The 144,179-nt window shown below is 41.3% G+C and overlaps 2 protein-coding genes across 3 annotated transcripts in view; one reads left to right on the plus strand and one right to left on the minus strand.

The window, feature by feature from the left end:
- The window catches only part of snta1 (syntrophin, alpha 1), a 43,341-nt gene extending 27,052 nt beyond the window's left edge, over nucleotides 1-16,289 (plus strand). The window contains exons 3-8 of the mRNA XM_079682994.1: nucleotides 9,536-9,731; nucleotides 9,998-10,187; nucleotides 11,486-11,616; nucleotides 12,340-12,536; nucleotides 13,955-14,142; nucleotides 14,688-16,289. Of these exons, the coding sequence (XP_079539120.1) occupies nucleotides 9,536-9,731; nucleotides 9,998-10,187; nucleotides 11,486-11,616; nucleotides 12,340-12,536; nucleotides 13,955-14,142; nucleotides 14,688-14,780 (995 nt within the window). The 3' untranslated portion in view covers nucleotides 14,781-16,289. The remainder of the gene's footprint in view (nucleotides 1-9,535; nucleotides 9,732-9,997; nucleotides 10,188-11,485; nucleotides 11,617-12,339; nucleotides 12,537-13,954; nucleotides 14,143-14,687) is intronic.
- Nucleotides 16,290-28,441: 12,152 nt separating this feature from the next.
- On the minus strand, nucleotides 28,442-118,712 carry tox2 (TOX high mobility group box family member 2). Of its 2 annotated transcripts, none has more exons than XM_079683731.1 (10): nucleotides 118,120-118,712; nucleotides 89,358-89,450; nucleotides 70,311-70,370; nucleotides 55,034-55,303; nucleotides 40,343-40,624; nucleotides 38,913-39,143; nucleotides 34,325-34,405; nucleotides 31,324-31,734; nucleotides 31,092-31,240; nucleotides 28,442-30,399 (listed from the first exon to the last, which is right to left on the minus strand). In XM_079683731.1, exons 1-10 carry the CDS (start codon nucleotides 118,201-118,203, stop codon nucleotides 30,357-30,359), a joined length of 1,704 nt encoding a protein of 567 aa, XP_079539857.1. In that variant the 5' UTR covers nucleotides 118,204-118,712; the 3' UTR covers nucleotides 28,442-30,356. The 2 variants fall into 2 exon arrangements, with proteins under 2 accessions (XP_079539857.1, XP_079539856.1); XM_079683730.1 differs by having other exon boundaries at nucleotides 38,913-39,155; nucleotides 118,120-118,711.
- Nucleotides 118,713-144,179: the final 25,467 nt, after the last annotated feature.

Raw genomic sequence — 144,179 nt, forward strand, 5'->3', positions numbered from 1 at the left:
AAGGATCTTGAGACGGTCGGTACGCCGACAGAACACAAGGTGCTGGAGTCGGCCGGTATGTCGACAGGACACGGGGAGCTGGCGTCGGCCAGAGAGCCAACAGGAGACGAGGGGCTGGAGTCGGCCAGTACGCCGACAGGACACGGGGGGGCTGGTGTCGGCCGGAGAGCCAGTACTGGAGCCAGAACCATGGCTGCTGGTGCCGGAACCATGGCTGCTGGGGCCGGAACCATGGCTGCTGGGGCCAGAACTGATGCTGGAACCATGGCTGTGTGGGCCGGTTCTGGAGCCGGAACCATGGCTGTGTGGGCCGGCACTGGAGCAGGCACCATGGCTGCTGGGCACGGAACCGGAACACGGAACCATGGCTGTGTGGGCCGGCACTGGAGCACGGAACCATGGCTGTAGGGGCCGGTGCTGGAGCCGAAAACATGGCTGTAGGGGCCGGTGCTGGAGCCGGAAACATGGCTGCAGGAGCTCGGGCTGGTATCCTGGACTTGGGTCTCCTTCTCTTAGGAGCCTTTTGGAGGCTCCGTGGACCTCCAAAAGCCAGACGAGACCCATCAAAAGCGTTCTCGAAAGAAGCTATGTTGGGAACTGTGGCAGGCAGGGGGCTAGCAGAAACGTATGTCTGGAGGAAGTCCATAATCCAGCCAGGTAAGAACTTCACTAACCCTGGTTTCTCTGTTGCCCTCTGGTACGCCTCTGCCAGGGCAGCCCTCTTTTGCTCCACACTGGTTGCTCCCCTCCATTTACCATAGCTGCAAGCCAGCAAGTAGGTAAATGAGTACAACTCCACTTAAAATGGATCAGCTGCTGGGTCCATATGTGGTCGGTTCATTCTGTTATGGTTTGGGAAAGGTAGGACCCAAAAGCAGACTACAAAAAAAAGGCAAGTTGGTCTAGAAAAACTAAAGCGAGCTTTATTTTAAAAGCTGGTTGCAAAAACATGGCAAAAACACAGAGGAAGCACAAGGAAGATATAATACAAAAAAGAACAGCAAAATAACCCCACAACGAGACACAACAAAACTCAAACCCTGACAAGGGCTGCTCGATTATGGCAAAAATCATAATCTCGATTATTTGGGCCAATAATTGTAATTGCAATTATTCATTGACTTTGAAAACATCCATTTATTGTACTTTAAAACAAATACAAATAATAATTTGAAATCTTTAACTATTGAATTATACGTTCAGGGTGATCAACTGAAAAACCGATACAAAATTAAATTAAATAAATTATACATTCATGTCTACATTTAAATAAATAATATCAAAATAATAAATACCAATAAACAAGATCAGCAAACATGTTGCAGTGCACTGTCACAACCTGAAAACTCCTTAACGTATAGCCAACATTTTTGGTAAAACATATTAAACATATTCCACTCAGTTAAACATTAAAGGCTGGCCCACTGCATGGTCCAGAAGTAACAGGAAATAAATGTTGAACTACAATGTAATACCAAATGAAAATGTTTTGGCCACCATGGCAAATGCTGGTAAGGCTGCTCATGTCATCTCTTAAATATTTTTTGCTAGAAACACTAGCCCGTTTACATGGTCTGGTTTCAGTGATGAGCGCAGGCAGGTGACAATATTGCCACCTGTACTAAAGACTAGGGCTGCTCGATTATGGCAAAAATCATAATCTTGATTATTTGGGTCAATAATTGATATCAAAGATTATCCATTTACTTTGAAAACAGACATTTATTGGAGAAAAAAAATGTGAACACTGCTTTTAACAGTTGATTACCCTGAACTTTAAGTATAATTCAACTGGAAAACCCAAAAAAAGTTATTTAAAAAAAAAAAAAAGTAATAATACAAAAATTATCGTTTTACTTCGATTACGTTGTTTTCGTAATCGTTGCAAGCCATAATCGTAATCGCGATTTAAATACGATTAATTGAGCAGCCCTAGTATGCAGTAGCTGACAGTAAAAAACTGGACAGTTATTTTCCGCTTACATTTCACCACAGACGCCAACACACAAAAGTAGACCGAAAGACACACAGTACTTACTTAGTGTATCTTAACTTGTGGGAGCACTGGTAGAATATGTGGATCAATATGTTGTCTTCACACTGACCTAGATGCAATGATGTTGTGCCCTGTTCCTGTAAAAACCTTCAATTTAGGATTCATACATATCCACCATCTCTGGGTCTTCTCAGGACACAATCAAAGTGATGTTACTGACAATGTATTTGGCACCTTCAGAAAAATAAATCCCACCCAGCTGGTGTTCCAATTCTTTCAGGTAAACAATCACAAATAGCCACTGCCTAGTAAAGTCAAACTTGTTTTACTTTATTTCTGCAGGTTGTTTGGAACCATCCACAGCAGTGTCAGATTAATAACTGTGATGATTGTTTTTCTCTCCTCAAGCTTATGGCTCAGTGTTGTTTGTGTATTACGAACGTGTCAAAGAGTGTTACCACAGTAGTAACAATTCATGAAAAGCAAATATGAATCTTCTGTTGAAAACCTACCTATACTGTAAACCCCGCTTTGTTAAAGCCTTTGGATGGGAAAGGAGAGTATGAGCAACACAGTGGATTTACACTGTATTTGCATTTAAAGCAAATCTTCATAGGATAATTCCTGTCCAACCACTCTTCTGCTCTTTGAATGTATTTGACTGAGTTTCTGTCTTGAATCTCTCTGCTGTGAAACCTCTAACCCTCTGGACACACAGCTTGGTTCCTTCTCCTGCAGAGCTGCTGGCCCGTGAGGACATTGTGCTTATGCTCAGCGAGGGAATGGATTAACTCGCAAAATAACATAGCTTTATTAAATCACAACTGTCCCTCAGACCCTCTGTCCCTCTGTGGCGTCAAGTTTGCTTAACAGGCCCCCTCTCAACCCCGCTGCCCTGGTCCGGGGCCCCTGGTAAATTGGTGGCCAAGTCTTTGTGCCCCTCTCTCACTTCATTACAGACTCAGACTCCACTGAACCATCTCACAGTATTGTGCAGCCTCTGCATGAAGGGGATGGGAGAAGTGGGGGTAGGAGGAGTAACAGAAATGCCAGGGTGTGTATGATGCCATTATTCTGAATAAAATGCATGAAAAACTAAAGGTAAAAATATGAATTAAACCATTCTTCAGTATATCTAAAAAACTGGTGGTGTACCGTCCGACACGGATTAAATTGATTGATTTTTCAACATGACTACTTAGGATTTAATTTATATGTCTATACCTTATTTTATGGTACATAATATATTTTTTTTTAATAAACTCTTCACAATTTCTTTTAAAGTCCATCGCTATTTAAAATTCAGAATCACTTGTTGTAAAAAAATACTTTAAATGAGGTTCCTAGGTCAGACAGCAAGATGCCACTTTGCATTACTCAATACTTCGGGCAGCAAACAGACCTCTCGACGCAAAATTAAAAAGATTTTTGGAAAGTAAGGTTCAAATGTCTGCCACTCAACCCCCCTTTTTTATCTGTTCTTGTCCTCTGCCAGACCCTGCGGAAGTTTCCTTCACTTTCACTTTGTTGAATTAGGATAATGAACTCTCCTGACACTATATGCAAAGTAATCAAATCTGTGCTTTGGCAGTATGTGAATTAGTTTAAAAGTCTGATTCGGTGTGCTCTGCCTCTCTCACACTCTTCTCTCGTACCACAACCTCCACACCTCAATGTTGGCATTTTATCCATGACTTTAATGAGATGGGAACAATGAACGGATCTAAATCATTCAGAACAGGGGAAATCTTTGTTTGGCTGATTGACGCTGTCAGAAAGAGACACCCATTAAATGGAAACACTGGGGACACATGAACCTGACATTTATTAGCTAACTGTACACAGTGTTTTAGAGATCCCTGAAAGGAGTCATGATGTACACTTTTTTTAGTTGAAATTGAACTAAGTTACTTACATAAACTAGTTTTTTACAAGAATCCCTTCAAGCTGTTTTAAAGAGTACATTGTATTTCCATTACTCATCCACCGTCATATGCTGATGTGATATTAGCTAACATTGGCTGATGGTCTCGTCCATGCTCTCGTATTAGTCTTGAATCTGAACGAGTTCCTTTTCTGCATGAATACACTTTTGTTACTGAATATGTAAAATGTTAACAACAATTTGGTAATTTTGAGTTGCATCCTCTTTTGACACCATCTAATTTATGATTGGCAGAGTTGACTAAATAGTTACTTTAATTTATGTTTACCTGCATTGACCTCAATGTACTTATTGAAAACAGCAAGTGTTCCTCTTACTTTGCAGTTATTTATGATTTTCCTTGTTGGTGGTGTAACATTGGGACATTCTTTGTCCGACATGGTTTACAGAGCCAACAGCATGCTTCTGAGGTCGCTGGCTGGCCAATGGCATTCCGGCTGCTCCCACGGTAACCAGCAGTGGTGGGAGGAAGGGCTGGTGTTCAGATTCAGAGCATTGTTTTCCCTTTTTATAACTCACTAACACTTGTTTACCGCATGTTTTGAGGCATTTTAATGACTGCCAATGACATTAACTTCCTGGTTTTATGATAAGATACCACAGAAGGCCGTTCAAATGTTTTATAATCAAAGATAACTCAAAAAGAAAAATCGAGTGTGGGGATGCAGTCAGAGATTTTGGATGATGTTGTGTAGGAAGGGCTACAGTATGTGTGTAAAGGTAGTGCAATCAACACAATGGAGAGTAATGGCTGGCCAGAGGTTGGAAATATAGACTTGTGGCAATTTGGACCGTCCAGGAAACTGTAAAAGAAAGCGCTTTTCAAACCACAGTTAACTGAATTGTGTAAAGACTGAATTGGCGGAAAATGTCTGCTCAGGATTTGTGAGGTTCAATGTAAAGACTTTAGCAGAAAAAAGCTTAGTGGCAGATTCTGCTAAGGAAGCAAAGAAACTCCTCACACATGCACGCACACGCACGCACACACATTACACATTACAGTACAAAAGTAGTTTCACTGGCTGACAGATAAGCTAAAGTAATAACAGTGCCATCTCAGCTAATTTTAGCTCTGTATTGAATGTGCCGCCACTGGTATTCATGGCAACATTTCTGGTTGAGCTTAACTCTATGTTTGGTCTCTCTGTATTGCCTGTCTCACTCTTTCTTGTTCATTCCTTTCCTCCGCCCCCATATCTCCATCCCTCTCTCCTCTCCTTTTCATTCACTTCTCTGTTTGAAAGCTATCTTGCCTGATTTGTTATGTGGGACCACAGCTAATGCCTTACATTTCTAATCTGGGAAAAACCAATGTGATCATTTGGAAATCGCCTTTTTTGGATAGTAGTTAATCCTCTTAAATATCTCCTTATATTTTCTATGGTTGGTGTTTTTGCACAGCTCTTCCAGCTATGCTTTCTTGGTCCTGCCTTTCTCTAACAACACTTTTACGAATATTTTATTTGTTTAAGTGTTGCAATAGCTGCATGGCTGAGACATCATATACAGTTGCAAGAAAAAATATGTGAACCCTTTGGAATGACCTGGATTTCTGGATAAGTTGGTCATAAAATGGAGGAAGCCACTGCTGTCCAGAAAAAAAATTGCTGCACGTTTGAAGTTTGCAAAAGAACACCTGGATGTTCCACAGCACTACTGGCAAAATATTCTGTGGACAGATGAAACGAAAGTTGAGTTGTTTGGAAGGAACACACAACGCTATGTGTGGAGAAAAAAAGGCACAGCACACCAACATCAAAACCTCATCCCAACTGTGAAGTATGGTGGAGGGAGCATCATGGTTTGGGGCTGCTTTGCTGCCTCAGGGCCTGGACAGATTGCCATCATCGACGGAAAAATGAATTCTCAAGTTTATCAAGACATTTTGCTGGAGAACTTAAGGCCATCTGTCCACCAATTGAAGCTCAACAGAAGATGGGTGATGCAACAGGAAAACGACCCAAAGCACAGAAGTAAATCAACAACAGAATGGCTTCAACAGAAGAAAATAGGCCTTCTGGAGTGGCCCAGTCAGAGTCCTGACCTCAACCCAATTGAGATGCTGTGGCATGACCTCAAGAGAGCGATTCACACCAGACATCCCAAGAATATTGCTGAACTGAAACAGTTTTGTAAAGAGGAATGGTCAAAAATTCCTCCTGACCGTTGGGCAGGTCTGATATGCAACTATAGGAAACGTTTGGTTGAGGTTATTGATGCCAAAGGAGGGTCAACCAGTTATTAAATCAAAGGGTTCCACCCTGCACTGTGAATGTTTACATGGTGTGTTCAATAAAAACATAAAAACATATAATTGTTTGTGTGGTTTTAGCTTAAGCAGACTGTGTTTGTCTATTGTTGTGACTTAGATGAAGATCAGAACACATTTTATGACCAATTTATGCAGAAATCCAGGAAGTTCCAAAGGGTTCACAGGGTTTTCTTGCAACTGTATATATCATATCATCATACATTTAGCCCTTCTATGATGGCTTCCACTTGAAACTAAAATATAGAAAGTCCCATTTCCGTTCCCAGTCTTGTGGATGAGCCTGCCGTATTGAGAGTGACCACATTCATTTTAAATGGCCTTGGTCCAGCGACAAGGAAGCAGTTGGCCTTCCCATGGTACAAACATCAATGGGTTGGCACGGGAACAAATAGACTCAAGCTCATTTCCATGAAACATTACGTATGCAAGTTGACGGCCACTTCAAAGCTGTAGCTGGTACATATTGGTTGCTCATTGATTCCTAGTCTACAGTACAAACCCACAATATGTCTTGTTTTGTCTACAAATGTGCATTTTTTTATGGTAAATTGAGCTGATATTGCATAGCAGTAATGAGAAGCAAAGTGATAAGTGAAAATAACTCTTATAGATCCTTGAAATGCTTTTGGGTCATGTGATGTTAGTGTGATTGTGTATGAGACCATACACAAAACATAAGGTCAGTGGGGCATACAGTAGAACAAAAACCACAGTGGCATCTAAGGGGTCATTGTGCACTCACTACTTGTTTTCTTTATGGCTGGGTCAAATGTGCCGATGCTGATATGATGCCTAAGTTTAATGCAAGCTTTGGGTATTCTGTGCTGTATATAAAAAGCACCATGGCTGGATTATCAGTGATTCCAAAACATAACTATGTTTTTAGATAGGCATTGATTTTGGTTTGTGTGTGTTTGCATGTGTGCTAAACCAGTAAGAGTGTGTGAGCAAGTGTTTGTGTCAAACCCAGACTGTGTGTGTTTTGTAAATGCTTGTCCCAGGAAACCTTACTGGTAGACCAGAGTGAGAGAAAGAGTATGTAATGCAGACATTTCCACAACTCTTATTCCAAAGTGGAGACAAAGTCATTCCTCTCAGTGATTCATTATAGATTTGAGAGAAAGGTCTTTAATGGCAAGAGATTTCTATATTTCACATTTGGAGACAATCCACTTCCCAAACCAACCTGAAAATGAACTGACCTCATCTGTGATGAAGGAAAGGATTGGAGACACATTAGAGTTCCAGGACAATATCATTGAGAGAGAATACGTTCTCAAAAGAAGAAGAAGTGCAGACAGAAGGATAGTGAACTTTCCACTGACTCAGAGGAGCTACTTTATGTTTATAGTTTTAAACATTAGGTCATGCCCTTTTCTGCTGCAGCTTACAGTAAGTCCCCTTCAGACATATTGTGCTGCCAGTTTTAAATGTAGGCATCTTGCTTTATCCCCATAAAAAGGCAGTTTTCCTACTTAGGGACCACGTGTGAGTACATTCAGTTTCTTTGCCATAAAAAACAACGTTTTATGATGTTCTTACATTTGACATTTCTGCATAAAGTATTAGAACCAATCATGGGCGGCCAGAAAGTAACACTCAACTGTTAATGATAGGCTATTAATCATATTAAGGATTTTAAAGTGGACTAACATTTGAGATGGCTTTTATAAGAATGACTACAGATGGTTTGGTTTTACATCCACAGTCGTGTCTTATTAGTCCTAGACATGATGTACTGCTTGATGTTTTAAAAAATAACTATATGGCTGCCTGTCTGACTGACTGGCTATGGGCTCTATTTGAGGAATGGTGGATCCCCCTCTTTCTCTCCTGTTGTCCTGTGCTGTGACTCTTCTGCTTGCCCTCTGACTACATGCCTCTTGTCCTGTGCAAGAAGAGCACTTCACACTTCTACGGTGAAACCAGAGCTCTGTCTCCAGCCTTTAGCCTCATGCCACGCCATGTCCTCCGGGCTATTTTTATTCCAGCAGCAGTGGCCACTTCTGCCAAACCCATACCACTGTGTGTGTGTGTGTGTGTGTGTGTGTGTGTGTGTGTGTGTGTGTGTGTGTGTGTGTGTGTGTGTGTGTGTGTGTGTGTGTGTGTGTGTGTGTGTGTGTGTGTGTGTGTGTGTGTGTGTGTGTGTGTGTGTGTGTGTGTGTGTGTGTGTGTGTGTGTGTGTGTGTGTGTGTGTGTGTGTGTGTGTGTGTGGTAAAACACATTAAACAAGAGATGAGAGCAGAATAGAGCTGGGCAATGTGCCAGAATGAAATGCAATAGATTCCGATAATTATTGTTTGCAATTATGATTTGGAAAATTACAAAAAGGTCCAAATTACAGACAAATACATATGCCCCTTTTGGGTCATTCATACAGTACATATTACAAAACAGCCAATACTTAAAATCACATTGACCACATTGACTAATGCCGGCATGAAAACAGATGAACCACTGTTGTCCAACTGGCAGGAATTAACCAATTTCAGTCAATAAATCACTTTTGTTGTCCTCAAAGAGCAATTGGTTATGCATGCTGTGAAATAACAAGATAAAAAGGACACAAAGCACATGGAATAAACGAATTCAGTTAAATATAAATGACATTTATCTAGAAAGTTCTTCCACAGCTTTTACATTCCCCAACGTGTCAGCCATGCCAATCGGCTCACAGCTGGAAGAAACCACATCCTCCCCCAGACGGTTATGAGTGTGGGCTGCACATGTGATGGCAGAATGCACTGTGCATGCAGAGGGTCATAAATTGACTTAATTCTTATTTAATGTGAATTCTTATTTAATGGGATTCTGGCAAATGATCGCATGTAATGGAAGAGTATGCTGTTGATTACAGAGCATGTTTACAATTAAATTAAATTGGAATACTTTTAATCAAAACATCCCATGAGACCAAGTATTGCTTTTTTTCAAATCTGCATTTGCCCCCATATAAGTTCACCATTATAAGGCATGAATTAAATATTGAAATCATGCAAAATCCTTGAGCACAACTTGCCTTTGAGATTTCTCCGGAAATGTACCAGACATTTCTGACCCAACCCTAGTTAGAAATATTCTTCTTTCTTCATGAAAGAGCATGATAAGCACTGTATAAGAGCTGAGGAATCTGAAGTGACGGATCATTCTTTACAGATGAATTTCTTTTTAAAGCTGTTAAGTGCTACAGCTTTCAACTCATCTCAGAACCTGGAGGCTCCATATTCAAATCCCAAATTCCTTTTTCTCTGCCTCCTCTGTGCTCTTGTACTTCTTTAGCCTGTACGCTTGATCTAATTCTCTCTCTCACACTCTGTTTCAGTGAAGTACATCAAGGAGATGTCGGCCTTCTTTAAAAACTCGGGGTCTCCCGGGGCCACCCTCCCCTGGGACTCTCCCCCCTCCACCCCTCAGAGGGGCACTGAACTCTCACATGCTGAGGGGAAGGAGCCCCGCAGCATCCCGCTAAAGATGTGCCAGGTATTACGGAGACAGTGCCCCCCGGACACAGAACACAGGTACAGCACGTTACAAGTTTTATATAACATTCTGATATTTATAGCTCATACATTCCTTAAGAAGAAAGAAATGTAACAGATCTCATCTTGAAAATAACAAATTGGTTCAGAGAGAATATTGTAAAAGTCACTTCACATATTCTCTTTTTTATTGAAAACCTCTTCACTCTAAAGCTTGTGTCTCTTTGCCATTCCTCTTTTATTCCTCTAACTTTGTCCTTGTTGTCTCCCTGCTTACTTATCTCTGTCTTACTCTCGTCTGCCAGGTATTTCGAGGTGATTTCAGCCAACAGAAAGAACTCTGTGTTCCTGCGGGCTATAGACCCAGCCATGGCTCAGTCCTGGTTCAATGCCATCCAGACCGGCACTGCCAACCTTCTAGCCCGAGTGAAGGGGGAGATGAAGAGCATGCAACTTGGCATTGACGTCAAACATCTGGGCTGGATTACAGAGCAGGTATGCAATACATGACCCATACTGCAAAACTCACTTTGAAATATTTAGCACTCTTTATGTGTGTGTTAAAGGTCCCCTATTATACGGTTTTTCCTCAATATATTATAAGTCTCAAATATATACAAACATGTCTCTGAAGAGTTTGGCTCCAAATACCAAACAGATCATTGCAGCATCCCATAATCCCCTCTGTTTCAGCCCTGTTTCCAAAGTGCTTATTCTCTGTCTGTTACTTTAGATGAAAAGAAGGAGCCCCTCCCCAAGCCCCTCTGAGAGATATTTGGTTAAAAAGAACACAATGGTGCTCTAGGAGGAGATTCAGGTGATAAGGTGGGGGGGGGTTACCTTGGTTGGTTATTGGCTAATGGTTAACACAAGCTGTCACCAACCCACTAGGGATGAGGAAGGTAACACACACCAGATGGTTTTGGTAATAATTATAAAAGGGTTTAATGAATAACAACAAAAAGGTGTACAACAAAATGAGAACACAGGTATACTGCTATTAACAGAAGGAGGACTCTAATAGTGAGCCTAATTACGCACCTGTAATAATCACTATCAATCACCACTAATGGAAGGAGGCTGCGGGGAAATGTAGCTAACAAAGGGAAGCTAAACATGCTACTCTATCTCAACGCGCTACTCTAAACACATATATCAACACACCAAACACACCCAACACTAAACACGGATCACAAGAGTCAAACACAGTCTAATAGTTAAGGTCTGAAATGTCCACGACACAGGAGCATAAATGTGTGAGGCCTCCCGAGTGATAGGTGTCCCCAGGGGCTGCACAGGGATTGGAGTGCGTCGGGCCCGTCGTGCTCCAATCAGTGTCTTCGGAGGCGGACCAGGAGATGGCAGCCAATGACGTTGGGGCAACTACACGGCTCATTTACATACATAAACAGCAAAACAGAATTAACAGGACCGGAGAGGCGACGGCCGTCACACAAGCCAAAAAATCGTTATGACATCATAAAGTGGCCAAAATCTGATCAGCTCATTTTCAGACAGGTTTTTATATAAATGGATGAGGACAAAAAGAGAGAGAATCTTTATTCCTGAAATGTTCAGAATGTCTTTACACTGAGTGAGGGGACACATGTTGATGTATACAATACATGAAAAAGTGGATTTTGCATAATAGGTGACCTTTAAGTATGAGATGGTGCCTTTTTTCCAAATGTGTTATGCTTTTGTGCTTGTGTACCGGTTTCCCTTGGCATTTCTGTCATGTATGGTAATCGTGAAGTACCTTATGTTGAATTTAAATAATTTCTCATTCGCAGGTGACCCAGGGTCCAGAGAAGCCGGTGCTGGCCATGTTGACAGACAGAGACCTGCTCCTATATCCCTCCCTGCCTGAGAGCAAAGAGAGCCTCAGCAGCCCCATCAAGAGTCACCCGCTCATTGCTACCAGGTTTAAACACACACATGCCTATATTTATACAAAACACCTCATGCAATACTCAATATTTAACAAAACACGTAGCACATTTGCCATTTCATAAACTTCTGTCCTTCACCCTGAGCAGTCCTGTGGCTTGTTTTGGCCCAGCCACGAGAGAACCAGCTCACTCTTTCCATAACTGGACTGTTGGACTTTCTGACTCATAACATTCATTTGGAAAACATTAGTAGATCCAGAAGAATGAGTCATGTGTTTTTCCGTCCCTTCTTTCTCTCCTGTGCACTCCACATCTCGTCACAAACACACATATCCCTTTATTTGCTCCAATCATTTTCTATAAATTCATTTTATAGAAAGATTTCAATTCATTCCGAGCACCCGGCTTGGAATCGTCTTCCATTTCAGATCTGCGAAGCTATTTCCTTTCAAAGCAAACTCAAAACCCATCTCTTCGCATCTGTCTTCCAACTAATTTCCATCACCTAGTTTCCATCTACATTAGCATCACTTCAGTCACATATTTGTATCACATGGCAATACTTATGTTGTTGTATAATGTTTTTATAATTTAAATATAATTGTTATGCTATGACGTTTGTATTTAGTTTTTGTCTTTGCTTTTGTTTGCTTTGCCCTCTGAGACATTTCTTGTGATTTGGGGCTATAATACATTTTGATTTGATTTACCCTTTTTCTAATCCACATTCTTCTCGTACTTTTTTCTCCCTATAGACTGGTCCACTCCGGCCCAGGAAAAAGTTCCCCTCTCCAGGACTCGGACCTCTCATTTGGCCTGCGCACAGGCACAAAGCAAGGCGTGGACACACATGTGTTCAGGGTGGATTCTGCCAAAGAGCTGTCCACCTGGACTCATCTGTTGGTGGAGGGCTGCCATAACGCTGCCGAGCTCATCAAGGAGGTCACCACGGGTACAGACACAGAGATTTGTCTCAATGTTCTATATTCATTCCTGCCACACAGTTTTCTAAGCTATGATGAAAAAAATCTAACTCTGCTCTGAATGACTCAACCAATGTTCAGCGTTTTACTCCCACTGAGGTCATTGCACAGCAAGTTTCTTAATACAATGATTTCACTAAATGCAACAAGAGGAATATCAGTTATGTTCTACAGTGCATAGGAAAATAACTGTGTTGTTAAGCTATGTTAATGCAGTTTGCGGTGGCCGCCTCTATGAGTACTTCAAAGTAAGGAACTACCAGTTTAAGAGGAATATCAGAAACAAAAGTATTTCATAATGGAAGCATTATTAGCTTAGAATGTACCAACAGTACATTTGTACAATGTTGGCAAGCGCACTTTTTCGCACTTGAATTTACAAAAACGGCTCTGTAGCACAATCCATGATCAAAATATGAACAAAGGAACAGCCCCTCAACCAAAGCTCCATACTCGACACTGCTGTCACTCTCAGAGTGATTGACAGGTCTTTGAGACTTGATAATGTAAGGCAAGCTATGAAAAATGTGTAAACATGCCTATATTTTATTTGAATATGGATGTGCTGACAATGAAACGTGCTCATTATATCAACCAAACTCCTCAATCGTATCCTATAGCTTACCTCAGATCTATTTAGACAAAACAATGAATGCTTGGGAACAAGATGTGGTTTCTATTCAACAAAGACACAAACACATGTTGCTTCATAACAGACCTGTCCAACAAAGCAAGATTAGGAGTTATTATGTATTGTTTCTTGTCCAATGATTTAGGGAATGTAGTCGTCTGCAACATTTCCTCTGGCTGCATGTTAGACTTGAACTGGGTTTTTGAAAGACTAGCGCTTTTCGTAACCTAATTTTATGAAGCGCTTGAAAGTATTCTGTGTATGAGTACAGATGTAAATGGTGGTTTCTATGCTGCATACAGATTCTGCATTTTAGTCATCAAATTTTATTTTAGAACTAGTAATCCTTGTATGTGAGTTTCAGGTCAGTGTAGTGTAGTTTTGTTATTATATTGCCCTCTGCTGGTACTATGAGGTGGTGCCAAAAGCTTCAGCATAAAACCTCAAATGTTATAATTTTAGTATCAGAATACAGATAAGCATTCTATTTATCTAAGACCTCTTATCTTCTCTTAACAATAACTGTTATTTGAAATGTAGTGTTATCCTTTCCCTGTCACATCTAAAGGATACTGCCAACACTTCTGGGCTCGGTATCAACACTGTAACCCTTAGCTAACAACAAAAGGAGAACACAATAAATATGTAATATAAATCCAGATTTATTTGAGAACAGCTTCAGACTTATGCTGTAAAATCATTACCCTTCTTTTCTCGCCTCTTTGTAAGCCATGTTGTTTTTTCCTACCCTGGCAGCCTGTAGTTGGAATGGGAAGGAGTGTAACCTGGGAGTCCACATTGATGAGGGCTTCACACTATTCACTGAAGAGATGGGTGTCAGGAAAAGTATTCTGCTGCAGCAGCCCTTCGAGCGCCTCAGAATGTCATCAGATGATGGAGTTCGCATGATGTTCCTCGACTTTGGAGGCCCTGAGGCCGAGATTGTAAGTTCATTTGTTCTACTAGACTTTTCCCTCAATGCAGCATTTTGACTAATGACCATACATTTGAGTTCTTATTTTGAGCACTTCAAAGTCGGCTTGGGATGTTGACAGTGTTTCTGATTTAAAGAAATCAAATGGATAATGATAATACAAGTAAAGGTCACACCTCTATTATAATGCCACTGGTATTTCTAAGTTATTTTGACAAAATAATCTTGATTTTACTCTGGAGCCTTTTACAGAGCATTCAATCATTATCTGTCTTTATAAGTGGCTGGCATTTCTCAGATTGCATAGCTAACAAATTAGCCTTCAGTGTGACAAATGAGTAAGCTCCAATGCTGATGAAGACCATGACATGAAGAGGTCAGAGGTCAAGAATTCACTTTCATGTCAGATTTATCTGGAATCTGACATGTTTGTTTTGTTTAAATAAACATTTAGCACTTTAGTATAAAAATTCATATTTTTCTTCAAAAATCTTGATCATTTAATGACTCAACTTTTTTCCTCGCTCACATTTCCTACTCTGTCTCTTCTTTCAGCAACTGGATCTCCACTCTTGCCCCAAGACCATCGTCTTCATCATCCACTCTTTCCTGTCTGCTAAGGTCAAGAGACTTGGCCTCCTGGCATGATAATGGCCAACCATCCGGAACATCAACGATAGGAATATTCAATTAAACACACAGTCAGAAGACTCTGAAACACCAGAGGATGTGGCCCTCGTAGGCCACTAAAACGATCGGTTCTGGTCGGGCAACTGCTGGTTTTTCTAGGGGATTGAAGAGAAAATGCAACATTAATGGACCTCTGTTGAACTTGTAGTTGTAAGGTAAAGAGAGGTTTTACAGATCAGCAGCCACTTAAGGGTTCTGACATCTGTCAAATCGGTTACGGTGGGTCACGACACTTAATGATGGCAAACCGTGTGAGATGACAGCCTGCATCCTAATGTTTCTAAGCTTGAAGTCCCAACCATTTTACGTTTTTTCGCCCCATTGTTCAGTTTTGTTTTGTTTCATGAGTCACAGCAGGCCTTTGTCATGAGCATCCTTTCATCTTTCAATCTATGTGCTGTGAGCAGTCACAACAAAAGTGATTTCACAAATGTCCTGATTGATGTTGGACAAATATTTGTTCTTATAAAGGCAGCTTCAGAGAAGTGACAGAATGACATGACTGACCACTAAATGATCAATAGTCAGTTGTGAAAAATGTAGACAATACAACCCTAACTATTTGCTTGTTATGTAGGTGCTTGAGTTGCATTTACCCTGTATTTTAATAATAATAAAAAGGTACATACTTTTTGTAAGACAAGTTCCAAATGCCAAATCAAGTATATTTTTCATTACAGTTGAAAAACGTATTTTTTATTTCCCTCTCTGTCTCTCTTCTTCCCTGTTTTCAGTGTGCTCATCCATGGCTTAACAAAGAGAAATGACTAACAGAATATGTTATAAAAGGTTTTTCTTATTATTGTGTTTTAGGTAAACAAATTAATTGGAGAAAAACTTGTAATTGTCCTAACAAAAATACACCTTTCCTGTGTCTGAATGGCTTTTGTCAGAGAGTATGACTGCAGTTTTATTTCCTATTAGCACCTGTGAAGCACTTGTGTTTTTAGAGTCCTACCAACAAAGGTTGATCCATTATCATGTATTTATATACGACAAACAGTTGGCTGAAAGAGTGTCAGTCCAGCTACTTCTCCTCTATAATTAAGTATATACCCGTACTGAACTCTTGGAAAACACAATTTGACAGTATGTTTTGTCTGTATTTCACAATGTAATCATGAGAAGGGACAAACGTTTTTCATCAAAATTCACCGATCTGTTTTCTACACAATATCATTTAATACATATGTTATTTCACCATATGAAAGATGTTGAGTTGTTTACATCATAAAGTGTATGATTGTATTCTTTTTCTTTACTTTTTGTGTTAACTTAACATCCACAACTTGGGGCCTTTTATCTGTGTCAGACACTAAACAGACATGTATTAATATATACTTCGAAACTAAAAACCTGTTTGCTTTCAAGAATAAAATGTATTGTATATTCTTATTTAAACAGAGGTGTGCCTTGCAGGGTTGTTTGTATATAAACATGTAATAAACTTTGTTAACTTTTATTGTCCACTTTGTATTGTCTTTATTGACAGAAAGAAAGCCTTATTTCTTGTGTGTAGCTTACGTGCTAAAGCTACGCTATGTTTGCTTGAATTGAAGACCCACTTTATGCTGCATTGCCCTTTAGCTCTTCAGAATAGTTTTTTGTATGTTTTAGATTTTTCTTTAGATTTTTCAGTTTTAAACAAAACTGCTACTTGTCATCTGTTTTAAGTACAAAAACACTTTGAAAAAAAAACCCATTGACCAAAGTAAGCAACAAATTAATTAAGTTATTTAAGTATTTAGCAAGTATAAGATCATGATTTAAGATTTGGAGGAGACCAAAAAGGAAAATAATAAAGGACACATCTTCATCAGGTAGACAGAAACACAACTAAATAAACTAACGTGCTGTGTCCGCTGGTTATGTGAAAAGGTTTCTGTTGCTAACAACAACTGCATATGTTCAATGTTAAGTGTATAGCTTAGGTTGCACTGCTGCCTGTGGCAAAACACACAAACATTTAAAGCAGCTTTATATTCTTTGCTGTACAACGAAACAAAGTGTAGAGAAACATGGATATTGTGTGGGCTGCATCCGACTGTATCCTGAAGGAGTATTTTAACTTGCCACTTGCCATCATCAAATAAAATACATTTTGGGTTAAAAAGGAGTAAGCCTTTATGAGGTTGAAAGCTTGTCTTAAACTCATGAACTCAAATCATATTTATACTTATTGTTTACGTCCTAATCACCTTATGATTCTCTAGTTGGGAACAACATTTGTACTCCATAAAACTGAATGAAAGAAGCTATAGTGACCCTTTAAACTACAAAAAAAAGTATGGAAAAAACTGTCTTTCTATCCCATCTATCTCTTTCTGCTGTAATAGCTCTCTCAAACGGTCTTGTAAAGTCCTTACGAGTCAGTCCAAATGCACTTTTCATATCCAGCTGCAAGTTTTTAATGTCATATCTCATGGTCTTTAACGATCCGTTCCACTGCAGCACTTCAGACAGCAGATAGGCCTAGCGCGCTCTTTATTTAACAGTCCCAGTTGGTGGTCTGACAGTTTTATTAAGTCCAGACAGATCTGTAGAATAGCAAGTGCAAAGATGATGATGATGAGATGCTTAAGTCAGCGGGGTGTGTGATGGAGACAGTTAGGCCTGCTGCTAGCCATTGTGAAGGGAAATAGCAAACAGTCCTCTCTTATATGCTTTTACTGCTTTGAGGCAGCGTTATCAGTGAGGCGCAGATGCTGTTTGTTGCTGTGTAAAATGTGTGTGTGTGTGTGTGTGTGTGTGTGTGTGTGTGTGTGTGTGTGTGTGTGTGTGTGTGTGTGTGTGTGTGCGCGTGTGTGTGTGGTGTGTGTGTGTGTGTGTGTGTGTGTGTGTGTGTGTGTGTGTGTGTGTGTGTGTGTGTGTGTGCACATATGCTTTTTAAACACACGTGTGCATTTGCATGTGTTTGCCTGAACAACAAATGGAAGCGGGAGAGTCTAGTAATAACAAACTGTGAGCTGTGTATCAGCCTATCAAATCAGAATAGAGTGTTCATATTTGATCATATCGTCTTTCTCCTTTCTCCGTTTTCAGCCCCCACTCCTCTTGTTGAGATGTTACCATGGCAACGGCAGGCAGCTCTCACATTGGCTGCGTCCGTCTCTTCCCCCTGAACTATGGTTTTGCTTCTGAAATTGCCAATCAGCCTCTCATCTGCTGGAGAGGAGGAGGAGATTGTGTGAATATATTTTGATTAACAAAAATGGAAGGGCACTTAGGAGGGAGAGGAAGGGGGAGAACATTGTCAGAAATATGAGGTTAGTAAGGGGAAGGGGGCTAAGAGAAAATGTTGCATTGGATAGAATACACTCTGCAATCCCTTCTTTTGTGTTGAAGCCTGGAGAGCAAATAATATTACACACAAAGAGAAGGAATATTGACTCTAAATAAGATTGAATAGGCACTGTAACATTTGTCTGCCAATCGGTTATTATGCTCTTGGTTTGAATTTCCACAATAACCAGGAATATTGTGTGAATGTAGACATTAAAGAATGAAAAGACTGAAATGAGACACGGGTCGGGAGATCGAGGCATGCACAATCATGTTTTAAAGACTATTGTTTTCTATTGTGGATTTCTACGATTGTTTTTTTAAGTCTTAGCCCAGATTGTATTTATAAATGTTGTAGAATGATAATGCAGAGCAGACATTTCAAATCAATCTAGCAGCTGCCTTATCAACCAACAATAAGACATTTATAAGGCATATTTGGCAACTGTGTAACATGGAGACACGTTGTTCTTTGAAAGAAGGAGAAACACATTCAGAAATGTAGACAAAATACTTTGCCAAGGGTCAAATAAGAGCTCTACAATACAAATGGGCTGAAACAGCAAACACTGATGTGATTTAACTGTAAACCAATGTTAGGAGTAAATAAACAAAACATCATTGAATACAAGAATAAGTAAATTCATCATGCTGTGCTTTTGAGCCCAGTATGCTGTGCTGCAATCAAATAAACCTGATTATTATTGCCCCCCAGCACCTGCATGTAGTCAATAAAATGTTTCCATAATTGTAGCTTTGCTGCAATGTCCCTACGTTCCAGACTAATGACACGTTTTATGTCCTAAATGCTTTATGGCTTCAGTAAAAATAGTCTTATGTGAGGTTCCACAGCCAGTGTTTTTTAAAAGTTGAACTAATTACATTCTGTCATTTTTACTAGTCCCTTGTTCATTTTTAGTCATTTTGACACAGTCAAAATGCTTTTTAAACTAATAAAAAAGACAAAGATGAACAGTCTTTATATAATTGGCAAGCTATCAAAGTGGATATGTCATTTTAAATGGTAAGATAAAAACCCTCTTAAATAACTGCAGGAAGCATACTGAGTTGGCACAGGCACAGCGTGTCCATTTGGCATCATTTCTAGACTTTATTACTCCCTTAGAGCTTCATAAAATGAAGCATCACTTTTCTAAAATGACCAGCTATTGGTACATGTGTTGATCAAATCACCAGTACAGCTTCTTGCCTTTTGTTTACTGTCTTCATCACTTCCTTATCACACATCAGTTTTAGAATCAGGCTGTCTTTATAACCAAAATATCAATGGTTGTTAAAGCAAATCTCATAAAACCTATATCTATAATATATATGCAAGTCAGATGGCCTACTTAGCCTGCTTGACTAAGCAGTTCTTTACACTTCTAATACACCTATTTTAGAAGCAAACATCCATGGGAGGCTCTGTAGTTCTGATACTAAGATGTTTTACATGTAATGGATGTAAAATGTTCAATTTAAAGTGTTTTCTTTTCAGTGTTGTATTTAACTTTAACTCAAGTAGGCTTTTATTATATATTAACTGATTGTCACAAGCATGACAAATACAACTAAAAACAGACAACTGCAAACAAACACAGAAAACCCCTCTTTTCCAAACTGTCTGAAGCCCACTGTGTGGATACCATCCTTGCAGGGTTTCGAAAACTCGTCTTTAATGCTCTCATGGTAAACTAATAAAATAAATATTTCAGTTTTTGCAATTGGGAACCCTTTTTCACACACAGGGCTCATACTTGGCCCTAAATATACATACACAGTACATGCAGTTACCACAGCAGGACCCTGGTCACATCACATCCTGCAGGGTGCATCAAAACAGATAGATGGCAGTAGAGTTTTGAGGAAGCAGAGGAATGGCTGGTTTTAATGAACCTTCAGAAACAGTAGGGGTCTCTGTCTCTCCACTCAGAATAATCACACAGAGATGGGGACCAGTGGGGGGAGAGAGGGAGAGAAAGAGAAAGAGAGAGAGAAAATGCATTTAAGCTTTGATTGGTCCTGACCTAATTCAGAACAGGACATCCCACAATATTCAATACTTATAACAATGTTTTCTCCCTCTCCCACTCTCTCTCTCCCTCCCTCCCTCCCTCTCTCTCTTTCTACCCTATCTTTTTTCCTCTCCCTCACAAAAGGACTAGAGAGAGGAAAGAGGGCAAGAGATTAATACTAAGGCTCTAGCTGAGCAATTCATATTCCAATTGGAGGAGCATGTTATCTATTTTCTCACACTCCTTCATTGTGCTTCTCCTCCTGAGAGGCATTGGAATCAAAGCAGGATTCAACAGGAATCAAACAGGACTTTCAAGGAACCGAACAATGGCGACAACATTTAGTCGAGGTGCAACGTTTCACCCTTGCACAGAATCCAAACTGCGCAATCACCCTCACATCAACTCCTCAATAACCATGTCAAATGATGTACAGAGGAGTGGGGTGAGGCAAACGCTGAGTCCTGTGTCATTGGAAAGTCATTCATCCAAGCTTAATCAATCTAGGTTGTTTGATTAAATTCAAAATGCCTCCCAGGCAGAAGAAGAGAGGAAGAGAAAGGCAGAAAATGAGCGCTGAGCTGACTCTTTCTAACTTTAACAAGGCTTCTATCTCTCCTCCATGTTCACCCTTTTTCTTTCACTCTCTCCATCGTCTTCTCATCTGGAGGCAGGAGTTATATGTACTCATTTCATGCTAAGGCATAACATGGATTTCTGTTTTTGATATTGAACACATTTTCTTTTAAATATTGTTACTACTGTGTGTCTTAAAGACCAGGTTAGGGTTATTAAATATGCCAAAGCGAATTGTATTTTCGCTCAAGTAAGCTCCTTGGAAATATTCCATCAGGGCACCCTTTTATTCTTTCCAAATGTAGTTATGAATTTTAAAGTAGACTTGAATTACTGGAGGAGAGAGGTGTGTGATCAGAATACTGAGCAAAGCCCAGATTGGAATTCCTTGTTCTTGGAGCATTGAAAGGGAGACCGTAGCTGTCAGCATGAGGGGTAAAAAAAGAAAGAATAGGGGGTTAATATTGCACCTGGTGACGATGAGCACACTTAAGTTTTTTGTCTTTGTTTGAGACAATGGGAAAACGCCAGATTGCTTGCAGTAAGGTGTTACATCAAACATTGCATAAAATGAGAGCATGTTTGCCCGTTAATAAAGAAATAACAATTAATACTCCTTTTGTATTGCCTCAAATGCTTTCCAGGGTTCAAATCTTCTTCTTTTTCATAGCAACACCATCATCTAGACATTCAGATCCAACACCACCGCCCCATTCTGCCTTCTTTTTGTGTATTCATGAGCATATGCTCCTGTGTGAAGTCCCCTGTCAATAAATATGCACAGTCTTAATTGTTCCCATCGTAATTAGACTACAGTTCTGTTCTTTTTGGCTCAGGTGTATGTTAAAGCTTTTTCTTTTGTTTGTGGTTTGGCACCTCTGATGATTTCCATGACAATCATTTGAGTGAGCGAGGAAGCGAGAAAAAGGGGAGAGAGAAAGAGAGAGAGGGAGAGAGAGAGAGGAGGTGAGAAACAGTTGCTGGAATAAAGCCCCATCTCAATCTGAATAGCTTATTAATAGAGCTGGTCCTGGCAAACAGATGGCAGCTGCCAAAAACAAACAGAGAAATCACAGAAATGAAAACCGTAATTCAATTAGGTAGGAAGCATTCCTCACTGCAGCAGTTATTGAGCAGTTTCCATTAATTTGATAATCCTTTTTTTATGTTTAAAGAAACATATTAAAAAGTGCCTTTTCCAGAATGTTCTCATGTGTTTAATATCTGAGGCTGACAAGCAGAGAAAGAAGAGGCCGCAAGCTGCATGTGTGTGGGTGTGAGAAGAAAACAGGATTTAAGTCATTACTGGTTCATGGTTAACAGATGCAATTAAAGTGACTAATGAATAATACAATTGCAGTGTGTGTGTAATATTAATTCATGGTTAAGATTCAAGGAGTCCGTGAGATCAGGTTCTTGGCTGCTCAAATATAATATTCCATCTATAGGAGAGAAAATATAAAAATCATAAGGTTTTTGGAAGTTATCGGGGACACTGTTTCTTATCGATCTCTTCAAAATAACAAAATAATGTTTTGCAGAGACTTCATTTTAGGGTGTTTCAAGGTTGTCAACATGAAGGTTTCCTAGTCTTGGGACAGGAGACTGTGAGGTCATAGTATCTCAATAACTGCTGGAGGGTTTGCCGTAAAATGTAATAAGCACGTTCTTCACTATTTTGGTGATGCCCTGACTTCTTCTTTTCTACAATAATGAACTCAGTATCTTTCCAATAGTTTTGGAGTAAACACCTAGCTAATGTCGGCATGCCAACATGGTAATCACTACAATAGCTTAACGTATGATTGTTAACATTGTCATTGGAAGCTTTCTTTATCATTTTCATATTTCAAATCCAATATAATTCCGTCTATAAACCCTATCAATCTTCATTTGTGTCTGTGTGACTTTTTTTTTGACATGGCTGTAGATTATTACTCTTGATTTGATATGAATATATAACAATTACAAACCTTCATACAAATTAGGTCTCATATCTCATTCTTGACCATGAACATTAGGTGATATCATACAAAAACACAGAGATGAAATACATTAGTGAAAGCAACTTTTGCACATTTTAACCACCTTAATAAAGGTGGCATTGTTTTCCATCCAAATGTATTTTTGTGGCAAATAAGAGTAAATAAAAGAAGAAGTGTGGCATAGTTCATTATTATCACATGATAAGGTTACAAAAAGCTGAGCACAAAAATTCAGGAGAAATTTATTTCAAGGATTCTCTTACATACTTAAAAACGCTGGAGTCTCTCAAACATTCCCATCTGAACTCCTGACCTGTCTCACAGCTGCTGCCCTTCTCCATGCCAAGTCAGCTCATCATTAAAAATGTATCCTATTCAAAACACCTTCTGTACTAACACGAAAAAAAAAAAATGTGTTTGTGGCATTGAGAGAAGAGATAAACGCTTTTAAAGAAGAACTCTTTTTATTTGTAAAACCCACGCGTTGTCACCACAGGGCCGTCATCAAGTTCGTGTGGCGGCACCGGGAACTCTCTCCAGATAATTTTTCCCCGGATGATCCGACGAATTGAATCCTTGAGTTAGAATTCAATCCACATTTTTTCACCTGCTCCAAACCTTTTAAGTCGATTTCTTTTAAACCAGGGAGACTGATTGAAAACACTTTGGAGTGACAGAAAGTATCATTACTTGGAAGAGAGACAGAAAGCGAGAAGACTTGAGATAGTTTCTGATGTATTTGATTGTAATGAATGCAGATGCACCTGACAAAAATAAATGTCCCTGGGGAAGAAAGACAAAGTCACACAGACACAAATGAAGATTGATAGGGTTTATAGACGGAATTATATTGGATTTGAAATATGAAATTTACAAAGAAGCACAAAGTATTCTGCATTCTGCGAGTAAATAAACGCTGTAAATGCTCAAAATACTTGACATGTTTTGTGTCAGACACAAGAAAAATGTAACAATTCAGGCTTTCGTGAATTCACATTTTCAGTTTTTTAACCTTTACTGATGAACCTTTTCCTTTTTTTTTCGACGTTGAGTATTTTTATAAGCTGAGTAACAACCTAACTATCCCAATAACAAATGATCTCCATTAGGCCTGTATCTAAAAATGTGCCTCGTGAGTCCTTTGTGCATACTTCCTGGAAGAGCTCTGTTTTAATACAAGGGAAGACTAGATATTCTGGGAGATATTTGGCATTATAAGCATTAAAACCTGTATGCAGTCCAGTTTCTTCTTTGGAGTTGGAGTGTCTGTCTGAAACATGCTTTATTTTTCCTTTTTATGAGACTCTCTTCCAAAGGACCAATGTGTATTTGTTTGTTTTTTCATATGGCACACTGCATTGGACAAATCGATGATATCCTCTCACAAATGAGTTCGCTGGAGAGCTTTTTTGTCCTGCGCTAAAAGTCATTAGTTTGTTGCTATTAGTGGATTAGAGAAAACAACATCTCATAATTCAATCATTGGGAAACAGGCACAAACCTCTTCAAATGACCATTAAATGCTAATATATATTTGTTACAAGTTAATTGAGCACCGCTATTTTAAACAGTATAAAAGCAATGATTGAGTCAGTCAAATTGCATTATGAAGTTACTTTTAGTGTATATTGGCAACGCTTGTACCACAGCTTGGTTGCTATGGTGCCGGTTTTAAGAACATGGACCTTTTCACCAACCAAATGCTAAGACTGTCTATTATACAACATGCCAGCATGTTGCACTATATTAAATTGAATCCTTTCCCAATCTCCTCTTCCAGCCTTTTCAAACAGTCTTACATGCCATGTGCATGACCGAGCTGAATACCTGACTTCCTGAGTAACTATTTTCTATTTTCATAACAAGCCTTTAATCCCAAACATCTGGACCAGAACCTTGTTACACTAACACAACCATCTCTCTCCAACACTCTCCAACATGCAATTATCGGAGGATCTAAGGTGCAGCATGTGTGGGCGATATTGCTCAAATAGAGCAGCTGCGGCATTTAACAAAGAATCTGAAATGACTGCATATGGCTGGTCCCGTTTCTGTGGCATGGGATCCAGGGCATTCAGAGACATGACTTTCACAGACGACTGCAGGGGTGATGAGAAAATAGTTATGTGTGTGGTTCTCAATCTGACTCATCACCACTTCAAGTCAAGACTTAGGAACTGCTGAGAAGGAGAAATGTGAGGCATTATTATTTTACCTCTTAGTCAGTGAGCACAGTGGTTTCTGCTCAGGGATGTGGACTTCTGCCCTGTAAAACCCACAGCCAAATGAGAGAGAGAGAGAGAGAGAGAGAGAGTAATATCTTTCTTTCAACCATGATTTCTACGTGTCCACAAAAAATGTAAAGTTAAATAGCAGCCTGTCGAAAACCCTTTTTCTTCCTCGGAAAGACAAAATAAACGACATACGGAATACATTCAAATATGTCATGTCTTTGTTGTATGTTATTCAACACATATAACACATATTAGATATATTACTAAATAAATGATATCCTCTTTTCTATATACTAGATTTATGGTTGAGAGTATAAACAATATACCATTTTATGACATTTTTTGAGTTTCTACTGCTTGAAAATGTGTACTTTACTCTTGGGTTAAAATAATGACATCTCAATCTCAAATAACAGATTTTAAGTGGAAATTAGTAGTGACCATGACACTGATATAGTTATTCCCTTTTAAGTTGTTATGGTTAGCGTGTTAACTAACAGTAGGCTATTTACACATCCAGTATATACAGAGCAATATTACCAATATTTGAATTCATGTGATGAAGCTCTCTGGAGACTTTGCAATGAAACTGACTCGCTGAAGAGCGGTGAGAGTGATTCAAAACAATTCGCTTCAAGACAGTCCTCAGAACTGACTTTTAGAACTTAAATCAATATGATTCATGCTTAAGTGGTAAGATTTAAAATGGTCAAAGTTGGCTTTGTGCTGACAGAGGATCAATCCAGTAGGAAGCACCAACCTTTTAATAACCATTCAAAATAGAAAATAACTTCTGGCAGAGGGCTTTCTTTTAAACCACAAGGCCAGTTAATAAAAAAAACAAAGAGCTTTCTTTTTCACTTGCCAACTTATTAAATGGTGGTGTCTTCATGATTTTATAAAGGTAGTTGTACTTTTATGGCCATAAGATGTCATAGATATAAACTATGTTCTCATGATCCCGCAGTGTGAGAGGCAGAGTAGCCAAATTGATATTGAGATATTCAAATTCATTCAGTCATAGAGAGACATTCTTCATCACCTGATGTTTCATAATGAGTCTGAGGGGAATTTATATTTAAAAATAAATTGCACCACTCATTTTAATAAAAGACAATGCAACCACCTAAACATTTTTGACAATGCAACAACTTTGAACTTTTTTTTAACATTTTTTAACAATAAAGAAAAGCAGGAAATGCACTTCATTTGGCTTCCGAAGGCAGCATTCGATGGTTGTCAAAGCTGACGTAGCATATATGGTAGATTATGTAAATATCTACAGGTGTGAAACCACAAGCGTGCCTTAGGTGTTGTGTCCTATGTGTTAAATTTTTTGACCTTTTGTTTCCTTTTGAGTTCTTGTGCCTATTACGCACACTGCAACTGTCATGTCAAAAATCGACAATCCAGTTTTGACCAAAAATAGCATCTCAACACAATAACTATTACAAAATCATGAATAACTTTATGTTATGCATCCATATGGTAAATTCCAAATATTGCTGAATTAAAGTGTGTTGTTTTGTTGGTTCGAATTCACTTCATGCTGTACAGTCAGCATAAAACAGAAACCTTAACTGATACTGAACACAAAGCGAAACCCATTTCTTGTTAAAGCCACCCACATTTCCTGCTGTTTGTTGCTCCACCGCAACACCCAAGTTGCAACTGAATGTGTTGCCTCTTTTTCTGCCGTGTGAGAGGCTCGGTGTGTTCAGTTCACAGCACTGACCTTCTGGCCTGCCTCTCTTCAAACTCAAAGGACAGTAGCGCTTCAGTTTATCCGCAAGTTGTCTCATGTGGCTTATTTGTATTCATGCTAAAACCTTATAGTGTGTTGCTTTAACACAACAACATGAAAATAAAGAAACATTTTTTTTGTAAATAAAAGGCTTTTGAAAAGGGTGGATCTTCGAAGACTGTTGGTGATGGAAATGTTCCGACGTTGCCTGAGAGACTCACACACTCGCTGAGGTTGATCTCAGATTCATCATCGACACTCTCAACCTGTTGTACAGTACATGCATGGTTGTATTTTACTAATAAGATGCATACATAAATAAATATACAACTAAATCAATAAATAATCTGGCAGCCATGCACACAGTTTCCAACTCAGAAAAAAATACTTAGCAGGTCTTGCTTTGTCTTACTGTGATGTCAACATTCTCCTAAAGTTTGTCATTTTTTGGACACTTAATAAAACTCAAATAAAATCATGTGACTTCAGACTCTCTATTATTCAACCAATCTGTGTTTTCATTTTTTGTTTCAAATACATGGGTGCAAAGGAAACACAACATAGGGCTCAGAGAAGTAGTTTCAAACTATTTTAGTTAAATGATTACATGTTTTAATATTTGCTGAGCTAATAAATGAACCTGAATTAATGTCAAAAACACAAAGAAAGTACTTTTGCATCATTTTTATTTTGCTCTCTTCTAAATGGATACCACAGTGACCTTGTCTTCTTTATCCAGCCTGCTATTACCCATGCCATCCATTTCAGTCGCTGCAGTGGTCTTTTGGATTGTGCAGAAACCAACAACACCGCTATATTCACCTCCTCAACGGCATCCTCCAACATGAATTGTAGCTTTTCATTCTCCGTCGGCCTCATGACATTGACTCTGAGACGAGGGATGGGATTAAGGGTGCTGACTGGTGTGTCAAAGTGATACTGTCTACTCGCAGTATTTACCTCAGTCTTTCTACAGACAATGACAGCATGTGCATGTATAGCAGAGAGAAGATGTTATAAGGGAAATTAGATGCTGTTGCAATGTACGCAGAAATATATTTACAGCTAAAGAGGTGAGGCAACACCCAAATACATAAAAGACACATAAGCAGATATTCATACAAACACATGGAAATATGTACACAACAGGGCTGTGTGTCTGCACCCAACATCTCTTTTTATCTTGCATTGCATTTAGAATGCATGATTGTGATTTTCATATAATGTGTGTCATATCCCAAATTGTCCAATGATGATCTATTTGCCAATGCAATGCTATAGAGGAAGAGACGGCAGGCAGACCCAAAATGAATAAAACATTGAATGGAGGAATTGCGACAGTTCCATTTCAATCTCTTCTTCTCTCTCAGAAAGTCTCTGAGTAGACTTGTGTGCAATTGGGGTAAAATCAGTACTTGGATGGTTGCCTGGGTTTGTGCGCACATTGCATTTCTCTGTTCTCTTTATCTCACTCTAGACGCCTACGATGCACCACTTTCACAAGCAAAGCAAACGTTTTTCTCGCATCTGCTCTCTTGTTTGTTAAGATAGTTTACTGGCAATATCCACGTTGGCTGGTGTACTCTGTATCCACGGCTAATTAGCTAATTTCATTGAAGCCCCGAGCTAAATATAAATATAGGATAGGCCTACAAATGTGACCCTCCTAAGTGCCTATACACTGTAAGGTGCAGTAAGTCGGGGGTGTTGGGGGATCTTTAAAACAACGATTATCATGTCTAAAAAGTAAGTGCCACAAAAAATAAACAGGCATCAGGCAGGGTCACTTTTAAACTTTTTTTTATTATGCAGGTTTAAAATAAAAGAAGCATTGTGACACAAACAGATGCTGCTGGCAAGGGGGAAAAGAGCAGCACCCAAAATGTAAAAAATAAAGAAATACAAACATTGTTGTGGTCATCATCATTTTTATCAAACCAAAGGAAATGAAACAATAAAATAAAATAAAAATACACCTCCATTGTAAGAAGCAAAAATATCTAATTTATTTCATAAATAAGAAAAAGCTGTCAAATGGCTGATGGGCAACTAGCGAAAAAACAATATATTGATAACCATTTAAAATATTTATCATTACTGGCTTTTACAAATAAAATAACTACAATTGGCAGGTTTTTTTACACAACTTAAAATGTTATAGTTCTGTAACAACTAAAACTGAAAATATGCTACAGTAAGGAGATAAATACAGATGTTTTTGTCAGCAAAATGCATTTCTGTTAATCACACAAAAAGTTAAAAAGATGAGATCAACACAACCAAACACCAAGTAGAAACTTATCAAAATCACTGTAATATGGATGTGATGGCTCCATTCACATATTCTGTTACTTCACTTCTGCATGTCGAGTAGACAAAATTGACATTATGGTCAGACAAAATAAGAAAAGGGAGGCGGGGGGCATTTTGAGGCAATATCTTTTTTTTTTTCACCTGCAACATTATATCTCATTTTATCTCACAGCGTTTCTTTCTCTCCTCTATCTCTTTCCTCTCTACCTCTCACCTGGCTCTTTCCATTTAATGATCTGCAGGACACATATTGTGTATTCAGTTTTAGATTGAACTTTATTGGAAAAAAACACACCAGTGAGCACAGATTTAATGCAAGAACGAGTGTGAAATAGTCCTCTGAAATCCAGCTGCACAAGGCTGTTAAAATTCACGAGAAAGACTCGACACTCGAACACTGAGACACTCTCGCACGCAAGTGTGTGTCCGTGCACATACACACTCGACTCCACACGTCATGAATGGGGTACATTCTAACGTCCAGACACACACACGCACACAAAATGACTTACATGTAATATTAAAGAAGAAACAAATCTATCTGGACTTCCAATTCCCAATTTGATCCCATAAAAGTGATATTTACAATCACACTGTGACAGCTCAGTCGACCTGAACAGGTCTTTAATATTTGAAAAAAAGAATATTTTGTTTTGTTACTTTTCCCCACCCAAGCTTTTTGTATCAATTTGCAGGCCCTTAGGCAAAGCTACCATAACATCAAAGCCTGCGCTGAACCTACTAGAAGTTAATATTTTCCTACAGTACAGGGCCCAATGCTTATTGGCAAAAAAAAAAGAACAATTTGCAAGCCAGAAATAAATAAAACAGCAACAACAACAACAACAACAAAAAGGCAGAAAAAACCCAAAAGGAAATTAAAATGATTAAAGAAGAGGAAGAGTATATTTTTTTCTTCTCATTCTAATTAAAGCTGGATGGGGTCCCTGAGGGGACTTTGATAGTGACACAGAAGAGGGGTGCTCTACAGCCACACAACTCAGAGAGGAGGGGTGGGAGCGGGAGGGAGGGGAGGGGGGGGGGGCTTTATAAGTGCTTGGCAAATTTAAAACAGCAAGAGGACTGCTAATACATTAAGCGGTACAGACAGCAGTCATCTATTCAAAAAACTCTGATCACAAATTGTTCTAGAAATTATAATTACATTGACAAAAAAAGGTGGCGGTGGTGGGGTTGTGGAATGTGTATGTGTGTGTGAGGGGGTTTGTATGTGTGTGTATGTTATTGTATGTTAAGTGTGAACTGTGTTTCAGTGTGTGCATCAGAAGAGGGGTTGAGGGGATAGGGGTTGGAGGATGGGGGCGATGAGGTTAGACTCTTCAGTGTCGTTTTTTGTCGACAGGATCTGAGCATGATCTTCAGTTTCAGGTGAGGTAGAGTGGCTTGTCCCTGCCAATCATGCTGCCACTGGAGATCAATAAATACAAAAGCACAGATTAGATTATAAACAAAGACAAAAGGGTACAGAAAAGAAGGATGCAAACAGGAGAGGAAGTATTTATTCCTTTCATTGTAAATATTTTGTATTCCCTGATAGTCAATAATGAAGCCGAAGCACCCTCTATCTTAGCTTTCCTGCTCTTACTAAACCCTGTACATTTAACAAAACATTTAATAGCTTTTTAGCACCAACACTTGGAATACCTTCCCATGCTGCAACACTGCGTGCCTGCCAAAGCGTTTAGTACAATAACAGTGAAAACTTGTGTTGGAAACATCTGTTTTTTTACTGCTGTCTGACAAACACATGACAAGCTCTATTATCTCACCATTACCTCTCCAGCTGTCTCCTCTCTCTCACTGGAACGGAGCTGACAATTTTCAACACTTACATTGTGAAAGCAAGGGAGAGACGTCTGACAAGAGTACATATACGTATTTTTAAGGGAGCTCGAGTCCTGTCTATCTGAACAACTTAAATCGAAAATAATTCCCACTTTTTATTTTTTCCTGTTTAATATATCAAACAGGAAGATAACATTTCCATTTGGTTGAACTCAATTTGTCTCCATTCAAAACGTCCATCACGAGTCTAGGATTTAATAAGTTGCAGTAACAGAGCTTATTGTGGAAAAGCATATAAAAGCGTCTCAGCTGACCTGCAGTGGTTGCCACACTCCCGATTGCAGTATTCACCGTCCCAGTCATGGCCCTGAGGCACTCCAGGGCCTGGACCAGGGCCAGGGGCTCCTGGAGACTGGGGGCCCCCAAGGCTCTTCTGATACTCTGACTGGAGGTGGGAAAAACCCTGGAGAAAGAAATCAAACTAAGCCACCATCTTAACTTATAACATGATTAAAAAAGGAGTTGTGTCTCAGTTTGTTGCTATACCTGCTGCCCAGGAGGAGGGGAGTGCAGAGAGGCCTGCAGCCCCATCTGGTGAGAGATGATTGGCTGGGACTGGACCTGCTGCATGCGGATAGGCTGGTTGAGGAGCGAGCTCTGGTGCAGGGAGAGTTGCTGGTGGGGGTGAAGGGGGGGGCTGATCTGGAAGGAAGAGGGGGGAGAGGCACTAATGCTGGGCAGCATCTGCGATTGGCTGAGCGTCTGGGACAGGGCGTGGCGAGGGGCGTGGCCTGCGTAGCTCTGCAGGTCGGTGAGGGGGAAGCCCCCGGGCCCCAGGTAGGGCGACGATGGCTGGGGGGAGTGTGGCACGCTGTACAGGGGCTGGTTGGCTGGCATCATATGTGAAGAAGCCTGGCTGGTTTGGGGACCTTTTGTCTCGCCGGGATCGTTATATGTCTGGAGAGGGGGCAGGAGAAGGAAAATGATTAGATTTATTGTTCAGATAATTAGAGTTTGTCACAGTGTGGTTCATTTTTGTTTTGTTTTAGGTCTCACAAATTTGCTTTTGCTGTGAAATTAAGTATTTGTGTGATAACCCTGAAATAAAATGGTTTGGATAATGTGGCATAATTGTTGCTTGTTAACAATCGTTTCTAGTCATGTTGACGTATAATCTACAAATGAAGGCCAAAGCTACAAAAATACTGTAAGACACAAGTTTTAATAAACATTAATTATACTGTTTAGATACATCCAGTATTTACTGAAATATAACAGTTTGCACCTTGCCAGAGGGTTCATGTAAAGGTTATAACTTAAATATTTATGAAATGTGGATCTATTTAATTTTGTATTTCTTGGTGTAAATAAGTCAAAGTAGTTTTACACTGTTCCTTCCAGAACTTAACATACATTTGAACAGTATTACAATTATAGGACAAGTTTAGTTGCAAATATAGAACAAAAGCTGATATCAAAATAATAAAATGTCCTATGATTCTTTGAGCCTCCTTTTTCCCACAGAGATATATCTCTCAGGGGAAAGTTTTCAAAACAATGGAGCAAAAGAAAAGGAGCAGCTGGCATCGGCAAATTCAAAGAAAATTATTTAAATATTGCATGAAAAATGTAAAAGTGACATGGCTCCTCTTCCAAGACACTTTAATCTGATGTGAACATGCAGTTTATAATTCTATACTATGTATTAGTCATATGTTAAGCCATTGCTGCTAATGCTGCCCACGGTCACCACCCTTTTCCCCCTCTCTTTATTTATGTATTCCACAAAAACCCCTGTTGACGCTGAGACACCCGACACACATTCATTCTGCAGCTTTTCTGTCTCCCTTTCTTTTATGAGGTGGTGTATGTCTGACATACATCCAGTGTTTCTCATTAACTGTCAGACGGGCTCGAGTGATGTGTGGCGGTCTGCTACTTAGTAATGGCTCACATCCATCCTTCTGAAGCCATGAAATAATCAATGGAACAGGATGGAGGGATGGATATAAGAGAGGGTCAGATGCATTTGCAGGGTCAAGTGGAAGATGAGATACTGAGGGAAAGGTGTGAAGGGAGAGGGTGGCTGTGATTTCTTTCACCTTGGAACAAAATATTTTAGGGTTATATTTGCAGTATATTGAATATTCATGGTAGGAAATATATGATGTTTGTGCAAATGTATGGGGATTGAAACATTTATGAAATCTGTAAAAGTGCGTTTTTTTAATTGAGACTTTTTTTTAATTACATTCTGTACTTTGGAGATTTAGGATTGAAATGAGCACAAGAGGAGTGCCATGACATAAAGTGGGAAGCAATCAAACTTTTGTTTTTTCTTCTTCTCTTAAACAAACCAACATGCGTCACCAAACAAAAAGGCAACAGGTGCACGCTGAAGATGCGAATCCTTCAAATGATACTCCAATTACCTCCAATTCCACCCGCCCCAATTCACTCTGAAAAGACTCCTTCATTGGTAATTAAAAAAAAAAGAGTCACGTTGAATCATGAGATTCAGCTCTGCATTCAGATTGGCTGGTCCTGAATGAGCGAGGAGGGGGGGCTGCAGGGTTATTTTTGTTAGTCAGTTTTTTGACTGGCAATCTTCCAACATATAGCATCAATCAAGCCTCTGTATAGGAGCTCTGACATGAATGTCTAATTGCACCAAAGACAAGAGATGAGAATAGTCTTTTTAGTTGAAAGTATGCCACAGTGAAGAGGCTGATGAATTAACTATTCATGCCTTAATCAAGGTGCTTGTTTTTGGCCCATGAGCACGAGAGGAAGTGTGGCGCTGTGCGGAGGGGAGGAAGGAGGACGGGGAAGGGGGAGGGGGAAGAGGAGGAGCCTGGTATATGCTAATGCAATTTAGAGTTGTGTTCCGAAAACAATGCACGATAACGGAAATTAAACGCAGTGTAAAAGCAGAATGAAACTGTAGTAACTATAGTGAGAATCCCTGAAAATGTACAAAGACTGCAGCATATTATAGCATGTTTTTTAAATATGTTACTTTTGCAATGTGGTTCATATAATGTTCTGGGCTAAACTAGAGCAAAGAGAGACCAGTAAGTGTGAGAAAACCTAAGGCAACACATTAGTATCCCATCAGGGAGGACAGCAAATGATAGGTAATGCCCACTTCTACTCTAACATGTGCACACTAAAGAGCTAAATAGCACGCACACACAGACGTGCACTGCTACTTTTCATTTCACCCCAGGTTGCAAATTGGGTGTGTGTGAGGCCTAATTGTCACTGTTCTCCACTGAGCACACTCGCCACACACACACACACACACACACACACACACACACACACACACACACACACACACACACACACACACACACACACACACACACACACACACACACACACACACACACACACACACACACACACACACACACACACACACACATACTAACCCCTCGGTGCAGCAAGTGGACCCTTTCCGTGGAATAAGAGTGAAAGGAATTTCTGTCTAATTATATCGTCGCTGACCCATGTATATCAAAGATGTGACCCCCGTGGTTACCTTGGAAACCAGACTGGCTCTGTAGGCGGCCAGGGCTTTCAGGTACTCCTTCTTAGCAGCCTCTGTTTTCCTCTTGTAGTTCTGCAGGAGCAAACACAACAACAACAACAAGGATTTATTACAAGGTGACGCCAAAGGCTAAAATGACCCTGTGGTCCAAATTGTGGAGGAGATTTGAGTCAAGATGTGATTTTTGTGACTTAGCCATTTTCCCCTTGATGAAAAACAAATCAAAAACATCCATGGCACAGCTATCAAGTAAAGGATATTTGACCATATGCATGAAGTCTCTGCATTTCAGTCATTTATTTATTCAAAATGTCCAGAATGAAATGCAGAGAAAGCTTGTGTACACTTCAAGATGGAGTTTGACATATTATGGAGCTAAATGAGGAGTGAGAAGCTGTTTGTCATTGTTGCTTTCCAGCCTCTTCCTCTATTAAGGCTGTTGCTCATCTTTTAATCAGAGCTGATGTCCCAGCAAATCATTCAGACGAGGAGAACAAAAATAAAAGAATTCAAAAAAGCATTAGCAAAGAGGCAATTGCAAGCCTTCTGAATGAACCTCAAATGATGCGTTAAGACAGGGAATTCGAGTTAATGTCATCACATGTCACTCACAGGCTCTTTATAGCTGCCATTGCCTTTTTGAAGCGGGGAAAACAAGTCGCAAAAAGTCCACCCTTAAAATCGAAGAGGAAGACTCAGATCTCAGCTCATCTCTCGCGCATTTTAATATGAAGAAGAAAGTTTGCGTGTGTGTGAATGCAGCGGGTAATTACTGATCCTCTGTGAGAGACTATCTGTGGCTCCATGGACGGGGTCATTTCTTTCCAAGAGGTGGGGTAGAATAACCATTAAGCATTCATGTGTTGCCAAATGCACAAAGGCTGGCAGCAGCTAACACATACAGTCAATAAACAAACAGACATACACAGAGAACAGCAAACAAACCTGGAGGAAGACGGATACAATCTCTTGCTCAAACACCTGATGTTTATCCTCTCACTCGTCCCTATTTACAATATTATCATTATTTTCCCTTCCGTCATATACATTCAGGTATTTTAAGAAAGAACCGCATTGAACAAGAAGCTTTAAATAAAGAAATACACTATTTTTAATATAATAGATAATCCCCATTAGAAAATGAATTACAGTTCTTGTTAAAAAAAAGAAAGACATGACAACCTAACCCCTTACCCCTTAAATATTGATGGATACATGGCTGCCTCTTTAATGAACCCCAAACTTCTCCCAGCAGCTTTAATTCCAAATCAATTTAACACAGCTAATGACTTGCGCAACGACGGATACTTTTAAATAAATTACCATGCCTAAGGATGTCTAATTATTCGAAAGTGAGTGGATTCATTAGCAATTGAAGCCGTCAGAGGCTGCAGGTCAGTTGAAATTAAAAATAACAAAGCTGCAAGGGGAGAGCATATGCCTCCATCGTAATCCTGACACAGAGGTGTCCCGCCTGAATTAGCCCCTAATTGTACCTTAATGAAATGTTCTTGTTTGATAACCAGTTAATTACAGGAGACAATAACTCCGCACCCTGCTGACACTGAAGGGAGTGATTACCCCGACGACCGAAAAGCCGAGCGACCGATGAAGGAGGAGGAGAAGGAGGAGGATAAAAATGGGAGGTAGAGAAGGTGGAGAGATTAGAGTGGTGAAGGAGAGAGAACAATACGTCAAGAATAAAATAAAGAAATAAAAAAACTGTGGATGTGAAAGTAGAACAAAAGAATTGACAGAAAAATATATATAAATCTTTGGATAGATGCTAAAATATAGCTTATATGCGGAGTATAGCATCTAAACATACAGGCTAAACTGAGTGACAGTGTTTTCTTCCTTCTATCGCTGACCTTTCACTGATACACAACTCCAACACAGCAGACTCAATTAAATAAAGCTAAGGTCTCTCCTCTCTCCTACCAAACTCCATTATCACTGTTCCTCTCCACTGCTCCTAAAACAAAAACGTAAAAATTGATCTTAATCTTTAATAGCAAAAACAAGCAAAAATGTTCTTTTGTGTTTCTAGGGCAGCTTTAACATGTAGTCACCTTGAGGAATAACGCAGCCCAAATAACGCATTGATCTAGCACTATAAAACAAGGGCCTTCGGGAATTAAAGAATACTATACGGCGTGCAGGCATCGGAAAACATCTTAATAAAAAGGAAAATATGAACATAAACATGAATTAAAAAAAAGACTTTGTTCTACATAACTCAAGGGCGACACTGGAGAATACACAACAATGTGTGCAAAATGGGGAAAACGCACATTGAAGCTTAAACGAATCACAAAAAGAACACAAATCACGACAATGACACTTCTGATCGTTTCTTCAATAAAGTACAGCCATAAAACGAGCTGCCTTCAATGCCTTTATGTGAATTTGGCTGCATGGTGTGTTTGAGAAGTACTATAGGTAATTGGAAACAGGGGCCACGTTCTAGTTAAAACAAAGCTGTGTGTAGGGGAAGGGCTGTGTTTACATTCTGGTGAGCCTTCATGGCTCCAGAGGGTCTGACTGTGACATTATAGAACACACCTCATCGGTCCTATAGAGATTACATGACAGCCGATGTTGGAAGAAAAAAAAGGAAAGAAAAACCATAACAACTTAAACATTAACAGTCAACGAGCAGGGAGAGACGGAATTAAAGGTGTTTATTGAATAGGTTTAAGGTCTCTGGAATGAGAAGTTTTCAAGCTAAATGCATTTTATCATAATTATTGGTCATTAATTATTGATAGAGGATGCTTTAATATGTTGTCAACACCAAGGACATACATTTTAATATCTTTTGACCTAAATGAGTATTAGCAGGCAGTAGCTGAATTGGTTGCACTCTGTAAATACATGGTTATCAAGTTTATCCATTTTTCTATGCAGGAATAAGTGACAGCGCTAGTCAAAGAGAATAATTAGAGCAATCACAGTGTTATTGCCCAGACAGGGTCCTACATCTCATTCCATAATGACATCATTACCTCAAGTTAATTATGTGTCTTGCTAGGTGACACGTTTGATTAAACATATAAATGCACAAACAAATCAAAACATTAGCTGTTGAATGGCACACTGAATGGGCAGATTTTTATTGACGGAATTGCCCTTTTCTTAGTGTCGTCTCTGTTCACGGGTAATACTGTGAAGGACAAATGCATTTAGTAGTAGTGAGAGACAGAGAGAGAGAGAGAGAGAGAGAGAGAGAGAGAGAGAGAGAGAGAGAGAGAGAGAGAGAGAGAGAGAGAGAGTGTTACATCTACAGTGCAAAATCTAAGTCGAAAAAGAAGCCGGGACACAAAGGGTTAAGAAGCACAAACAATAACATTTCAGGAGCAGATGTCCTTGAGGCAAAACCAAGGACAAGGCAATTGCTAATCTTGTATTCCCAGCATGATCAAATCACCAGGCAACAGATATAAATAAAAGGACAGGAAATGAGGAATTCACATTCAAGGGTGTCAGCGGCAAAATGAAGATTCATGGTGAAGAGCCCCGGTGAAGGCGGCAAAAATTAACTGCAAATAAAAGGGACAGACGGCCTCCAAAGTCCAGCGTATAAAGTAGGTTTGGTGGGAGAAAAACAAACACATGCTAGATAGGGTCTATTTTGACGGTGGCTGGGGCTGAGGAGAATGGGCTGCACTTTGTCATGGAGACAGGTGCTTTTATTTGACACCCAATAGGCTGTGCCCTGACTGGATATTCTAAAAATATGAGTCTGCGCATGATCATCAGACTGTCTCGTTTTCTATTCATTTCACACCATCATTTGTTACCACAAACACATAGAAACTCCTTTGACTTTGGTCTGAAAAGCTGAAATGAAACAGAAAATGTGTTGCGTGGAAATGCACTTTACTGGAGCAAATGTTGATGGAGTTCCCTACGTTCAAGTCAGGCTGTAATAAAAATAAAATCGACTCGTGAAGATATTCAGGGCCATATATCTATCAACACTGCTAATGGTAACTTTTCTCTTCTTTCAATGATGTTCATATGAGGAATCACATGTCAAATATAATGGAAAATGAAGGAAACGAAACCACACAGAATAACCCTAACTTTACTAATTTGGATCAATCTCACGGTCATATGTTCAAACAAGAAATATATAAAAGTGCCTTCCCAGCACCATATACAAGACAAATAAAGTTAGCAACAAACTGGTGAACATAGCGGAGTATTTACCAGCTCAAATTGAAGATAATAATCCCAGGAGTGGGTGGAAACCAAAAACAGAGCTAAAAGTAAGTAGATACACATGTTCCATGTGGCCAAAAAATGACTGCAAATGAATTGTTATGTTGCACTTCAACTGCCGGATGGTGATTTAGTTAACTGTTAGCAAGAAACGTAGCCTTGGATGTATTTCTAAAGGCGGGTACAAAGAAAGAGGCAGACCACATGGATACGAAGGAGTTCTGTTCATACTGTCTGCTTGGAGGACCTGTTCCACACATTTGCAGTAGATTGTTGCAACAATATCACGTGCAGATTGTACGAACTGTCACTACAAAGATCAACTAATGTAGAATACGGAATATAAATGTACCTGTTTCTGCTCCTCTCCCAGTCCGTCCCACATGGAGGCCACTATCTTGGATACGTCTCCAAAGGTGGCGTTGGGATTCTGTCCTTTAATGGCTGCCTGGGTGTCTCTGAAGAACAAGGCATAGGCTGACACAGGCTTGGTCGGCTCATTGGGATCCTTCTTCTTCTTCTTTTTTTGGGGTTTAGGCTTGGGCTTCATCATCTCTGAAGACGGCCGCTTCTCTCCCGTGATCTGGAAGACCATCAAAAAACACAAAAAACAAAACGACTTATTGACTCTGCAAATACAACGCTTTCTAATTTGGTGGTTAGTTACTTTAATTGTATTTACTGACAGTAACATTTTCACACCGCCACTGGTTGACAGCATTTATTTTTTCCGCCTTACTTTGTCAGAAATAACATCTGTTAGTTGAATTTATCAAACCTTTTCAAATCTTTATTCTTCAGTTGTTCAGCAAGTCATAAATCCTGACTTTCGAGCTAGGGGTGAAAGGAATTTTAAATCGCCTGCTGTATCTGCTCTGGCTTTGATGTGGTCTCAGAGTGAATTGGAGAGAGCAAATGGAATTACTTACTGATAGGAGAGATGGTAATCATTTTTATTCACGCACGCAGTGAGAAGCACAGCAGAGATGTATATGCAGGGAAATATATTTTCTTTAACTAAAGGATCATTTCATCTTATACTGTATCAATGCATGCTGGTGGAGCATTTAAATACACAGATGAATCTGAAACACTGTGGATGTGGCAGATTCAATTATACACTCATTCACATTCCCCTGATAGAAACGAAGCAAATCCACAGAGACATTGGTTTGTGGGCAATTTATGAAAGCAGTTTTACAGATTTATACAAACCGAAAGACTGTAAACAAGTATCCTTCTCTTATCATTTAAATAAATTAGTGATTAAAATGAAGTGTAGCTCTCAAGCCAGATTGTATATAACATTAATGACAACATAAGACTGCCAATACTTTGTATCTGTGTTATTGATGATCAACCAATTACAGTATTCATCACATCTGTAAATAAGGGCGGTTTGTTGCAAGAAATTCCTAAATAATTTAAGGGAAAAGGTTTCATATTGTTTCTCATTTCATGTGTCTGTAAGTGTTTGGAAATTAGAAAAAGAGAACATTTTAATAACAGTGTCTACACCTAGAATAAATCATGAATGTGACACCACAATCCTACACTAAATGACATACTCATACAAAACAAAGGAAATCATGGCTTCAGTTCCATTCAACAGCAAACGTGTGCAACCAGGTGAGTTTCCCAGCAAACCCAATAACAAGCACAAGCATGGCTACTCCTGTTTGGATTCCACAACTAAAGTCAGCATGCAAACCATATCTGACTGCCAAGCCCTCGCCTCCTACTCCACTGCTATAAGCCGGACATGCGTTGCTACATCAGTACCTTCGAATGAGGATCAGTCTCCTCTTCCTGATTGGAGCTTGAGGGGGAGGGTGTGGCCGATTTACTCCCGGGAGGAGAGGGAGAACCATGAGGCAGGGCACTCCTGCTCACATGAGGGTTTAGCTGGGTCAGTGCACTCATAGGGTTGGGCAGTATCGGAGGTGAGCGGTTTATCAGGGAGTGGTGACGGGCGCGGTCATAATGAGCGCCGTCTGGGTGCTGGTGATGGTGATGGTGTTGCTGTTGTTGGTGGTGGTGGTGGTGCAAAGCCATCTCCTGCATCTGGGGTGAGAGAAGAACACCAGCTTTACTATTTGCTCCTCAATGTTATGAAAGTATGCCAATTAGCCAAATATGCAAAGACTTTGAAAATAGTTTGAATAAATATGCATGTGTGTTCGAAAAAATCTATAATTGAGGAATGAGGGAAATGTGTCTGTTGGAAGAAACTACACACACACAAAGCCCCTCATGCAGGTTCTCATTGTTAAACTAAAGCTGGTCATTGGGAAGCTTCTCTTTTTGTTTTCAATTGTCTTTTGCCAATACAGTAGCAGGCCATTTATTCAAACTTGCAAGTTTGTGGCCAAGTTAATTTATTTGACTTCTTTGGTACCTGGCTTTAGCACATTTTAAATACTGGGAGCAAGGTGATTAATCAGCTTTATATCTCCCAAAAACATATGTTATCTCTCAACCCCCACCAACCAACACAACTCACTCAGACTTTGAAATAAATCTACTTTGCTTCCTATTACCATTCAATCTTAACTAACCAGACAAGAAAAAAATGAATATAGCATCTGTGAAATTCCCCATAGTTTTCTGAAGGTTAATTTTGAAGGCTGAAAGCCTTTGGGTGTATGGCCTGCTGCCATATTGTCAGTTAACAGAGCCGGAATATCTAGATATCAATGAGTTGGAGGTGGATGGAAACTGATGAGTGCAGAAGTCAACACGCCAAGCTGTGATGGGCTCAGACAGCTGTCGATCAAAGAAATGAGACCCCCATAAACCTCTGTAAAGATCTGTTTTCTTTTTAATGAAATAGGTGAAAACAGCCATTAAGAGCTTAAAGCAGCTGTAAAGCAGTATTTTAGACATGCTCAGAGACCCCCCCTAGCAAAAGCATGTATCTTCTTTGAACTGATAATAACGTTTTTTTAGTCCACAACTTCCTTCTCTTTTATTTTTTATAGTGTGTGGTGGAATCATCCATTTGAAATGGCAGATGTTTGCAGCAATTCTCTCACTACAATACCATCTCAGCACCAAATGGCAGACAGAAACAGGAAGCGACCATCTTTTGAATGTTGGAGAGCAGCAAAAGAGCCAGATATATTTTTCAGGACTTAGTGAAGACCCAACACATAGCTAAAATTAGATTGGACTTCTTTTGGAATTAAAAAAATAGGTTTTTCCCCAATTTAAGTCAAAGCTTTTACACTTCTTCAAATGTCAAGCCAAACGTTGGATAGCTTCACAAAAATTAGCTATGACACCTTATCACTTAACTCAGAATTAAATCATTTGTCAAAGGAGCTTTTTATTGCAGTTAAAGGTAAAATCCATGATTTACTTTCACTTATATTTACATCTATAAGTAATCACTAAGTAGTGCAATAAGTGCAGGCCCTCCAGGGTCCTTGAGACATGGTGACCTGGTTGTGTTTGCGGAAGACTTCAGTTCCTGCTTCTGGAAAGTGTAAAGCATAGATCTGCACCTTGCAAAGCTACCATCTATGGAATTGATCAACAACCCTATCAACCCCCTGTAGATGTATTATGCTCACTGCACGCTGTGAAAGAGAAAAATATCACTTAGTGCAAAGTTAAACACCACCTTTTTCTACACTTGGGCCTAGAAATAGCAACAAAAGTGGTGCTCGCAGCTGGAGAAAGCCCCCCCGCATAGAGAACACCCTTCAGAGTGATTACAGAATCAGACCCTCACAAAGTTCTGCTCTTAGCCATCTTAAAAGATATTCAATAATAACTACATGAAAGCTTTTTCTTCAAGATTCATCCGGACAGAACATGAACACGGACCAAAGGATGCTTTTAATGTAGGCATAAATGGGAATGTTTGGCAATTTACAGATCAGAAAGTGACGAACCAGCATTTGTTAGCTCTTTGAAACATTTATGAGTTAAATAATACATTACACATTAGTGAAGTGCTAAAAAGATCAAATTGAAAAGGCCCGAGCATATGAAGTCTTGATAAACACGAGCAGAGGTTCAAAGATGAAGGTTTGGCTCTCTAATCATAATTGGTCCCAGTAGATTGCTGGAATAAAAATGCACAACAAAGTAATGTAGTACGAGGCTCTGGCCTGCTTTGAAAACTCATAATATTCACACGACATTAGATTCTGTGTTTGCCTCAGCAGCTGCACACAAAAGGCAGACATGAACAAAGACATTCCTTTTGCATTTCAAATAACCAAGCTCTAACCTCCCCCCATCCACAGCAATCGACAACTTCCAATAATAATTCAAAACACCACCACTTCTTGAAACATGAGAAAATAGCTTCAGCAAAATAAGTAATAAGAAAGCAGGGGGAAAAAAGAGGAAGAAAGGGAAAAGAGAAGGAAATAGAAATCCATTAATTTTCCATTTGCTATGGACTTGCTCTTTAAGGGTCCTCACAAACCAAGAAGCATTGAAAAACCAATTAATCAAACATGAATGGCCTATCATAGCTATAGCAGATGCATTTCCATAGCAACAGCCTCCAGGCAAAATTGTCACCCTTTAATCTGAGCCACACCATGTTTAATATAAACAAGAAGCAGACATGCCGAGCAGAGGAGTTCACCGGGGGAAGGCAGCGTGGCATTATGGGTACTGAGTGTCGTAGGAGCAGAAACTAAAAAAGGGTCACTTAAAAGCTCTTACAGACTTGCAAACATTTATTTTCAAAGATACATTTAAAGGGTTTAAAACACATTGTTTTTAATTGTAAAAACATGTGATATGCGACTCAATGGAGATTGCAGTGGCATCTTATGAGTCGAATTGCATTCATTTACATAAATAATCAAAATAATTCACAGTTTTTCTTGGTTTCTATTTTAAATCAAACACACATTTCATTTGACATTCTTTATCTTCGCTCATATTTCATAGCATTGAGTCAATTTTCATTAGAGACGAGTGCTCTGTCTAAACTAATGAAGCGGTAAGTCATCATAAAATACAGAATCAAAGGAAATATTAGCTTTGAACATTGTTACTGTAAAAACAAAGCAATGCAAACAGAAATAGGCTGATTTGTATGTTTGAAAGTGTGCATGACTGTTACTAACATCAATGCATGCAGTACAACAGCTACAGGATGTGTGCTCATTAGACATAATCACAACAATCCTACTGAGATAATGTACTCCTAATAGCTCTTATGTCATTATTTATTACGTCTCCGGGTGCTTTTAGTTGGTGCTTTCACCTGTGCGAGGCAGAGAGAGCTAGAAGTTATCACATAGCGCCATCAAGCCTGAGCTAAATAAAGCGAGCGGCAGACGGCTGTACAAATATTATGAAAGAATCTGACAAAGGTTGCCGGTTGCCATAGGTACTGTATGCTAATTCCTAATGGTATCATCCGGAAAAAAGGGGAGGGGGGGGGGGGCACAGTGAGTAGCAGGACTTTGGACACTGCTCTCTGCCTTTATTATCTACACATACTGACTTTTTGCGGACTTTTGACATAGACAGACAAGAATACTGATTTGTACTTCCGGACACATGATGAGCTCTGTGACGCAGCATGGAAATGATGTTATATTTTTGAGCAGCATAAACGTGATGGCTTTGGGTTGAGAAAGCTAGCCTGGAAGTTATCTTATTACATGTGGAAGCAGCCAACTCATAACTCTTCTGTTTGTTCTGCTGCATTTCGTGGTACTAAACCAGTAACTGCAAACTTGAGCAATGCAGTGCCCTAATGTTATATTTGTTCCATATTTAGATTATTTATAAAGTTGGATTCTGAGTTCTCTTGGGAATTGTCAGGGCTGTGCTTAACCTCCAGCAATGTAGTTGTTTGTTGTAAAGCCCCAGGAGATCTCTCACAAATGGAGAGGAGGAAAAGGAAAGGAAAGAGGACACTGGAACAGACAGGCAGAAAGACACAAGAGAGAGGAAACAAGTAGGGGAACAGCATGAAAAGAGACAAAAAAAACACATGACCTCAGTACTAAAATCCATCTGCAAAGTTAGCAAGGGGACAGTTAGATATTGCTTTGGTGATGAGCAGCCAGGCAGACCTAAACTGTGATGTAAAGCCAGGAAACTCGGTGCGAACGTGTTCCTCTGCCATCGTGGCGCCTGTCGTGTTTGTATTCACATCTTGTACATCATAGTCAAATGGGAGTCAAATAACAAAGGCTTTCCAATTATGTGTAGCACATTGTGTGTGAGATGGAATATCACAAAGCCATTGTTCCCCTGCTCCTGCTGACCTTACCTTTGAAATGGTTTCACGGCCGCTCCAATTGCCTGCACCATTTGATTTAGCTAAGGGGATTTGACCACCAGCACAGAGATGAGAAAAGGGGAGAAGAGAGCCCTATGCAGCTACAAGGAGAAAGAGGAGAGATCCACACTGCAGGAGAGTAAAGCAGCTAACCTTGCTCCGTCCTCATGGTGATTATACCAGAGTGGCATCTGTTTCATCTTTTAAATAAGCAAGTTGATTGCTATGCAAGGTTTTATTGCCCTGGCATCCTATTAAACCAGTCTCTTGATGCTTAAGAATCAATAAATGTTGTGCTTTAACTTTTATCATCATCTAAAAATAAATTAATAAATATTCAGTGTGTCAGTTTTTAATTAGGTGCAGACTCATTTCACTTTTAGTACTTAAACATGTAAATTGAAGGTGGAATGTGTTTGCCAATGATAAAACTTTCTTCCAATGCATTATGTATTTAAGTATTTCGACTTTTAAAGAAACGTCACCTGTTGAATTGCTTTAATCTGTGCTAATATACTTTCAGACCCCCCCTCTGTCCCGTCCCGCCCTGTTTGAATACACAGTTATCAGCGCTCCTGTTCTAAGAGTCCTGAGACTTTCCTCTCCCCACTCGCTGCTTGACTGGAGCCATCTTGTTTAGAGTGATGGCTCACTCACACAGGTTCACGGCTGCTATTGTAAAATCACCCAGCGTTTAATTGAAACAAATGACTATAATAATAGAACATTATCCCTGCAGGCACCCAGCCATGACAGCTTTAATTAGAGGCGCGTTCAAGACTGATCCTTCAAAAGCACAGCCGCGGCGCAACACGGCGGTAAACACGCCTTTAGGTAGGGAGCCAACCCTGGGCATCACAGCGCTCAAAGCTACTTCTCATTCACCCCGAGGGCAAAGCACAAACAACTCTGTTCCTCAAAGAGCCTTCGAGCCTCCACCTCTCCCCCCTCCATTCCACACTCTCGCCTTCTTTCTCTTCTTCTCTCTCCCTTCATCCATGTCTTCGGTTTATCAAGCTTATATATGCCCAGGAGGGTCATTTACACAAGCTGTGGAAAATTAATGAGAGTGGATTTATGAATCATACGCTACTTAAGTATGAAAGCAAAGGCAAAATGCTGCTTCTGTCTTCTTGTGATATCAGACAGATGCTAAGTAAGAAAATGTGATGGGCAGCAGATGTTTAAGAAGAAGACACACAAGTACCAAAGCTTCATTTGATATATTTCAAATAGTACTCAGGATGACTTATACAAAATCATTGATTCAGCTATGATATGATGCTATGCTCCAGGTGCTCTAGCAGCCAACTGCATTTAGTAACACACTGTTAAAACCTCATTTTATTTCACAGCTTGGCAGTCCCTCGGTGTTACCAAAACAAGGAACTGTAAGGTCACTTTTAATCGTTCCAATTACATGTTAGTCAAAATGAAAAATGTGAAATAGTTGCTCTTGCACCTCTTGTGCTGAACTGTGATCAAGTAATTCATCTGGCAGGGAAACAGCAATACCTCACAAACCAACAGCGTAAGGACATCATTATTTGTACTTGAAAAGGGAGAACAAGCTATTTACAAAGAACGCCTTGAGTAGCCGCACTGTTGAAATTGACTTTGCCAAACAGAGTCTTAGCCAACGCGTTTGGTATTAGTATTTTCATAAAACACCTAGGAATGATTTTTTAAGTTGTGCCACAGAGATATGCTCAATTAAAAAAAAGTGTAGACCAGAAAATGGTAAAACTTTTAAGATGTTTTACTTTACAAGTATTTGTGTTTTCTTTTTCTTTTTATGTCAAGCACATAATCAATATGCTATCTTCTAGTATTAATTGTTTTGAAATACCATTATTATTTTGATTACACAATCCAGGAGTATAGCTTGGAGCGTTAGCACAAAGAGGCAGACGTCCCATTATGAGTGACTGCTGGTTTGAACAGTACTGTACCCCCCTGAACGCCTCTCAGAGAGAATGTGTGGCAGCAACAAGGCAGTGGTTGATTTGCAGATAGTAATGTCATGATGTCCCCCTCGGCACCATCCTCCATGTTCCTCATTACTGCTAATGTCAGAACCTCCTTTGCTTTTATTCCCCGCCCCCCACCCCCCCTACCAGTTCTCTCTCTTGTTCCCCGGTCTTTTTTCTTCTCTCTCTCTTGTTCTCTCTCAGTGTCTCTTTCTCCCCCCGTGTCGCTCCCTCTCAGCCCGGGCGTGTCTCCGAGCTCACCTCACAAAGCACAGCGTCAGAGAATCAGAGCCTTGCCTGACATGACATGTAGGAGACGGTTGTGAGGAGCGGTAGGGACACACACTCCTGACAGCAGACGGCAGGGCTCCTCTGCTCCCACTAATGAGACTCCTGACTGCCGTGTCAAACACATTTTGTGTATGTGAGCATGTGTGTGTGTGTGTGTGTGTGTGTGTGTGTGTGTGTGTGTGTGTGTGTGTGTGTGTGTGTGTGTGTGTGTGTGTGTGTGTGTGTGTGTGTGTGTGTGTGCACGCTGGAACAACAAAAAAGAAAAAATGTAGATGCAGAAATAATGAAAACAAAAACAAGAAAGAGCACACAAATGAAAAGTCGGTGCATACAGTACTGTGTGCGCCACACAAGTGAGTGCAGGTCATGGAAATATGATTTTCATGTGTGTCAAATCCTCTCTGAGAAATGTCACACCTTTCTGACAGAAGCCATCCTCACCTTATTCTGCAGCTTTGAATTATCCCAAATGCTGCAGCAGATTACTAAACAAATTAACTCATTGCAATTGTTATGATACATGGGATCACACGGTTCACTGCATCACATCATGAGGTGTTTTTACTTCACTGATCACTTAGGTTCAGGGTCAAGTTTTTTATTCCTACCAAGACAACTCGTTTTTGTAAAATAATAGAAAGAAAACCAAATGAGTTACGAGGAGCACCTACTGTATAAGTGAGTAAAAAACAAACTAAAAACAATATATTTTTCTACTCTTAAAGGTGGGGTATGTAATTTATTTCAGAAACACTTTTTGTTATATTGCATGGAATTCTCTTAACATCCCAATAGCAATGAATACATGAAATGCTTTGACAATAAATACATACCATTTTTTCATCTGTGGAAGCCGTAGCACTGTAGAAAGCACGACCAATAATTTTAGCCGGCCCGGCTAAAATAACTGGATGGCCTACCTGCCTGTCAGCCTTCCATCTGTGCACAAACTTATCTCGTGCCCTCATTGGTCATTTGCGTTTGTGTGTGTGTTGGAGGAGGGGCTCTGTAGACACAGTGCTCTATCTAGACACAGCTAAGATATACTGAAGCCTATTTTGTGTCATTGGTATGGTTTTGTCTCACCTTTCCCTTTTAGTCTGATATCAAATGTAAACTGTGACAATCATCTTATCATTCCTAGAAACATTTTCTCCTACTTGAAACCATTAAGGCTAAGTGCCACCTGTGAATCCTGCCTGTAGCTTCTTGCCTCTTAATGCTGCATTACAGTAACACAGCGCATATGAACTGTGTAACATGAATACACAAAGTGCTTTAATCACCGGGCTCGAGCCACGGTCGTCCACTGGCTGGTGGCACAGCAGGCGAGACATCCCAGAGTGAGATGACACGGGACGACTCTCCGCCGCCACCAGGGCAGATTATTCCTGGTGGTGAACGCAGAATGAGCTGATGGATGGTTGAGATAGGGCACAGTGCAATATGGACACGATTTCATGGCATGATAAATCTCAGCAGGGGCCCGTGGCTAAGTGTAATATGAAATCCCTTATCTATGTATCTGCTTCATAACACCGGCTATCTGCTGCAGCTGAATCTGCCTTTGTTTCTTTAGCCTCAGTTCTCTGCTTGAATGCCACTGTTCACATCTACACTATGGAGGAGGACGCTGACAACAACATGTGTGCGATAACACATCTTTTATTTGCCTGTTTTTGAAATACGATGTGATGAATTATCTAAATGGAAAATTGTCACTGTGGAGATCCTCTTCCATTACCTGTGATCACGCTGATAGGCAGTGTTATTAGAAGGGATTCTGCATAGCACTCCATAATGTTGCTGACCTCTGTTTGTACAAAACAAGTTTAAATTAAACCTGCAATATACACAAAATGCAATTTGTCGCACAGCACTGATCCTTTTAAAGTTTGGTGTGTGTTATTTAACACCATCTCTTTAGAATATCTGATTAAAAATAATGAAATTAAGTCGGCACCTTATCCTATGATTAGCTTAATCCGATAGGTTAATTGACTTTATCAGGGTGGAGAAAATAGATGAGCTGCCGTTCCAGCCTGGATACAAATCCCCCCAAAATAATGAAATTGGAAAATAAGCTATATTTCTTTTAAGATATTTCTTAATATACAACTACAGTTTCATATCACATTGCCAGAGAAATAAGGCACTTTCTCCCAGGAGATGAGAAAAGAATTGAATTTTTCCTTATCGGTCATCTATTTTTCACAGAATGCTATTACTTGCTGCCTGCCGTTGCTAAGCAACAGGAAATATTAATAGGACCTTTTATTAGCTAGGCTTTACCAGTGGAGTACTAAAATGAGGAAGTGGAAAACATGAATGTGTTACATAAATCTCTGAACCTTTCAGGGTTTGCACAAGTCTCTGTTTGTCCAGTGATTTATGGCTGTGATGGTTCATTTATGGGAGAGGGAGGTGTGAAATGCCAAATGGAACATTAGCTTTAGGGACAATTTGAAAATAAATAATCACAAAAAAAGTGGAGAAAAGGGGAAAAGCAGTTTAAAGAACAGCCCCATTTTTCCTGCAGATTTCAAGAGGCCATCAAACAAGCAAGCGTTATTTTTTTGTTCAGCCAGAGGCATTGATCATTCAGAATCATCTATGCCTGAATCAACATTGGAATAACTAATACAAGTCTATCACCGCGCTTGTTGAACTGTGGTGGAAAGCGACAGACATTCCATCATTTTCCCCAGCCTCTCTAATCCCTTTAAAAAATAACTGAAAATGAAGGTCTTTCAAAGGAGAAATAGGTTTTCTTCATTTGAATGAAATAAGGCAAAGCCTCAAAGAGAAGAACATCTTTAAAGGCTAAGGTAAGACACATTTAAAGTCCATATTGGAAAAGTCTAAACACATTTAATTACATTACTTCTGAAAAGTCACTTGATAACAGTCCAGGTGACGCACAGGACTATTCATTTTCTTCAGACTTATAATTAGCGGTCCGTGGTTTTCTCTATACATGCATCACCTTATCGCTAATCCACCTTTTTTCTCCATTCCATGTTTATACAAAAACCAGCAGGTGTACAGTATGCGATAATACGTTTGCTGAGACCCTCCATCAGAGAGAGAACACATTAAAACACACCTCTGCTCTCTTATCATTAATTCATCCCGGCTTGTCTGTGACAAGTTCAGTTGACATTGCAGCTCATATTTCATTCACGCAGGCTTGGAGAGCGAGCACCTGCCAGGTTCACTTAATGCCTCGCCAGAAAAAAATAAAGAAAGGAAAGAAAACACAGGCATCCACCGACTTAACATGACAATCAGTGCGGGATTAACACTTGATAATTAACCCGAACAACTGAATATTAAAAGCCTGGGAGGAATTTCCTATTTAAATGTTGCTAACAAAAGAAATTAGGAGTATGAATTTGAATATGAATACAGCCGGCAGACCACCGTCATTACCAATGAACTGACCCTTATTCAGGCGGATTCACGTCTTGTATTCCGGAAAATAACAAATTAGATAATACCTGGGAATTTGATGGTGCTGAGGCTGCATACAGTATAGCTCCTTCTGCTAACCATTTCACATAACATCCCCTGGCTGATTATACATTCATCATCTGTTACATATTCAAACCATCACACTTGGGCCAGTTTGATGATGGCTAATATTGCATGCATCATTGAGGAACATGAGAAAAACGTAATCAAATATAATTTATTCCAGTCGCAGGCACAAGTCATATGAATTACAGGAGCGTCTTAAATATACCATCATTGAATGTGTAGCCTCTCTTTTCAAATAGATTGCAGATGTATTTGTCACAGCACAGGTGTGAAACTAATAGAAAACTAGATTGGCTTTAGGTAGGTTTAGGTGTAAGTAAAGACACAACAACAAGGCCATTTCACTTGTGAGTCTAGAAATTATTCACCAGCAGCAGCAGAGATGTGTATCTTTCTGGGCTCTATTGATAAGATCAATGCAACCTGAGCATGGCTATTACATTTCTAATGTGTTTTGGAACTTGTAGATGCTATGACAGTGGGGGCATTAACAGACAGAGGGGTGAGAGAGTGAGAGTGGGAGGGAGGCCCTGCCAAGTGCATCAGAGCATCATAGAAAAGAGCTCTCTGAAAGATATCAGGTTTGGCCAGGAGGGGCTTCGGACCGCAACACAATAAGCATCAGAAAAAACGGGAAAAAAAACGTATGAATTGAAAATTTCGCCTCTTCACAAAATTAGGAGAGTAGAGTCAATTATTTCTTTCAGGGTTTGAAAATGTTACCACCTGGTTTGGTGGGAAAATGTGCTTTCGACTACTATAACTTTACAGGATTAGACTGGCAATATTCAATATGTTAACAAATCCCATGGCCCAAAAAAGCAACCAACAACCCAAAGATAATGAATTTACTATAAAAGTGGACTAAGAAAAGTAAAATATTCTATTAGGAAGTTGGAACCAGTGACTTTTTGGGACTAGTTGACCTCTTGATTCAGATCTTAGCCAAACAATTTAAACACATACATTTAACTTCTTCACCATGGACATGTTTAGTGTCAAGTCTACATTTAACATCCTGCTAATAAATGCTCACTAGCAAAGCAAATAGTAGTAGTCCGCAGCTGAAAACAGTCCTCAACAAATTCCAAATGTATTCCTGTTTGCTAAAAGTCGACATCCATTTTAGAGATATTTAAGAACATATATTTGCGACCAGTTTGTAGGGTCAGAGGGAAGATGGATGTCAGCACGTGTGAGACGGTTTTGGTTATTTCATGTGTCCCATGGATAAGAAGACAATATAGAATTACCATAATGTTATTGTTTTAAGTTTGTCTAGTCTTTATTTTGCATCTGAGTGAAAACCTATGGTGAAAACATGGTAGTTTTCCTTGGTCCACAGCATCCACACCCACAATCCACCATTGTACCCACCTAAAGATCTACATCTAACACCATTTAGTCCCACAACACCACACACAAAACACACACTATCTATTCTGTCTTGGCGCACCCTGACTATGATCAATTGCTGCTGTTATGCTGCTCTACTCTAAATCCTCTATGTTATATAATCGCCCTATTTATTTTATGTGTATATTGTTGCACCTGCAATGGAGTTTTTCAAACGTCCTCATACTTGAATCACGTAGGCATGCATTTCGAAAGCAGAAGCTCTCAGCCTTTTGTTGAGATAGAATAACCTTATTTCACTCAAACGAATTATCTCTAAAATATCTAATAATGAAATCCAGGAGGTACAGAAAACTGGAGGTATATGCTCATTTGAAATAAGAGTTACCTTTTTCCTCTTTGCAATTTCTTCTTGCTTTCCTCCCCACAAACGCTCCCCCCCCCCTCTCTCTCTCTCTCTCTCTCTCTCTCTCGATCCTCACCCCTCCTCTCTTCAACCAACTCTATTGCACTCTTTTCATTGCCCAGCTCACGTATTGAATCTGCCTGATGAAAACAGATCTCACTGCAGCACCACAATAGAATGGCTGATGCAGGAAAGATGAACCCTAATGGATTTTTTTTTCAATGCGCTCAAGATTGAATATAAGGCCTGACCTCCAGATGTAGTGGATCCATTTCAACAGCAGAGATATTGTTTATAGTGAGGACACAGAAACACACACTTGGACACACACCAAACACAACAGCAGCAAAATCCCTTTTTATCTACATATAGCACTAAAGTACCGTTTTTTTAGCAGTGGTAACCGACTAAAATGTGGATTAACCCCTCGTAATTTATCTATCCATGTCAAGTGAGGTATTCATTTTGATAGAATCTCATGTTTGAACTGCAGAGTTTGCTTAATTACTCTGCTCAACAGACTGTGTCAAGGTGAGGCTCCACTTTAATAGACACTCCGTTCTCAGCACAAATGAACCTCTGCTACGGTTTGGTAGTTTCGCCAGGCAGCCTATTTGACTTAGAAATGTCTGAATTCACTTTATATGCTGCCTTTTGCAGTGAAGTTGAAGCATAGCCCTGAAAAAGTCTCCTATACTGTATGTTCAAGGAGCTTCACCTCAGAGCAATATAACAATATCAAGGTTTGGGGGGTTATAACATTTTTACTGGTTAAATGCTGTCATTTCCTTTTGGCTTTCTCTTGATATATTTCCTTCTCAAAATTACCCCCAATGTGAACTTAATTTTCCATTCACAAAATGTGTTGTGTATATTTCTGTGTCTCCAGCTTCAAACATAAAGCATAGTTTAAATGCATGGTTATCAGAATGGCACATTTGTTTTGATTCAATGTTCATTGTGTTTCATTTCAAACATTTAAAATCTCATGCATTTTTACCGCGCAACCTGATATACTCTGTCTATTAAAACCACAGAGTGGGGCCCAGCAGCTGTAAAAAATATCCTGACTGCCGAGCGAAAGACTGGCCAATCAACCACTGTCTCCACAGTAAAGGTCATGACCAACATGTGAAATGAATATGAAGATAAATGAACCATGAATCCAATACCTAGGGGGAATATTCCACCATTATATATAATATACAGTATAGTATGCTTATATATCAGATATTTAAGGAATTGTATTTTGGCTTTATGCTGACTGTTGTTTAATCTTGTTCCCTGTGTTTATGAAGATCATAATATTCACCTGAATGTATATCATTTTAACTGTATATAACAGATTATTTTTCATTCATCATTATTACGTGCACACAATGTATTCAATTACCAAAGAGACACAGCAGACGGGTGTAGCTATTTCTGTATCTCTGTTTGATCCCATAGTAAATAAAAAGTGAGTTCTAAAGGTATAATATTCCCACCTTTAATCTCACCCTGAACACAAATATCTTTGCATACGTAAATATTGTTGACCATGTCCTCTTTCTTTTATCTATTTTCTCAATGCTGGAATAAATATGCATTCACACCTGTCCATATTTTAAAACAAAGGAATTGAATCGCATACAGAACCTAAACATTAAAGTTATTCAGTGAACCACAAATGTATATTTTCCAAAAAGATTACCCACCTCATTTAGTAAATTCATGTGGAGACATGTATCCTATATGAGAGGCTACTAAATGGAAAGCCTTGATTATTGCAGCCATACATAATGCTTCATGCATAAGCTTTACATATATCATTTGTTGTGATAAAAACCTGCTCTACTTCCTGCAATCCTCATGAATGCAATTACGGTTTGGAGATGCTAATTTGTGGAGGAGCAGTTCTGTGTGGAGCTGAGGGAGTAATCAGAGCGTATTCATGTTTGAAGGCTTGACAGATTGACCGATGCATGCTGTCGAGGTAGATATGATGCTGATGGATTTACCCACAATCCCTTTCTCCATGCATCAGAGCTGACATGCCAACCGCTGAACAATCATTCAGTTCCCCCACTTAGCCTCCTTTTTCATGTCTTGAAAATTACATTTACCTTATAGGGTTGTAATAGGTTTCATATTAGAGAACTCTTTCAAATGGCTGTTTTGGATGTCTTGCAATATCCAAAAAGCTTTTAAAATCATTTAAAAAGTCAAATTTGTTCACTCTCCTGTGCACGATCATGTGTGTGTGTGTGTGTGTGTGTGTGTGTGTGTGTGTGTGTGTGTGTGTGTGTGTGTGTGTGTGTGTGTGTGTGTGTGTGTGTGTGTGTGTGTGTGTGTGTGTGTGTGTGTGTGTGTGTGTACATGTGAGGGTTAATAGATTGCCATGGTTATCTCAGAGACATAAATGCACTTTTTCAAATGTACAGTTTTGGTAAAATCCAGCAGAGTTCAAAAGGTTTAGTTTTAGAAGAACCTCTTTCCACTGAGGCATTAAATAACTTTTTACTATCATTAAATCGTCCAAAACATGTGTGACCATTACTGAAGATATTCTCAGTCACCTTAAACATCCCTTTTTTAATTGGATCACAGTTTTCTGATGCTACATGGCCGTGGTGGAATGGTTTAATCCACGCTGTTCTACTCACCGAGGGCATTTGGCTGGAGACGAGGTGGCTGTCCTGGGCCAGCATGTTGGACATCATGAGTTCTGGGTAGGAGTACGGGTTGATGAGCCCATTGTGTTGCAGCGAGTGGCAGAGGTAGCCTGTAGAGTCGTGCTCCATCAGGTGAAGAAGAGAGGGCTCGGGGTGGTTTGGGGGAGTGATGGGGGGGATCTCGTAGTCCTCGTCCCCATTTCCACCTCCCGAACCGCCACCTCCTCCTCCTCCCCCGCCGCCACTCTGACCTGTGTAGCTCTGAGGACACGAAGAGAACAACGTGAGAAAAAGGAAGTGATGGACACCTGTAGGCAACACTAACGCTAATTAATAACTCATTTTTTTCTATGTTTCGCAGATGTAGTCATAAAGTTGGATAAAGTTAAAAGATAAGGTGTAAAAGTTAGGACAGGCGAAAGTCAATTTCCTGAATATATACTGTAGGCCATGTAAGAGGAGCAAATCCAAGGCTTAAATGTGTATATAACTATCCCATTTTGCATTGTCAGTACCACAAAACACGAGTATTGCATTACAAAATATATCAAGTGTTCCGATAAGCAGTCAAAGATACATGAGCGTATGTAAGACGTAAGGACAAAAGGCAATTACAACTCTTAAAGTGCATTTTATTAAGAAACATTTAAAACAAAATAAATATATTTAGCAGTTTAAATCAATGTTCAAACAATGTGACAGCTATGGAGAGTTGTTCTCAGAGCAATGGCAGCTGAGCTTCATATCAGTGATGTGGTCATTCAAAATACGCAAACATTGTTTGTTTTTTTATAACGGGAATTGACAGTGCTTTAGTGCAGTTCCAGTATCCATAGCAACAGTACACGTGAGTGACGTGACCATACCTACTTGCTAACAGTTAAGCTAACCTTTATAGTACGGATGTAGCAAAGGAAATGTTCTCCGCCTCCCCTGCATGTATATATATTTTTTACATACAGTCACCTTGATGTTAACTATTGCTTAGATTAAACTACAGGTAACCATAGTAACAGTAACCGAGTGCAGCTATGTGCCACATAGCAAGTTATTGTTAAAAACTAATGTTCATCTAACAACAAACAGAAAACGTTAATAACTGTTAAATCCGTGCTAAAGTGGAAATGGTACACTTTGTGGTGTCAGTATAGAAAATATGACAGCTCTTTGTTGTTGTGTTTGCGTTTCCCTCATCCATTATTTTTCATATATCAGGACGTGTCGCTTACAGAGTGTAAGATAGAAGGAAAACAAGGTTGAAATGAATACTGACGCCCCGTGGTTCTCAATTTCTTGCTGAGGACTCAAGGATATCACATATTTGGCAGAGTAACCCTAACTGACAGCTGTGCTAACTACCATCTAATTGTGTGAGACATTGTCGATCCAAAATAAATGCAAAACGTATTTATGCTTGGAATTACTGATTACTATATTGGTAAAAACATCCAGTTCTGTGGTCTACAGTTGATTCTTTAAAAATATACTATATAAAGTCATATTTACAACATTTATGAGTGGTGTCAGTATAACCTTAAGAATCATTAATATGCTAGCATCTTGTTTACCAATTCATTCAGTTTCCTGCCTTCAACAAATAGCTTTGTAAACTGTTTAAATTCTGATCTGTCATTTTGTTGGAACAGGTGTAATTTTGTTTCAAATGTTGAATGTCTCATTTTGGAACAAAAGCTGGATGCTCAGCGATCAGTAATAAAAAAGACCAACAGCCTTTGTGTGCTGTCGCGCTAACACAGTAAGCCCAATCAGATCAGAGTTCTGCTCAGAGCAAGAAGAAAAGAAAAATAGCAGGGAAATTCAACGGGGAATGAAAAGCAATTTTGTCTGAGACGATCCAACTTGACTCCCATTGTAATGACTGAGTCAAATTAATCATCACAAATAATATTCTGGTGTCAGCCATTCAAGGGTTTTTTAATAGAATTTTTATGATTCATGTCTAGCAGTATACATCAAACAGTCAGTTCTGCAACATTTCTGAAATAAATTCAATATCATCTTTGTGTAGGCTGTCATCCTCGGCAGCAGAGTGGTCATTTATCTCTCAAACAGATACTTTTAGAAAATAAGGGGCATGGGGGAGATGGAAGAAAGGAGAGAGGATACAAAGCCCATTTTTTCTTGCTTCTCTTAACCCCTTTTTACTATAAAGGTGAGTGAAATGCTCATTTTGTAATGTTGTCAGCATATAAATTACAGCTTTGCTAAGATATACAACCCGAAAGATTACAGTGCAAAGGATGAATTAGCATTTCCAGCTGCTTGGAATAAAAATAGGTCTGTTTAATAGAAAACAAATCTTTTCTGAGTCAGGAAAATATTTACTGTGGAATTTGTTGCTGTCTAATGTTGGTGTTCATTTTTGAAATAATAGTCTTCCAATCGTTCTGTTGTTGTATTTGGTGCCTGGGCAAGCCTTTTTCTCAGGTTGTGCCTTAAAGTACATAGTAAACAACATTCTTATTTTTAACAATAGCTTTCAGCAGGATTAAAATGCATTAAATGTCTCTTAAATGAATCCCAAATGTAAGGCAGTAAACACAAAGCCAGATGAGAAGAATTTCATTAAGTTACAATACCTATGACACTAAAACACCCATATTTAATTTGACCACAAAAAAGGGTTAGCAATGTTTTATAGTAAAGCAGGAATGTAGACACAGACTCAGCTTTTAAAGCGTACTTTCATCTTCCTACATGTTACACCAAATGAAAAAGATTGCCTCAACTTGATTTACTTTGTCCTGAAATAGCCTGCAAGCCAGTTGATATACATTTTCTGGACCGTCCTTTGAAGACAGATGTTTTTGTAAACCTCTGGTGAAGGTGTTATTGTTTGGTCTAATGGACAAGACAACGAACATTTCCTGAGATTCAATTTCCCAAATAATTGTTGGAAGGAAACTAAATTGTCCGCTGTAAACATTGGAGCCATTGTGTAAAGTGAGTCCCTGTGCGTGTCTCTCGGAGCCTTTGCATGGCTGTCGTATTTTACCGTGCTTCACTACCACTGGGGGTGACCACTGTGTAATCATAAGGCCGCTGCCGCGCTTAGTCATCATCGAGCATGTTCATCAACCTTTTGTTTCCTCAGTGTATATAAATATATATCCATGCCACAGAAACATTTTCCAGCCCCCATTTGTTTTGCTTGCGATTTTGCAAAGGGACGTGGACTGAGGATGTGTCATGTGTTAGATTGCTGTGAGGGCTCATCCAGTGCCCTTGATGATAAAATGTAAATACCAAGGACGTTCCCAGTTGGATTGTGGCAAGATAAATTATTCATATGCCTCTATTCAGAATAAGCTTGCATGTACAGAACCACGTGTACACTCTGGCTAATGTATACTCTTTTCTCCTTTAAAAGTAAAATCCAAACAAAGGCAATGTATTTGATGGATCGTGCAGACCAGCGTCTGTCCTAGTATGGAATTGGCTATTCAAACAAAAGCTTTTTCTTTTTTTTCCACCTATGAGGTACTCGTCATGGGTTTACTTTTAATAGCCAGGACCACATTCCTACCAAAAGCTGCATTACTACTATTTTCCTCGTCTGATCAATACCACACACTACAGGGAGCGTTATTTCCAATACACAGTATGCTCCGTCTGCAGTGAGCGAAACACAATCTGTAACATTTTAATTAAGAGACAGATCTCTCGACTGTAAGTGTTACATAGCAGCACACCTTTCATTTGAGAGAAACAGATGAACAGACAGTTGGTCTGGGACTGAGAGAGAAAATAACATTGATTGGGGAGCTTTCCAGCTTGTCTTTTGTTTGGCACAGATCTCTGTAACACTGCCTGAGTATTCAAGGCCTTCTGGAGATGATATTGACTGTGGCTAATGGCTCATTATCTGTACATTTTTCTTCTTATTACATTATTGTTGCAATGCCTGTAGGAATCTGGGACATAATCAAATTAATATAACATTGTATATTCATTCTGAAAAATGTTCACTTTCAATGTACAATCAAAGATCTGTATGCTGTTACACTACATGATCAAGGGGAAATGTTGTCTATGGAACAGTTTTATAGTTGATTAAGCATGTTCAAGCCTTTTTAAAAGACATTTTCTGATGTTCTGTGTTTCATATCATTGCAAGCAAATATTATTTGTAATGTTTGTCAAACAAAATAAGATATTTTAAAGCATCACATCCGAAATTAGTATTTTTTCTTTTTTTTGACATTCCACAAATTAACTTGTAAATGAAAAATCAAGAAAATTGCAAGAAGATTAATATATAATAAAACAATCATTAGCTGCAGCCCTAGTCACATCGCTTGCCTGTTTATTAAACATCAAAAGGAGCGTCATAATTAAAACATGTGGGCCACATACCCTGAACACTTCCTCTTAAAAATAATTAAGCTACAAATTAAGTCCCACAGTAAGAACATAAGTGCTTATGCATGCCACATGCTGCCACACAGAGTTTGGAGTCCTCTCAAGTCAGCGTTTGTTTCGGGGAGAGAGGGCGGGACCGACGGCTCGGAGACAGGCGATGACAGATCTGCTTACCACTAATGTGCACTTATCTGCCTATTGGAGAGCTTTGTCACAGTGGTGATTTATGCTTAAAATCCCCCACACACTACCACTTCCATCACCACCGGCACCGACACTTTGTTCCACCACCTTCCCGTATTCGCCGTGCAGCAGTCTGCACACGGAGACAAAGTCAGGCCCCGTTATCTCTCCTTTCCACGCAGTCCGGTTTGCAAGGAAAACGGTGGATTTATCTTTGGGAGAAATTTGAAAGCATCATCTATTTTCATTCGCTCTGCCATTGCTCTCCCAGAGGAAGATTATACTGTATATTTATGAATGATCCTGTTTACTGGTGTACACAGAGCTCTTGTTTTAATGTCACCCAGCAGAGGCAAATACTGTTGTCAGACTACAAAGATCAATTACTTTGAGACGTTTAATCTGAACCGCATGACCTGATCTGCTATTTCTGTTTATTGGGTTGTTTGTTTTCTGATACTCCTCCTTCTCTTTTTCCCTTTCCTCTTCCTCCCTCTCTTTATCCCTCCATCTCTCTCAGTCAACTCAGGCTTAATTAAAGCCATAGCTGTTCTTCTGCTACAATATCATGTCAGGGGGTATCAACACACCACAAAGCCTTCTCTAGCAGAGCCCAAATAGAGGGGGGGGGGAGAGGGCCACGGATCCAGTTACAGCCACCCTACACCTCCAGTCTCCTCTTCCTCTCTCTGCTGGCCCTACCCCAGCCTGCTCTGTCCCTCAAGGAGCCCAAACAGTTCTGGTCCCTGCTCCACATCTCCCGGACCCCAATCAACCCCCCGCCCGCCTGCCCATCACCCTGTCATCTCATCTCTCTCTAAAACAGCCAGGCTGTATTATTTATCTGTCACTATGTTTCTGTTTGGAAACCATGAAAGGGGCTGTGGGGATGTGGATGCTAAACCAATGCGAACTTGGTTTCTGTTGGGTGAATGAATGGGACAGGAGGGTGGGAAAAGAAGAAGGTGGGAGGGAGAGAGAGAGATTGTGAGGCAGCGAGGGGTGAGACTGGGAGAAAATAATGTCAAAGTCAAGCTCTTTCTAGGAAATAAAATCCAGCTACTATTTCTTCAGCCCTGGCAACAGCTAAGTGAGAAGAAATGATGCTGCCGTCTAACAGAAAGGTTTCTTATTTATCATTATGGAAGGGAATATATGGGGGAAATTTTGAGAATATTTAAAACAACTATCCAAAGTCCACAGATGCAGATGGCCCCTTTCACCCAAGATACTGAGTTGATTACTAACTAACCCCCATTGACTAAAACCAGCCTTCCTAATTGCTTATATATTCCTCTTTTCTTTTATGTTTCCTTCCCTTCTTCTCCCTCGTGTATCCGGTTCCCATTGCTCGTCTCACTTGTCAGTCAAGGTCAGGAGGTCATCCTCATCTGATCGTGTGTCAGAGCAGATTAGAATCAGAGCTTTTGTGCCATGTCATATTTCATTATGCATTTGACTCATCTAGCAGGTCAAGGGGTCAGTGTGATTTGATTGGATGACAGAAATGATATAATTTGTGTTTAACCCTAGGCTGTATGAGGCTCCGAGTGGCGTACTAATGCATTCTGCAAAGACGGGGCAGGCCCTCTCCACAAGCGACTAATTTGAAGTGGCACACCGCGGAGTTGAAGGAGAGCCAGAGCTATCACACAACATGCTGAGGTTATAAGAGAGGCTTTATCAAATAATAAACACAACCCCCCTTGTACCTCTCTCTGTCCGTCTCTCGCATGCTTTCCTTTTACTCCGCAAACGGATGCGAGTGCCCAGACATTAGTTGTTTTCTGCGCCCTCATATGTTGCTTTTCCCTTCCTCTCTTTATCAATTTGAAAATGTGTCACTGAGCCTCCTCTCTTTTGTTTTTCACTTGCTCTTTTTCCTCCTCACTGTCTAATAACAAAAAGGGTACGAATAGAGTGCTGTCAGCAACAACAACCACATCATTATTGCTGAACATTCAACTGGAACACAAACAACATTTAAATAGCTCCCCAATGACTATCGAATGTAATAGAATAGAACAGAACAGAACATAATGGAATATAGTAGTCATTAATAGAATATTATTATTCTGATGAGAAGTAAAAACCGTGTTTTTAAAAATAAATAATCATATATTCATATATTCCCCTAATTGTTTGCATCATGTGCACAGTTTAGGACCTTACGGTTGTAAAGATATGCAGATGTTGCACAGTTTCAGTGAAAATTCAACTGTAATCTCCACTAATGCGGTCAAAAAACAAACCGTGGGTGCACACGATTGCTCGGGTTTCCCAATAGTCACCTCCAGTGATTGTGATTCCGATGTTGATACTGCTATGGGTGACAGGAGAAGAGTGGGGAAAGAGGGGAGAGGAGCGTGGATGTACTGTAGTAGAAAAAATGGAAAGGAATGAGCAGAAAATAAGGGGGAAGGGGAAAGATATGAATCCAACATTTCAAATGAGAACCGCAATCAAACTTATTGCCTGACAGGGTGAGTCTAGGATTACAGTGTTACATCGGCAGACATACACTGTTATTTCTAGAGTCCTCTGTCTCTTCCTGTTTGGAGAAGCCATGTCTCCTGGAAAGGGAAGCCTTTTTAACTTGTCACACCACTCTCTGCTTGACAACAGCCACTGCTACTGCCGAGTTATGAGCAAACAAAAGCTGCCCAGAGACTCAAAAAGGCCAAAAAAACAGCAGCTAGTCTACTGTTTTTTTTTATCATTTTAAATGACTCTTCAGTTACTTTCCTACGCTCACTGTCAAAATCATTATTAGCATGTGGACAATGGTGTTACTGTGTCTGAATGACAAAACTAATTATTGTTATAAGAGCAAGTAAATGGACAAAAAACAGCACAATAAAGGGTTGGTGGATCAGTACCGACTGACTCTAACAATGTTGAAAATAACAAAAGGAGCGCTGATGGCGCAGTCATCCAAACAAACGTGCATTATTCTGAGAATTGTTAGGATCCTGTCACCCACAAATAACTCTGCCATACACCAGGAGAAGGGGGGGGGGGGTGTAAAGTGCATTGGGCTGGTGGGAGTGTGTGAGCGTTTGTGTGCCTGTTTGTGTGTCGTTGAATCTGACTGACAAATGTGTGTGTGTGCAGTTCTTCTTGCACAGAACTGAATGTAATAGCTTTTTAATCCTTTGTGATCATTTTGTAGGTATGCAGTATATTTCTTAAAAACTAAAACGTACTGTCAGAAGCTTCATGTTCTGTGTGTGTGTGTGTGTGTGTGTGTGTGTGTGTGTGTGTGTGTGTGTGTGTGTGTGTGTGTGTGTGTGTGTGTGTGTGTGTGTGTGTGTGTGTGTGTGTGTGTGTGTGATGTTGGTGTATTCTTAAGTGTCTCCCCTCCCTGGTTCAGAGTCAATGAGGCTGTGTATCGGAGGCTGGCACAGCTGGTGAGAGCAGGAGACTAACATCTGGACCCGCGTACTCTTGGTGCCATTGTTAATAAGAGGCTGGTGGGGAGTGGAGGGGAGTGGAGGAGACAGCTCTCCAGTGTCAATGAACCTCCCTGTCTCACACTAGAGCTTGGCGCTGCAACTCACACTTAACCCTTCACAAAAGAACCTACAGCATCGCAGCGATTCCATGACTAAGATTTCAGAGTAAAACTCCGTCAGGAACCGCTTAATCAGGTTCATTTTTGTAGATTTTAGCCACGCTAGCCTGTAGGGATTGCAATTTTGGTCAATCATTCAAACACTTTGCTCCAGACTGGAATATAATAACCATTGAATGGATTGCTTTGAATTTTGGTTCAGACATTTATTTCTCCCTCGGGATGCATTTTATTACATTTAGGGATCCCTTAGCTGGAATATAATTATCCAGTAGTCAAATCACCAAATACAAAAACATTCTTATCAGGATCTTTTGTGTTTTGTTCATATTTCCAATTATTAAATGTAAGTATGCTAAGTAACAATGGTGAGTTAGTTAAACATTACACCGTATACGCATCAGAATGTTAGCATGGTGTTAGCTCATAGAGCTAGCTTGGCTCAACTTGTACTCTTGTGCCACTGCATCAGGATAATCCAGGACATTTTCTGTTCCAGGTCTGGGTTGTACTGCTAGACAAATTACACAAATATATATCTGTAATATAAAAAATGTGTCTGCCTCAGGCTTTCTACCAATATACTTGCTGTGTGCTGCTTAACCGGTTTAATAAGAAACATTATATTACCTCATTTAAACTTTCTCTCAGAAGAGGAAATAAGCCAACATGGATCGATGTCAGCTTAGGGCTTTTTCTCATACCTTAAAGATAGTGCATACAAAATTAACCAAGTATTTTTGCTAATGAATCGTGGTTCAGTAATACATTTTCCTCTCGAACAACCCACCACTTTTTTTTGCAGCCGCAAGGGAAAACGAGTTCAAGGCAAACTGTCTATATTTTATTTTTAAAGAGATCGAAAAATGTGGTTATGAAAAGGCTAAACTGACACTGGCCATTTCATGTCTTTTATAATAATCTGGCCTGTGATCTAGCACAAGAGTGAGTGTTTGGTCTGTCATCGTTCAGTCCAATAGAGTGAAAGGCCTACACAAACACATTAAGGTTGCCATTAGTTTCATCTGATCACCTGGGGCAACAGGGGGATGGACAGCTTGGCAGAGCGAGGGCCTTACACAAATATACAGCTGTGCATTTATATGTGGTGCCATGTCAGATGAGAACTTCAACCAGAGTGCTTTTAAACGGGGCAATGAGTGAGTGAGGAGAGTTTCCAAATGACTGTAAAAATCGGGCCATCGGGGGAGAGCTTTCCATCTTTCTGCTGCCGCGACAAATATGCCTGCACATCTTTCTGCATTGTCTCCGCTCCCTGCTTCGTCAGCGAACAGCTATAGAAATATTTTGGCAGGCTGCTCTTTGTTTTCATTTTCACAAAAGATGTAGTGAGGGAGTGAGGGAGAGAGAGAGAAAAGAGGGGGAGAGGGGGAGAGGGGGAGGAGGGGGCAGGTCGGAGAGGTACTGGGCAGAAAAAAGGTAAAGGGATGTTATCAGAGAATTTGGGAAAAGGAGGATGAGGGGAAGAGTGGAGAAAGGTTGTACTGTGGAAGAAAAGGAGAAAATACAATGGAGGAGGGGAGGAGGGGAGAGAGGGGAAAGGTGAGAAGAGCAGTGGAAATGTTGCAAATTCATGTGACGTTCGAATGAGGTGAATCACACAAACTGAAACATTGACTTTAATAAAGTGTATAATGTTAGAAAAGGATACAACACTGTATTAGGTTAGTTGAAAGCAATAGTATTAAGTTGAACCTAATATTTTGTATTCAACGTAATTGTTACTTTCAACTAACCTAATACAGTTATGTGAAATCTGTTGACATAATACATTTAATTAAAGTCAACGTTTCAGTTTTTTCAGTGCATGCGAGGTGGTACAAAAGAGAGAGGGAGTGGGACGATTGGGAAGATGAGTTGAGGGTAAGGCACAAAGTGGGAGAATCAATTGAAAGGGGGCAGGTGGAAGTGTAGGGGGAGGAGGAGCCTGCCACTCTGGTCCCCCGCTCCAATCTAAACAGCGGGAGGAAGCTGTAAATCAGACTAATGTGGCCGAGCTATAATTCAGACCAGCAGGGCCAGGGCGCTGGTGCGGGGACCCCAAACGGCGGGAGTTTACAAAACGCCGCCATAAGGCTTTAATCAGTGCAGCGATCCAAAGATACCGTCTCCCCCAATCAGCGGGCTTCCTGTCAGTCACACATGACTGAACCCGACCAATCACGCTCCGCCGAGGTTCCAGACAGGCTGGCTGGGCTTTGGGCAGCTGCCAAACAAGAGAATTACTCATCTAAACTGGAAAGGTGGAATGGGCCTTTAATTCAGAGCATAGAGGGACGAGGTGATAGATTTGTCAAAGGTTGGACATAAAAGACTATGGGATCATGTTCTACAATGGTTCATCAGAAACATATGGGGGATAGAGAGACACGGGGGAGCTGTGGAGAACGACTTGATCATATTCATCAGACTGGAGTTTCAACAAGTTCAGGCAGTAAAATCCTATGACAGACATATCTGTTAACAAGAGTTCTTACACCACTAAATCTCACATTGGAAAACATTTAATAATAAGAAAAAACAACATGCCTCATTGTGAGTTCCTTATGTCAGTGTGTTTTCTAAACTAATCATAATCACATCTGTTTGCTGCCATATAAAAAAACTCTTTCCATCGGTCTCCAATCTGTCTCTGCTTCTCACAGATCTGCTGTTGGCACTCAAACAGTTCCCTAATTACAATTACAACACCCAAGGGGCCGCTACAATCCCTGCCAACAATGACTTACAATAGAATAACTGAGACGAGAAATAGCATCAAATGTAGCATTAAGACATCATTTGAACTTCCAACATGTAAAACAGGCAGACAAACTTTCAAATAACGTTACCAGAAGCTGCCTTTTCATACCTGCATTTCACTCAATGAGGAAGGAGGGCAGTGCATTCACTTAAAAGTGAGTGGAAAAATGCCACAGCTCGACGGTAACACAGAGCTGGATTCTGTTGGAGCGGTAGCAGGACTAGTGTGACTGGCTGGGCTACACACACACTGTGCATGTTAAAACCACATGCAGCGTCTTGGCAGCAAAGACGCTACAGCGGCAGCCAATCAATAAAACCTTGTTACGCTAATTGCAAGATCATAATCTCTGTTCCTACTTCTGCTGAATATCCAAACAGTCACTCCATTAGCCGAATTATTCCCCTGTGCAGTTTCTCCATCTCTCTTTCTCCCCGCTGCCCCCCCCTTCCATTTCCTCCTTGTGTTCTTTTTTTTTACTGTGACATATTTCTCTCAAACAGCAGTTCTGCTAAATGAATTCATAAGTCAGGGAGAAAGACATCAAAGCAAAGCATTGTCAAGGTAAAGTGCTGATGAAGTATAGTGTTTCTTTCACTTTGCTGCGGAGCTATGAGAAGGCATCTCCACACTGCATGTATTATCTTTGATCGCATCGTTCCGCACTGTTCTGTTTAGTATTAGAAAGAGAAATACCACTTCAGGTGAAGGTCTACGAGAACCTTTATAATAACAAAAAAGGCTCTCTACTTGGTGCTTCTCCACTTTCCTCCGTGGAGAATTTGTGTCTGCTTTTGTGCCGTGGATCAGATCAAACCTCAGAAAAGACACTGGAGCAAGCTTCTCGTCGTGGTTACTTACTACTTTGTTGCCACGACAATGGTCAGTGGCCACAGGGGCAGACAAAGAGCTTGTTGATGCCAAGACCAGGGTCCGTGACCTTGTCATTGAATCAGTAACACTTTGTCACTCTGCTGGGGGGGGATAGAGAGAGACTGGAAGGAACACTACAGAGAAGTAAGCAGGGTCAGACTGCCATGCTCATGGGAACATCGATATGACAAAGGCACTGACCCCGTTTCCTCGTGACTCATCACAAGAACATACCCATCTAAGCATCTCACTGTATGAAGCAGTTGGCCGGAGTTACTCAACCTGCTTCTGTCCTATATGAATGTACCTTATGTGAAAAAGAAAAAAAAGGTATTTATATGTGAGCCAGATTAAATAGAGCGATTACATGCAGAAGCGGAAGTGAGAGACAGTAGAGCACTAAGAGACACACTTTCACAGTTTGGAGGTGGAACCGCTGACCCAAATGCATTTAAATGCAACCGGGGTAAGAGAGAAAAAGTAAACGAGCAGAAGAGGGGGAGTCGGAGTCATCGTGAAAAAGAAAGATAGCAAACTAAAGTAAGATGATAAAGCGGCAAGCAGGGAAAATCGAGCTTTAGGCAGTATGATTTGTTTTTATCCAAGACGGAATATAATGAGAATAATGTAGCTACTGTACAGTATATACTGTGCAACACATTTCTTCAGGAATAAAACTAGTTAATAAAAGAATTGCCCTGCAGCTGTCTTTTTTCTTTGTTACTTTCACCATTGTTTTCTCAACACAAACAATACAAGCGTAAACTCATATACAGTCAAACACTAAATCCAGTGAAAAGGTCTAACTTGCAGAGAACATAAGCTGTTTCAACTGCGTTATTATTGTTTTGCAGATTGCATAGAATAATTTAATGCACTTTAACCAATTTTAATTATGACTGGTTTTCAGAACTGTCAGCATACAGTATATACCAAAAAGATGAAAACACTTTCTTCTTCTTCTTTTCTTTATGAGTGCGCTGTTGATGCACGGTGTACATAGAAAGTTGAGAAGCGAGACGAAATTTGAAAGTACAGTTCATGGTAAAGCTCCAAAAATATCTAAAAAAACTAAAAGGAATAATACCTTTTTTAGAAAAACATTTAGCTGCATCTTGTTAAGTTTAATTGTCCAATGGAGTTTGATCGACAACTGACACAATTATAACACTTTAATTATAAAAGGGAATTTATTAAGGAAATTATATTTTAGCTATTTGTGTTCTTACTCCAAAAACAACAATTATAAGCAAAGGTATATAACACTTATTATAGCGTACTGTAAACCATTAGCATTAGCATTGTGCATCACCAGCACACTCAAAACTGCACCACCTTTAGTCTACATACTGACTTTCCTACGTTAATCGATTTTGTGAGTTTTTCCATGTGAACACACTGCATACTTAAAACGTACTTAGAATGATTATGTACTGTGTTGTAGAATTAGGTCACAGCTAGGGATGTTCAGATCAGTGATTTTTCCTATTTTTTCCATTTCTATGTTTTGTTGTCAGTGTGTGTCCACCCCTAAGGCCCTCCCTGATTCAAGCTGTCAGAGGAAAGGAGAGGCTGAACTTGGTGAAGCGGAGAATAGAGCAAGGCACATGTCAAATATGAGGGGATCTTTGAGTAAACAAAGTATAACACAGAGCAAAGCAAAATCGTCTCTCATCCCATCACTGTGTTTCACGCTATTTCTTCTCTCAGTCTCTATTTCTCTTGCTTCCTTGATCCCCACCTTTCCCTCCATTTTCTCTTCTCTATCTTTCATGCCACATTTGCGATGTTTTATCTGTCCCTCAGTAATTCAGCTAAAAACATTGTGCACATCAGCACGACTTGTAATCAGTCAATCAGCACTGCAGTAAAAGTACATGCGCTGAATCAAAATGGGCGATAAAGGCAGTGGTTCTTAAGATTTTTCAGAAAGCCAAGTACCAGCACGAGAAATCTGTCGGATTACAGCACCATCTTACTGAAGAGATCACTTTGTAAAAGACATGTTTGGTGTTAGATTTTTCTAAATAAACATAGGGAACCTTGTGCAAGCAGCAGCATAAGCAGCTCCTTCTCTTACTCTGGGCCTTGAGCCACACTTTAACAAACCAGCGCATTAAGAAATTAAGAAAAACAGGGAATGTAACAGAAACACAGAACTACTGTAGCCTATGGGAGGTTCTAATAATTGCAATTGACAGGGACAAATTCCCTGCTCCCCTGTGTATGTCAGATGGGCTTATTCCCAAACTCCACAAATCCCCCTGTCCAAACACAACCATATGGTCTCCCAGTTGTTGGCAACCAGCTGTGCTACACTGTATCTGGCATGGCTGCCATGTTCTGCAGAAGAGCGCTGACTCCCCCTCTATTCTAACTTAATAAATCCTTTGCAATGAGGCCAAAATTCACTCAGAGTGAAGCAGTGTTTTCTGCTTGGCTTTTACCAAAGTGAAAATTGTGTGCACAGAGGATGATTGCATAATTGGAATGAAGTGAATTTGAATTTTATGATTGCAGAGTTAGCTTAATGGTTGACACTGAAAAAAGGTCCCAGCACTTTCCCTTTTGAATGTGGATGTTTTTGCCGGTTTTGGTTCTCTGGTTTCCTCTGAATGTGCTTAATATAGTAAGGACATGACTGTGATAGACTAGCAACCCTTTCAATTATCTCTCCCCAATGCATGCTGGGATAAACTTCAGTAAAATAGACACAACAACACATATTTAATTGTATAGAAAAACCTTCACTACTTTCACAGTTTACATCACAACCTAAAACCACCATGGCAATGTAGCAAATACTTCAGAATCAATTGAAAATACATTTTGAAATACCAAACATAAATAAGTAAATTAATCTTTAACTTTCTTTAGAGGTGGATGTGTGAGTACATTGAGATTTGTTATTAATTGAATGTTTTACAATTAATTGTTCTGTGTGTCGTTATCATATATCATGTGTTTAGTTTTCATGATATTTTATTTGTTGTGGAAAAATGTGGACCCGGGAGGAGCGGCTGTTGCTGAGGTAACAACTAATTGTTATCCAAATTAACAATAAACAATTAAAACAGGAATCTTCTGCGGTCACTTAGGTGTATTTAGACTCGAGGTTCTAAGACTATAATACATTATTCTGTTTATTCCAAACAGGGACAGATAACACACATATCACATGTTATCATAGTATTAACCTGAACAAATACTTTACTCATAAAGTGCAGAATGCTTTGAATGTTTTTTTTCTGTTACATGTGAGAGCATAAAACCAGTTTTTGAAATATTTTTGAGAGATTGCAGTCCCTTTGCTTTCAGCTTTTCAGTCATATAACTCTGAGGTTGTTTCAGTAACAACAATTTGTCGTCCATCCTAACAAGCTTGAACAATGGCGAAATGAAAATGGCTCAGGCAACAATCATTGGAACAGATGAACTAAAATGGAAAGAGGAAAAGAGCAGGTATTCCATTAGAGATAATTTTAACTCACCTGGTTTGGCGGGAGGAAATCGTGGCTGTTTTCATTCATGTACATGTTGTCACCATCAAACTGAAAAGAGGGAGCGAGAGAGGAGAAAAACAGTCAGGCAGAGGCCGACAAATCACAACAGGGACAGAAAACACTGATTTTGAGTCAGTCAGTGGAGACACAGAGACCGTGTAACCAGTACTCAAGTTGAGGGGAGATGAAGGGGGATGGCATCCCCCCTGAAATAAAAATGGTCAAAATCATTCCCACTTCTAAACTGCCATCCCCCCTTTCCATTCCTTAAGTCATTTTATCAATGAACGTGGCACTGGTATTACTGCTCTTTCAACATTAATTTTGCGCATATTGAGTAAAATACTGTGGGCGAGGGAGCACGCACGCATTCAATTACATTTTTACCAAGTCACTGACACTATGCTATGCGAGAGCCCTAGAGGGCACCAGGAGGACAACGCGATCTGAGGGACTTCATATTTAAAAAGACTAAAAATAACATTTCAGGTAAGTCAAGAGTCAGTAATCTTAGTCATTACTCATTACTTTAGTCACCAAAGGTGGAATCTATGGACATAAGCAGCAATAACAACTTAGTTTAGAGTTTAGCTACATTTTTCTCTCGTGTTAGCTAGCTGGTAAGACTCAAAACTGTTGATGAAATGATACCACCAGCACCAGAAGAGCTGAAACCGCTCCTTCAAGCAGTGAACAGTCTGGTCATCTCCACAGCTGAGTGTGAACGTGGGTTTAGTCAGATGAACATTTTAACCACAACTAGAAGCTCCCTAGAGGTAAAAAGCATGTCAGCCTTGCTTTTCATCAAGTGTGTTTTCCCCCACTGAACAAGTTCAGACGAGATGTATATGTCAAGACTTGGCTTCAAAGCCATTGCTTATACAATCCAAAAGCAAGAGCCAGCTCAATTGAGACCAAAAAGCATGATTATGAAAATCTTTGGAAACTTCTATGAGATGGGGGAGAGTGGAGTAGGCAGCCATTGACAAAATTGGTCCTATTTTGTATTATCTGTATAATCTTTTAATATATTTTCATATTTTGTAAACAATTTCAATTTGCACTTAATGCCCTGTTAAAAAAAGTAACATTGGGAATGTTAACATAAAAGATTTGTATTTGAACTGCAATAAAATGATGACGGATCAATATTTTTCAAAAATGTTTCATTACGTTTTTAATTTACATAATGATTTAATTAATCACGATATAAAATTAACCCTTTAGATACCAGTTTTGATCGTATACCAGTAACTGCTTTTTTGAAAAAATACACTATAATTCAATATTCTAAAAACAAATTTGACTTTATTATTAGTATCATCAGCTGATCCGTCTGAATAATAAATGAGGGACTGTTAACCTACAAGATTTGTACCATTATAACCACATTTTTGTATCCCCTCCCCCCCTTTAAATAAAAGTGAAAAAAATATGTTGTCCTCTGCATATGACCCTAAATGTAAGTGGTGCCATGGCAGCCCGGGGACTGACTCCAATTCTGAGGTGCCTTGGTCAAGAGCAATGAAAGGAGTATCTGAACATCCATAACATGCATGTTGTTTTAGGAGTATAATAATTATCTTTATGCTGGTTGGTCTCCCACCCTCTGCGCGTTATCAGCACAAATGATGTCCCCATATGATAAAATCCACCACCCCCCCTGATTTTTTTTTACAACTTGAGTACTGCGTGTAACACAGCAGCCTAATGACTGTGAGTCCTCGGCTTATAGACCTCGATACTCTGGTGGATGTCAGTAATTACAGTTCATTAGAGACACGTATAATTAGGCCCTGTCAAAGCTTGTGTAACTCACACTCTTCGTCTCGGCTTCCCGACAGCCAGAGACTCTGTGTGTAAGCTTGCGCACACCTAACTGTGCAGTGATTCCTCGGGTGTCACAAAGGCACAATAGAGAGATAATAACAACACTTGTACCGAAGGCCATGTAGTTAGTCAGCCAGCAAGTTGGCCAGTCAAATTAAATCAAAGGTAACATTAACATAATCAAACAACATATGACAGGTAAGTCGGAAAATAGTTCAAACAGAAATTGATTTGCTGCACCGCTACAGGAGCTACAGGGATTTCCAGGGGCCTACTTTTTGTGTTTAGTTTCAGTCAGACTCAAAGAAACGTGTTCCAGATTATTTCTATTGAATGGACATATTTTTGGACAGCTGTAGGAGGTTTGTGCTACTCGCTCTAATCCAACATCATTTGTGCCGTAGTGCTGGTTTTCCAAAATTCTCTGAAGAGCTGGTGATTATTATAATGACCATTAAAACAAACTTGACCAGCCATGGATTCTGTTTCCCACTTAGCCTAATCAGCATTTTAGTCTCTGCCAACCAGCCACCCAGCTAGTGACCAAGACTACACAGGCACAAAGGGTGAGAACAGCCTTTAGCTCTAATGCACTCTGCCAAATAAACGAAGACAGGGCAACCCCGCTAATCCACAACTCAGAAACCCTGAGCTCAGAAAGCCTAGAGGAGAGGCTGGAGGAAAGGTGACGGTTTGAGGTTATTGGGATGAGAAAGATGAGGGTGTACCCCTGAGCTAATGGTGAAAGAGTGGGCAGAGATCATGTATAAGTGGGAACAAGCAGGAAAGATACTGTAAGAAGGACCGAGAGCATGAATGAAAGAGAAATTGGAGAGGAGGAGAGTTGCAGCATCAGTGGCAATAGAGCCTGTGGTTGTGCTGGCTGTAGTGTGATTAACACTGGGGTCACAGCCACAGCGTGAAACACACAGACATACAAACATCCACACAAACATGCACACACACGCACACGCACACACACACACACACACACACACACACACACACACACACACACACACACACACACACACACACACACACACACACACACACACACACACACACACACACACACACACACACACACACACACACACACACACACACACACACACACACACACACACACACACACACACACACACACACTCCCAGAGGCCTACCCGGCTTCTCTGTCTGACACTATTGGCACCGGCCATTTATGAGGAAACAAAACACACCTCAAGTCAGCTAGTATTGGCTAAGATCAATTACTGCTGCTACTGTAAGTTCAAGTAACTGGATGGATATGTGCCAAGAGTAACATATATATGGGTGTTTCTCAAGCTATGTGCAGGGACCAAAAATAGTCCACAATCTGTTTTAGTGGCCATGTTTCGCCTCGTGTAACATGCCATACGTTCCAGGAACTAAATGTACTCTACTGTAGCTGTTTGCTATGTTTTCTATACGAATTTCTTCCATTCAAAAGTCAGAGTTTTCTTGCATTTATGTGTTTGTCTTTATAAGTGACACAGTCAGAGCACCAAACAAACTAGTACAATTACAATTCCTTGCGATATTGTTCAATTTGAAGCCTCAATTCCAATCTCACCGTTATCATTCAGACTCTGATGGAGCTGTTACTTCTAGTGCAATGATTTCTGTCTGATAGCACTATTAGTTTGCTGGAGGAATAATCATTGTATTCTGCAATGAAAATGAAATCACTTTCTTTATTGCTCCTGGAAAATGATTTTACCTGCTATCCTAATCACATCGTTGGAGAGGTGACGATATATTGGAATAGGTTTTTTTTCACACTGGCAAACCAGATGTCGATGAGCAAAACACGGTAAGTTGAAAACAATTATACAGAATGTCAAAGTGCAAGCTGGAGGCTGTGGTGGTGCTCCTGCAGCACAATGAGAAGGAGTCACTGAGGGCAGAGAGTTGTTAGAATAACAAACAATATCTAAATCGAGGGGAAATGTAAAAATAATGAGTTCCTGTTTCATTGTGGGTAGCAACTGGTCGGTCAAGTTTAGTGTACTCATGCTATAGTTCGTATGCAGGAAGTACTGTGGCTAACAAATCTCCACTTGACCCTAGGTTTGAGTTTAATAGGCCTTCTTATATGTGTAATACATTTAAAGAAACAGGACAACATTTTGGGAAACTACATGGCCTTTTCTTACTGAGAGTTACACAGACTTGAAACAGGGGGGGAAACAGCTATAGCTTGGAACTAGTTTGAAGATTAGAAATCCAAAAGCTTTAAATAATACAAATTATGTTTTATCTATTTTATTTATTAGTACACAAAAGGTAAATGTAAAGTGAGTTGTAGTTTTACTGGATTGAATAGTTCTCGTTCTAGTCTTCATGCTAAGCAAAGCATAGCCTGTCTAATGGCTTGTGCCAAAAAAATTGTTTTGTTTATTTTACTATTTCAATTTGTATTTAACCTGTTGATTATACCATGTTTTACAAACTAGGCCTACTACTTTACGGTAGTGTTTCCACATTAGTAATCATATATTTCTCAGACATACTGGTTATGAAATGTGTCTCTCTTGCAACTATAAGTGAACCAACCAACCAACCACCCAGCTCTGAGAAAGACCCAGAAGGCCTATAGTGTGTTAATAATATGACTTTCCAGCAAGAGCCTAATTTCATCATTGGTCCCTGCTCTGCATTTTGAACTAAAAGCGAATAACAAAAGCCCTGACATGTTGGGAATAATATGGACAAAAACTCGAATTTGAGATGCATAATTGATAATTGAATGTATACATGTATCTAAAGAGCCAAATAAACTACACTGCACTAAGAAAACATGAATAATGCATTTGGCTTTACAGCAATGATCGGGGAAATCTGCTCTTTCGGCCAGGTGGCGGTGGTTGTGTGCAGAATTCAGATAAAAGATGTTTCCATACAACATTTTTCTTCTCATGTAAGCTGACTCAAATTATGTAGATATTTTTAACATGAACACACAAACAGTTGAATTATGAAAAAGGGGGGTTGCAAGGAAAGGGCGAGCTTGTTGTTTCTCTCTCCCTTTCTCTGTTTGCTTTCCTTAGGCTTTGAGGTCATTAATCATAGCGGTCAAATCTACAGCAAAACAATTGAGCAAAGGAAAACACGGAAAGAGAGAGAGTGATAGGGGGGAGGTAGGGGGAGAGTGTGAAGGTGAGAGAGAGGTGGAAAGCTACAGTAAGATGGGGGAGAGGGGAGTCAAGAATTGAGGGAGTGAAATTCTGAGTTAGATTGAGGTTTGAGAAAGAAAAGTACGGCCTGTAAAACCAATGCACTCGACTCAAGACTCCTGTTTGCACAACATAAATGCAAATACACGCGATGGAGAGAATGGGAGGGAGAAAATAAAATGGGAGACATGTTATAAATAGCTTTGTGTTTGCGTAAAGCCAACCAATGTCAGTTTGATGCGGGAAGAGCTCCACAGTCATAGAGGTTACAAAGCAACTGTTGACTGGAACAAATGAAGTTCCAGGAACTTCAGATTGGACTTTCAGCTGCAACTCAAAACTTAAATACATATTATATATTAAAACTTTGAAGTAAGAAAAAATAAGATTCATGATCAAATATCCTCTCTTAATAATGACAGTAAGAAAGGTTGGGTCAGTTATACTGTATACCACAGTAGGTACACTCTGTTGATCTACTGCACTCTAATTAGTGCCACATTGGAAATAAGTTTTCTCTTTTTATTAATCAAATGCTTCACTTTTATATATAAAATCTACATTTGTCTTTATGTGTTTTTATAACCCTTGGGTTTTGTCTTGGGTTTAGCATTCGCTTTGCAAGTAGGCAATGTTACATGTAAGATATTTAACAATTATGGGTTCGACGATCCATTTCTTTCCCTTCACCTGGAACCAATTCCAAAACCTAAACCTTGGGTATCTATCATCACTGACTACAGATTGTATATACAGTAGCTTCTCTTTTTTAACTGCATTTACCAGATATGTAATTTTCACAATGTGGAAATTGTTGCGATACGCGAGAAATCATCATGCTCCATGGATGCTGTGCCACTGTCTGTTACCTAATTATTTGCATATCATATAGAAAAAACTCTGAATTGTATAATTCACTAATTTGACTCATTTCATTTCATTTCAAACCTTTATTTATCCAGGTGTATCCCATTGAGATCATTGATCTCTTTTTCAAGGGAGACCTGCTCAAGTAGGTTCCACATAAAACATAAACAGAACAACAAAAAGGATATCTTACAGCATCATTACAGGGTTTACAATTTACATAACTATCCACATGAGCAGGTACCAACAGCTTCCGATTGAGTAGCATCCAACCGAGCTTTAAAAACATTTAGTGGCACCAGATTGCTCAGTTTCCATTTCAATTGCAGACTGTTCCAGGACAGTGAAGCTGTGCATCTAAATGCTATCTTTCCTAAGACAGTCCTAGCAGTTGGCACATTTAATAAAACTACAGCATGCGATCTCAGGCAGTAACCACTTACAATTTGCCGTGAGATCAGGGAGCAGGGAACTAACTTTATATGGAGCAGTTGGCCAATACAGGATACACTGTATCTGTCGTTGCTTTACACCATTTTCTATCAATTTGATATCCTACTTCGACAACTACTTTGCATTCTGTGCTACAGCGTTGCTAACCTGCTTTGATCTACACAAGAAGCTTTTCTTATAAGGTCACTGTGAGCATAGCTCTGCTTTACTGTAGGACGTACTGAATACAAAATCACACAAGCAGTAACTGCGTCCGACAATGTTTTAGATTTAAAGAAAGATGAGGCTGGTGAGAGACGGAAAAAACCGAACCTAACCCTCCTATATATTCTCTTTTTATGGTTACAATGCGCGCCTCCCTAGTTTTTCACCCAAGCGTAACTAATCGCATGTCAGTCAATGTGCCGATGGAAAGAGGCAGCAGTCAAAATACCTGTGTCAGGACTGTGGTCATTAGAGCATTCAGTGACTCGCTGGCCGGCACACACACACACACACACACACACACACACACACACACACACACACACACACACACACACACACACACACACACACACACACACACACACACACACACACACACACACACACACACACACACACACACACACACACACACACACACACACACACAAACACACAAACACACAAACACACATAACCAAAGCATGCATGGGGGATGGTGTGGTGTAAAGCAGATATGGATTGCCTATGTGTGTATGTGTGGATATCTCTGCCGCTGCGTGTGTATTTCACCTCTATGTGTTCCTTATGTGTGCATGTTTGCATGCTGTATAGATAACTACAGGTCTAGGCTCTGAATGTGTGCACATTGCATGCGTGCCGGCATGTTTGTGTAATGTATCCTGTCCAATAATACACACATTGATCCCGGCGGGATAAAGATAACAAAGTTAGACCTTCCATAATATTTATTTTCCCATAACAGACCTGCTCAGCCACGCCCAGTCATATAACTCCATGCAGATGAAATATGGTCTTCATTACCTTTAAACCTCAACACACAGAAACTAGTGAGGAAAAACAGAATTGCCCTTCTTTCTCGAGTGAAAGAGCACAAAATGAATTGGAGCAGCTGAGATTTTTTTACATTACCATGACAAATATGTCAAAATGGAAAAGGCGAGGGAGAAAGAGAGAAAGAGAGAGGGAGACATGACGACAGACAGAAAAGGGCAGATCAGACAGAAAGACCAAATTGTGTGAAAAAAAAAAAAACACATCAGCTCAATTTGTGCTCGACTGTAAGCTGTGAGCTGAGAGAAGAAATAAAATAAGGGATTTAGCTGGGAATCATGTTAAACCATGCAAGTGAATGAGTCCCCAGAGAAGAGTGTTCCCTCTCTCGCTTATGATGGACTTAATTGCCTCTATCAGTGGTAAGATATAACATTCATCTCAGGTTTATTGCTCTGCTTTATGGTCTTGTCCATCACACTGAGGGGTTTCAAGAGGCGGGCCACTCCTCAAATGGCACCTTAAAATAATGAGACAGATTACAAAGCAACGAGGGGAAAGGGAAAAAGAGGGGGGGAAAGCATCATTTAAATCTGGAAAATGAGAGCATTTGTAAGCAAATTTGGTATGTGAAGCAGTTTTGATGGTATGCTGGTTGGATTACTCTTTGGTTTCTGGGTCTTGCAAAAAGCATGGTCCGTCAGGCTAAAGGCACACACATCTCCCCCACCTCTGACCCCCGAAAGCTCTGGGTAGGTGTAGGGTTTCAGATGGCCACACAATCGTACCATTGTGCTCCTGTTAACACAATGAAAACAAAGCTAACACATAGCTGACATTCAACTCCCCCTGCTCTGCCTAACCTTGACTTTCAACACAACTCAGGTAAAACACAGAAATGGTAAATCAAGATACAAAAAATCAGGAAACAACTCAAAAACTTGAAATCAAAACATTCTATTGGCGATGTAAATGGTTTCTGAACAATCCAGAATATTTAACATAAAATTCAAGCTTAACATGCTTCTGGAGCATTGCAACTTTGACATTATCATTTCATTTCTTTAAGATGTGGTAGTGATCTCCTAAAAACAGGCTGTTTCTCATCACATGAGAGCTAGAGAACCATGTCTGCACGTTCCATTAAATCTATTAAATCCACTTGCATTATATCATAGTGCTTACCACACAATAGGAGCCTTTCAAGGGCAGTCCCAGAGGAAGCCAACAAAGGGCCCTCTCTTTCAGGGTCTAGTCAAGTAATTCAAAAAGAGCCAAACACGATTTCTGTGTGTGGATCTTCTCCACTAGAGCAGCAATTTCACCAAGTAAAGAAAAAGACAGTCAGAAAAAAGGAGTAGAATGGAAAAAGAGAGCAGCAAGATGCCTTTTTTCTCACAAGTGCCTTATTTAAAAGGACACAGGGTCTAGTGGAGAAGTGAAACTTCTTCCCTCAAATAATGAATCTCAGAGAAATAAATGCCAGACATTGATTTAAGGGCAAATAAGGGATAATTAACTTGAATAAATACTCTTCGTATAATGTTGACAGTTCCATCAGTCTGTCAGCCTTCTCCCATATATGAACATTGTAGATTGACAATTCAGCAATAATTCTGTGCCAAGGTTTTTGATATGTTCGTGTTTTACAATATGTGCACTGCCAATAGCGTTGCACTAACGTTAAAGGAAAGATTGTGTTTCGTTGAAAGTACGCTCTGATAAGGGTATAGCTAACATTAGTTAATTTGATCATCCAGTCTGCTGTCAAATATGTATTTTTTTAGGTATGCCAGGCTGGCATGTATCTGCTACCTTCTCTGGATATTTAAAACAGTCAGACAGGTCAGGACAGCTTTACGCGTGGTTTCGGAGGTAGAGGCCTGGCCAACACTTTGAGGAGGAGCAGGGAGGCCAGCGCAGCGGGTGGAGCCAGATGGCGGTGCACCGGCTATCCAGCAGGGGGCGACGGCAGACAAAACTCCTGAGCAACGGGAGGAATTGACAAACATGGTGAAGTCTCTTGTCTGTTTCGGTGCATCCGGAGATCATCTGGTGTGTCCATGGCCTCAGGGGAGGGATCTATTCTGTCCGTAGCCTCAGGGGAGGGATCTATTCTGTCCGTAGCCTCAAGGGAGGGATCTATTCTGTCCATAGCCTCAGGGGAGGGATCTATTCTGTCCGTAGCCTCAGGAGAGGGATCTATTTTGTCCGTTTTAGAAAGCCAAGACTGTCTATCCCGGGCACTGTGCGCGTTAGGTGAAAATGATGGAGGAACTGAGGGAGATGATGAGAATACTCCTGCAGCTTCAGACAGCCAGAGAGCAGCGGTTCGCCCGGATACAGGAACAGGAATCCATAATGAAAGAGGACCTCGTTGCTGTGTCCTATATGGGAGATGAACTGGACCTGGAGACCGTCGGAGACATCATAACCATCATAGAGGAGAAGGTTGATGACTCTGTGGAGGCGTTTGATGCAGCAGCAGTGGAAGCCGCTCTCTCTCTGTGTGAAGAGGCCGGCTCAGAGGGACACACCCTCCCCGGCCCCTGGGAGACCCAGGCCTCAGACGCAGGGCCCTCTGTCCCAGACTCTTACCCCTCTCAGGAGCCTCAGGATGGGGCCGCGATGTCGGCCCTGATGCCTTCAGGCATGGAGAGCCAGAATCAAGCTGAGGCTAAAAGAGAACAGCAGCTAAAGGGAAACTGTGAGGGGCCGGCGGCAACCGGAAGTGATGTCACTTCTTCTGTCACCTCTGACGACTGTGCGACAGGGAGTGAGGTCATGGAGGAGGGTGCAGCGGGGAGGGATCCAACTGAAGCCACGATCCGGAAGAAAGAGGAGAGGAAACACGGGCAGAAACCTTGCAGGGAAGCCAAGACTTTTAAGACACTGTGCTTCCTGGGGAGAGGGGTAAGGACATTTCACGGAGGTGATCTCTGGGCCCATAGATCTCGGCCTCCGTTACGGGTTGTATAGCTTAATTGTGGTTGATTGTGTTCACCTGGTGCCTTGTGTTGTCCCCTCCCCCCTCACCTGTGTCTTGTTGATTGATTAGTGTGTGTATTTAGGCTATGTTTTCCCTGTCAGTGGAGAGGTGTGTGTGTGAGATCCTGGTGCCTGCAGGCTGTGCTCAATGAAACCACAGCAGGATTGAGGCTGTGTGTGTCATATCATGTGTATGGTGTAATAAATACCCACACCGGGTTGTATTTTGGACTTTCTGCCTCTGCCTCCTTGCTTGGTCGGGCCGCTCAACGGTCAGTCTCACAATTGGTGTCAGAAGTGGGATTCGACCAAGTGAGGAGGTGACAATGACGAGAGGAAAGAAGAGGGACCAAAGAAAGGAACCGCGGCTGGGGGTGGCTAGGCCTGGAACTGACCAGGGGACCACGGCTCCTGAGGCAGCAGGAGACGAGAGACAAGGAGGAGAAGCTAACGGACGAGCTAACGGACGAGCTAACGGACGAGCTAACGGAGACAAGGAGGAGAAGCTAACGGACAAGCTAATGGACAAGCTAACGGACGAGTTAACGGGCGAGCTAACGGAGACAAGGAGGAGAAGCTTATGGACGAGCGAACGGACGAGCTAACGGACCCCCGAGGAGTCGACAGAACCTGGGTGGGAATAGAGGCAGACCAACGCCTTACAACAGGACAAACAGCTTCCGGATAATGGCTTCACTGGCTTCAGCGCCCCCGCTGAAGGTGGCGGAGGAGGCGGCGTTGAAACCGGGTGGCTGACTGGTGGTCCCGAAACCGAGACTGTAAGACATTGCTTTATGGGGAGAGGAGGAAGGAAATGTGACGACTTTGTCACTATGGACTGACGGCTTTGGGCCGGGTGATATTGCACTTTATTAGCGTGATTGCACAATACAGTTAACATTGCGTATTTGCAAATAATTTATACTAATTATTGAAGTAGTATTTTTTTAACTGATTAAACCGTATTTATTGAAATGTCGTCTGGATGCTGGGATAAGGATGACAGCGGTTGAGTGTTATCAGGGTGTAAATAATATGTTGAATGTCTGTGGCTGATGATTGTGTGCACCTGGGGCCCTGGGTTGTCTCCTCGCCCCTCACATGTGTTTAATTGCTCCCCCCTCACCTGTGTCTAATTAGTCTGTATATTTAAGTGCTGTTTCTTGTAGTGCTGGGAGAGTGAGGGTGTGTGAGATCATGGTGGCTACAGGCTGGGCTCGCGTGAACAGCAGCAGGAATGAGGCTGTGTGAACTTTGTGCACATTGTTTTAATAAATGCCCACGTCGGGTTATATTTTTGGACTTTCTGCCTCTGCATCCTTGCTTGGTCTGGGCCGCTCAACGGTCAGTCTCACAATTGGTCAGATTATCAGATTATACAATTATCAGATTTAGCGAAAATCTCAGGTGAGGCAGAGCTATTCAATTTCGTGGAATAGCTCCACCATGTGGCCATTAGCAAATACTTTATCATCTCTATTACTTACATGATGCTTTGATTCTTCAAAGAGCGATCTTCACATTTTTTTAAAGACTTTTCCCAGCCATATTAATAATCGTTAAGTTTATCAACAGTAAATACTTCAACAACTATTTTGATCATCGATGACTTGTTTTAGTCATTTGCGAGAAACGTTTTTAAGAATTCGCTCGTTTTAATGAGAAGATTTGCAGTTTTTCTTTGTCATAAAGGCGTGATAACAATAAACGCCGTGAACTCAATACCCTTGGGTATTGGTCTTTTTTTGATGACTGGCTTTTGGTAAAATATTTCAATATTTTCTGAAACTTTGTGAAAAAAGAAATCGGCAAATTGGTAAAAAAAGATTTGCTGCAGTCCTTATTTCCGCGACAGATGGCACCACAGCAGCAAGATGAACTTATATGGCCATCAGGGTCTAGAGTCTGACCATTTGACATTTTGAACAATCCATTCCTTTACAAAGACTTTTTATGGCAAGACAGGATTTAGTTGTATCTCCAAAAACCATGCCACCCATTCCTTACAGCAACATAATATAAGATTCTGTATTTTTGCAATTTAGCAGAGGCAACCATGCCCCTATAATAATAGTTACATAATGTTGCTCTAATCAGCAGGATTGTCTTTCACTGCAGATTCAGATGGTTGTGTAAATATTTTACACATTTTAAAACATAGAAGATTGTGCAGCCTTGGCGAAGGGATATGCTCTCTGATTAAGAGTTTTGCTATAAACCTGCTCACCGTTTTATATTTGTACAGAAATTCACATCATTGATCTTCTCTGTTTAAATCACAATTATTGTCCCTGGCTTCTTCTGCAGCAGTAAAGCATAACTTCAGTCGTTTAAGAACCTTTCTTCAATCCAATCTAATGTGCACAAGTACAGTAATTTGAAAACACACAATAAAGCATGACCAGGACGTCTTTCTGTGTTTGAGACCTCACCATGTATTTAAATCTAAATGCAGCATCCAGCACTGTCTACTTCTGTCAATAGGGCTGAAAATAATTCACTGTTCTTTCATTCACTGCCATGCTGACTCCACATCAAGTCTCTGCCACTACCATTCAGGCAGATTTTTTTTATTACCAATCTAATTGCACATTCCACCCTGACAAGAGCTCATTAAACCTTAATTATACACATGTTGTTTTCTACAAACATCTCCATTTGGGTCTCTCTGCCTTGTAATTGTTCAGCAGGGACAACCAGTTGAGATTTCACAGATAGAGAGTGAATAAGAGAGGGAGAGAAAGAGAGATGGAGAGAAGGAAAGAGTGAGAGAAAGAGAGGTAAAGGGAAAAAGAGAGGGGGGTGGAAGAAAAAATACCAGAGAGAAAGAGGAGTGTCTGGAAGTAGGTCATGCCTCTCCATAAACAAGGCATGGTTTCTAAAATAATATACCCATCCAGTGGAAGTAATGCCAAACAACCGAGCGAATGTGGAGCTCATGTAATATTTACAGAGCACTAATACATAGATGGCAGGTCTTTTTCTCAGCAACCCTAACCCCCCCCCCCCCCCTTTCCAAAGCCAGAGGTTTCTTTTTCTTTTTATCTTTTTTTTCTTTTCTTCTTGCCATTTGAATTTCAGAGACTACATTGATATATTGGGCAAGGGGGGGGGGGGGGGGGGGGATTTGGGGTGTTAAGATGTTGAGTTTGCCTCACTTTCTTTCTCCCTTCTTTTCTGCCTCTCATATTGCTCTCTCTCCTCCTCTCTTCCTCTCTCTCTCTCCATTGTTCCCCCCGCTTTGGCTGTGATGTTTTTTCACACATTTGTTAGATTTTAGCGAGGGAAAGTGGGCCTTAATCCAGACTCTTTGAGGCATGGCCGATGATATTACTGTGGAGAATCGCCCTTTTAAAGACTTCTTTTAACTCCAGCTGGTGTTGTAAGGTCACCGAGCTCTTGTTCGAACGTCGGGCCCAGCGTGATACTTCTGGGCTCTGGACTAACTGGCTGTGTCCACTCCAGGCCGGGCATTCAGGGCTTTAGACATCGGCTGGCAATGTAACTGCGAGAGGGGAAAGACTGTAAAGGGAAACCTCTTCAACAAGTTCTCCTGTGAGAAAAATGATCTGGGATTATTAGGTTTGATATGCAAGACCTTTCCAGTAGCCTACATGTGACCTGGATTTGCTAACTTTCCCTTTATAGTAAAGTCAACCTATATTTATTTTGGTTTGGATTGTTGGTTGGACCAACAGGGCATTTTAAGAAGTCCGCTGTGCTATACCAATGATTTTAGTTCACTATTGTCTGACATTGTCAAAACAATTATAATTGATTAGCCAATTATTAGTATATTGCAGTAATGTGTTAATAATAGAGTAATGCATACACTTTGAACACAGTCCAATTTATCAATGTCATTTTGCTTACATTTTTCATGATGTCATTATATTGTTAATCTGACGTTGATTTCAGCCATGTCACCAAACACCGTCATAACAAATACAAAGTTGTATTATGTTTCCAAACTTTATTTATGAGGCTTGTGTTCATGACACCCTAAAATCAGATGCTTTTTCACAATCTGTGGTGCCAACAAATGAGATGTCTATTGCAGACCGAGGGGTGTCACCGCCACTTAGCACCCAAAAAAGCATCAAGTGTCCAAGCTGAGCCTCTCAGTCATCGCCCGGGATCTTCTCAGCCTGTCACTGTTGACACTCGCTGTATGCATCATTGATATCCACCCAGCAGCAGAAAATAAATAGCCTGCCATCAGATCACTTCTGCTTTGCAATATCACAATTATCTTGCCAATGTTTTGTTTTAACAGCAGGCATTTATTTGTGTCTCTGTTTTGTTTGTTTATTGAGTTGGTTAGTTAAAATATTCAGATCTTAGCACAATTACAGTGGAACATCATTCAGTTCTCACCAACATCAAACACACTCACTGTACGGCAGGATGTACGCAGTGTCAAGATAAACAAACATGACATATTAAACAGGAAAATTAGTCACTCTTATTATCCCACCAAAACATATCTGGAATACACTAATTATAACAACCTGTGCGTGATCCTGACGCTTTCACCCGTTCTTTTGCTGTCTCTGTAATAATGTATGTACTGTACTGTGTGTGTGTGTGTGTGTGTGTGTGTGTGTGTGTGTGTGTGTGTGTGTGTGTGTGTGTGTGTGTGTGTGTGTGTGTGTGTGTGTGTGTGTGTGTGTGTGTGTCACATTCTTCTCCTGCTGCTGCCTTAATAGGCAGTCTCTTAGATATTCGCGACAGAATAGTGCTCATGCAATATTAATATTGCACCAAAATATGGAAGCTGGAGCCCCCACTCCATCTCTCACTCCCTACATAATTGACTATGCAAGGCTCCAAATCAGCTTGGAAAAAGATGGAAAGACACAGAAAGACAAAGCAAGAGAGAGACAGTGAAGGAGAGTGAGAGACATGAGGAAACCAAGTAAACCAGACAGAGGGAAAGAGAAGGATTCCTGAAACGATGCTGTCTTCTCTGCTCTATAGCACACCCTGAACCCTCACCCTATGTATCACTGTCAAGGCAGTGGAGCTAAAACAACAAAAACAATAAAAACAACTACCATAGCTCAAATCGTTTGACTCCCTGCAAAGGCAACGCTGATGCTAATCCTACCTGAGCTAAAACAAACCTCCACTCCAGCCACTGCGAGTGATTGTTAAACATTCATTTCATTATGGCATACTGGCATTTTCTTTATAATCTGTAGCCTGTGTCCTTTTGTGTCCTTTTTGTAGTCAATTTCCTGTTGTTTGTCTTGTCTTACCCCGGCTGATACTTCACTAAATCCACTGTTTTAATTGTTCCCTATATTGCCCCTATGCCCTGTAAGGTGTCCTTGGGTGTTATGAAAGGCGCCCCCCAAAATAAATGCATTATTATTATTATTATTATTTCATTTGATTGTATCGATTACTGTAGCTGAACATGACAATAGACTCTGAACACATTGTGCAAGTGTTATGTTACATGTGTGTGGATATCCTCGTTTCCAAAACAATTATGTGTTGAAATGATCGACATTTATTCTATTTCATTTACTTTCATAGAGTGTGAAACAAGATGTATAATCTTTTATAACTTTAGGATTCTTAAAGGTAGACTGTGGTTTCACATTATTCCACTGATCTATATGTGATGTGCGATGAAACACATAAAGGCAGTTAGGGAGAAGACTGAAAGTTAACATTGATGTAAACGCATGTTTCAAAATGTTAAAATAAAATCTGATTTGCAAATAAATCATGATGAAGAAAATTAATTTAACATGTTTATTTAATCTCAAGAATACACAAAATGCAATATATTGATAAACACTGAACATAAAGAGAAACTGTTAGTAGGCGCCTAAAAGAGGTGAAAAAAGGGATAATGGGTGTTAATGGGTCGACTTACTGTATAGCACAAGGACCTAAACTCTTTATAAACACAACCTATTTAAAAAATAGATTTTTCTGTACACCTGCACCTTTGTTTTCTAGTTCATGCTAGTTAGCTTAGAAAAAAGACACAGCTATCCTGGTTCTCCAAAGATATTCCTATGACAACAAAAACATAAAATGACAATTTGTTTTCAAGGGAGTAACTTTATGTACTGTAACCGTCTTTCACTGTTTGTGTTCAAATTAACCAAACAAGTTGACTCTGAGGGTTTCTTGGTGGATTCTTTAACTTTGGAAAAACCTAGGATAGCTTTCCAGTGCTCTTGGTGCTTATGTTAAGCTAGGCTAAACATCTCTATCCGTAACTTAATGTTCCATAAAGTATAGTCATTAAGAGGTTAATAATCTCAGTCATTCAAAAGGTTCCCTCGCCCAGCAGTCTAAAAAATTAACTTTCTTAAAAAACATGCCAGCCCTAATGAACCACACGCACATTTAGAAGATTTCATGAAAACCAAAGAGCACTGCAATAAGGAGTCCTACTCGTAGGCAGAGATTGTCTTCAAAGCAACTAGTATAACAAAGACCCCCCCCCCCTCTTATTCGTGTACATGCAGGGCCGGCAAGAGCACTGCAGAGCGCTGGGGGTCAGGCCCTCTGCACCGAGCATTTAAAAAAAAATGAACTTTAGGCATTTAGAGCCATAATAGATGTTGAAAGAAAGAAAGAAAAGGTTGCGGGGGCAGAGCCCATGGTTGGGGGGGGGAGGGGGAGCAGGGCAGTGCACCTTGACAGGAAACATAGAGGTGAAGAGCAGGAGTTGGAGGTTAGTTTGACAGAGAGAAAAGAAGTGGTGGTGGTGGTGAGGAAGGGGGGGGGGGGGGGTGGCTGCGGAAGTGCCAAGCCCACTTTTAACTGAACCGAGGGTGGTGAGTGGTGGAGGGGTGAGGCAGGGGGGGGGGGGGGGGGTGTGAGACAAAGATAGAGATCAGGGGAATATAAAAGGGGTGTGCAGGGCGGAAGGAAGAGGGGAGGAAGGAGAGGATGGGTGAGAGGAGCTTGGGGGTGAGAATGAGGGGGGGTGCAGGGACCTACTGCACCTTGACACTAGCTCTCACCACAGCACCTGATAAGTGCAATGGAAAAACGTCTGGTTTCCTCCTGCATGTTAAGTGGTTTATATTCTCCTCCCTCATGCAGCCTGTAGCTACAGTCTGCTACTGTACTGACGCTACACCCAGGTAATAACAGACAATAGGAAATGACAGAAAAAAACAAAGAAAGAGACAAAAAATAGCACATGTTGTCTCCTTTTGTGCAGTTTTTTTGTTCTTTTTTTATTTTGTATCAGTGTGAGATATGGTGCCGGGAAAAAAACAACTAAAGCTATTTAGAAATGTCCCTCCCTCAATATCTATCCGTCATTTTTACCATATCCCATTTCATTTAAAAAACAATTTCTGCATGGAGATTTAGATGCAGCATTTTATTTGCTCAACAGAGGATCAGATGAAAGTGGATATATATCTTTACTACCTTGTGCATTTACTGACAAGGAACTCATTCCCATGATTTGTAAGTAGGTCTCTCCACAGAACAGCATTAACAATATTCACTTTAGATAACTTATGACTCCAGGCCCCTAGGAGAGGATGGGTTTCTTAGAAATGCTTTGTTAGCACTCTCCCCCTTGATAAAAGATTGAGGACATATGGTCTGAAACATCAATACAATCTCTGTTGTAATTAAAAAAAAGGTGCGCACTAACAATATTACACAGCTTTCACTTTGTCTGTCCCTCCCTCTCTTTCACTCCCTCTCTGTCTCCCCCACTCTCACTCACTCACTCACCCACTCTTCCTCTCATTGAGCCCCAGAGCAGAAAAGAGATAATTTAAAAAGCACTTGCATGGAGTGAAACATGAAAAAGAGAGACATATGAAATTAAATTCTCTCTTTTCGCTCTATTGTTCTTTCATTTTCTCCCCTTTGTTACATAAATGCATAAAAGCAAAGCAAGCTAGATTCTAATTATGATTTTCAGAAGACTAAAAGATTTTCTTTTATTAAAAATGAAAGAAAGGTGTCACAAACAAAGCAGACTTACTGTTCCAGCACTTTGTCAAAGTCAAGGTACTGCAAGTTCCACATCACCTAACTTCAATAAACTATTTTTTTTCCTCCTTTTTTTCCCCATAGTTAACATTTACGTATATGTGAAATAAAAGTTTTTGTAATGAGCCTTTGATGCCTCAATACAGCTGCTTTACAACAAAGAAGAAGAAATAAAGGGAAAATCACTATTTGTACAAAATCTAAATATTCCCCTCATATATTTTAAACCTAAAACAGGTCAGCAGCAGAAGCAGATGCATGCCTTTGTTCTCTCTGAGCACCAATACAGTCAGTTGGTCGGCCTATCAGCTGCAGCGAAATGCTTCTGTGAGTAGCCACAGAAACCACCCAGTCAGATGGGTCCTTTACTTGGAGGCCTGCAGTGTCCATGTGAGGCTTTGAGGATGGGGGACTGAGCAGGTCTATCATGGTGGGCATAGAAGGAGCCCGTTGGTTAAGTAATAGCGAGATGATGGCTTAAAGGATGAGGGACAAAGGTGGTGGTAGTTGAGGAAGATGATGCGTTGCATTGTTTCTTGACCATATCCAAGTCTGTCCCCAGTCCAGATGTTTATAATGTTTTTATCCTGAGACTTTCTATCACAGGAACAACAACCCCATTAGAATCCAATTGTCCCAAACTTTAGAACTTTAAAAATCAAGGTAGGTAAGGAGAACATGTAGGGGTGAGAGGTGGGGTGGGGGGGGGGGCTGGGAGACTTACCCCAGTAGAGGGCAGTCTCTTGCCGTCAGGGTTTGGGCGCATAGGCAAGGAACTGTAGAGCCTCACACCTCGATCTGCAGCAGTGTATCTGTTCTGTAAGAGTAAAGAGAGAGAGAAATGTTAAACATACTTTCCTTTTACAGAGAAATCAGCCTTTGCAAAGAGGAAACACTTCACACATCATAATAATATCACAATCGGGATTTGAATGTATTAACTTCTAAACTCACTTCAAAGTCAGTTTTATTTTTTTCTTAACCAAAGTGCAGGGATCATAAAGACTGTAGATCTTTTCATGGTCCTACTTTTGTTCACCAGTGCGGGTTTCGTACATTTCCGCCAAGCCTGCACATTGGATGCCAAGTTAAATCACATCACCTCATGGTGATGTCCCACACATAATAACTGGATAAGGTTGGCTCAGCGGCGGCACTAATGTAACGAAGCTGTTGTGTTTGGTAACAGGGTTCCTGTGCTCTGCTCCACTGTACTCACTGACTCCATCTTTCTATACATTACACAGCTTGTAACTTGAGTGGTGGGTCCCTCATGTACTTGCCTACGTGGGCTTTAGCTGTACAACATAACCTGAGGGAGTGGTGGCAAAACCTTCAGTGGAGAAGCTAATTATTCGCAACAAGTGGTCCCTGCCAGGAGAGACAGTTCAGTGTGGTCCACACAGGGGTACACAGCCTCAGCGGGGCTTTTCCCAGGATTCACTTCTAATCTTACTTTCTCTCTCACACTCCTTGTCTTTATCTCACGGCTCACACATCTCACTACACCTTCTTGGTATTCTATCTTTATAACATTAAGATCTATGACTCTAACATCTGGTCAACAGTCTGCATGTGGTTTCCTCCATCTCAAGAGTGATAACCTATTTTTTGTGTATGTGTGTTAATTGATTATACGATCTACAGACATTTCTGGTGTCGGAGAATCTGTTTGATAGCTGCGCGTTGCCTGCTGTTAAAATGAAGGCTGTAACTAGTGATGTAGAAACTGGTTTTCTATGCATTTAGAGGATTAAACATGAATATATATGTATATATATATATGTGTGTGTGGTAATGGCCACACGCTCTGTGCTTAATAGCTTTGCCACATTTGATATACAGTGAACTAATGAGGAAGGGATGTAGATCATTGAGGAGGAAAAAACACAGTGCAGCAATCTAGAACAAATATCCCATTATCCTTTTCTCTTTCTCATACTTAATCTTTTACTTGCTTCAACTTCTTTTTTTAGTATTTATTCTTTACCTCATTCAAAAAATCACTCGCAAATACAGCACCTTACATATTGCTATGCAGTGAGATATGCAGTGTTTCACTATATTTGAAAATGTAGAGAAAAATATCCCCGAACCACCCAAAACTGGCCCTGCCTTTAATTCTAGTCAGTCACATGGTGCAGGCAAACACACATTCAGAGCACTCATGAGCATTGCAGGCCTCAGCTTTTATAGTGGAACCGCTATAAACACACCTTTGCAGATTGCGTTTATGGGCCTAAATGCGTAGTGATTACCACGCACTGAAACCCACAGGCAATGTGTGCCGAAGCTTATGTAACATACCATGCATGAAACACATTAGAGAAATCACAGTCTTTTTAGAGCAGGATTTATACCTTATAATAAGCAGTGTTATATGCAGAACAGTATACAGTATACTGACCTAATAGCCTATCACTGACAGTATTAAAGCGGCGGGCTATCCCCTGAGGCAGAGCGAGAGTACTTGCTGTGTAAGGTTTTGATTTCCTGCGCTCATTATGAAAGGTGAAAACAGATGAGTAGACAGCAGTGGCCATCTCGTCGATATGGTTCGCATAATGATGACACAGCGTTATTAAAGAGAACTCTCATTTACAACTTTTCCTCGATGCTGCGGCACCCTGACATCCAACAAGCCATTTGCATTATTTTACAAGGGGGTTTTCATTTTTCATAGACAAAATGTAAGAAATAATTATTTTACACTATTTCAAGTGCCATGCTAGTTCATAATCAGCAACATGACCCGGTAAGTTGAGCCTTCATGTCCTCTAGTCGGATATTTATTTTCCTTTCTGCCTTTAAGAGCAGCTACTGTTCACTAACTGCCTCCCTCAATGGAGACTTTTTCTTTCTTGGCTTGTTAGGTAGCTTGCCAGCATGGCCGCTAAATGAATGCCTCGCAGAATAGCTGCTTTAGCCAGCAAAGGAGCCACAGTAAGTGAATGTTTGATATTTCTCCAGTGTGCCAGGCTAATCTGGCCCTGTGGCATGCCATTACGGGGCTAATAACAGCTGTCTGCGGCCTGGAGGGGACACAAGCAGGCCTGGCTGCGCTAACTGGCCCTGACAGACTCATTAGGAGTGCTGGCACCCAGAACAGCAACAGCCAAACTCCTCACATTTCCTTGCTGGCTCACAACAGTTTGCAAGTGCAGAAAAGCATTGTGCTCTACACTTGTTCTCTGACACCTTTCTTTTGTTTTCTAGTCCTCACTTCAGACGCTCTCACCCGCTGTCACCCTTCTTTCTGTTTCTGGCTGGCTCTAGGTTGTTGTGATATTTCTACCAAAACCAGATGCTGCCAGCCGTTTACCATCTCTGCTCAACACCATGGTGAGTCTAACCACTTGTTCGTCTTTGTTCTTTCATCCCGCACACCAACACTGTAGTTCTGACCAAAATAGAGCAGAAGGCAGAGTTCAGCTGTTTGCCCATGCTACTGTAATCCCTCTGGGAGAAAGTAAAGGTAAAATAAATAAATATATAAAACAATAACTCTTTAACTCACTCACAGTTTCTAACTGACTTTGGTGTGCAGCCACAGGAAGATGCTGCACCACACCAGGAAGAGGCTGGCATCCTCTGAACTTTGTATCAGTTAATGTAGCCGGGCCGGGCCGGGGACAACAGGGACTTCCCCAGGCAGACAGCAAAAGCAAACATTGTCCCGTCGCTTGGCAAAGAGGAGCCAATCAGAACAAGCTGAGCAGGCAGACAATAAACACGGACAACCAATAAGGGGTCAGCTGGACGTAGAGCCATTAACAATGGGGGAAGGGGGGCTGTGATATGCTCTCTGGCACGGCTCATGCCATGTGACACATTTTTATGCTCATGTACAAATGTGTACAAATGCTACTGATTATGCTTATGCAACTGACCGTTTCAGGTAGTTTTTTTAACATGTTTGTTAAAATAAGCTAGAAAAGTGAAATGCTAAATGTTTCCACTAACAACGAGTGATCGAACCTCAACATTGTATAATTAAGGCAAACTGTGAACTTTCAGATTGAAAAAAGGATTGTTTTGTACCTACTGTATGACATTCAGCATATCTTTTATTAATATGTTTATTTTCTTTATAGTTAATATTTAACCATATCATTATTTCTTTTGAATCTCGAAATCTTTAGAATTTCCTAGCTTATGATGTGCTATATGTAAACAAAAAACAATTCAAGAAGGAGCAAAAACATTATGGGCTGATATATTGTTATTGGATTTTTATTATTCTCAATATCCATTAAAATCTGTTATCTGTCAAGTTCTTCTCGTCTAATAAATAATTCATCGTCTTTATTTTCCTCCAAATCAGCAGCCTGAAGCGCAGTAGACGCTCTGATACGTCTACTCATTAGTTATCAGCGTTGGCTTTTTATAGGCGGGGGTGGTTTGGCACTGCAAAGCCAAAGGCACAGCTGTGGGGTATAGTTACCTGTAACGTTAGCTGTTGCATGTTATATTATTTACGCAGATCTGGACTTAATGGAACACATGTGTGTCTGCAGCCGACATTCTTCCCAGATTAGCTGAAAGGCCTGCACACATCAGACTCCACCGATGAGAGGAATGCAAAAGGCCTAGGCCGGCTTATGAGGAAACCCTATCACTCATCTATAGTATACAGTCATGTACGCACACACACAATCATGTGTGTACGCACAAACTGTATTTAGACAGAGCTCCATACTGTATGTACAGTATGCTCAACAATGCATGTGCAGTGACATCATTAAAACAATGATACAATGCATTACTCGTATTTCAAATTCAGTCGCTATTGGTGCAGTTGTTCCTGGTATTTCTGCGGCAACATACATTATCCTGTTATGTCCGTTGCATAAACAAATTACATAATATCAGTCAAATTTCAAGCTGCGGTGGTCTGAGATACAATAACAAAGCATGAATCACTGTTTCAGTGGTTTTTGAGACTAAAGTCTGAGACAATATTGTGATGAATCATGATCCTTTTGTGAATTTGACAACAAATAAATCAGGTATAATTTGCACTTTCTTTCCTGTCTGATCTTACATGCATACTTGAATTAATGGTTTCTTAACTTTGTGAAACTACCTTTACTTTGCAGGAATGTGGGTTATATATAACAGTAATATAACCACCACCATATGTGAACTCCAGCCTTTAGACCTTGTTGACAATTACATTTAAATGTTGTTTTTTTCAAAGCGTAGAACAGACTTTAACGTATAATATGAACAGAAAAGTAACCTAATATGGCTCAAAGGGCATGTGCAGAAATGTGTTAGTAGTCCATTGTAAAGCTGGTAATTAAATACAAAGCATTGATCCCTAAAGGTTGGAAGCCACAGTCCAGAATGGCAAAAACATATCGATGCATATTGTGCATTGCCATGTACTCATTTACAGTGATTGTTTGTTTAGACATTTTAGTTGATTTTATACATAGATCTTAAATAATCAGCAGTGTCACATCCCATTTGGCTCCATTTTTATGTGTTATTCATTTTTGAAATACCTGCAGTGAGAAAGACAGAGAGATGAGAGCTTTTTTTGTCAGTGCAAGTGTGTAAGTGTGTCTGTGTGTGTGTGCGTCTGTGTGCGTGCGTGTGTGTAAAAGACATGTCAACTGGGGCCTAAGCAGCTCGACCATAACCAGGACATGAACCCGCGGGCTACCTGCCTCGGGCCACTGCTGACACTCAAACTACTGATCACACCATTGGGAATATCCAGCCAACAGCAGCGTTTGAGCCGATGCTATTTATAGCTACATTTTACTCTCCATCCATTCCTGGTGTAAACGCATGTGAGTTTGAGCGTGCGTACATGCTTGCGCTTGTGCTTTTAAGGTGGGAACAAATTATCATATAATAAGAGTTATTAAGCTTTCCTTAAGCTTTTCGTGGGATGTCTACTTTATATCTTGGCCTGTTCTGTTGGCTCGTCACTTCAGAATGCATCCATCCTTCCTCCGCCTGCTTATCTTGTGTTTATGCTTCTCCAATGGTTTTTGTTGTCCCCCCAGTCAACACACATCGTAATTTACACGCGAGCACAATACATCAGCTGAACCTCTGACATCAGCCCCTCGCTCTCTCTTGCTATCAATCATTGTGTATATTCGTGTATCTCTATGTGTATATGTATTTTTTTCCTTTATCTCTATAATGTGAGTCTCCTGGCAATTCAAGACGTGAGCATAGTGTGTTGATATGTAAATACATGGTCATGTTGTTCAAGACAGGGAAATGGGACCGATTTTCCCATCAATTGTTGAAATGTAACCTTGCCCTTAATCAGAGATGCTTTAGTTGTCGAAACCTTACTGAACCTTTTCATATTTAAAACTGTGAAAATGTTTTGCTCACTTTAGAAAACCCACTGATAAAATAATTATAGTGAATTTAGAGGTAACGCATTTGCAACAGTTTGGGTTTCCAACTCTGAGCTCATTGTTCAAACTTTTATGACATGCTTTACTTTCTCCTCCCCTGACTTGGTATTGTTCTTTCAAACTTGACTTTGTGTGTCTTTACCTGCAGCTACAGAGTGCTGTCACAGATTCTGTATCTCCTGGAACAACAATGTAGAGTGTGGCTGTATGTTGTCAGACAGGTAGATATTTGAAATAAAACATCTCCATCAAAGATTGTACCAAAGTTTAGATAATGAGTACAGTGGGCTGAGTAGATTGTTTTCAGTGGATTAAAAATTGAGTTTTTTCTAAATCTGTAAGTGGAATTATAGTTATAGATGTAAATAAAGACGTTTACATTTGTAAATGGGGAAGTACAGTTTGATGAAGTCAAAAGTCAAATAGACAAAAGGATTTCAAATTCAAGCTTCATCTACACAAAAGTTGAATGTATTATGCTTCCAATTTAAATCAAAGCAGTTTTAAACATTTGATATAGACCTCTAAATATGATTGCTCTCTTTTTAATCACTCATTTTATGTTGGACATATAAGCAGGAGAGATGGAGCACATTAATAAAGTGCTGTGGCCTTGCTCTCTCTGATACAGAGGGCAACAAATAAACTTTTCCTTGTCTTTTTTTCCCAGAAACCCTCATCTTTTGACACGGCTTTCTGAAGGCAAACAAACACCTTGTTACAACCTTACAACCAACAAGCAGAGCCAGCAGCTCGACTGTGTGCCACCACAGGCAGGAAACAGATGGTGGAGAGAAGATTTAGCTAATACAAAAACTGGGGATTTTTCTATTTTTCACCCAAGAAGAGATACATGCAAAGGCTAGATTAGTTTAATACAGGAAGAAGCTAAAGATAATACTTGCTTAAAAAATTGGGATTGCTAAGGAGAGCAGAGACTCCCGAATGTCAGTGAGCATCTGATTTCATGAGGAATTCTATCACTTTAGTATAAATGTTCTCATGTTGCCTTTAGTTGAATGTAGCAAATAAAGTACCATCTGCACTGCATTACAAGGATTGTTGCCAGTATGGTCCGCCTCAATACAAAATAAATATAGGAAATTGTGATCAGTATTTTGCTTTTTTTTATAGACTAAAGATCAAAGTATTAATCTAAATTAAAACAGTATTTAATGCAGCCCCTATAAATGTGCCAAAACGTTTTAAACATCAACTTTGATAGTATTTAGACTCTTGTTTCCATTATTCTGGTTTCTTCTAAGGAGTAATATAATGAAGTCTTATTAAAGTGGTAAAAAAATGCCTTGTTCATTTGTAGTTTAGATAAATTAACTAGAAATAAAAAGTGTTGCTTTTTCTTCGAGGTATGAGGCGCAGAGGAAGTTTCTGACTATGTTAAGCAACTCTTTTAGAGTAAGTCAGCTTCAGCAACATATTTAGAAGTTCAATCACACATCGCAGGAAGAGAGAGAGAGGCATAAGAGGAGAAAAGGCAGCGAGAGAGAGAGCGATAGAGAGATAGAGGGAGAGAGTTGGGTGAGAGTTGATATGCTGACTACAGGCAGTTGATTTGGTTTCAGAGAGCATTGTTACGGTGCTTTGAATTAATGCCTCCCAAAGAGTCCAATTGTGATTCTTGGGTTGTGCTGACAGAATATTTGACAGCCTAGGGTGAGCTGCTGATCTCAGCTGAATCCTCTGTTCTGTGTGTGTGTGTGTGTGTGTGTGTGTGTGTGTGTGTGTGTGTGTGTGTGTGTGTGTGTGTGTGTGTGTGTGTGTGTGTGTGTGTGTGTGTGTGTGTGTGTGTGTGTGTGTGTGTGTGTGTGTGTGTGTTTTTGTGTGTGCACTTGTGTGAGAATGTATGGTTGAAACTCAACACATTCATACACCTACACATGTTCAGATATGTGTGGATGTGCAAAGCAGTCAAAACGCCCACACATGTATATGTGTAATGACTCCCACACACACACGCACACACACTCACACACACACACACACACACACACACACACACACACACACACACACACACACACACACATACACACACACACACACAAACACACACACACACACACACACACACACACACAAACACAGAGCGGACAGCATGCGATACTGAGCCTTAAATGAAACAACACATCAATTAAATCCTAAATGACTGTTAACTAAGCGCTAACACACAGAGACACAAACAACTCTCATATGCAGCTGAATAGAACACGTTCACCCAACTCAGAAAATGTGTTTTTTTTCCCCTGCAGGAAACATACTGTCCCTTCTGGACTTCAGAAGGTAGAAATGGATAGAGAGGCCCAATGCGTCATTACTGTGTTGGCAAGAAAAATATGCTCCATCAAAATAAATGTGCTGCACAAGACTGGTCCAGTTTGACAGCAGCACAAACAATTATTTGTAAAAATGTAATAGACAAACCTGCAGATACTGCAAGTATATCATTTGTATTCACCATGCCAAGTAGCTTGATACTCGTGGTGATGCGAGGAGATGGGCTGTAGGCAATAATGAGTGGAAATCTAAAGATAATGTGTGCATAAGCTGCCATTACCGATATAGATTTAGGTGTACATTGAATTGATTAATATAAATGATTTTATTTTCCAAACACCTGAATATATACAAATGCAAATCAGTGGTACTTACAAAACTCAGTGGAAAAAAAAACACAGAGTGAAAAGCCTACTGTTTGACCTGCGTACATACATGTTCATGTGAAAGTAGTCTACACAGTGCAGATCAATATCTTGACATCTCATTATTCACTATTCTAACTATCTTAGTAAAGATGGGGTTGAATGCAAATAGATTTCAAATGTGTAGAAAACTGTAGATAGTGAATGTGTTTCTTAATATCCCTTCATGGCTAAATGTGCTGCTCGTTTCAGATGTTTAGCAACTATGTTAATTGAAAGTATTTTGGAAAAATATTAATTTACCGTTGGTTGGACGCAAATGAAAATGTGATATCACCTAGGGCTCTATACAAAATATAATCATATTTTTAAAAATAACATTTCAATAACCACAAATCTTGTGATCAAGACAATAATGATAACACCTTAATCATTAAAATTACGTTGTCATTTGTTGCATTCCTATTTCAAATGTTGTGTAGTTTAAATTGTCAACAGACAAATGATCTGTGACTCGGTTTAGAGCCGGACTTGAGAAACTTGACTCTGATCGTTTGCAACAAAAGGGTGAGCTTTCACTACAAAGAGGAAAGACCTATTAATAAACCAAGCGATGCAAAATGAGTTATTTTCAAAGTGTGAAACCCTTCGTAATACTCTGCATGTATGACTTGCCACAAGTTATGAGACAAATGACACAAGTATCAAATGAGTCAAAGGGACATATTTATAGTTTACATTTATTTCCCCCATCTTAAACCGTCCTTTTGAGAACTTTGCTCACCACAGTGTTGTACACAGTTTAGTAACCATGTCATTATATTGTTTGTGTGTGTTCTTCAGACGTATCGACAGTGAAAACATCCTGAATCTCAAGCATGAGGAATATTCTCAATGGACTTTTTCCAGGAAAACTTTACTTCATCAAAATTAACTGGGTAAGAAATAAAAAAAACAATGGGAAGAGCAGGAAACTCAATTGAAGAGTATAATTGTGATGCAGGTGTTGATTTCATGGATGGATACTTCATCCTCTTCCAGCCCTGCCTCTCTCGGGCCTTCCTCCTCTTCCTCTTTCTTTACCTCTGCCATCCACTCCTCGCTCCCTGCCTTTACTTCTTTCTCTTCATCTTGAGTGCTGTGCCTCACCCTAATTAGAAATTCCCCCTCCGACCAACTGAAATTGAATTGCCCATCATTTGCATAATGATAGCTCACCGGGCTGACGGCCGATTTACCATGAGATGAAATGTAGCAATCACTTAAGAGAGTGACCATGAGGGAGTGTGGGTAAAGAAAAGGAGAGAGAGAACAAATGGAAGAATGAAATGGGATCACAAAGATAGAGAGAAGCACGAGAGAAAGAAAGAGAGAAATCCGACAGGTATTTAGGTTATTGTCTCACATAGCAATATAGCCGGAGGGGAGGCTGTGTCCTTAATATGACAGCAAGTGGACACAACAAGGACACAACAAGGACACATAAGGACGCTTACCGCTGTTCCACCTCAATGGAAGCACTTCTGACTTTCAACTCTAATTATCATGGAGCATGTTTCATATAGAGCTGATATATGTTTCATATAGAGCTGATATACTGAAATCCTGTACTCCCCAAGTCCTGAGTCGCTGATCTTTGGCCTTCTACTTTTGTATTTCTTCCCCAGCTGCTTTCTATCTCAGGTCATTTGACATTTATTTAAGTGGCAGACTATTTATTACAATTAAAAATAAATAAACCGACTCAGAGAGGAATGAGAGTTTTTTTCGGTCAGCAGAGGTTCAGAGTATTCTATTCAAAAGGCAATCAGCTCAATAAATAATATTCTCTCAAGCTCGGTCAACAGGTTGCATCAGTTTAGGTCTGAAGAAACAAGAAACAACAACAAAGATGTTTGTGCATTTAAATGTTTCTGCAGATAGGAAAAATGTCTCTTAGCAAATTATGAAAGGTTGATTGTTTGGATGTAGGGTTATACATCATTTCTATTTTCAGAACAGAATAAAATACATAAAAACAATTAATACATGTCTGTGACCTCCATTGTTGGTGTAAACGTTAAGCTGTTATTTTTAGTTTCTCAAGTAGATGCTTGGCAAGTTCTGACTTTGTTCCCCTCACGAGATCGACATCGGGAACTCCTGAACCGCCCACGGTTTATAAGAAGTGGTCAGCCTGTGAACAGTGTAGCTGTCAGTGAACGCCCTGTCAGTTCCACAACTGACACACTGTGAACAAATTACTGTAATCAACAATATGATAATCATCCCGTTGTCTCGCCTCTGCGGGGGCATCGATCTCACATCGTACTTCGCCTGAAGATTTGATTTGGCAAAAATCCCAATACATCTTGTCTTGATGAGGTCACGTAAGTGTGGGCAAATCAAATAATGCAGTGCAGTGGGTGTGATGTGGCAAAAGGACAGGCTTAAGGCAGTCTGAGATGTTAACCCGGAGTCAAACTTGCCATTGAGTGGCCCTTTTTTATCGAAATTGTTTATTCATGGGAGTGGGCTGAGGCAAAGGGTGTAGAGGTCATATTTGTTTCTAATAGTTAGCGTGATATGTTGGGCTATCAGGTTGGAAGCTGTGCCCAGCGACTGATAAGGCCACTGTTTATTGTCTAACTTCCACTCTTTAACCTGAGGAGCCTCAGACTCTCACACACGGTACTTTCCACTCAGCTAAGCCATTACCTCAATATGTGTGTGTGTGTGTGTGTGTGTGTGTGTGTGTGTGTGTGTGTGTGTGTGTGTGTGTGTGTGTGTGTGTGTGTGTGTGTGTGTGCGTGCGTGCGTGCGTGCGTGCGTGCGTGCGTGCGTGCGTGCGTGCGTGCGTGCGTGCGTGCGTGTGTCTTATGTGTGATGTAGAAGTGTGTGTGTGTGTGTGTGTTTGCGTGAGAGTCCTTGTGTGTGTGATTTTTAGTTTCCATCACATTTCGTGACCTAATTAAAAAGTCATGTCGATGCTCAATAAGTGACAGATCATCAAAAAGCACACACACAGCAGTGCGCACACTGGCACACACACAGCTCACTCAGTGCTCAAATCATTTATTAAATTCTTCAATCTCCTCTTCCTCTGTCCATCTCTACATAAGTGATCAGTGATCACATGTCGTATGTTAAAGTCTTCTGGCCCAGACAGGAGGGAGTTAAGTCCCTTATCTCTCCTCCCCAGAAGAAATTCCTACTAGAGGCCTCGCTCTGCTGGTTTCCTGCCTTCTTGCCCAATGCCCTATTTTTACTCATCGGCTGTAGAATACCAGGGGCAGCTTTTTCCTTGTCACTAACATATTTCCTGCCATTCTCAGTCTGACATTTCTCCCCGCTGCACACTCAAATCTTTCCCCCTCTTTATGGGTCATAACCTTTCAGTCGGGGTCGTTCATATTCAAATGAACCGGTCGATGCCGGAGCTGCTACGAGTTTACCCGTCAGTCTGGTTGTCTTTTTTTTGCTTTACAGGTTTTTTTAAACATCAGATTTGTGTTAATTTTAGATTTGTTTGACTGCTGCCAGAATAAATCAGGTCCACTTTGTGCTTCGGTTTAAGGCTATGAATGCTTAACTACAAAACCATAATCTGTTCTTCTGGTTTTGTGTTTCAGGCTACCTGTTAACACTGTAAAAACTTTAATGATATGGATATATATATATAACACAAAAATGGCTCCTTAAAGACATCTTAAGAGTTTATTTGCAAAAGAAAAATGTAATTCTTAACATTAATAAATCAACCACTTTGATTGATAATCCCTTGAATGCACCCAAAATATATGATTTATGAAAATAATTGAAAACTGAAATATCAGTTTTTGCAAATGAACCACTCACAACTAAAAATGATAAGCCTCAAATCTAAGCTGTACATTTAACATTGCCCCTCGAGCTCATGAACTGCCTGTGTGGTTTTCTGACATAGGTCGAAAAAATGATACCCTACAAACAGACTTCTGGTTGGAACAAGGCTTAGTCTTTTCATTATATGTAAAAACAAACTTTCAGCCTTTCAGTGCAGCATGTTGTACTTTGTCAGCTGAAACCGTCCCGTAAGTTATAAATAAAGATCTCGATTTTCTGGTTACTCCACTTTACTGAAGCATTTTTAGTGCCTGCCTGAGTGACAAGCAAACTCAAATGTACTACTTCGCTCACGAGGCTCGGCAGTACAGAATGTGCAGTTAGAGAATTCAAAGTAAGAGGCCTGAGGACTTCTGAGGAGGAGAATGAATGGCAGTTTAATGAAAGCCTGGGGAGACATGACATGATATCAGTGACTCTTTCACTGCAGCTTTCCTCCTATTCATACACCAACATGCTTTAAATGCAGGTGGATCGATGCTGGTTAAAAACACTAATGGCGCATAAAAGGAGCACAATTCACGTCTGTGTTTCTGTCTTGCCAAGGTCTGATCACTCAGACTACAAGTGGAATGCAGCTCTTAGTCGAGAATTTTGTGCCAGCTACAGGTGAACAAAAAAGCTCCATTGTCCACATTGTCATGGCTACTTTTCATACAAAACAGTGGCATTGAAATTCCAAATAGAGCTAGTTTTTGTTACCATTCACATTGCAGTAATAAACGGACATTCATTCTGATGAGTGGGATATTGTGAACCCGAGATGGTACACACCTGTGCTTGAATCACACTGTAATTAATATGGGGGGGGGGGGGTTCTTTCTATTTTTGTTGTCCTTATACCGAGTACATATGAATATCAATATTATTTCCCAATAGGAGGTTAATGGTATTGAATGGTTGCCAGGTTGCCAGAGGGGAGAATACTCAGTTGACTAAAAAAGCCATTCTCCATTTTATCTCTCAATCAGTGTGTACTTGTGTGTGTGTGTGTGTGTGTGTGTGTGTGTGTGTGTGTGTGTGTGTGTGTGTGTGTGTGTGTGTGTGTGTGTGTGTGTGTGTGTGTGTGTGTGTGTGTGTGTGTGTGTGTGTGTGTGTGTGTGTGTGTGTGTGTGTGTGTGTGTGCATGTGTGTGTGTGCAAATGTTCCCTTTTGACAAGGAGCAGAAAAAAGAACTGGGGCTTGCTGCACTACTAGGCCATGTGAGAAAAAGTTCACGTGATGCAGGCAAATACAGCCGGTCTTCAGCAGGATGGAAAGACTGTAATCAAACCATAAATCAGAAATCACCGAACTGCCATCCACCCACCCCCTCTCCCTTCTTTTTTTTTACAACCCTCCCATTTCTCTGCAGAGCTCCCTAGAATGTTACGTTACATACAGCCATGCATAAACTGCCCTGGAAGAGGTGAAAAGCAGATCAATGAAAAATGCATTTTCCTCATATCAAAGGCTTTCATCATGAAATATCTGAAATCAAACACTGGAAGAAAAATCCAATACTTTTACTCAATTGGTTTCTTCTAGAAGGCTTGGGCTGTTGTGTGTATTAAAACCATTTCTAAACCTAAAAAAAACAGCTCTGCAGTCTCATGTGTGATGTGTTTTTCTGACTACTCACGATCAGACACAGTCCACATTTTGTCTGGCTATGACTTTCATAGTGAGCCACCTGGTGTGCTGTAATATCAGGAGAACAGTGGGGTCATTGTGAAGGAGCTGTGTGATATCAAGGAGAGTGACCCATTTAGAGCCCAGCCTCAGAGCTGACAAGCCTCTGTTATGTCTGGGACATCTGGAAGGCCGGAGTCGCTCACTCTGAGCTGTACAACACGTATGAGTCAATCCTTTCCAGGGAGGAAAAAACATCCGACATGGTCACGGACATTTCACACGCTCACCTATAGGACCTGGTCAGAAGAAAAAGCTGTAAAGAGGAGCTGAGGATCTGTTACAGTGAGAAATCTGGAAGGCATCCAAATAATATCTAAAGTTGTTCTGGTAATCTCACTAGAGATTTTCGAAGACTGGAAAAACGGTGCAGCGCAGGGTTATCTGCTGCTCAGCAGAAGTGCCATGCAGATCAAGTGATCAGGGGAAAAAACTTCTATCTCATTATTCAAATGGGAATTACTTTTTTAGTAGCTCATTTCATCCGGTGATGTTCAAAAGAGGGCCTTGCATATTCTACAAAATAAAAGTAAGCAGGAGAAACTGACTGCCTGAAGTAGAGAAAAAACATTGAATTCAAAGAAAATAAATGTTAACATTCATGTATCATACACAATGCTGTACAAAACAACCAAGATTTGGCCAATGAAGCTGCAGCGTTGCAGTGCATTATATAAAAACGAATACATGAATGCATAATGAGAGGCCAAAATGAGCCAAGGAAAGCACACTGAAAATCCCCCAGGGGAAAGGAAATTATTCACAACGGACAAGGACACAATTCATAATAAAATTGAAAAAGGGAAACTTTTTTCTCCCTTTATTTAAAATCCTTGCTTTAAATGCTAAACCAGAACTACCCTGTATGTATGTATGTATGTATATATTGAGTGGCTTACCTTAACAGCAACATAAGGAATTTAAAGGACCTGTTTTTTTGCAATCACTTTCAGAGTACGGCCTGAGGTAGATTGCCAAAATGATATATTAAAAAAAGAAAAGCTAACCTAATTTGAGTATGGTTTAAATGTAAGCATTTGTGCAAACGGTCTGATTATTTAATCTAAAAGAATCTCAATGTCATTTCACTTTCTATTTCCCAAACTATAATTCTGTATCACGAGGTAATTCATTATTGTGTGCAAAGGCAATTGGCTGCAAAGATTGAATCCTCAGCCCTTGTTTCATTTTCCATGTAATTAAATCAGCTTCTAAAAAAACCGATGTAAGCTGGCATACAATTTAGGGGAAATTAGCATTTTTAATCACAGTACATTACTTTAATAACTCAATAAATCTGTGGCAGCTGGAGCATCTGAGAATGTTGTCACAGCCACTTAGTTCTGCATTTGCAACTAATACAGGCTGATGAGAATCAGCCCGAGAGAGAGAGAGAGAATAAAAAGAGGGTTGGAGAAAGGGGAGAAGAGAAATCCAAGCGAGAGAGACAGAGAGGATGAGAATCCAGATAGATAGGAATAACAGCATGGCAGGTGAGGAACAAGGGTGAGCAGAACCAGGAAGAAAGAAACATCAGCACAGACTTTGGCACAACTCAACGATTCTCTCCTCATTCAGTTATTAACTGTTAATCCCCAATTAGCTCAGCCGTCACCTCGGTGTCGTACACAGAACCTGCTAACCCCCTCGCGCTGCTTTGTCGCCTGGGTTTGTTTGTGCGGCTTAGTGACAGAAGTTGCCAAATACACTAAACAGCCCTGAATTATTACAGCAGAAATTGAATCTAATTGCGAAGGGTTGTCAAGAATGCGAACAAGCAAGCTACAAGAGTTGAAGCCGACATGCTGACCCCACAGAAAAAACATTGTGGTCTCTTTAAAGTAAAGGGAACAACAGGAATGTTTTTGTAATGTGAGGAAAGCTGGAAGTGTTGCTGAAAGGTCAGGCACTCTTTTATTGATTACTTCTCCATATCTACATTTCCGCATATGTTTTCCACCATCATCTCGCTATCCAAGGGACACCTATTTGATTAAAACCACAGAACCCTCACAAACCAGGCGACTCTCCTCTCCAGAACTGGTCGTTTTTTAGCTTGAAAGACCCCTTCTTTCATTTAGTGCATTTTTAAAATGCCTGTTTTGTTCAACGAATATACACAGGTATTCATTCAACAATGATAACTGATACTGAAATGTAGTAAATATTGTCTGACCCTAACCATAATATAACTGGGGCTGAAAAACTGCTATGAATCAAATTCTCAGTATGGACTAGAATATCTTAGTCACAGGAAGTACAATATTTGTCAAGGCAAAATGAATATCCAAATTCCCCCTGGGATTATTAAAGTTTTTCCGATTCTTATTCTGTTTTTGCGGCCGGGGTGCATTGTCCCACATAAAGTATTCTACAGATTTAGTTTGGTACAGCTCCTCCTCAAAATCCAACCTAATTATTGTATTATATATTTTGAATTACAATGAAACAATAACAAAGTAAACATTTGAATTTCCTCCTATATCATAAATAAGATAAGACAAGATTCCTTGAAAAAAAACACAATTGGATATTTTTCTCCAAGTCATTTTGCAGGCACTTAAACCTCATTAACGCTGGTTTTAACAGCACTGATAAACAACTTATTTGGCTTTAGCTATGGGAACTTGTTGAAAAGGATCATGAGATCACACTGTGGTAACACCGATGTTTGATGTTGGACGAGGTTCACTCTACGTAATGAGAATAACGGAATGTGTGAGCAGGTGCATGAGCACAAATGAAAGTGAGAGCTGTTGTCCTGTCAGCACATGCACGTCTTGGAAAGAGGACTCTGTCTTAGTTTGTGTGCATGTGTCACTGCTAATGTGTGGTATACAATTCTATTCTCTTCTTTCATTTTCTCTGTAAGTTTGCAGAATTGCTCGGCAGGCCTCTTTCTCTCTCTGCCAGATAAAGCTCTATCTCTCCATCTCTTCTTCCTCTCTGTAGGATTTTTGTTTTCTAAGTACAAGGCTACAGTAGAAACCTACATCATGTTACAGCTTAACAGTCAATAATGTCTGGAATCACACACACAGGTTTACCCACATATTTTTACTTCAAAGTATCTTCCAACGCGTAAACACAGAACTCAACATTTAATACAAATCCTATGACTTATTTGGATATGATTTTACATGCAAAATAGGCAGGAGAGGCCCATGAAAGCATGATGGCATACGATCAATACCCTGGAGGTGTATTGGCATGCGTCTGTGCCCGTTTGCTTTATCTTTGCAGTTCCATTGAGAAGACTGAGGAGCCTTGTCTCCGCTGATATACAGCTTTTTGATTCACTTAGCAGGCTTTGTCATATGCATGTTGGATTAAGCCTTGGATTGAAAATCAACCGTGCAGCTTGAGAGCACACAGGCACATGCTGCTGCAGCACTCACAAACCCGAAAACAGCCATTAGCAGGATGGTGGTAGACCCCGTTAATTAAGTCATCATCTCAACACCTCTCTCCCTCGCTGCATGGATCTGGTTTCAAAGTACACTTTCCAAAAGTGTCATGGTGTAATGAAAAGCATTACAGCGTAGGACATACAAGTATATTTCCTTGTGCTCTCTGGGGACAAGAGGCGACACACAGGACTTGTAGTTGCTTCCATCGACTATGTGACTAACATTAAAATAGCACCCAAAGAGGCTAAGTTGATTTGACAGGACACGTACAAGGAAAAGCTATTATAACGCCATGCCAGGCTGATTTTGTAAGAAGGGCTCGACTGGGCAGCTCGATCCATTTGCAGATCAGGCAGCAGTGGATAAGAAGCAACTGGATTTTTTTTAATACTCCTCAGCAAACACATAACAAAAACAGCTCACATTTATGGTTTTGAATCTATCTGCAACTTCCTTTTTTCTCTCTCGATTTCTCATACAATTGGAACGGGGGTTTTTACAGTGTGACTAGTAGGAATTTGTTATAAAATGATAAAAAAGAAAGCTATGAAAGATCTCTTTAATGCAAGCTGTACCGTTTCCAAAACATTCTAATACAAACTAGATAACATTCGTTTTCTTTTGTTGTGGTTCATACTGCTCTGAGGTCAATCGAGGAAGAAGAAGAAGATCACGTTGTTCTTTTTGCATGCCAAAACAACCTCAAATGTCAATTACTGTTGGTCTATGCACAGCTAAAAGCAAGGAAGTGATGACACAGGTTTTCACAGTGTCTTTTGATCTTGTAGTCACTTGGATAATTAATTTCATAGTTTAAATGCTAGCTTTTGTTTCAGCCCTTTAACAGGAAACATCAATCAAATGCCAGATGTCTAATGTGAACTAATAATAAACTCTTTATCTTATCTCTTCTTGAAATTCTGGAAGTGTATCTAAAAACATGTCCAGACTTTGAATTACCACCGCAGATTTAAACCTACAGCTGTCACTAAATGTTTATTTTCTAATGTGTTTCCGTGTGAACAAAACAGTCGGTCATTAATATCAAATTAGAACGGTTGGTGAAGTCTGTCACATGACTCAGTATGGATTGGTTACTTTGTGCTACTGAGAGATTCATACACTCTATATGGTAAACAGTGGTGTTGTACAGTTTCATGTGTAGACTGGGACCAACAACTGGGGTTTACATGTGACTATATATAAACATTATTACAAAGTGTGTTTCTGCGCCATGGCCTCATGGTTTCTGATATGGCACAGCCAGCGAAATGGCAGAGAAGCCAATTTACAGTTTATAACTCAACCACACATCAATAATAGGAAAAAAAATAGATTACAGTAAATCCATGGTTCAAAAGCTGCATACCTTTCAAATGTCAAAGGGGAAACCACAATGGATAACTCATCTCAAAACTCATTTCAACTGCACAGTGCAAGCTGTATTACAAATATTCAACAGCCTACTGTTCCCTCAAGGTATTTTTCAGCAAAACACTCTATACATTTTCATTTCGGATGGGAAAAAAAGGAATGTATTTTTTCAGTGGCAAGCAGCCAAACCAATTTAATTACATTCCAAATCTCTACATATCAACCAGCCCGTGTTGTATTTCTCAAACTTCAACAACCTCCTTGACTTTCTCGGAGTAATTGAAATCTTCCACTCTAGTCATTATGCAGAGCTGCAGAAAGTACAACAAACCAAACCAAAAGGAACAAGGAGATCTGGCTCTCAGAATGAGCAGCTTTAGCCAATTTGTAACTTAATCAGCACATATTGATACCGTTCCTCTGAAGTCAATTAAAAGAATATTAGGTGTAGTGTATCTAGGAAGAACTAACACCTTTCTCCTGCCAAAAAAACGGTAATTACCCATGACTGGGGTTAGCAGAAACCTGTCAAAGTCTGATGAGAGGTCTCCGCTTTCCATTTTCGATTCATTCTTTAGCCTAGAGCCATGTCCAAAAAACACAGAAAAATGCCTTTTGATGTGAAAATATTAATTCAATATGTATCTGAAAGCATTTCCTCTGAAAATATCAGACTGTGCAAACAACACAGTCAGTGCCAACAGGTAACTTTTTAGCACAAACAAGCCCCAATGCGGTAAATATGGAATGGAAATAAATCTATTCAATTTCGAAATGTCTCCTTGAGTTTGCTTCACCATTTCCACCACTGCAGATATGATGAATACTTTTTTAATTAATGTTGCAGTGCTTGATAAAACATCAAAAGATTTTTTTAAAAGAGCTTACTGCCAAGTCGTTTAGTGTCTCAGGCTTTTTTTACTGCAAAGAAAAACTATAATCTCAGAGAGGTCCTCCCGTCTACCCGGTGGGTAATTATAGGATGGCAGGCAAATAAATCATCCATCAAAAATGGCAGTAAGTGTGGACTTCTGCATGTACTACAACCCAGAATAAGGTCCTGAGGTGACCAAAGTACTAGGCATGGCTTTGGTCACATGATGCTGTGTTTGCTTCAGGAAATCCTAATAACTGACTGGGATGAAGGCTTACAGAAAGTCCCAAAAAAGGTAATCTTTCTGTCTAGCTGGAATAAAGAAGAACAAATAAATAAGTGTAAATGCTTTAAGATGTCTTTAATTCAAAACATATGGGTATATATGTACACATACCTTAACTGCTCTCTCTCTATCACTCTCTGCGACTGAATCTGTCTGAAAGACCAGCAACATGCCAGTGCCTTTGTGTCAAAGATTAAGTGAAACCAGGAGTGCCAGCAATGCTGTGTTTGCACAGTTAACACATTCACTTTCAGCTGCACCAACACATCACATACCAATCAACATAGAGAGGCCCAAAAGAGACCTAAAGCAGCTACTGTAGATCCACAATCAAAATGCAGAGGGTACAAATGTCATTCGTTTTGAAAATGAGTTATGATACCAAGCCCCTTTACACATTACTGGAGCATTAGTATGGATTTTTGTAGATGTTAAAAAAAGCTGAAAAGTCTGCAATACCAAAACAGATACAGCACTCATTGGCAAAGGAATAGAGAAATGTAATAACATCTACATTTGAGTTCAGGGTGAAGCTCTTCTATAAGATTAAGTGCTCTTATTTGACGCTGTTATCTTGGAGTAACAAAAACTGACTTATCAACATACAGCGAATGGAATTCCTGGAAAGCAAAGCATAGCTACAATGAACATATTATGAACAAAGCCCAAAAGTGCCAGAGGTGGTTTACTAGACTGAGGGGGCCTGGGGGGACTGTGGGTTTGTAGTGATAGGGGGGGAATCGCACACACTCACTTGGCACAGAGCGGCACACGGCAGAGGACCAATCCTTGGTGGCTAACAAACTGCCTGTTTAAACCTATAGTTACTCAAAGTGTCCCTAGTGTGTTTTCAATGTGAAAACAATTTTTATCAGACTTTATTATTGATAATGTCACTCTGCGATAAGGCTTGTCACGCATCTTCCCTTTTTTTTCTTGTGTCGAAAGAGCTTGAAAAGAAACGTCACAATTGGAGAAGGAAGCAAATAGAGGTGTGAAATGAAGAATTCTGATAAAATAAAGCTTCTTCCTATTTATTATAATACATGCGTCCCAACATGAAATCTTTTTAAAACTGTGACTGATATCACACTCCATTTTTTGAATGTGTTGAACTGTTAAGACATTACTACTGTAAAGTACAGTAACCATTACAGCAATGTCTCCAAAATAACATGGCTGCATATGGTCTGTGTGCTCACACATGTGCACTTGTGTTTATGTATGCTATGCGAGTGTGGACATGCTTGCATTTGCATGTATGAGTGTGTGTGTGTGTATCTGTGAGAGAGTGTATGTCTCTGAGAGTGTGTACTCAGTGGGCCCGGGGTCTCTGAGTGTGGGCCTGAACCAGCCATCTCCAGTTTTATTTGCACAGGACATGCCTCAGGAAGCTAAGACAACTGCTCATGTTTGCCCATGTTGTGCACCCCTCTTAATACACCCGACAGCTGCATTCTTCAACAGCGCAGACACTATGCTTATCAGTGTTTTCATACATTTATCCTATGGAATCTATGGGATTACCCTATGCTCATAGACCTACTTCTACTAGTCAAGAGAGGAGCCTGGGGACTGACAATGCTAACAAATAAACCACATGCTATGATCATATATAATGAAAAACATTATAACCTGGATGAACTGTCTTCAATTGAATGCATTTAACCTTCCTACAAGAAGGATTGAGTTAATAGTACAACAGTGTAGATGGGCAATGTGGTGCCTTCACAGACTTACTTACTCCAAGTTAGATTGTAACTTTTAAGCCATCAACCTATAAAAATGTCCCACTCTGATCCGTCAACATACTCAAAAATCTGCATTAACCCCCCTCTCCTTCCCTCCTTCCTCCCCTTAGTGTTTCATTTCCTGGTTATAGACTAAACAGCGGTCTCATACCATTTCATTTAGAGCTTTTTCTGAAAAAAATGCATGAAAGTACCACAAAAAACGGCTATAACACACCATTCCCACAGAGATTTAATGAAAAACAAATTGTTGGGTGAACTGTGAGATCTTTGCGAGTGTGAAAGTCAGAGATGATGAGCTCCGTCTGTGCTTATGTGAAACGTTGATACGGTTTTCTCATACAATGATTACACTAATTTATGTAGCAAAGCCTGCTTTACACAAATCTGCCAAGGCCAATAAATGCACTCGTAATCTCCAGCATCTAGAATAATGACTCTGTGGTCTATTTGTTTATGAATCAAATGAAGCAATTATCCTAATGAAGATCAGCTTTCTTGCTCGGGGAATTGCTGTATTTCAAAACACAGAAAACGATTTGCCTTTGTTGCATCTGTCTTGGCTGCGATACCTTAACAATAAAACAATGGGAGCGCCAGAATTGTTAGTGTATGATAATTAAAAACAAGCGATTCACTGCAGGGATGCTGAAACTGTTGCAGACTGAGCTGCGCACTTCCTGACCTGCAGTCGAAACCACAAGCATGTGATGATGCTAAATGTCAGCATCAACAATAAGTTTGGTTGTTGCTCTTGGTGAACCAAAGATATAAAGTTACATAACAGAAGGTCACAGCAGTTTCAGTGTTTCTATTGACTTTGGCCTATTGTTATGATAAAGACAGAGCTTACTATGCAACCACTTGTATTGCTAATACACACGTAACTCTATTGAAGCTTGTTATAGAGTATTGTTTTAGTGTGTGTACTTTATGGAAATATAAACGCCACATTATGTGGATATGAAAACTAAACATTACTGAAAGGGGTTATTTTATTTCCTATTTGCGTGCTGATAGAAAGAAAATGAATTTGCTTTGAAATGCTACTGTAGCCCTGTAAAATAACCCCGGTAGAGCAGAGAGCGAAGAACATAAATGGTTAAATGAATCACATGAAGCAGATGTCTCTCTCTATCCCTCTCTTACTCTCTCCACACACACACACATTCATTAGTGAAATCCATCAATCAGCATTTCATGCAGTTTTGGTTTGAACCACACCAAATGCACTAAAACAATAAACGTCTGTCTTTCAAGTCGCTATCTGGACTGGAACACATCTGGTGGCAAGGCTCGTTTTGGTTTTCCACATCGTTGAATGACATTACAGACACAAGGGCGAGCTGAAAAATAAAGTACCCCTAAAAATCTCTCTCCATTTTCACTCCATCTACAGCTGTCTCTCTCTCTCTCTCTCTCTCCCCTACACACATCCCAAATGTACTTCCCCCTCCCTGCACAAACCAGCTAACATCTCAAATGCTATTCCACCACACCATCCCCCAACCAATCAAGAGCTGAATATAAAACAGCACAGGGAAACCGAATGATGGGGGGAGATATACGGTGGGGGGGGAGGACAGACAGAGGCAGACAGACGGGCAAGTCTATTGCTACCGAGGAACCATTGGCCTCCTGAGATGAAGACAGTTTAAAGCGCCTTGGCACATTGGACTACTTTACACAAGTCGAGGGGATGAAACACACACCCAACCTCCAGCTGAAGAGCCAGGAGTCAAGCCTGACTGTAGTATTTGGGTTTCAAGGGGCAGTGACGATAATTAGGGTTAATGTGATATAATGAGGTGCACAAGTTGGGCCAGGCGGGCTGCTTCGATTCACGCTCAATGTCAAAATTAGAATTACCCTGACATCTTGGGATGGCTGTGTTTCACATTAGGTTACAGATTGCGATGCATGCCACCAATCCTGAAAACTAAGGCTACGTCGTACCCTAAAAGCAGTTTTGTGATTTATTTTAATAAATTGACTTTCTGGATGGATTGGGATGTGATAGCTGCATAGGAAGGATTTGGATAGCGTTATTTTATCACAAATGCGTATTTGGACGGGTTTTAAAAATGCAATGTCATGACTGAATTCTTTGCAGTTAATGCAATCAATCATCGGCATAAATAGCCCGTTATGAACCTATGTGATTAAGTAGCTAACCAGGCAGGATAAACTATACTATCTATTTCCAGCCATACATGACTTATGACCCTCTTAACACCTCTAGTAGCTCTGAGTCAAGTCTGGTCTAGATTTTAAAGTACAGAGCAGAGAACTGTAGTCTTTGCTACCTTCACTGTCATGTAGGTTAAACCCGAGTCCACTGTAGTAAATCCCTCAGACAGTATGGACAGTACAGTATCCCCTTGCATGTACTCTTAGCAGTCAATTACTGTCCTCGAATTCCCCATGATGATTATGGTGTAGCTACAGAATAGCAACCGCTGTATCATTGATGCCAATTTGGGGATTTTTCCTATAGGTGTTGTAACTGGAATAGGCAAATAAACATATTTCAAGAGAGGTGAAAAATTCAAGTGTATGCAATTCAAGTATTCACAATGTAGCCTTTTGATTATGTTAGAAAATGTACTTCTATTCCTGTTTTTAAACAATTGATTAAAAAGGCAAATGATAAATAGTTCAGTTTTTTACTACTGTAAGAGTCTGTGCACAGAACACAATATAAGCTCTGCTGCTCCGGAGAATAACACTGTAGCTACTTATCATTAACTCAAAGACACAATCAGCCCCAGGCGATCCGGCTTCCCTCCATAACCTTTTGACATTGCTGCTGGGAAGGTAAATGAGAGAAGAAGTTAGACACAAAGAGGGGGAGAGACGGGGAGACAGAAAGATTTGATTATGAATAGTGCCAGAAAATGGTTAGACCAAAAAACTTAAGAAAGTAGACTGCTGAGGGGTTTTATAAAATAATACTAAATATTGTTTTCATGCCATGACTTCATTTTCGGTTATCTATTATTTGCTCTTAGTTAACTACCTGGAACGGGATTGGAACAATAAACTGGCCACTTTGAGTATTCCCAGTACCAGCAGCTTTAGAGTGTGTTTTCCTCTCTGGTGTGCATTAGTGCGATGCATGGGTTAACATTTTCCCAGTGAGAACGGTTGGGATATTGCAACTCGGACTGGCCAGTCAGCAGAATGTTATGAATGGGCACAATGAAAAACCCCAAGTCCACGCTGTCGACCCAAGAATGCTTGCCTCCATGTAATTAACTGTTTTCTGTGTACAGAATGAGGTACTGCTGGAATATCTCTTTATTTTTTTCTGTTTCTATTACAGTCATGATTTGAAGAGAAGAAAAAAAAAACACATTCTGAGAATTCTACATGGAAAGTATTTTTGCCTGTCCATACTTTGAAGTATCCCATGACTAATACAGTGATTATTAGGGTAGTGGTGGTAATGGAACGGACCATTTGAAAAGGGTTGGTACGTGCTCTGCAAAAGCCGGCCTCATTGCTCTTTGGGTGGACGAATGGCAGCTGCTTGTTATGTGCATTTATGTGAGGATGAGGCAGTATGAAGTATAACATGTGGGAAAACCTGCATCAAGGTATAAACGACGGTTATCTTGTTAAACATGTTTTATACATTCAGCCTCGAGGTATAAAAGCAATTAGGAATGCGTTAACTGCACACACACACACATGCACGCATACAGTCATACACAGTATGCTTTGATTGAAAAATCACCTCTCTTAGAACTGTACAAACTGTGTATCAATAAAGAGTTCGCTCCGCACTGCGGTGAAAATGGCCCCAGCATATATAAATAACGTACAGTAACTGGGAACAGACTTCAACTATGTAAAGAATAACATCTGCAAACCATTGGATTATAAACCTACAGAATAACTACAGTATAATTACTTGAGAGCCTCTCTCTTGGGCACCATGTTGTTAGAGGCAAGAGGGATGAGGAGAAAGTGGAACAGCTACAGTAATCTATCCAACTTCATTTCACTGGAGTGATTCTGCCTGGGGGTATGCACAAGTCATAATGCATTTGACAAATAGTGTCTCGCTAAAACAGGCATTTGCGAAGAAGTGGCCTTCAGCGCTGGTATACACAGCTGAGTGTACGCTGAACAAACAAGCCTCCCACTCAGTGAGGAAAGATACAGAGAGCTTCAAAAAGATTAGGAGAAATCTTGGGCGAAAAGTAAAGATGACTCACGGTGATTGTGCAAGTGCAGGACAATGCAAGTTGGATGGAGTTGAGAAGAGCAACAGCGCCTTGGGGTTCACGGCAAAAATAAAAAAGCAACGCTTATCTCATGTGTTGTTCTTTGCGTTGTTCTGAAATGTGGATGCACAGGTTCTTTTATGAAATAATTTACAATGACATGCAGAGAAGTACAATGGCATTTTCATCTAACGCAATCTCATCATTATTTGGTAATTGAATCAAATTTAGGTTTGAAAAAGGAAATCAAAGCGTAAAGTACATTAGACTTCCTTTGATTCCTACATTTAGAACTACTGTATTTTGTTGATGTTTAAGGTATAATTGTAGGAAAACCATTGCCTAAATTCGTAGGTCAAGTGCATTGATGGATTTGTGGTAAAGACTTATTCTGTCAATGTGATCCATATTCCTGGCAGCCATCAATCAATCATCAGACTGAATTTGGTAGATCAGTTCAAACTAGTTTCAACTTACACATTCCTTACGTTCCTCAATTATTAACCCCTTCAGGTAGAGAACAGCTTGAATATGAGCACACACACAAAGCCATTTATGAAAAGCCGAATAGTCACTGGCAGAAATAGATGTGTTTGCTAGAACAGGAAGTGCTGGGCTTTTATAAATGGACTGTCCCACTTAGTATTATACACACTTCCTGTTAGGTTAATTTATTACTGTACAGTAATGATGCAAAACCACACAAGTGAGTTTCATATAAGTCCTTTATTCTGACTGTTTCAAGTGTAAATAAGGGTAAATGAAAAGCTAATACTAATTGAAAAAACTACATTTAAACCATGCATGCAATAGCTATAACCAACTTCATAAAGAATGTGAAATACAAAAAACTATATTTTCATCATCTTTATCTTTATCATCTTTGCAAGCTTCCCTATTAACACCTGCTCACACAGTGCAACTCCAGGGGGTCAACTCCATCTCGCTCACAAATTAAACTGCCATAGAGGATGAACTATTGGCCAAACGCCATATGAAGCTCCTGTATCATTATTCAACAGTTATGTGTGGTAGTCGGCACAGATCGGGCTCAGATAATGTGTCACTTTACATCTTAGTCACAGATGCTACTTTAGTAATGACAATGTTATACGATTCAGTCCTTGAAACCCAAATCTGCTTGGTAGCGGGCCAAAAACCTGAGAATCATGATAACTGCTGCAGTTCATTCTGTTAACGCTACAAGACCTGAGACATGGCCTCGGTCCGAGAGCCAGGTCTCATTGTGATCTTAAATACACATCCGCAGCATCTACCGTGCATGCTTAATTTGCTTATAACATTATCACAAAGAGATTGCAAAAACCCTTCAATGTGAGAATATTTTTGCTTGTAAATACTTCATTAACAGGCTAATTTGAGGTGTGATTTAATATTATTCCACTTTAGGATCAGTTCATGTTGGGGTTTAAGTTGTTGTTACAGCAAGTTAGGGGTTAAGGAATGACTGTAGCCTCATGTATTGTAATTCAAACCTCCCTCTGCAAAGTGGGTGTGAGAGTGTGTGTCTGTGTTGTTCGTTTATACATACAGGTGACTGTGTGTATGGACAGGGGAGATTAACAATTCAAATATTGTACTGTGCTATAATGTTTCACTTTGTCATCAGCAAATGTTAACTGCCTGCTGGCCTCCTTCCAGTGCTAAGGCAAGCAAACCTATTTGTATGGCTGCGGGTATAATGCCTTCTTCTAGCTCTGCCAAATGTTTACACAAGTTTTACCCCTGACCACATGAAAAAATAGCCTTGTGGCATGTGACTTGTAATCTTGAAATATGTTGTACATTTGCCTAAATGCAAAACCTTTATCAATCAAAGTAAGGAGTCAGAGCCAGTGCACAATGCATTTAACGAGTGAGAAGGGGACAAAAAGTGATCTCTTTACAGTACCATGATGACATTCAACAGAAAAATCTGTAAACTTGACAATGTCCAAATATAGACTGATGTTAACTGATTTCGTGATTATTTTCCTCAAAAGGCAGCTTATCACAAATGCAACTACTCCTACTTATAAAAGTGACTGACGTTCCGGTAATATTGGATACGATTCCGTGCGTAAAAACGCATATGCAATCCCTAACTTCTCACCGATGTTGAGAATAGCTGATAAACAAATTCCAGTATGTGATACTTTAGGATTGCAAACCAAAACATTGGTTTCTATTTAGGTTGGAGACCAATGAATTATTCCTAAAAAGTTATTTTGTGTACACTGATGAGATTGGATGTGTGCGCAAAAGCTAACCAAGCCTGTAGGCGAATGTATATTCTTCATGAAAAACACTTTAATCGAGCAATGGAACACATACAAAATATTATGCAGACTGTTCAGCTTATAACTGAACAATATACATCTTAGAATCACAAACACCCCGATCCCTAACCTGCAGTCAAGTTCACATTTAGAAGCAATCTTTACAGGTTTGTATTAGACTAATTGTGCATTGACCCATATGGGTACCTGTTTGGAGCATATATGATAGCACTTTCTTTAAATAATATGGATTGGATTGAGCTTTTTTCATGCATTTAAGTAAGGGGGGAAAAGGCACAATCAATTGGTGTGTATTCAGTAGCTCCAGTGCGCCGGAGAGAGGGGTGCTCCAACTCAGCTCACAGGACAGCTACAGTACAACGTGCCCTTAGTTTATCCAGATTAACACATTACATTTATGAAAATTAAAGGATGCACTAGCTCAGAACAGGTGTCATGTGTGCCTTTCTGCAGAGTTCAAAACAATCTGCTAATTAAAAATACAACAAAGTTCAAAGACAATGCAGCTCCAAGACTAATTCATCCCGAGGGAAATACAAGTGCAGCACTCCCCAGTCATGCTCCTTCTACACATACATTATGCTCCTGCTCATGGCACACCATGCGCGTGCATCATTACACCAATTGCTGCACCTCTGACCAACTATAAGTCCGTAAAGTAGAAATCATTGTTACCTTGTTGGAGTGGTAATAGTCCAAACCGGAGTCAGTACATGAACCCACGCTTGAAGGGGGAGCTGGATAAAATCTGACGTCCATCTCAGAGTCCGCAAGACTGACGGCATGAAAGCGTAGCTCCACAAACCTGCGCGACTTCTCTCTCTCTCTCTCTCTCTCTCTCTCTCTCTCTCTCTCTCTCTCTCTCTCTCTCTCTCTCTCTCTCTCTCTCTCTCTCTCTCTCTCTCTCTCTCTCCCTCTCTCTCTCCCTCTCTCCTGCACACACTTTCCTGCACACACTCTCTCCCTCTCTTTTTCTTTTAAATCGAACAAAAAGTAGAAGAAGAAAAAGAGGTCGTTCACACACGTCCTACACTTACTTTAGCACTATCTGGACATTCAGCATGGTGATGCTCGGATATAACATCCCTATAAAGTTCACTTGGAAAGAGGGGAAAACAAGAGGGCAGCTGCACGCCTTAGTGAGCAAATAAAAAGCCAAACGGCCACTGAAGTTTGTTTGGCAGCGAGCCGAGCCGAGCTGAGCTGCAGGTAAAGGTGCAGAATGGGTCTTGTCGACGGTTTCTCCAAAAAAACGCCCCGTGCTCCGTTCCCGGTTTCCAGACGCGCTGTAGCTTTGTCATGTGGGAGCGCTCAGACACATCCATGCGTTCCCGGACACAGAGGGGCTGCTCGGCTGCGACCTCTATCGGCCAGAACAGGGACAGCAGGAGAGGAAGTGTAGTGGACAATGAGTCCCCCCACACTGGGGTCCCTCAGACTATCCTCAGTTAGAGAGACAGTCTATTTGTTGTAGTGAAGACATCAACAATCTATCTCAAGTTCATTTAACAGTCTGATTTGTGGACAAAATGTTGGCCATAAACGTGTTTAACTGTAATCTCTGACATTATAATCAAGATCACAACCAACCAATCCATTGAAATTGATGGATTTGTCCATTCCCTGTAATTTAAGAAATATACAGTAGTGGACGAAGTATTCCAATCAGTGAAAGTAGCAATACCACACTGTAAAGAATACTACTAAATAAGCATTTGAGAAAGTGTGTTTAAAGTATGGAAAGTACCTAAGGCAGCAACACGGCCCCTGTTTTTAATGCCATACTATTCTATGCCATTCCATTCATGGATAATCTCTAACTTTCCTATAGTTGATCAAGGTCAAGCTACCTTTGAATGTTTTATATGGCGCTTGGTGGCTCAATCTAAAATAGGGCATTATGTTTTTATTAGATTGATATTTAGCAAGAAAATAAGTAGTAGCTCAAAAATGCTCTACAGTGATTGAGAAAAGGAATAAAGTTACATTTAATTACTGGTCTACCACCACCGCCACAGGGTAATTATTGTTACATGTATAAGCTAAATAAACCATACAACACAAGAATATAACAAATGCAATATCTTAAGTTGAATTTGATGAAAATGTGAATATTTCTAAAACATGTCCCTCTGATGTAATACCAGGTTTGAATGCGTCACTCACATAAACAGTATAGCTTCAGTGATGGAAATACCTGATAAATAATGTATCGTGTTACGTTGTTATACAATGTAAGGGGGAACAAATATTACTCTGAAGCTACTCAAAGGGAAACATTTTTAATAGAAAACCAAGGTTCAAGCTCTTAACAGCCTCATTAACTTTGTATGATTGGAGTGTGACTATAATCCAGATGAGAAAATCTAACATTTCCCTTTTGTTTCTTTATAATGTCACTGACTGGACTGTCAGGGATGACCATTAAAAGAGCTACAGGCTGAATGTTAGGAGGGATGCAGCTAAAAAGGATAACCCTGCACATTTGGCCAGACATATATAAAGGTCAAATATGTTTTAATATATTGAATATAATAAGACTTCCTGTTTGTGATCATTTTAAGGCAACAGACTACAGGGTTAAAAAGCTAACTAATGTTTACATAAATGCCGACATTTGAGTTTTGCCATCCGTGTTAAACATTTAAATTACTTACATCACTTCTAACGCACTTGTTATGATGTGTAATACAGCTCTTATTAAGACCATGAAGATCACGCTTTGCTATAATTTATGGTAAAAATCAGTTTCACATGCTCCAAACCACTAAATCCACTGCCTTAAGCTATTTCGGAAATATACTTTTTTTACCTTATTTCATTTCGATGCCTGTCTTCCATCCAGCAGGCAGTTGAATACACACTGAGAATAGATAGGTTCTCATGGTAGCTGACATAATATATATATATTGCTACTGTGCTCCAGCTTTGACCCTTACAGGCACACACACACACACACACACACACACACACACACACACACACACACACACACACACACACACACACACACACACACACACACACACACACACACACACACACACACACACACACACACACACACACACACACACACACACACACACACACACACACACACACATATACACATTCACATTTACACACAGCTGGACAAACGCAAAACATACTCACGCAGCGGTCGACACAACAGGATGTAAACACAGAACAATGACCAACCAGAGCTTCAAATAGGTGCAGGGAGGGAAAATAACACCGCTCACAGCCAAATGTGTATCACACTGTTCCTAAGAATGGGGTGGAGTGGTGTTATGTGCTCACTCATACGTGTAGGGAAGTGTCATTAATTCGTTTTTTGCAAGGCAGAGCAACATGTAAGTTACGCACACCGGCCCAATTTGTGTATTTCTTGTTGTTCTGTGCTTTTGGTGTATATGTGGGAGTTTATTTTTATTTGTCGGTGTGTTTCTGTTACCAAAGCTGCCATTGTCAACACAGTGGGTAACTTGTTGGCCCCCTCAGGACTGGGCCTATGTTCGCGTAGCTATTACGCAGCATGGAGGCTCTGGCCCTGGGGTGTGAGCTGCTTTAATACCAGGCACAGATGGGTCACACTGTGGGCTTGCTGTGGTGATCTGCCATCAGCTGCCAACTCAGCCTGTCCTGAATCCAAGCTTGTGAGGTTAACTGTCACAAAGACGCCGATTTCTCCTCATCCTGTACCTCTGTGTCGCTGTCTGTCTGACTCCTCTCTGCCCGTCTCTCACTGTCACTTGTTCACTCTGTTACTCAGTCACTGTTACAGCAGCAGATACAGTACACAGGGGTATCTGGCACCGGCCCACTCATGGCTTCATGGGAAAGGAATGCGTGTCATTCTTTGTGTTGCAGCGCTGCGTTACACGAGGTATTGGCCAGACAGAAAGCAAATGGTGCCGCAGAGAAGGAAAGACGTTTCATCAAATAAAGAGGGGGTGTAAGATATTTAGTAAATGGAAAGAAAGAAATTAGTGGAAGGGTGAAAGGATGAGACACCGGGTGGAATTAGTTGCGGGGGACTCAGACTGGTGTCACATGTAAATAAAATGGAGATGACACAGTAACAGAAATATAAAGTCACACTAACTTTAAAGATGTGTAAAAAATAACAACTAATTTCCAACGTGGGATGCAAATCATGTAGTCTTCCTTGCCATCTTGAAAATCATTTATCCACTAAGAGCAATTAGCAAGAACAAACACTTTTTATTGCCTTGGTAAGAGCTCCAGCTAGCACCAGGAAACGAGAGAAAATATAAAAGAATATCTTCCATTAAGGGTTATGACCCAGCCGGTACTTGGATGATGTCAGCCGTACTGCTTTTATGACTTCTTCTGAGCTTAAGTGATTTTACTTTTCAGAAATGTATAAGTATTTGTCTTTGTGACTTCTAGACGTGGTGACTCTGAGCCCTCAAAAATTATTCTCAAGTTAAAAGAACTCAGTAATACTCAGTAATGCGTTTTGCTTTCACGGGAGAAATTGGCTTTGGAGAGAAAAATGTCACTTTTTATTAAATTGGTGTACAATTTACATCAGTGCAACATTTCCAGAGTGTGTTTCAAAAAGGTTTTCTTCCGTTTCTACTTAGCACCTTACATTTTTCCTCTTCTTAAGTGAGCAGTTCATTTTCCTTACACTTGTAAATGTGCTATGATTACCTCAAACCAGCGATAAACACCAAATAAATCACTCTTCCCTCTATCTTAAGTGTGACTGTTTTTTCTTTGTGCAAATGTTCTGTCTTCGCTTGTTTGTTTGACATCAGTGTATATCATTAACGAGTGCTCTTATCACACTTTGAGATATTTGCTTCCCTTTCCTTCTCTCAGTTTAAAAAAAAATGTTAAGCAATATGTGTTACAAAGAACAGAGCACCAGTGTTAAATAATGTATATTAAATTGGTTGTGATAAAGAAAATAAGTATTTTATCACAGAAAGAAGGAGACGAGCACTTACATTGGTCATAGACACTTCAAACCGAAATTATTCATAATAACAAAATCATAATTTAAATGTAATCTGTGTTTTTTTTTCTGAAAATAATAGATTAAACTTTATAGCTGCTCTTTATGGCATTGTGGAGCTTTGAGCTAGATACTAATGTCAACATGCTGATGTTTAGCAGGTACATTTTTATTATAAAGTTGACATTTTGAGTTCAAGGAAAGATAGAGAAGACTTAGAAGACAGACTCGGTTCTCTTGCAAGAACAGTTTCATAAAAACTAAAAATGTTAAGAGTTAACATTTCTTTAATAAAGTAAAGTGTGTTCACTTTATTACATTGCATGTATGTAAAAATACTCAAGAAATACAATTAAAAGCATAGGAAGTGGAAAAGAGAGGTGTCAACAGATACTGCAATGTACTTCAGACGTACACTTATTCAACATGTCTTAAGTGGAATCCTTCTACTCCACACGAGATCCACATTAGCCTACTCTCTCATCTGTAAAAAAGAAGCAGTTATGCAAGTGTTATTTTTATGTCACTATAATAAGATCTTCAGTTCAGCGCTAGTTATGGGAAGTGAAGCTGTCAAGGTGCAGTTTCGTCAGACACAGCAGGACTTTCATTGTTGGTCATTTTTTGTAAAATATTAATAGTAATTCTGTTGTAAAACAGGTCAAAGCTTTCATCTTCAATAATTACTGTCAGGCGTTTACGAGGTCATGTTATTTCTTTGCTAACATCAGAGCAGCATGAGTTTTTTTTTTAACATGGATGTTGCATGGATGTTCTTTTCCTTTTAATCCAAATTGAAAGACCTACAATAAATGTTGCCTCGACTTTTGATTTAATTTAGCACTAATGTAAATGTTGTAACCACATTGCTTCCCTCCACCGATACCAACTCCATATACGGTTGTTCTGAGAAAAGCAAACAGCAAAGTAATGGTAAACAGGAAATACTTCAATAGGTCCATTAAGCAGAGATGATTCATTAATGACCTGAAAACACACTGTTTTCGCAGTAGCCTACTGCAAAGACGCAGCAAATTCCTGGAAAAGAATATAACCCAGGGGAACTGATTATGCTGAAAAGATTCACCTTTGCTTTAATTTGTGTCATTTGTGTTATGTTGAGCACTTTGTGACAGAGCAGCTCATGAAAATGTTTTGTAAATGTCTCTATAAATATCTTTGACTTTGGTTCTCAAACAACGAATGTTACTTTATGTCAATTTAACCTAAATCAGACCGGTACTCAGGTGCTTAATGTTTCACTTTCACATTTCCGCTTGTCTCCTGCTTCCTAACAATATTGAATGAAAAACCATTCAGCTCAGGTTTGCTTTTTTATCTTCAACCATGCACGTAAAATGATTTCTATTACTTTGTTCAAAACTCTCATGATCATCTCAATTGGACTACGTGGAAGTTCTGTGAGGACAGACAATGAAAATGATGGCAGGATCTTGTTGGAACACAGTTCTGGGTTAACAAGGCAAATCATCTCTCCAGACGCAACATCCAGACAGACTTAGAATAGCCTCAACTGACCAAGGCCTTACAGAAGACCCCATTCTTGTCTGGGGACATTTTAATGCTGAGACCCACTGACCCCCAGTAAGTTTTTATTTGCTCCCCTATGAGATCATATTTCTGCACGTCCTTTCAGAGTGCACAACTACCTATGGTAAGCAAAGACATACTCTACAAAAACCTGAAAGTAACTTAAGGAAACCGCAGACATTATAAATGACAAAATGCAGGACTGAAATATTTTCTCGGGTGGCATCAACCACATTTCTATATTTATGCAAATAAACTAAATTGTGTGACAGTTCCAGAATAACAACAATTACATGGTGAATAATGCTTTGCAGAATTTGCACTTTTCCTTGCCCAAGCACAGTTGAGTTTTGTATCAAAGCTTGTGTGAATAAATTCTGTGCGAGGCCGTGGCAGGCTCTGCACAAAGGGCTGTTCAACGTTGAACCTTTGCTAACCTTTTCTAGCCACTGACCTTCAATAATGAGACTATGTTGTCTCTTGTTCCTTTGGACAATCGGCCATTGAAACAACTGCCATTCATGGAGTCCGCTCCACCCTCTGTGTGACCCTTTTCCATACTAGTAATTAGCTGCTGTTGCATTTCCACCAGATGCAAACCAACTACATACAATATTAACTATTCATATACAGATGTGACATTTGTATTAAATGATAGATTGATTATTGTACCATTTATATGACAAGTACAAGGATAACTGGCGCATAAAAAACGAAAATTATCTAAATCTAATTATTTTGACAATGTTGACTATTGGATAAAATGCTAACAGATGAGGGACGCAAACTGTGGAAATCTGCCTCTGATTGTTGCAGAACAATTACAAAATGCATATTTTTAGCCTTAATATTTGTTCCTAAATCATGTAATTTCTAGTCATGTTTTCACTGCGCCATCATCCCCTCATCCTCCCATTCCACTCCTGAATAAACCCTCCTCTTCATCATCCTCTCATTCCCCGACCTTCTACTTATGTTGCACATGAGAAATGAGAGGGGGATGGGAGTGGAGATGAATGAAACAGGGAGTGGGGAATGAGAGGGAGGGGGAAAAGAAGAAGAGAGCAAGATTGGGAAAAATGCCCTTTGACTGGATTTAAAAGTCTGTGGCATTTCATTTTCAGAGAGAGGGGAGCTTCATCTCCTTCAGATCCTTTAAGGGCCAACCTAATTGATTAATGTTTCCATCTCATTGAGAAGAGGAGGGGGACCATTTGAAGCTTAACTGGAGCCTTTCACATTCCCAAGTCTTAAAACAGAACCACCACAGAGAGAGATGATGACAGAATGAAAGACAGAGTGATGAAACAAAAGTCTAAAATTCCAGTAGATGAGTGAAATATGTTGAAGGTCGAAATCGTTTCAATAATATACTGAACATAGAGGAATAGAGATGTGTCTTAGCCACGAGAAAAATATCTTCCTGTAATGAAGTAATGTACATGGTTTAGCAATGAGGTATTCAGTTTTCAAAGAGGCTGTTTAGGTTTCTGCACCTGTCACACAGGGAGCCGGCAGCATGCACTTTATGTGATTGGCAAATCTAATGTAAGAAAATCCATTGGCGTTCCAATGAAAGTGAAGTCTAAAGAGAAAGAAAACCACGCTAGTGACATTAAAGCTGTAGTCAAAAGGGAAAATATATATCTAAGACTGGATTATTTAGTGCTTTGAACATGTGACGCTTTCCCAGATAACAAAGTATTTTATTTTCCAATTCATGACACACGATACATAAGGTCTTACGCTAATTTCAAGCTTAGCATGCCTCGGACGTCAAGTCCCAAGAACACAAAGCTGATCATGGCTGAATAGAAGTAATGGGAATTAATGAGAGGAGAAAGTAACAACATTATAGCTCTGCATGCTCAGGTGCAAGCTAATCAACCTTGCGTGATTAGAAATCTCCAAAATCACTTATGGAAAACGCACCATGATTACCTGCCCTTTGCATGTTTTTTGAAAGAGACAATATTTATATATCGAAGAGTCTGTGGGCATTTTCAATCTCACAACAAAACCAGTGGAGAGAAGCCAAAACAGTAGTGACCTTTACCCGACATGGTATACTAAATATGAAAGGTCAGCTTGCATGGTGGGGGAGGCTGGCCCTGATGTCTAGTATAGCAGCAACAGACAAAATACTGTAATATCTATCAGGCAGATCCCCATGCTGCCTTTGGAGGTCATTTGAATGTGAAGTGTCGAGGCAAGAGGGAAGAAAAGATACATAGTTCAATCTCTCCTCAGCATCCTTCTGCTCTTCTTGAATTTGAGACGCGCTGCTCTGCAGCATATAGCTGTTTTTATAAACCTTATTAATCTTGCAGCTCGTAAAGCTGGTCGAAAAATACTGTCTGTATACTCCAATACTTACATGATTGGTCATTTGTTAACTGGAAATTAGGAATCTCCTAGAAAACAGCCATGCATTTTTTATTCAATATAATTAGGGCTTTGTTTTATAATTCACATGTCTGCTGAAACGGGAGACAGATACTCGGATGCCAATCACTCTCCCCATTACAGAAAACATTCACAAACAAAAATAATTACCTCCCATGAATTTAGTTTATCTTGCAGAATTAATAACTGTACTGTAGTTTGAAAAGTAATTTGCATCTTTCTTAAAATTGGACTTGATAATACCATACAGTATCTTTAGGTGAAAATCAACCGCTGTGGCTTTAGTCCCATATGCAGCACTTTCTTATAACATGCAACAGAGGCAGGATATGTATGTCTTTTGGGTAAAAAAACATTGCCTACCATCTTGGATTGAGTTGACACATGCATACTATTCTGAAATGACACAAACGGCTTAGATCAGTCATTTATATGAATATGCTATTGAAAAATCTCTATTGTTACCCATGACTTGCCGTCATACAACTGTAGAGTACATTTACTGAGTGGCTTTCATCATTTACTGAATCATTAATATCTTATTGACACTCTTTTTAAAATACTAATGATCTTGGTAAGAAATGTCTTTGGTGTGACTTACATTTAATATGAATTTCCTCTCTGTGGTTGTGCAGCCATTGTGAGAAGTGTTTTGAATTATATGGGAACAAGAATCCTAACGATGATGATCTCAAACTATCACAGCTCTGCACCGAACACTTAGAGCTAAAGCTGAGATCAAAGGAGGCCGGTCTCCCCGAGTTACTCATGAGCTGCGTCGCAGTTCAGGATGTGGATCCACTTTCATAGCAGCATCTCAGAGAAGACCTCAAGATAGGTTTTTCACATTGCCACACAATTATCATGGCTAAAATAATTTACAATATGCATTTTATAGCAATTGCTAGACATTTTGAACAAAAACAAAACAAATCAGTAAAATGTGTGTAATGTAAAATGTATCTGATTGTTTTTTGCTTTTATTTTGGTAAATTAATTACTCAAAGACAAACAAGTCTGCATTGTTATTGGGTCAAAAGAATAAAAAAAGGAAAGAAATAGAAAATATTTGGGGATTCTGGATTATACACAATATCATAAGATGTACTGTATAATTTGTATATTATACAAATGTTTCATTTGTAAAATATCAGTTTTTATTGTCTTTTAAACTCTAAAATGCGTAAGTGGCTTTCAAAAACAATAACAGTGTGTTAAAGTGTAAATAGTGTAAATACCAGTGTTAAAGCAGACTGTGGCAAGAGTCATGATAATGGTAGGGATGTTTTCAAGTATGATATATATTTAAAGTAAAAGTTGAGATTGTTACCCAATAATATCATAGAGAACTATCAAATAGTGCACCAATTAAACCCAATATGAGCTATCTAAAATATAGATTATTACAAATACTGATGTTTTTTGCTGAACATCATGTCCAAGCTTCCTTTTTAAAAACAACAGTGTGCATGCCTGGGTCCAGTGCTTTCATTAGCCCAGTTAATGTGATGTATGATAACCATCTGAACGTAGCTTGTAAATTCACCATTGTCATATGATAAGTATCACCTTAATAAGCCAATAAAAAACTGACTGGTCAACAATTAATTACGTGGGATGATTGTGCTGAAAATACACCAAATACAAATTTGAGCAAAAGACAGTTGTTGTTGTTTGGAGCTTTAAAAGCCAGACTAGCCCTGTTGTCTTTATAATAAATCTTATGTAGAATTGCCGACTGGGGATGATCTAGCTCTGAAGTTGGTACATACTTTTTTATTTAGTTCACATTTAGTTATTGTTTCCTAATTTCCACAACAACAAATGACAGGAGGACAAAAATAACTCAGTGACTTCCTGCCCAGTCTCTCGTGCCCATATTTACAACTTGTTGTTGAGTGTATGATTTTAAAGATATAGAAAATAGAAGTGATAAGGTATGAGTAAGTAAAGTATTGACCAATGAATGACTATATGGTGTTTGTCTTGATGGTTGTAAGGTTTTCATGCAGTGTGATAAAACTCAGATTTAACATTGAGTTAAACCAATGTCGACAGTCATAGTTTGACCATTTCATGTCACACTTCCTCATCAACATGTGGTTTGAACTGTTAATAAAGAGGAATCTTCAGTATGTGTTCCCTAAATAAACATGATGTTATTGCTCTCTTGGTAGAGTTAGCATGGCTACTAGCATAGCTATATAGCTAATATATGCATTCTGATTCTATTCTGCAAATAAAACAGTAAAAAAGCTAATGAAACATTATATTTCACTAAATCTTAAGTGACATATTATCTCCAACATGCCCAGAGTTAAATAAATGGACTTAGGCCAGTGCCTCTAAAGGCCCGGACACACCGGGCCGATTTCGGGCCATCAGTAGATGACTGGCCGTCGATGAGCGTCCTGTCGCCCTACTGAGATTGGTGTGTCCACTGTCCAGCACCGTCGTGTCTTTCCGATTCAACATGCTGTCGGCAAAATAAGTCACTCTGATTGGCTGTTCAGCTTAGCGAATCAGTGCATGAGAAGTGAAACGGAAGTGAACAAGGCACACACAGACGGCTATTCTTTTTCATTTTCCAGCACCGCACTAAACATGTTTTCGATTATAAGTTGTTATGTGAAACAGTCTGTGAAACAGTGGACGAGAGTGAAAATGGAACACACGCTATTTGTTGTTTGTATATATCACGCAGTCTGTGTTCCGGTTGCCTCTTTTGAATTAAGAATAGACACTACCGCCGCTTGCTGGTAAGGAGAGTTATTGCCACTCACGCATCTGCAGTGCGTATATACGTGCTACTTGGCCGTCGGCTGAAGTCTTTGCGGTGTGTTCCAGTGCGACTTTTTGTCCAAGACGCAGGAGACGTGAGGCGACACAACAATCGGGTCCGTTGGGACGTGTTCTTTGGTGTCAGTTTGGTGTGTCAGGGCCTTAAGATGTCTCCTAGTGGGTGAAGGCAGATTACTTTGAGGTGTGCACTGCCAGGCCGTTTCTCAATCGCGAGGAAACTGGCTTCCAAGCCAATATTTCAAGGATACTACGTCATCGAGTGCCACCGAAGGACTGTTCCAATCTCCAGCATACTTGGGATTCCACCGAGGCCACCTCCTTGGTTTGGGGGTAATTTCGAGGCTGCACATGGGTAGACTTCGCGTCCTTCAAATCCCCACAATGCTTTGCGCACGGAGCAATTTCAAAAACCCTTGCGGAGAATGGCTGAACCGACGCAGCAGCACACATTTAAATGTAAGTATGTAGTGGCGTAGAACATGTGTTGGTAAATATGTTACTTTGTTGCATTTGTTATCACCAAAAATGTGTTCCGTGAAAGTAAAGCAAGTTCATAATTAGATAGACATCGTGAGGTATTTCTTTTCGGTACAGTTTATGTTGAAACCGTTAGAGAGATTGGCACACTTGTTAGCCTGTTCCATTCTTCTTTGTTTTCCGAAGCCGTGGCCTGGAAGTATACTTGCTTCGTTTCTGAAGGAGGTGACTTGGAAGTATGCGACTACCAAGTCAGTTTCTATATCGTATAAGGCTTCGCCCTCTAAGGCTATCGCTATTGGGTAATTCCCACTGCACGTGTGCAACACTGAAAGACTTAATCCACGCCCACCTATGACGTGGGCCCCACCTTCGGGCTCACTTCCGTATAAATAGGAAGTAGGCCCTCGTGATGGCAAAATTAAGCTTTGAATGAAGCGTCGAACCACTTGGACAATTGTGTCGGAAATAGGTTCATTTCTCGAAGCTTCAGTTACAGCGACCTCTCCTGGCGAAGTGCAAGGCTGCAGTGGGTTTAACGCATCTTTGCCTTGAAAAATATTCGATACACACACACACACTAAGACTGAATATCATGTTCTATTTGCAATTAAAGATTGATAATAGTGTGTATTGGGTTATTGAGAAGAGACTAGAGAGTGCTTGACATTTTTTTGGGCGGAGAGGGCCCTTTATCAGTTATTAAAGTATTAAAGTTGAAAAGCAATGATTAAAAGTTTAACTATTCCGAGCTTTGAACCAGCTGCGCGGAGGATATCGCCGCATCCTGGCCGCCGGCTCTATCCACTGGGCTACCAATTTCTTAGACCATTGAAGTGTTTTTATATTACTCATTGTCTTTTTGTTCACAACTTCTCCACATTTCGAAGTGTTTCACAAGCCAGAACGACCTATTTTTCTTCCTGGCTTGCTCTATAATGATCCAATTCAAATGCAATGCCAACAACAACTCAACAGCAACAATGCAAACTACGACAACAACCCACACATTGCGCATTGTTTAGAGCGGTTATAAAGTGTTGAAGCGCTCAAATTTGAAACTGTTTCAACCTGTCACCTGTCAGAATAGAGACGAGGCAGTGCATTGAATCACCTGATTGGACGGCGAACCAGTGAGTTGATTCATTCAGGAAATGAAGCAGTTGCTGGTTCGGACGTCACATGTCACGTGATTTGAAGCAGTTGCTGCTTCGGACGTCACACGTCACGTGATTTGAAGCAAGCTTCGAAGCACTGCTTCTATGGAATAGGAAGTCCAGGGTTGAAGCTCCGTTCGAAGCTTCAGTGTCAAACTGCCATCACTAGTAGGCCCTACTAGGCCTCCACTCCCACTTTTCTTCAGCATTCCGTTGCAGAAGCACTGTCAGGCACAAAGCTCTTTTCAGAGCTGTTTACTAAAAAGCAAACATTCCTGGTTCCCCTGGGCCCATCCTCCCTCTCCTCCGGACGGGGGAAACGGGGCGTGGGCCCGGTGTCAACCCGACATATGAGTTACGACCGGAGCTCATGGAGTGAGTCCTGCCGGGGATGAGAGCACGCAAACACGGCTCTCACTCCCCAGGTGTCGTGCAGTCATTGTGTCCGTCTCCCTCTGGCCCACAGACAGTGGAGAGCGGACGCTCTCGCTGCGGCGGCCGAGGATGATTGGCTGGTCCAGGAGTCTTACTCTGTGGACCAAGCCCTTTATTTATTGGATCCGAGTGGCGGGCAGCAGTCAGGCGACTCGTTCCCCTCCATTCACGAATCACCATGTGGTTCCCCCGCCCTGTCTCCCTCTCCTCCGGCGGGGGAGACGGGGCGGGAGCCCGGTGTCAGCCCGGTAGCCGAGCCTAGGTTCGGCTGCCGGGCTGACGCCGGGTCACCGGGTCCCTCTATCCGCCATCGCGGCTCTGCCGTCGATAGGCGGTATTCTCCAGGAACTCCCGGAGATCATCGGAAAGGCAGGCGCCTAATGAGATCCCCCCGTTCCCCCGGTTCAGGAGTGCTCTCCTCCGGATGACATAAAAAAAAAAGAAGATGCACAAGCGGCTGTAAGGCAACAGGGCTCACGGCACAAACCGGCTGTCTTTCATACCTGTAGGTTAATTAGACAGCCCAGGTTTGTTTCCTATGTCACATATGTGTCTCCTACACACACCTCCGCTCATTCCTCAAGCAGGTTTGAGCGTGAACCTCAATATCCGGTTTACGAGTCTTCTCCTAAACGACGACATGATGAGAGCCGCTGTGCAATACAGCGTGTGGAGGTGCATAAACCAGCTGTTTGCTACCTGTCGGTTAGCAGACAGCGGGGCTCGCCGTTTGAGCCGGCTGTAACCGGTTGGTTAGCGCGGCAGCAGGGTTATGGCTAGAAAGGATCCGTCTAGTGTAAAACTCTCGCGAGAGTTTGCAATAATGCTGAATGTTTACGTTTGGCAGGCAGCCTTTCAGTTACAATCGTTAACATCAGTGGGTCACAGCAAAAGATGGTGAGAAGCTAAACTATCTATTAATTATGTCAATGACAGGGAGTGTGATTGTTGAAATAGGGTGTTAGCGGTCTTGCTGGTGTTCAAAGAAGAATCACAACACTAGATCACCAACACTATGGTTTATTTTTTATTCACAGGCAAGTCAACGTTGTCGCAGTAAAAGTCCCAAGATAGCTCCTGGTGCAATATAATGTTCCCTTTCAGTGTTTCACTATTATCCTGCTGCATTAATGTGTATGTTGCATGTTACTGCTGTAGAAGTGTTTCTGAGCCGCTCCAACGAGAGTTACAACGAGAACGTGACGTCATATTTACACTAGACCAGTGGTCGCCAACCAGTCGATCGCGATCGACCGGTCGATCGCTAGTGTGGTGCGGGTAGATCGCGGACCGTTAAAAAAAAAAGTAACGAAAGAAAAATAAAATAATAATGTTCGAAAAATACGTTTTTAGATGTAAACCCATCATCCACCACCCCGTTAGCAGGTGCCACTTGATTGACGTATATTTGAGACACCTCAATAATATAATACATTAACAGTGCTTTACGTGAACCTCATCATGACACAAGAGACAACGGCATGACTGTAATTTCCCGTGTTCAGTGAACGCAACAGAGGCAAGACACCAGATCAATCAGAGAGTTGCATGGAAATACACGTGTGCTTGTGTCATTCAAGCTCGGCTGTTTGTGTGTGTGGCAATAGCGCATTTAGTGTGGGAGAGAGAGAGGGAGAGAGAGGGAGAGAGTGGGAGGGAGAGAGAGGGACCGGTGCCAGCGGGGACCTTGATGTTAGTATCTGGTTAGCTAACTGCACTAACGGACATAAGGAGCTGTTTCCACAACAAGCTGGAGGAGAGTCCTCTCCTGTCAGACTGAGGGGCTCAGGTGAGCTAAAGGACTCTGAGTGTTTAGAACGGTTTTGTCTCAAAGATTATTTCCGCGGCACACCTTCATATGATCATTATAGTTATACAAACAATAAGAGAATAAATGAAAAACAGGTATGAAATAGCCTACTATATGGCAGTAAAACAAGAATACAGTTTAAAAGGGGAATGATTTGTAAAATATCAATAAAGAAAAAGAAAATCTGTTTACAGTTCTGTTTCATATGGGTGCTGAGAGAGGTATCCATAGATCTCTTCATATTGCTCTCAAAGTGCACCAGATTGATGCTTTCAACAAAAATCTTCCCGGGGGAGCATCCCCCCGGACCCCCCTAGAGGAGGTGAGGATCCCCCTTGAGGAGGTGAGGTCCTCCCCCCAATAGCACTTAACCCCTGCCTATATGCCGTGAGCTGATTATGGAGCCTTCATTGTAACAGTAATTCAGATGCAATTAGCCTATATAAAAGGCCTCAAATTGGAAGCATTGTCTGGGCTGTCTTTTTCACTCAATTCTGCAATAGGTAGATCTCTTCTTTCACCTAGGCCGAGGTCGGTGATCTTGGGCTTAAAAAGGTTGGTGACCACTGCACTAGACAGATCCTTTCTAGCCATAACCCGGCAGCAGAGCTCGCGGCACAAGCCAGCTGTAATTAACCAGTCGGTTATTAGACAACAGGGCTTGACGTTTAAACCCGATGCTCCTAACCTGGCGGTTATATCAGCACGGTTTTTCCTCTGTCCCAGATGTGCCTATACTACACACGGTCGTAATGAGCCTAGGGCTGTTATTACGCACTGTGTGAATAGCACTGCACACACCTCTGCTCATTCCTGAGCAGGTTTGAGCTTGAACGTGCCTCAATGTCCAGTTTACGAGCCTTCTCCTAAACAGAGACAGGATGAGAGCCGGTGTGAGAGGCAGTGTGTGGAGGCCCCCTCGCAGCCTTTTCGGTCGGGGCCCCTCTTGGGCTGCTTCACGGGCAACGGCGGCGAGGGCTCTGGCTTGGCTCATCACCATGACAACCACAGCACATCCAAAACATGTCGTGCGCTCTCAGAGTATTATTCAGAGTGGCGACGCGTGTGTTTGATCAACAGATGGATAATAATAAGCAGCAAGGCCCACCGGGTAAGCCGGCTGCCCCTAACCTGTCGGTTATAGGCAGCATGGCTCGCTGCATAACTGGCTGTCTTTAAAACCTATTGGTTTTTGGGCAGCTCGGATTTTTTTTTCCTCTGTCCCAAACCTACCTCCTACACACTGTCGTAATGAGCCACGAGTACCATTATTACAGTGTGGACAGCACTGCACACACCTCCGCTCATCCCTCAGGGGTGTTGAGCGTGAACGCACCTTAAATGTCCGGTTTACGAGCCTTCTCCTAAACGCGACATAAGGAGAGCCTGTGTGAAATGCAACGTCTCGAGGGCTCTGGCGTGGCTCGTCACCATGACAACCACAGCACATACAGAGCAGGTTCGCGCCTTGAGTGACGGCGCGTGTGTTAGATGGACAGAGGGAAGTTAATATGCAGCAAGGCTCCCCGGTTAAGCCGGCTGCCAATAGCCTATTGGTTACTTGGCAGCATGGCTCGCTGCCTAAGCCGGCTGGGTTTTTTAACTTATCGGTTAATAAAACAGCAGGGCTTGCTATTCAAATCCGTCTACCTTAAACTTTTTGGGTTTAGGCAGCATAGATTTTTCCTCTGTCTCAGACACCTCCTACCCAAGGTCGTAATAAGCCCACGGAGGGCCATTGTTACGCATCGTGTGGACAGCACTGCACACACCTCCGCTCATCCCTTGGTGTTGAGCGTGAATGCGAGGTTTACGAGTATTCTCCTAAACGACGACATAACGAGAGCCTGTGTGAAATGCAGCGTGTGGGCTCTGGCGTGGTTTGTCACCAACCACAGCACATCCAGAGAAAGTACACCCGGCGCTATCAGAGTACTGTATGGTACTGTAGCGACCCTGCAGTGCTGAACTGGGAGAGACTCACAAGGGGATTGTTGGGGGGAAGACGTTGCCCTAGTTAGCCGGATAGGGCGGGGAGAAAAAGGGGGTGGGGTTTACAAGTGACCGGAAGAGGGTCAAGCTACGGCGGGAGAGCTAGTGAGGGATCCTGAGAGAGCTAAGAGACAATACCGCTACCTATCTTTGTTGTTTTGGGCAGTCTTCCAACCCCGGGGTTTAGTCTGTTTGTAGGGTAATAAAACCCGGATAAATTACAGCCATCGTGTCCTCCTCATTTAAGTAGTTAGCCACCCGTGCGGCGGAGCCGCGAACGCTACATTGGTGTCAGAAGTGGGATCTCCCCAGCCCCCAGTCCCCGCACTACAGTTGGCTAACTACGCTAGCATCGCTAGCCACCGCCGGAGGACCGAAATGGCTGAACACGGTGAGAACACGGACTTATATGCCCCATACACCCCCCCAGAAACACCACGGAGGAAGCCAACCAGCGATGCACAGGTGGTAAGGAGAAAGGGAAAAAAAACAACCTACTCACCCCTTGCTACACTGCTGACGGACCTTCCGGAGGAAATAAAAGGAAGTCCGGTTAAGTTTGCTGCAGCCACCGGATTGCTGACTGAAAGAGCAGATGTAAACAAAGACACGTGTGGACCGGCTCCGGTGGATGCCCAACCAAAATCTATCCCGGAGTTGGAGAGAGACATAACGGCAAGTAAATGGGGTGGCCAACCAAAATCTATCCCTGAGTTGGAGAAAGACATTACAGAAAGTCTAGAGGAACGTTTTATGCAGAAAATGAGCATTGCAATGGAGCGTGCTTTGGGAAATGTTCTCAATAACTCAAAAAGTGACATTAAATCCATGAGGGGAGGGGAAGCACAAGATGTTGGGGCTAAACCTCATGAGCCCTATTGCAATGTAAATTCTAACCATGCTACTGACAATGCCAGTGTGAGCTCCGAACCTGCTAACGTTAAGGATGCTCATATCACTGTTGATGTCCCATGCCCAACAACAACCCCCCACCCAAGTACATGCCCCAAAGCAAATACCTACACCGCCAATGGACTCGGCCAAGGTAGCTCCCTGACTGCGGGCTCGGCTAGTCCCTCTACTACCAATAGCCAAACCAGCGATGTGGTAGCTGCTCTGACCACCGCCCTCACCACGGCATTGATGAATGTGCAGGGACCGACACCTTTCCCCAGGGAAGGCCAGCTAAAGGTCGGACGCTATGATGGGCTCACTTCATGGGAAACGTACTGGGCCCAGTTCAACCTCCTAGCGACTGCGAATGGCTGGTCCCCTGCAAAGAGAGCAGTCCATTTAATATCCGCCCTGGAGGGTGAAGCTAGAGAAGTACTACTTGATGTGACTGCTGCTGATCTTGAGAACCCACTAGCTATTTCCAGAGCACTGGAGAGACGTTTTGGAAACACTGCCCCTGCAGTTGTGATGCGGCAGAGGTTTAATGAGCGGATGCGGGGTCCTGGAGAGAAGCTAGGAGTTTTTGCAGCGGAACTGCGCTACCTGGCTCAAAGAGGATTCCCCGATTTCGATGATGCAACCCGCTTGGTGCTAACGAAGGAGGCATTCATCCGTGGCCTGCAGCCCATCCCATTACGGCAGCAAGTCCGGCTCGCAGACCCACAGACCTTGGGAGCAGCTCTAGAGAAAGCACTGGTGGTGGAGGACATCTTCCTGGAGGGTTTTGAAAATGGCTCCACGCAGACATTGACACGACCTAAGGCTCAAACGTATAAGCCTCCTAGACCCAACCCTCCTCCGCTCGGCACAGAGAGCCCACCGTTGCCCCCAGAGGGTCGACAGAGTCAAGCCTGCTATAATTGCCACCAAAAAGGCCATACATGGCGCTTTTGTCCAGCTCCTGTCACCGCTCCGGAGGGTTCAGCGCCGGGAAACGGGCGGGGCTCGGTGTAGAGGGGAGTCGACCGAGCCAACCCTTGCCCCCCAGAGACTGTGACACTCAACCGGTGATTAGAATACTCCACCTCCCCTCTGCTCACGCCCTTTGCTCCCTTGACACCTTCCCCACAGACTGCTGCAGAATACCTGTACTGGTCAATGGTCAAGGGACCCATGCCCTGCTGGACTCAGGTTCCACTGCAACTGTTCTACACCCGGATCTCCTGCCAGCCGGAACTCAACCCCAAGCCACCGAGGTCCCTCTCATTACCATCACCGGGGGAGAGGCTCCCATGCTGGGGAGGTGTGAAGCACACATCCAAGTAGGAGCATATTCAGTGCGGCAACCGGTCTGGGTTGCAAAACTCAGAGAGAACTGTGTGATTGGACAAGACTTTCTGTTTAGGGCAAGAGCAACATTGGATTTTAACGCACAAGCTATTACCTTTCCAGGCGGGGAGTCTATCCCCTTCCTCAAGGAGGGCGCCGGGGACGTTGTAGTGCAGGGAGACCCACCAGGTTGGCTGGATCCTCCACAGTGGGGGCCCCCTTTCGCAGAGAGCCCTATTCCCCCACTGGATGAAAACCACCCACCATCAGACTCGGTGGTACACGGCCAGCCACCGGTACCGGCCATTGTACAGACCGCAACTGTAACCCCCGAGGCTGAAATGGAAGCCGCAGCGAATTCAACGGTCGCAGACCTTTGGGAGGAGAATCGGGAGGGCCTGACCTCAGATCAACAGGATAAGCTCTGGGACCTTTTGTATAAGTATCGACACAGTTTTTCCACCCACCCCAACGATGTAGGCTGCACACACTTGGTCCAGCACTCTATCGACACAGGGGACGCACAGCCAATCCGGCAACGGCCTAGGCGAGTCCCCTACGCCCGCAAAGCAGCTGCTAACCAAATGATACAAGAGATGAAAGAGGCTGGCATTATCGAACCTTCAGAAAGCCCCTGGGCTTCTTCGGTCGTAATGGCCCCAAGAAAGGCCGGAGGCTGGAGGTTTTGTGTCGACTATCGGCCGTTGAACGACAAGACTGTAAAAGACTCCTATCCACTGCCTCGGATAGATGAGTCTCTTGACTATGTGGCCGGCTCTGCATGGTTTTCCTCTTTGGACCTCCGGAGCGGTTATTGGCAGGTGGCCATGGCCCCAGAGGACAAAGCCAAGACTGCCTTCACCACAGGACGTGGCCTGTGGCAGTTTACAACCATGCCATTCGGGTTGTGTAATGCCCCAGCAACATTCGAAAGGCTAATGGAGAAGGTCCTCGCTGGTGTGCCCCCGGAGCGTTGTCTCATCTACTTGGATGATCTCCTCGCACATGGACCCAGCTTTGACTCCGCGCTCGAGAACCTGAGGGAGGTTTTAGAGCGGATCAAGGGTGCAGGCCTAAAGCTTCATCCTGGGAAGTGCATGTTGCTGCGACGTGAGGTCTCCTTCCTGGGGCACCGAGTCAGTGGAGCCGGCATCAGGACGGAACCGGACAAGGTTGGAGCCGTCCGGGACTGGCCCACCCCCACAGATATCCACCAGCTGAGGTCCTTTTTAGGATTAGCGTCCTACTACCGGCGTTTTGTGGCGGGATTCTCGACGGTCGCTGCGCCTATGTTCAGCTTGATGCGCAAGGACACACCCTTTAAGTGGGGACCTGACCAGGATGCAGCGTTCCAACAGCTGAAGCGCGTATTATGCGAAGACCCGGTGCTGGTTGCCCCTAACCCAGAGCTGCCATTCCTCCTTGACACGGATGCCAGCAACACGGGCATTGGCGCTGTACTCTCGCAGTTAACCCCAGAAGGAGAGCGGGTTGTTGCGTATCACAGTCGCACCCTTGATAAACCGGAGAAGAACTACTGTGTAACTCGCAAAGAACTGCTGGCGGTGATTGATGCTGTGGGGCATTTCAAGCATGTCCTCTGTGGCCTCCCATTCATCATCAGAACCGACCATGCTGCGTTGAAGTGGCTTATGTCCTTTAAGGAACCGGAAGGACAAGTAGCAAGGTGGATCGAACAGCTCCAGGCTTTTCAGTTCACCATACAACATAGGGCTGGAGAAATTCACACGAACGCAGACAGTCTCTCTCGCCGGCCGTGCGCCCCAGGTTGTTCCCACTGTGACCGTGCTGATGAGCGGGAAGCGGTGAACCTGAACCCGGGGATGGTGGTCTGTCGGGCCCTCTTACCCAACAATGCGAATAGGTGGAGAGAGATGCAGCTTGAAGACCCTGACCTTAAAATGGTCATGGGATGGCTGGAGTCCGACGTGCGGCCGCCTTGGGATGAGGTGGTTGCCCTCTCTGCCACCGTCCGAGGACTCTGGTCTCAATGGCCGGGAGTGGAACTCCAGGAAGGAGTCCTGAAGAGGTGCTGGCGGGAACCCGCCACCGGAGAGGAACGCTGGCAAGTCGTTGTACCTAAAGACCTCCGCAAAGAAGTGCTCCAGGTGCATCATGGATCCCCTGGAGTTGGACACTTCGGAGTAACAAAGACGTTGCGGCGACTAAGACAGACATTCTATTGGGGCCTGAGCCGGAGGGATGTTGAGGACTACTGCCGCCGCTGTGATGCCTGTACGGCTCGTAAAGGACCCCAGGGCCAGTCCCGTGCACCCTTGCAGCAACATTGTGTGGGGGCACCGATGGACCGAGTAGCCGTCGATATACTGGGGCCACTCCCCCGTACTACTGGAGGGAATCGGTATGTGCTAGTCGCCATTGACTACTTCACAAAATGGCCGGAAGCGTATCCCCTGCCTGACCAGGAGGCAACCACCGTAGCAGAGGCCTTGGTGCAAGGGATGTTCAGCCGCTTTGGCACCCCCTCTGAGCTTCATTCCGACCAAGGACGGAACTTTGAGTCACAGGTTTTCGCAGCAATGTGTAGCCAGCTTGGCATTAAGAAAACTAGGACCACCCCACTTCACCCACAAAGCGACGGTTTAGTGGAACGGTTCATGAGGACCTTGGGTGCTCAGCTGGCCCTCACCACTGCCCCGGATCAAAGTGACTGGGACCTGCAGATACCCCTCATCCTCATGGCTTACTGCAGTGCAGTCCAAGACTCAACCGGCTGTACTCCGGCGTTGTTGATGTTGGGCCGGGAGCTCAGAACGCCACCGGAGTTGATGTATGGACGGCCTCCGGATGCACCTGATGCCTTGGCTGGTCCGGAGTATGCCAGGCGGCTGCAGGATCGTCTAGAAAAGGCCCACAGCTTCGCCAGAAACCAGTCTCAACAGGCAGGTGTCCGCCAAAAGCGGGTCTATGACGTGCACGTCAAAGGTCAGGATTTCCAGGCTGGGGACCTTGCCTGGGTGTATGGACCAAAGAGAGTGAAGGGCCGTTGCCCCAAGCTGGATAGCACATGGGTTGGCCCTTGCTACGTGGTCGAGAGAGTGGGGGAGGTGGTTTATAGGGTCAAACTGGTTCCCAGAGGGCGCACAGTGGTACTGCACCGGGATAGGATGGCACCTTACAAAGGGGACCAACAGCCAGCCTTTCCTGTGACCCCTACTAGAGCACGGCGCGGGCCCCCCCGCCGAAGGAGAGACCCACCGATGCAGCCACTGGATGTCCTTCAAGGGGAGGTGGTGACCCCGCTGGGAGCAATAGTGCCACGGAATACTACTCCACAAGTGAATCATGGAGTAAGGAGGTCGCAGAGGGAGCGACGGATGCCGGTTCGCTTTCAAAGTGTTGCTCTACCTCGGGGACGAGGAATTACCGGGGGGGGCAATGTAGCGACCCTGCAGTGCTGAACTGGGAGAGACTCACAAGGGGATTGTTGGGGGGAAGACGTTGCCCTAGTTAGCCGGATAGGGCGGGGAGAAAAAGGGGGTGGGGTTTACAAGTGACCGGAAGAGGGTCAAGCTACGGCGGGAGAGCTAGTGAGGGATCCTGAGAGAGCTAAGAGACAATACCGCTACCTATCTTTGTTGTTTTGGGCAGTCTTCCAACCCCGGGGTTTAGTCTGTTTGTAGGGTAATAAAACCCGGATAAATTACAGCCATCGTGTCCTCCTCATTTAAGTAGTTAGCCACCCGTGCGGCGGAGCCGCGAACGCTACAGTACTAAGGGTGGCGGCGTGGGTGTCTGATGGACAGATGGATGAGCAGGCGGATAGGCAGAGGGTAGTCTCTGCAGTTCGCCTCTCCCCCCCGCACTTCTACGGGATACAGGGAATCCTGTCATCCCAGGAACAGTGTCTCGCGCTCCTTGCAGAGCGGCAGGAACTCGGGTTAAAGAAAGCCTTTTTCCAGGGTTCCTCAAGGGGAAGAAAATCGGGGTTTTTACTCCTGCTATTTTCTGGTCCCGAAGGAGACGGGGCGGGGGGAATGAGACCCATCCTCGATCTGTCAGTGTCCAACAAGGGAATGGCCTTTTCCCAAACTGACGATCAAACAGGTGCTGGGGTGTGTTCACCAGGGAGGTTCACGTCCATAGTCCTGAAGGATGCTTACCTCCGCGTAACCATCATCCCGAAACACAGCAAATTCCTGCGTTTCTCATTCCTGGCTCCACGCACTTTTTTCAAAGTGGGTGGAGACGGTAGGAGCAGCTACTCAGAATGGGGATGAGAGTGTTATTTTACCTGGACGACCGGCTGTGGCTGGCTCGCTCCAGGGAGGAAGCGGTTTTTCAGACGGTAGCCTACGGCTCGTATCTCATCTGTCAAACCTGGGTTTCATTATCAACTGGAAGAAGAGCTGTCCTCTTCCCTCCCAGACATTTAACTGGGAGTGGAATTGAACTCAGCCCGCATGAGAGCGCGATTCTCACAGCAGAGAATGGAGAAAGTGACAGCTCTCCTCCGGTGCAGCTGTTAACCTATCGGTTAGCAGGCAGCACGGTTTTTCCTCTGTCCCAGATGTGCCTATACTACACACGGTCGTAATGAGCCTAGGGCTGTTATTACGCACTGTGTAAATAGCACTGCACACACCTCCGCTCATTCCTCAGCAGGTTTGAGCGTGAAACGCGCCTCAAAGTCCAGTTTATGAGCCTTCTCCTAAACAGAGACAGGATGAGAGCCGGTGTGAGATGCAGTGTGTGGAAGCCCCCTCGCAGCCTTTTCGGACCGGGCCCCTCTTGGGTTGCTTCACGGGCAACGGCGGTGAGGGCTCTGACGTGGCTCGTCACCATGACAACAACAGCACATCCAGAGCATGTCGCGCGCTCTCAGAGTATTACTCAGAGTGGCGACGCGTGTGTTCGATGGACAGATGGATAATAATAATAAGCAGCAAGGCTCACCAGTTAAGCCGGCTGCCCCTAACCTGTGGGTTATAGGCAGCATGGCTCGCTGCATAAACCGGCTGTCTTTAAAACCTATTGGTTTTTAGACAGCTCGGACAGCTCTCCTCCGGCGCGTCACACCCCGCGGGGCGGTGACAGCCCTCTCCGTAATGCAGCTGTTAGGCATGATATCAGCTGGTCACGTGGGGATCCCCCTGGGTCTCCTTCACAGTGAGGAGACTTCCAGAGGTGGTTTATTCGCCTGCGTATCGACCCCGTGCGTCAGAGGAGACGCATGGTGTACATTCCTCCTTCCGTGGGTTTGGAGTTAACCTACTGGAAAAATCTCCACGTCAGTGGGGGTGCCCCTGAGCAGAGTGACGTCACACACCGCAGTGTTCGCAGATGCATCTCTCGCAGGCTGAGGAACGTGCATGTCGCAGGCAGTGGGGGGACAGTGGCCGGGTCACATGTCTCTCCATATAAACGTGCGGGAATTACTCTCCGTATGGAAAGTAAGCCAGCACTTCGCCCCGTTGCTGTACAATCAACATGTGTTGATTCGAACAGACAATAAAGTAGCGATCAGCGCAGCTGCTGAACACACATCCTACACAGCCAAATGGACAATGTTCCGTTTGGTATGTAGCGAAAAGCCTGGACCCCGTTACGGGCCCCCTGCCTCGTGCGGTCATTCCTCCAGCTGGACAGGAATTGGCTTATAGCACGGTCAAAACATATGCTGCTGCCATTTCATCTTGCCACGTAGGTTTTGGGATCAGCACGGTGTTTAGTCACCCTCTGACAAAACGTTTTCTACGGGGAGCACAGAGACTCAGACCTGTGTCACGCGCTTTGGCGCCTCAATGGGTTTTGGCTTTAGTGTTACGCGCACTGAGTAACGCTCCATTTGAACCTTTAGATGAGGTTCCCCTGAAGTTTTTTGTCAGCTAAAGTAGCTCTGCTCTTGGCTCTGACATCAGCTAAAAGGGTGAGTGATTTGTCTGCTCTCTCTGTGGCTCCGTCATGTCTCCGGATCCAAGGAGATGGCAGCTCAGCTGTGTTGCGCCCTAACCCGGTTTTTATGCCAAAGGTTATCACAAGCTCTTTTAGATCGAGAGTGATAACTTTGGGTGGCTTCTTTCCTTCTCCTCACACATCAGAGGAAGAAGCCACATCTCATCTCCTCCGTCCCGTGCGCACCCTGTCATGCTATATTGCACGCACGGCTGCTTTACGCAGCTCGTCTGTTTGTGCATTACAGAGAGCGCTCAATAGGGCAGCCTCTGTCTGCACAACGCCTGTCACACTGGCTGTGTGAGGCTGTGTCACAGGCGTATGTCTCCTCTGGGGTGGATCCCCCGGAGAACATCGAAGCGCACAGCACCAGAGGATTTTCCTCCTCTACGGCGTTGCACGGAGGAATGACAGTGAAGGACATTTGCACTGCTGCATCTTGGTCTTCCCCCTGTTCTTTTATTCGTTTGCATTTGAGGGATGTTTCCCATTCCTCTCTGACACACTCAGTACTGAGTGTCCTGTCAGAGTGAGTAATGTCAGGGACTCAACTGCGTGCCCTCTCTCCTGCCTGTCGGCACTTAGAGAGCTGCCCTTTCCCCCCTCTTTGATCGTTTTAACAAGTGGGACTTTGGTCTCTACTTTTTATAACGACAGGTAGCCTATTTAGCCTACCTTCTTTCCCGTATGGAGAATATTCATTTTTTAATGCTATATTCCCTGGGAATGTGATGCTCCATTACGCAGGGCGAAATGGACATGGGTTATTAACTGAGTAGGTGTGTTTTGTGCGTCTGGAACCAGTGGGGCGTAGACTACATCCTGCTTCGCCCTTAACCCAATCGCGATAGCCTTAGAGGGCGAAGCCTTATACGATATAGAACTGGGGTCACGTACTGTAACCCAGTTTCTATGAGTATAGGCGCAGCCCTCTAAGGTTCGGGCCCCACTGGCT

The sequence above is a fragment of the Notothenia rossii genome (genome assembly GCF_949606895.1).
Source record: "Notothenia rossii genome assembly, chromosome: 5".
Lineage (NCBI taxonomy): Eukaryota > Metazoa > Chordata > Actinopteri > Perciformes > Nototheniidae > Notothenia > Notothenia rossii.

Bases quoted from the DNA above. Each gene is read 5' to 3' on its own strand.
- tox2 (XM_079683730.1), bottom strand. From the start codon at position 118,203: ATGGACGTCAGATTTTATCCAGCTCCCCCTTCAAGCGTGGGTTCATGT. The intron at 31,241-31,323 runs GTATAGCAACAA...TTCTTTCTCCAG, and splicing joins CCCCTCCTCCTGGGCAGCAG to GGTTTTTCCCACCTCCAGTC. The intron at 30,400-31,091 runs GTCAGCTGAGAC...ATTGATCTCCAG, and splicing joins GAGTGTGGCAACCACTGCAG to TGGCAGCATGATTGGCAGGG.